Source organism: Harpia harpyja, chromosome 3 (genome assembly GCF_026419915.1).
Source record: "Harpia harpyja isolate bHarHar1 chromosome 3, bHarHar1 primary haplotype, whole genome shotgun sequence".
NCBI lineage: Eukaryota > Metazoa > Chordata > Aves > Accipitriformes > Accipitridae > Harpia > Harpia harpyja.
The window spans coordinates 25,529,597-25,673,775 of record NC_068942.1 but is presented as its reverse complement, the minus strand read 5'-3'; the positions used below and the strand labels follow the sequence as shown (position 1 = coordinate 25,673,775).

Here is a 144,179-nt window from a genome sequence, read left to right as displayed (position 1 = left end):
CTCCCTGTCAATTCTTTTCTTCTTTGACACAGACGTGAACCTTCCCTTGATCTGATTTGAAGACCCAGGTCCTTCATTTCTTGTGCAAGGAACTTTGCCTCCAATGTTTCACTTCCCACAGCTGTGCTAGGCCCTTTGCTTCTGCAAATTTTTCCCTATGATCAACTCTGATTACAGGAAAACAGTTTAAATTCCCTGTGAGCATCATGCAGATACGTGATAATACATTATTACTTGCTTAATCATCACAAGTCACTCACAGCTGAGAATGAACAGGACAACATAGTGTAAATAACATTAGCAGTTGTGCAACAAGAGCGATGTAGTGTATGAGTCTTGCTGTAGTTGAACTGAAAGCCTGTGCCTTCACTCATAACGGTGCTCTTGGCAGATTACATACAATCAAATAAACCTCCAGTGTCCTTGAGGTGCCTTTCTCAGAAGATGTCCTTCCTCTTTCTGTGTCTCAGCTCTGTGCACAGGAGCTGTGGGGCCATAGCACTACACGCTAACAAGTTCCCAAGAGTTGTTTTATAGTTCACTCCAAAGGCTGCCCTGGAGCACAGCTTATCACCAAAAGAAAACTGTATCTGGACTTGACTGATTATACAGTCTGTTCTGAATCCTTTCAGTCCCCAGGAGTGATGAGCATTCCTGCTATTAAAAATTGTACGACTAATGTGTCAATGGAAGTTAAGCACTCTTTGATTTACACTGTGATAGTCTCATTCGTCTTCAATGTCTCAGGGGCCATTAACCATTTGCACAGAGGCTCATGTTTCATCTTGGAGAGATTCAATCTTTGAAAGTTCTCTCTGACTGACTGATCAGAAAGATGTTGAGGTGTTGGAGCATGTCCAAAGAAGAGTGACGAAGCTGGTGAAGGGTCTAGAGCACAAGTCTTATGAGGAGCAGCTGAGGGAACTGGGGTTGTTTAGCCTGGAGAAAAGGAGGCTGAGGGGAGACCTTATTGCTCCCTACAACTACCTGAAAGGAGGGTGTAGCGAGGTGGGGGTCAGTCTCTTCTCCCAAGTAACAAGCGACAGGACAAGAGGAAATGGCCTCAAGTTGTGCCAGGGGAGGCTTAGACTGGATATTAGGAAAAATTTCTTCACTGAAAGGGTTGTCAAGCATTAGAACAGGCTGCCCAGGGAAGTGGTGGAGTCACCATCCCTGGAGGCATTTAAAAGGCACGTAGATGTGGTGCTTAGGGACATGGTTTAGTGGTGGATTTGGCAGCATTAGGTTAACAGTTGGACTCAGTGATCTTAAAGGTCCTTTCCAACCTAAATGATTCTATGATAAATTCTTACTACGGTTTTAAACCAATTATTAGGTCTTCTTATCTACTAACAATCTTATCTCTTTAATTTAAACATGCCCAGTCTGAGGCAAATGTATAACATTTGTTAAAAAACACTCCCCCTGATCTACAGCAATTGCTTTGGGCAGTTCACAAGGTTAAGTACCAAGATGCGTGCACTCTTGCACGAAGCATGTTGAAGCAGGTTTACATACACAGAGCTTTCTTAGCGAGACCCATAGCTGAAGGACCCTAACTGTCAACAGGCATTGGCTTTAATGGTGAAAGTTACTTCGGAGGGGAGAGAGAGAATAAGAAAAGGAAAAAGGAAAACTGGTGCTGTCCAGTGAAGCTGGTGTAACTGCAACCGAGAATTTTCACTGTGCTTTTTCAGGAGTACTGTACACTTCTCACCAGTACCCGCTCAGGTTCCCTGATGGTTGTTCCTGTTGGGATGCTCCTCTCACTGAATGGAATATGCTTGACACGGCACAAGTATTGCATGTGATCAATTGCAAAGCTTCCATCCGTATATAATATTGGGTAACACAAGGTACTTAAATTACCACTGTCTACTTTGTTATACACTAATTTTTAGTTTAAGATAAATGAAACTTACAAAATAAGGGGTAAGAACAGGGTAAGGAGGATAAAGAAGGTAAGGAAGACAGACAGATTTCCACACCAGTGGCAGGTCCTTCCCATGAGAACTGTCATACCAGTGTCAGGGTTCCCGGGTGCAAGGACTTGAAAGCAGCGGCACAAAAACAACTGCATGAGAACAAGGGAAATATAGTGCCCCAAAGACTTTCAAAAGACATTGCCACAAGAGCTTAGGTGAGATGTTACAGAGCTGCCAGGAAAATGCAGGCCAGAGCCTTGCAAATGGAAGGTGCAAAAGCTGAGGCACCGTGCAACAACGCTTATCTCACATACCAGCATGCCTGTGGTGCACTATTCCTTTCTGAAAAATTAAATCTGAATCTAACTCTGAAAGTCAATTTTGTAAAACTACTGTCTAGCCAAGTGAATGATAGTGCATAATAGCAGAGCAGCTTCCCTACAAGACCTTGAGCACGTCCCTCGCTTTACTGGCACAGGATTTGTCAACCTAGGACATAGTTCATGTAAAATGTCTCTATCTGTAATTAAAGGAATGGTTCAATGCCCAGTCTTTGGCAACTCCTAAGTCTAGAGATGTCTAAAGCATATCTGATGCCTCTCTGGTTGTCCTGAATGTCCTGTAAGCACCTGAAGAACATACTTGAGAAACGCTGGATTCAGCAGAAGTTCTTCAGGAAAGAGCTGGAAGTTTTGGGGGCTCCTAAACTGAAAGGTTCAACTATGTTCTGTTGTTGAAGAACATAAAACAAACAATCCCATTCAGATGGAGAAACAGGAACCTTATCTGCAAAGTACATGAAAAAAAAAAATCTTTTTCATATGCTTAGGATGACAAGAGCTTAGCTGGAGTATTTTGTCCACTTTAAGGTGCTGCAGTTTGAGAAACCTGTGGATCAGTTAGGGAGAGTCAAGATGAGACCAGTGAGGAAGACTAGAAAAGGATAACACTGGAAAATTTATGCAGTACAGAAGAGAGCAGAGAGAAATAAGGCCCTTCATTTGGGGCGATTTCTGTTCATCTTCTCTGTCCTACCTATGAAAATCATAAGGTTACCCAGTCCAAACTGCCTATTTTAAAGTTTTTCCATTGTGGACTGAGTTCCTAAATACCTTAGAACAGATGATAGGATGTAAAAATTTAGCATCCTTCCTTACTTTATGCTATCCCTAGTAATAGATCTAGTAATAGCTAGTAATCCCTAGTAACAGCTGAATTTAAAAAGAACAATATTCTTCAGCTTCTGCTCTGGATTAAAGTATGATGACCTCAAGAATTAATCTTCCACTGCTGTTCTGTTTCTTTGTAAATAGAATAATCTGCCAACTGCTACATTTGCACTCCTTGACAAGTGAAGAAGATGTCACTCTTCAAATATGTTGTTGCTTATTGCTTGGCTTTTGATGGCTTTATCACTAGCCAGTTAGTATGCGAGATTTTTTCCAGTTATGCTGTTCGCATCAAACCAGTAAGAAATAGCCATAGTGCCAGGATGCTGAGCTTATGGAGACAGCAGTAATTTAATTTTTATCACAAAGTCTTATTTAGGGAGGATTTTGGATACTTTTCCAAGGTCAGTAGGTCTGTGTCAATGCATGTCATTGATATCCAGAGGGATGAAAGAGGCATTTCTAAACATGTTGTTTTCCAAAAATGCTTTCAAGCTAGTAGGTGGTCCAAGATGTCCAGACTGTTACAAACATGGAAGCTTTTATTCTAGGCTTTAAATAAATTCTGTCACCCTGACCCCACATATAAAGATTTCAAATCAGGGGATTCATTTGGTCACAGGCATTTCTAGGTTAAATGAGAATCTTGCATGACTGAGACTCCATGTACACTGTTTTACATTGAACTCTTATTGGAGCAGGCACCCTGTAGAACGAGTCCCACCTCACTGAGTCTTTGAGAGGTTATTATCCTGATTAATGAAGAACATTAACTACCTCTCATACACTGACCTCTAACACTGTTCCCATGTATGCCATGCAGTCTTTCTTCCATTTCCTAAGTTTCAATTCTACCTGTGTAAGAGCATGAGCTACGGATATCATCTGTGTAAAGGGTTTTTATTAGGGCCTGAATAATTATAAAGAAAAATCCTTCCTCAAGATCAGTGGCTACTCAGAACTTATAGCAAATCTGAATATAAGCCTAAAGGTGTGTTGATTTCAATTATTTGACTGAAATGTCAATGACAATTTAGGGTGTTGGGAAAAGGAGGGAAAAGCTCAGTGCTACAAAACATCACAAGCTGACCACTATTAAAAAGAAAAAATCCACAACATATCTTCTTTCTAGGATATTTCACTTCTCTTGTGATCTAAGCCAATGACAAAGAAAGAAGTGTGTAATGACAATGTCTTTTAACAATTCAGTTCCTAGAAAAAGTACAGTAACTTACATGTTCATAAGCCAAAAATTCAGAGTACGGTTTACCCTAACCAAAGCATTAATGTAGCTCTGCCTTTGTAGACTTTTTGTTTATCTGTGGGAAGTAATACTGTAGTGGATAGTAGTAATTTTGGCAGTGTAAATGGCCATTAGGGAAATGATAAAAATTATCCCAAAAGCTAAACATTTAAAAAATGCTTTAGTTGCCATTCTGGTTTGATTACCCCCTTTTTTTTTTCCCCCCTGAAGACTGTATTCAGCTTCTACAGTCTCTGCCAATCGCCCCACCAGTCTTTCTTGTTTTACATTCAGCCAAACATACCCCAAAAAGTCTTACGCTAGGAGTGTCTCTATAAAAAAAGACTTTTGTTTCTTATATACCCTTGTGTTCAGGTACAGATGTACATGCAGTGGGCTGTGGCAGGGAAGATCAGATGAACAGGCTGCTAGTGTCAGGAGCATGATTCAGCTTTCCACACATAAGCACCTGATGCTCTTTGAGGTGCTCTAGAGTACTCTACCCAGCTTCCAGCAGCAGTTTTCAAAGGTCATGGTTTCCCCCCAGCTCTGTATCATCTCTTCTGGCCCACTGAGGATGTCTCTGATTCATCAACTTAAATATCTAGAATCATTTTAGACAGCCAAAGTTAACCGAAACGCTGTCAACAGCATGTTTACATTAGGTGAAGTTGTTCTCTGCGCTCAGAGCTATGACGAGAGGCTTAGTTAGGCACATCTGAGACATCCTGAAAAAGTCAGGAGGAAAATAAATAGCATAGGCAAGAAAGAAAAAAAACTAAACTGTGATATTGAGCAGCAGAGCAAAACCAAAGCCTGGAATTCCTTCTACTCCAGTGATGGATACATAAAAATTAGGACAGGGGAAACACTGGGCAGGCACTGAGTGGTCACCCTGATACAGCAACACATCAGAGGCCTCCTGGAAGGATGACAATCAGTGCAATGCACTGTTTGTAGGTTATTAACTTTAGAGGGGCAGGATGCATAGGTGAGGGAGTAGTGCTGAACATGAAATACAGCAGTTCAAGTATCACAAGAAAAAAGCAGCACTCTGAAATTTCTATGGGTAGAAATCCCATATTGTAAAAGCAAATGTGCAATACTAGAACTGTTCTCCTGAGCCCATTCTGGAATGATGATAATGATCAGGAAAAGTTCAACAAGACTAGAGAAACTGTGAATTTTGAAGATTTAGTAATAATGAGAGGTTTCAGCTGCCCAGTAAAGGAGCAATTCCTCAACCAACCAGTTGCAGGACCCACAAGAAATGATACTGTTCCAGATTTGGCCTTGAGTGTTCATAAGGCCTAGTTCAAAACATATTAATGGAAAAGCTGATCTGCAATAATATTCACAATGCAATTGGTTTCAAAACTGTTATACCAGACAGTAAGGTAAATCAATGCATCACAAGGAATTTCAAGAAAGAACACTCTAAAATCAGATAACTGGGGGGGGCCGGCGGCACCAAACACAAAACACCAAAACAAAAAAAACCCACACCAAATCCCCCCCAAAAATGCAATCCAAAAAGCAAAATGCCTACAAGCAGTCAGAAAGCTGTTCAAAAACACGAGGATACTCAAGTAACCTCAGTGCTGTAATTCAGAAAGAAAATAAAAACATCCAATTAAAAAAGAATGCAACACAAAGGATGTTCAAAAGATAGCAGAAAACACACAGGGCTGGTTGGTACTCACTGAAGCGCTCTGAAGTAACTCTAATGTGAAATTGCAGAGCTGCTCGCCAAGGTATGCAATCTGTCAGACAAACAGCCATGATGCCAAAGGACCGATGATACAAATCCCATCCACAGAAGGAGCTCTGCAGGAAAACCTGGGCACCATAGACTAATGAGACAGATATCCAGCCCTGGTGAGATGGTAGATTCTATAACGAACAACAAAACCACAAAACGTGTAGATAAATCAGGTCCATCACAAAAGAGTCAGTATGACTTCTGCAAAAGGAAAATCCTGCCTCACTAACGTGCTGCCCACAGACATAATGTATCTGGATTTTTAAAAAGCCTTTACAAGGCTCCAGACTAAAATTATTACTGCCAGAAAGCAGCAGGAGCAGGGCTGCTCCATGAAGGGGCAAGCCAGGAGCCAAGCGTGATCCAAGCACAAGCAGTGCCCTCACCCTTGGGTACTGTACCATGGCACCTGAGCAAGGCCAGCATGGTGAGTGTAATGGGTATCATCAACTGCCCAGTGATCACCAGGCAGGGTGAAATCAGTTGCTGAGTTAGGTCCAGGGTCGATCAGGAACAGGAGCTAGAGTGGGAGATTACCTACAGCATAGGTCCAACCAGGAGACAGGGCTAGAGATAAGGCTAAGCCAGCAATGCAATAAAATCTCAGCCAGCAAGTCAGGGCAGCAGGACAAAAGGCCAAGAACAAGATTACCTACAGCACGGCTCAGGCTCGAAATGGAGCCCCTGGCCCCACAGGCAGAGGTATGGATATGGCCCCCAGGTGAAGCTGGTCAGGGCAATTAAGGCTTATTGGTGCCCTCAGGCCCCGACAATTACAGAAATTAAGTCACCATAGGACTGCAGTAAAGGTCCTTTTGTGGAATTAAATTTGGTTAGAGGAGAGAAATCAAAGTTTCACTAGTGGAGTCCCTTGGTAGTTGCTGCTGGGACTGGTTTTAATTGACATCTTCATCAGTGACCTGATGAGAGGAACATCTAGTGAAATCTCCAAGTCTGGCAATGATACTCAGGCTTTTCAGGTAGTCAAATACTGAGTGAGTGGGCAAAAAGTACCAAGTGAGTCTCAATGTAGAAAAACAGAAGGTGACATATATAAGTAGAAATGATGTATATCATGTCTACAGATGCAGCTGTCAGGTCTGAGTTCAGCAACTCAAGTGTTTGGAGTCATCTCAGCTCTGAAATCATTGGTTCAGTGCGCAGCAGCAGCCTAAAGAGTCACCGCAGCACTCTGTGTCACCGGCAAGGGTATGGTGAACGACATGGTGGGCATCATTTCGCCACTATTGAAAACTTTGTTGGACCTGTATTTGGCATACTGTGTGTAGCACTGGTCTTCACATCTAAAGGACACCGGGAAGATAAATAAAGTGCAGAGAAAGGTGCTTAAAGTGATCAAGAGGATGAAGCAGCTGCCATGCAGTAAGAAACTAAAAACCCTGGGACGTTTAAATTTGGAGAGAAGCAGCTTGAATGGAATATTCATGAGGTTTACAAAGTCATAATAGTCATGGTTAAAAAGAACACAAAACTGGTTTTCACTGTAGTCCACAAGACTGTAACTGCAGGCACTCACTGAATTAGTAGGAGATTAGTATGAAACAGTTAAAATGAAGTATGTTTTTTACACAAAGGATAGTGAACTTCTGGAACTTGTTGCCACAGGAATTTGTGGAGGCAGACAGTATCAGCAGGCTTAAAAGCGGATTAAACAAATTCAAGGGCAGCAGATTCACAAACAGATGCTTTTGGACTACAAATTGTTCTCAGAGTAGGAAGTGATTCGTTCTTCACTGTTCTGTATGGTATTCTGAAGGTTTATCCTTGAGGCGTTACTGTCGGTCAGGCTTTTCTAACTGGGAGTCTTACAGTTATGTGCAGTGTATGTACATTTGCTCAAACTATTGTCATTGTTAATGCCAGTATGAGTTGGGAGCAAAAACCACAACCAGCTTTACAAAGCAATAGAGAGTGGAGAGTTTGGAAACCAAGTAGACAGTCTGGAAGAGCACAGAGAAGACTGTTGAGCAGACGTACTTTATCTAGGCCCCCACCTCCAACAACCCCTGAACCGCTGGATTCACAGTGTATGTACCTTGCTCTGTTGGCAGCCTTATTTCAGAACAGAGTCTTCAAATTACTATGGTTCAGTATGATATTTGTCTCGGGAAATTCCCTGAGCTGAAATAGTTGAAGGCCAGAAGAGTACTTGGGGGAAATAGCTCACATGGTTGCCCTCTAGGCTTCCCCTTGCTTCTGTTGTAAAAGGATATTGGGCTAGGCAGACCCTTGATCTGAGTCAGCATGACTGTTCCTACCTCGACCAGTGATCCTGCCATAATCTGTATATTGACTACAGCAACAGAACGTGCTAATATTAACTTTGTAATGAAATCTACTGATCTGTTGAAGCCAGCCAATGGCTGATTGTATTCTTTTGCACCAGTCAGCTCAATCAGTTAGGGGTGTTAAGAGTTTAACATTTTGAAGTAACTTGTAGATGAGGATGTTCATGTACAAACCTCACTGGCTGCCTAACAGCAAATAAAATTTGGTCATTTTTTGGAGGTGTTATGTGGTAGTTTTAAAAATGCAATGGTTATTCTGTTTATTGCTATTTTGGTACTCGAAAAGTCATGTTCCGTGACTTGATTATATATTGTTATTTTTAGTGTATTTTAAATGGGCCATTTTTCATCTGAATGTCATTGTGCTTATATAACATGCTGAATATAGCATTTTGTAGCTGATTAAAACACATTCAAATAACATTTTGCTTTAAATCACACAGTTAAATAACTTGCAGACCTCTCTATAATTGCATGAGTTCACTTCTGTCTTACATCAAGCCCCACTATTTCAGACACCAGGTCTTGACAAAGCTTAAGAAAGGAGAAGTGTTGACTCAAAATACAGATGGAGAGCCAAAGCCTGGAGATACTACGTGACTGTCTCGAAGTTACTCAGGGAGCAGCAGAGGAGCTAAATTAGTGCTAGTTCTCTTGGGTCCTGAACCACAACCACAACATTGCCTTCCCTCTTCTCACCACTTCTATTTAAGCCACAGCTTCCTATATTAATCTTCTACGGCTACATTCCTAGGGAAGCCCAAGGGAATCTATCTTTTTTGGGCCTTCCTTCTGTGTGTAGGTATGCTGGCAGACGGGTGGGCGGGTTGCAGATGCCGTACATCTGACTGGGTGAGACTGTGCGGTAGCCAGAGAGCAAGGCTGCCAAGCCGCTCCCTACAGACAAGGGTCAGAGCCTGCAAATATCCAGCAAATGTCCAAATGAGGATGTTAAGAGAGAAACTTGGGGGTGTTGGTTGACAAGAAGCTCAACATGACCTGGCAACATGCGTCTGCAGCCCAGAAAGCCAGCCGTAACCTGGGCTACATCAAAAGAAGCGTGACTGGCAGGTCGAGGGAGGTGATTCTCCCCCTCCACTCCACTCTCATGAGACCCCACCTGGAGTACTGCATGCAGCTCTGGGGCCCCCAACATAAGAAGGACATGGACCTGTTGGAGTGGGCATCACTCAGAGGGATGGAACACCTCTCCTGTGAAGACAGGCTGAGAGAGTTGGGCTTGTTCAGCCTGGAGAAGAGAAGACTCTGGGGAGACCTTATAGCAGTTCTCCAGTACCTAAAGGGGGCCTACAAGAAAGCCGGGGAGGGACTTTTTACAAGGGCATGTAGTGATAGGACAAGGGGTAACGGCTTTAAACTGAAAGAGGGTAGATTTAAGTTAGATATAAGGAAGAAATTCTTCACTGTGAGGGTGGTGAGGCACTGGAACAGGTTGCCCAGAGAAGCTGTGGCTGCCCCATCCCCGGCAGTGTTCAAGGCCAGGTTGGATGGGGCTTTGAGCAACCTGGTCTGGTGGAAGGTGTCCCTGCCCATGGCAGCAGGGTTGGATCTAGATGATCTTTAAGGTCCCTTCCAACCCAAACCATTCTATGGTTCTATGATTCTATGAAACTTCTGTAGCACGAGGCATGTGTTTTGGCTCCTCCTCTTCCTTACACCACCACAATGACTCATCATGGGAAACCAAACTTGGAACAAGACAGAAACACTGGACACATGCAAAAATGCAGTTTTATCCAAAAAAGTGTTTTCCAGATTTCCTCTGAGGTCAATGCAATGTTTGCTTGCTCTGAACAATATTGGTCCTAACAATACAGACATTGTCTGAACAATGCAGACACAGACTGAACAATTGCTCTTAACAATGCAAGCACTTAAACTTGTCAGCTGGAGAGGCTAGTAGAGTTAATGAAAGTGGAAAACTTGGCCATCTCAGACTATGTGCTTAGAAGTGAAATGAAGTGCCAAAAGAAGTATTCCCAAAAGCTATTTTTCATCCAGTAACGCCAGAATCCTTCTGTACAGGAGAGAAGGGGCTAAAAGCAGTAACCTGAAATGCAGCCAGTAGGTCGCTGGGGGAGAATGTCTCTGTCCTTTGCTTATGGATATGACCATTTGGGGAAAGCAGCTTCCCGTGCATAACACAGGCCTTTGGATGTAATCCCGGGGCTTTTGGCCTTTGTGAAGGAACTGCACAAACTTCAGAGGGACTCCTGGGATCCTGAGCCCATGGGGCAGCCCTCTGAATTCCCATGCAGAAAAGGGGTTAACCCACTATGCTTGCAGAAGATACAGGGAACCATCTCTCTCTCTGACACAGGGGCTTGAACTTTTTTCTTACTCACATGGTGCTCTCAAGTCCATTATCCTTTCACGTCAGGGCACATCATGTGGGATACATTAGATATTAACTAACTGTATGTCAGTTATTGTCTGTGCCTAATCCCTAGATCATATTGGTGATTGCAAGTCTAGATAATATGCCATTAGGTGCAGAAATAATATTCCTAGCAAATGTAATCGCTCCAATTTACCTTGTGGTTTGCCAAGAAACCTGGAAAATCTGAGCCAGGACAGAGAGACCCCTTTACCCCTTCTTCTCTCATGACTGCCTATCTATTCTCCTCATGATCTTCATCAGGTGATTCTCAGAACCAGATCATATATTTCTGAAAGGCACACAGCTTTTACTTAAAGATTTAAATTTTGATGGATGACACATCCTTAGTTATAGTATTTTAATAGTTACCTTCACAGTCAATAGTGTCACCTGGGTTTACTTGGTTTTAATTTCTAACTGCAGGACCTTTTGTTTTCTTTTTTAAGCTGCTTTATTTTTTAAGCAAATGAAATTGATCTGCCTGTGGAGAAGTCTGGGGAAGTAGTTCAATAAATGGTGGGACATGAACATATGTTAGTTACTGGGTAACTTCCTTTAGCTTGTAGGAGGTGATCTGAGCAATAGTACTGTGAGCTGCTTCAAGGTTTCAACCTACATAATTATGCAAAACAGTAGTGCTAGATAGTGATAACATGGCAGTTTATGTAGATTTGTGTTGCTTTTGAGGTGAACGTTAGCTCAGAAACTCAGGGAGACAAGATTACTTTTTAAAAGTAGAATGTAAAGTACCATGCAAACGGAGAACCATAACTCAGGACAGTCAAACCTTATCCCTCACTACCTTTTGAAAACCACATCCTGTGATAATTTTTGTGTTTGAACAATAATAGTGCTTTTACAAGCATTCCTTAGGTCAGCAGCTCAAAGTTTTTGTTAATTATCTGTTGTTAGTCATAACATATATATAAATAATATAAATAACAGGACATTTCAGTGTGTGTGTATATGCACATACAAATTTGTGTAAAAAATGTAGCATGCATGTGTTTGTATGTATATTTCTGTGTAGAGAGAGAGCGAACACAATAGCTTTTTTAAGACACAGGACTGGACATTTCATTTAAAAGATGTCTATCCAATTCTGCAAACTCCCCAAACATCTCAAGGGGCCTGTCTGATAACTGTTTCCATTAAACAGAAATACATCTCACCTGCTGGATTTACACATCACTTATCTCCCCTTTCCCAAAAACCCATGCCCTATCTGCCGCCGCCTGCTTAAATCCATGTTAAATCCATGTTAAATCCAGATGTTAGATTCATCTCCCTTTCCTGCAGACATGATCACTTTTCTTTTCTGTCCTGCATGGGGCCCAGGATGGGTCCCACACCTCCTCGCCTGGCACTGGAGAACTGTCGTAGGCTCACAGAATAGGCACAATTGTCACTATTGATCTTTACTGATTATTTGCTTTGCAGTGATGCTTCTCTGTGTCAGTCATGGTCCAGGACCCTTGTGCACTGCACGATCACAGAACAAAAAATTGAGCCAATTTGTGTAGAAGAAGAGACAACAGTTAGAGCTACATAGATGGACAGTACTGAGTCTGACAGGCAACTCTCTCAGCATATCACCAACTAGCGTTGAGTCTCTCAGGTACTATAGAAAAGGCACATGCTAAAATATGTGCAGTTATTGAATTTATTAATACATATGAGGAAGTTCCTCTTTCATGAGAAGAGCAACTTGGGAAAATGCATGAAGATGCTTCTCATAAATATGTGATAGGAGGACGGTGATGACTTGTACTGTATTGTTTAGAGCTGACATCTGGCATTAAATGGACAATACAACTACTTCTCAGTGCGGTTGGAGAGGACAAGGAAAATAACACTTGCAGAAGCATTCCAAATTAGGAGCCAGGATATTTGGCATGCCGTTTTTAGGTCAGGTGCTAAAATACTGTAGTATGCTAGTGTGAAGCCAAGCTGAAATCACAAAGGAGGAAATCTGACCCTTTTCTTTATCTCACCAGCTATCCTGAATAATGCCTCTATATGGTTTAAATTTCTGATAAGAAAAAGGCTTAGTCAATGGATCCCTTCTTCTAACTTAGATGACTTCCCAGCTACGCATTCCCCACCAAGAGCCAACAGACCATTGCTGGTGGGCAGCCTAGAGACGAAAGGTAGCAAGAACTGAGAAGGAGTGACTGCTGGGCCTTTCTGCTCCCAAGGACACCAGTGCATTGCTTAGTTGCACCTGGGGCAGCAATTCCTCAAAAATGTTTACCCTAGCTGGAAAGTTGAGGACTTCTGCAGCAGACTGGACTGCCAAAAAATACAGTGGAGAAAACAGAGGAGTGAGTGGAGCCCAGGCTGAGGGCTGAGCCCTGGCTCACCCCCCTGCAGCGAGGCAGCCTTGTTGCAAGCGAAGGAGGAAACTCTGATGAGGTCCTACAAACCAGGGCAACAAACTTCAAAGTAGCCCCACAGAAGTCATAGTCTGCAGCTGTCAGCAGAATTAACCAATATTTAAAAAGCACTAATGTACTAACCAAAGCAGAATTTTGAATACACAAAACTAAGCCTCAGGGTCCTTCCTTAGTGGCTCTGATTTGAGGCTTATATTAAAAAATGGGGAGTAAAAAACCCAGAACCCTGCTTTGTCTTGACTCTTACAAGCTAAAAGTAGCCATAAGGCTGTGTTTGATATAACGCAGATTTGCCAAGAATAGCAGCCCTATTTATTCGTTCTTTCTTAAGTAGCAAAAAAGGAGGTGCAGGAAACTATCAAATCGTAAGCACCTGCTCTGTGTGCATTAGCGTTCTGGCATATACAAAAAAACCCTGGTGCCAAAACAGAGACGTACTAACCTTAGAATTGCTGGGTTTGGTACATACATCCTTAGATTCTTTATGACTGTGTGGTCCTGACTATGCTTCCAGTTGCTGGCAGGAGAAAAGGGCAATGGAAATCCTTAAATTGCCTACACAACAGATTAAACAGTCTGGTCTCACAGTAGCATTAAGAAACTTGCTTGCAGACCTTGAGATCACAAGGCTGAGCAGGAAAGCAGGACTTTGCTTGCATCATATCATCATTAAATATGTACAGTGGTACTGACAAAAGCCAGACATCCAAAGATTGCCTACATTTCCTTCAGGCAATCCACTCCAGATGCCGTCAAGTGACTTCTAGCGGTGCCCTGCTTGGAAAGAGGGATTAGCTGGATGATCCCTGCAAGGGCCCCAACTCATTCCAACATAAAAAATGTCACAAGGACAATATATAATAATTATTTCCATTTCAAATGTATCTTAAACTACATGGTTTCAGAAATTAAGAAATATAGCCAGGAAAACCTCAGCAGTGATGATGTGATTTGATCAGAACACTAATATGTTGCACAGCAGGAAGGAATTACTGAAAATGCTGCCATGCATATAAAGCTTTGCTTCTACTGATTAATTGCCTCTTTATTGTAGGTATATCTTCAGACAGCTTCCAAAAATAAATTCAATGAGGTTTCAGAAATATACACTTTGGATTATACTTCTGTAACTAAAAGGTCATGGAAGTGATATGTCTAGAATAGGAAACTCAAAACCTGACTGTTAAACAGGACAGATTTTTACAATGAACTTATAGTCCAAATTGACTTAAATGTAGATTTAGCAGCCAAATACCCTTCATTTCAAAGTGTCATTGTGATTTTAGGCAGTTCCAACTGCAAAAAGATGGACAACTGCATGCCTGAGCACAGTAAGAGAAAAACCTCCCCAAGGTTTGGGGATGGTTGAAGCTAATGCTCCAGACCTCCTTGACTTCCTTCTGTTCTGGTTTTCCAGCAATTAGTATCTCAGGCGCATGAATGTATCAAAGATAGAATAATGCTGCGCATAATAAGGAAAAATATGGTTTTGCCCCAAATAGACATCTATTTGTCTGCTGCTTCTGCCCATGAAGAAGTTGAAGGGCAGGTCATATGGCAGGAGGAGGTGCTGGTACCTATAGAGAACCCAAAGAGAAGGAGTTAACTACTGGCAGGAATAAATCAGTGTATGCCTTTTCTCTCTCCCATAGCCAGTGTCTCATGCATCAGCTGCACCGTTCTCTTCTCTCTCCCCACATTCAACCCTGGCTACACCAAACACTTCTTTCGCAACAGCTAGACAACAGGAGTACAGGGATCGGATAAATTAGAAACGTTCTCCTGCCCCTAAAGCTGTGCAGAAATTCAGATTGGATCCACACAGAAAAGGGAAAGGGGAGGGGCAGGAGAGAGAGAGGAGAAATAGCCCCAAGAAAATCTGTGTTGGGCAATAGAATCAAGTCAGGAGGTGTACCAAGAGATGTCTCTACAGGTTTGATATCTGCCCTAGACAGTGCCAAAGGAGGCAGCACCACCTAGAAATCAGGACAGTGCTCAAGCCACGTTACACCTGGAAGCAAAGACCACACACTCACCGAGCTGCTCTACTACAGTCTGCTGCACGCTGAGAAGAAGGGCTTCCTGCCTGGTCGCCGCATCACAAGGTCTCAGTAGTTACTCAGAAAGGGACAAACATATAATGAACACATATTGAACTCTACTTTTTTAGTTGATTGTATAATTGATAGAGACGGGGAAGAACACCACTAACATCAACAACCTGGCCTACATAGCAAAAAAGTTTCATGATAGTTGTGTTCAAGAAGATAGGAAATTTTAATCTGATGATTCTGTACAGAGGGAGTCACCCTCCATCAATAAAGCAGGTCTTCTGAGTGAGATGGTACAAGGACCCTGCCAAGGGACTGTAACATGCATACGAGGGAAGACCATGTTGGGCTGCAGAATGAGAAATGCCACCTAGCTGACCTCTTCTGCATACTTGCTTTGGCCCATCTTGACTCCCAGGAAAAGCCCTAAGGTTGCACATACTGCTCCAGTTGGTCAGTGTCCAATGAAGCTCTTCTAACTCTTTGTATGACACATGAGAAGAAAATTCTGACCCCAGGGGACTGCCTTGACTGGAAGTCAAGGTCCAAGGCTGAGAACACAAGATTGTATTGGACTCCACACCATTGAAAACTATGCCTCTCAGGCAAGAAGACTTAAAGTACTCCCATTTTTCTGGGCATTAATCTGTACAGACTCCATCTAACTGGATTGTGCAATTGTGCCTATTGGGCTGGAGTATACGGGCATAACCTGATCACAGGCGACAGCCTTTCTGATTAGGGGAAGGCAGCATTTTCTCTGCTTCTGTTCTCGCAGGACTTATGGTGTCCTAAGCTGACCCTGAAAAGGGCACAAGCTCCTGTTTCCTGCTCTCTCTGCACACTAAAAAGAACTCCTAGGGCTCAGCCCAGTGTAACTGGGCTTGTTTTGAACTATGGCTTTAAGGCTCATTTGAGATTCATGTGGTTAGGTTTTATATGTGGGAAAAAAGCTGTTTCTCACCCCCACATTCATTCTATGCGCACATATATTCCAAATCATCCATAAAAGGTCTGCAACATAATCATTACACTGGTCAAATATGAAAGACAGTCTTGCAAAATTTTACTCACCCACACTGCCTGTGTGAGTCACCTTTTATTTTAACCAGTAAGTAAAGCATTGTTTGTCTGTTGTTGTCACCACTGACGGAAGAAGGGATGAATAGATTTTCTGTGACTGTAAGGCATATTCTCCTTCAGTGCTACTTTTCTCATGGCATTTTTGCAAGTCTGAAGTCAAAGCGTTTCATTCTGATCCTATTTTATTGGGTTTTCTCAAAATCTGGGTGGTTGCTAGACATGAAGAGCACCCAGTGCAAATATGAAAACTCATAATTTAATTTATCTGCAGTTTTACTTTTCAGGATTTAATCAAATAGTGATGATAGCCAGCCGCACTTCTGAAGAATTTTCCATTACTTCCCTGAACAATGAATAACTGTCAAACAGATGTTGACCTCTGTGGTACGTCCAAATGTTGATACACAATGTCTAGCACTTCCTTCAGCAGCAACAGACATACTGGTAACAACCGGAGCTTAAAACTCTTCTGTCATATTTGGAAAGGTACAGTAAAGCTAGAAATTGTTTCCATATTCCTGAAGCTGAGATTGATAAACTAGGTCAGATTATAGGACTCCCTTTGAAGAAAGTACTTGTTAATCATTTTGGGGGCACTTGTAAGCAAGGAGCAACAGATTTCCCATTTTCTCACTCCTGTTCACTATACACACTAGACCTCTTGGCAATATCTAAAGTATTGCCAGAAGAGATTTTTATTTTTTTAGCTAACATGTGTAAGAGATTACAGATGCTGAATGCAGTTTACATCCTACTTAACTGCGCCATTAACTATGCTCACCTGGAGTTGCAAGTGGATCCTCCTCATGAGTACTCATGGAGAACTAGTTTCAAGTACAGCAAACAGCTGTCCTCTAGACCACCATTTCTCAATAAAAGATCAACAAATTCTTAATTATTTATGTTACTTTTTACGCAATGTTTTCTGCAGGCCTTTTCCATTTGTGCATGTAAAGGTTCCCTGCAAATATTTTAACAATAGTCTAGTTTGCTCCAGTGAACAGAATTCTTCAGGTCTTTTTTTTTTTTTTTTTTTTAGGGGAAGATGGGAAATTCAAATTCAAAGCACTCATTATCTCTTAAATACTGTACATAAAATCAACATGAGGCGTAACTCTTAATTTGAGACCGATGCTAGTTCTTCAGCGCAGTATGACATTATGTTACACTTGAATAGATTATTTCAGTAGCTAATGCAGTGTACATAGAAATCTATCCTGTGTGGTTTTGCAACTCCCTCAGTACCTGCAAGCTTTGCAGTCTTCAGTGTATTTATCGTAGTATATATATTCATTGAGCCTAGTCCCTGCAGTGGCAGACACTATACCATGTAATCCCTTCCTAAGACACTCTCTGGCTACCGACTTTGCCAGGACCAGAATGCTCCCATAAGATACCCCTCTCTACCCTTACCAATCTTCATCTCAAAACTCAGTGCATTTGTGGGTTTACTCATATCAGTGATCTGGTTCGGAAAGTCACTGTATTCCTAATTTGCAGCCCAACTACATTTACGACCATTTTCAGAACGACTCCTCACCTTTGCTGAGATTTACCAGTTCCTGCCCAATATACCTTTAGCCAGAAAAGTTTTTGTTACTTTTTTAATAGCTGCGGAGTTGGATCACAGAGAAACTCAGCACTCTGGAGGACTGCAGCAGGTTGGATAATGCCATCTTTCTTTTTGTCTGTGTGACTTGGATTTGAAAAAGCTGAAGCTTTGAACTCTGGCCCATTCCCTGCATTTTCTGGTAACTACAACAGACATGGACCATTTGTGAACAGCTCAGACCTTTGGACGCCACTTACATACACAAGGCTTGATCCAAAATCCAGTACACTCAATGGAAAGACTTCTGGTTGACTTCCATTCTCTCTGGACCACGAATACTTCATGGGTCTAGAACATACATGCTGTCTTTTGCTGCTTTTTCTCCACGTAGTAGCACATACATATTGCCTCTGCAAATCTTTTCCAATTAATGGTCCAAAATAAAGACCCAAGTGCTTTAGCACAAAGTTTCCTTCTTCATAGCGAACTTCCAAAGAAGCAGAGACAGCAACTGTGAGTCACCACACCCAAAACAACAAACCAGTAAGTAGCAAATGTTCAGTAAATATTACAGCATCTATAATGTGCAGCAAAACAAACAGAAAAGCTTTGAAACAAGATTCCCGCTATCAAGATGTGAGATTGTACAAATGCTGATCCATTTATGAAACTTTGCAGCAATTGGAATTGCCAGGGAAATTAACATGAGAATTATGTGGGACTTTATCCCAGAAGCCACAGACACAATATTTTCATTTGTATATAAAAATTAAATTATTTACGCCAATCTGTAGTGGGACTCACTGATTGTTTTCACTGACAAAAATTCTTGTTAGATTGCCAAATTTGTAAAATAATCATGGGATGTTTCATTAAATGTAACAATTGAACTGAGCTCCTGTAAGAATGGGAAAACTTGGCAGACTGCAAACTTTTGGCTCTGCACAGCCTGGGAGCAAAAGGATATTTTCCTCTGTAAACTGTTAGGAAAGGATCTCAATGAGTTTGAGAGGAGAGCACAGGAACTTCTGTGCCTGGTGCAGCTGGACTAGTAAGAGTGGCAGTCCTGGAGCCTCTGGGCCACACATGGTCTAACTTGCGTTAGTACAGTCTTAGTGCTGTGAACAGCAGCGGTGGCCCTGCCATGTTTACACCCCATGTAACAATAGCAGTCTCACTGAGATGGCACGTGTCTCAGTATATACATCCACAGCCACGTCAGCAGCACAAGGAAAAATTAGGGTTTTAATAGTAATAGAACAGCTTGCCCAGATACAGTCTCCAAATAGCACCTCAGGGCACCGGGACCAGAGGAGATGAGCCCTCGTCCCTGCACGCCTAGCCATGTGGACATCTGGGAGCTGGGCACTGGACATGTGGCCACTTGTACCACCTCGCCCCGTTATTGCTTCGCCGTGACGAAGACCTGGCTTTCGCTGCAGGAGTGGGGCATGGAGGCTCAGGCCATGTCAGCAGTTACTCAGGGCGAGGATGAGTGACTCAGGTAGTCAGCCTAGATAAGACACAAATTGAGCAGATCCTACTGTGAAACAAATGTACGTGTGTGTGCGTACGTGCACATGTGTGCGAGTTCTTTAAGTTTGCGATGTGCTGTCCCCACCAGCCTGGCACTGCTTTGATTACGCCTGACCTGGCCAGGCTCTGGCTAACCTTGTGCTTTGCAAGCAGTTTTACAGCCTGGATTTATTTCCACGTTCCCCTCTCTAGTCTGGCCCTGAACAGTGTTACTGTGGACGTCCTTCAACAACACAGGTCACAACACAGACGTGACTTACTACGGTGTCTTTGTGCAAGCAAGGCCAAAGTATTCTTCAAGCAGGCTCAGAGACGTAAATCCATCTCACCTAACAAAATTAGGGAAAAGGTACAGTGAGGAATAACAGCTGAGCTGCAAACTGATATCCACACACACGTCAAAACCCTCCCTTGATAAGAATGGTCAAAGTTCTTCTCCAGCCCAAGGTGGTGCCATGAAAACAGCCTATTTATTGTGTCCTTCCTCTTATGAGGCTGCTGCTGGGTTTGAAGGTAGGGCCAAGTCTTTCAGTCCATGAATTTCCAAAATGTATGTTCTGAAGTAGCATCCAAAAATCACTTTTAAACCGTCCAAATATGTAATCAAAGTGTTCATCATAAATCTGAACACATCCAAAACAAAGTTTCTGAGCTCTTCAGGCATGCAAAAATAAGAACAGGATAGGAAAATATAAGAATCAACCTGGTTTTCCAGTTGCAGCTACAACACTGAGCAATTCAGACTATTGCCCAATCCAGAACAATACTGGATTAGTGCCAAGGAGGATTATAATATCACATCAGAAAGGTTAAGATGATACATAAAAGATCGAAAGAGAAGATGTCTACAGATATAAAAGATAATGTTTGTTTTTCTTTTCTTGGGAACCCAACACTCTGCAAGAACAGACTGTACTGGCATGGGCAAACAAAAAGCAATGGGAAAACCCATTAAATCTGCTTTCAACCACATAAACAAACTTGTCTCTAGGCATGACATCACAGCCCATAAAAGACTTCAGTGCTAGGGTTTCATTCTGCTTTAAGAGCATCATGAGCATTAATTTTAGACTTGGCATGTTGAATAACCCCAAGGGAAAAAATGAAAACAAGTAATCAAGACTTTCCTCTATTCATCAAAGATCTGAAGGCAGTGTTTCCCACCAGCTGACACAATTTATTTCAGCCTTTTTCCTGAAGAGCAGCATAGCTAGAAAGAGCTATGGGGCATGGATAGTCCTGGCAGTGATGTGAGCTGCTGGTTTATCTTCTGAAGGATCAGACGCTTTTGTTTGTTGACAGCACATTGCATGTAGCAGAACCAAGGGGGTCCATTTAGATAAAGACATATAATCCATCCCTCCCTGAAGCTTTGTGTTTGTGTTTGTGATAAATCCTGGCAATAAACCAAGCTCTGACTGAAAGGCCTGAATCTACTTCTCCAGACAGAACAATTCAGAGATAATGTCAAAATAGTATGTTACATCTGAACAATAATCTGCCACAGAGTGACAAACCACCGAAAGATAGCTGTCAGTGGTCTTCCCTGGATCATCACCATTAAGAGGATACTCCTCTGACAAACACCTCTTTTAATGGATTAGAAGGTTCCCGCTTGGGTCAGTCACTGGTGTTCCAGTTAGCACCAAGGTCCATGCCCCAAAGCTTTTACTGGGTGGCAGCTAATGATTAATTCAAAATCAGAGCATTTCAGCAAGGGAGAAGGTTGGTCATTGCTTTTAGTCCCTTATAATGAGAGAGGAGAACAAAACGGGACAGAAAGAGCTGAATTCATTATTGCCTCACTTTTGTAGTCTAAAAAAAGGTCTTGCAAAAGTCTTGCTTCCCATGCTGACTACAATTATTTATTTTGCAAGGTGCCGGGAAAAGGTTAAGAGCAGGAATTGGATGAGCACAGTCAGAAATCAGCTATTTTATGACCTCCCCAGTCCATTGTCCTTCATCAGTCTTAGGATGGCTCTTTTCCTAAAAGTTCTTCTATAGGATTAATTACCTTAATTTTCAGTTCTACATATGAACCAAATGATTGCTCTGGTCCAATTTCAGGTCTGTCTGAAAGCAGCTCAGACCTGCAGTTTTTCAAACCATGGTGGAAACTGGCCTCTGAGACAAAGCACATAGTTCTGCTGTATGTGGGATCAGAGCTACGAAGTGCCAGATGACCTGGGGTGGGAAATGATGCTGGCCCTGGAACACCACTGGGTCATGGAGGACCCAGCAGAGATGCCTAGAAGCCACCCCTGCACACATCAGGCATCCTCTTCCAAAACTGCAGTCACTATTTAGTGCTCTGTCATTTGTTTACATAAAAGTATTGTCCTCTCTAAGGGTTCACTTCTGAAAATAAGCCTCTGTTTTAAATGCTTTGAGAGTGACTGCATAAATATACATGACTCATGTCACAATACTTGGAAGCTTGCTATGCTAATGATGGATACTCAACATTTCTCTGAGATAAGTTTGCAGTGGGAGCTGCGGGGGAAGGCTAGACTGGCAAGACCTCAAAATCTGAGGAGATCATAAAACACTGCTAAGAGCATCTTCATGCTTTGTCTCAACAACTGTTTTTACAGCATGAGAAATTGTGCTAGAAATTCAAATTACATCCATGTTATTACACTTGCCCCAGGGTTTTGCATGCAGGTATTCTCCCCTTTGCGTTGCCGGCATTAAGGAAGAGCCAATGACTGAATAACAGAATCACAGAACTGTTGAGGCTGGAAGGCACCTCTGGAGCTCATCTTGTTCAATCTCCCTGCTCAGTCAGGGCCACCTAAAGCCAATTGCCCAGGACTATGTCCAGACAGTTTTTGAATGTATCTCCAAGGATGGAGACTCCACAGCCTGTCTGGACAACCTGTACCAGTGCTCAGTCACCCTCACAGTGAAAAAAGTTTTTTCCTGATGCTCAGACGGAGCCTCCTGTGTTTCAGTTTGTGCCCATTTCCTCTGGTCCTGTCACTGGACACCACTGAAAAGAGCCCAGCTCCATCTTCTTTACTCCCCCATCAGGTATTTATACACATTGATGAAATCCCCCTGAGCCTTCTCTTCTCCAGGCTGAACAGTCCCAGCTCTCGCAGCGTCTCCACACAGGAGAGATGCTCTGGTACCTTAATCATTTTAGTGACCCTCCACTGGACTTTCTCCAGTCTGTGCATATCTGTCTTACACTGGGGAGCCCAGAACTGGATACAGTACTGCAGGTGTGGCCTCACCATTACTGAGTAAAGGGGAAGGATCGCCTCCCTTGACCTGCTGGCAACACTCCTTCTAATGCAGCCAGGATACCATTAACCTTCTTTGCTGCAATGGCACATTGCTGGCTCGTGTTCAACTTGATGTCCACCAGGACACCCAGGTCTTTTTCTGCAAAGCTTCTTTCCAGTTGGATGGGCCCCAGCATGTACTGGTGCATGAGGAACGGGACTTTACACTTCTCCTTCTTGAACTTCAGATTCCCTGACCTGATCCTCTTCCACCAAGGGTGTGTCTTCCTTGCTCCAGACCCCTCTGCTTTCTGGCACCTGGGATTCCTGAAGGCTGGTGTTACTAGTAAAGACTGAAGCAAAGAAGCCTTTCAGGATCTCATCCTTTTCCATGTCCTGTGTCACCAGGGCCCCTGCACCATTCAGCAGCAGGACCACATTTTCCCTACACTTTTGCTTCTTATAGAAGTCCTTCTTGCTTGCTTTGACATCCCTGGCCAGGTTCAAGGCCAGGTGGGCTTTGGCTTTCCTCACTGCATCTTTGCATGCTCAGACAGTGGTTCTATATTCCTTCCAGGTTGCCTGTCCCTGCTTCTGCCGTCTGCATATTCCCTTGTTCATCCATGCAAGCCTCCAAGCATCTTTGCTTGACATCTTGCTTATTGGGATGGATTGTTCCTAAGCTTGGAGGAGGTGATCCTTGAATATCAACCAGCTTTCTTGAGCCCCTCTTCCCCCTAGCACCTTATCCCATGGGACTCTTTCAAGCAGATTTCTGAAGAGGTCAAAATCTGCTCTCCTGAAGTCCAGGGTTATGAGCTTGCTTTTTAGCATCCTCCCTCCTCTCAGGATCCTGAACTCCACCATCTCATGGTCACTGCAGCCAAGGCTGTCTTTGACCTTCACATCGCCAATGAGCCCTTCCATGTTTGTAAGTAGGAGATCCAGCAGAGCATGTCTCCTTGTTGGCTCCTCTATCTTTTGGGTCAGGAAATTATCAATACAATCCAGGAATTTCCTGGATTGCTTATGCCCTGCTGTGTTGTCCCTCCAGAAGTTATCTCAGTGGTTGAAGTCCACATGAGGACCAGGGCCTGCAAACATGAGGCTACTTCTAGCTGTCTGCAGAAGGCCTCATCCACTTGTTCTTCCCAGTCAGGCAGCCTATAGCAGACACCCACTATGATGTCATCTATACTGGTCTACTCCCGCAAAATGGGCAGGTGAGGAATGAGTGAAAAATGATCAATCTGTGACAAGCTGACTGACAGCATCACTAAGATTTGCTTCAATTTTCAATACCCATGAAGTCGTGATTGGAAGAAACCTATGAAAATTTAAATGTTGTTAAAGTGCAAGAGAAGACAGAGATAAATTGTTGGGGCTTTTTTCATTTGTCTTTGTCCAACTACCTACATTACATTTAAACATATATGATGACAGAGAGACTTATAGGAGTGACAAAACTAATTTCATTTTTATTCATCATTTGTTAAAATAATTAGGCTTTTATATAACTTAGCTCATGTGCTTCTGTTCAGTGGCAGATATTTTTAGCAGATGTGTCCTTTGTGTCTTACCTATTAGGAGAGATGGATAGATATTTTTAATATGGGAGAGACAATTCTTTTCTCTACTTTCTTTCTCCTTGGAGCATTTTCTAGTTCCTACCCTAAAAATAGCATTTATTTTTGTACAATGTAAGTAGCATACTTAGTGAAGACATCCAAATTCACGCACCCAAAGGTGATATTTTCCCAGTCTCGTGCTAGGCATGGGACCCTCGCCATGGAGCAGTCGCCGTGCAGACTTCTCCTAAATGGCCTGCTTGGCTAACTAGGGAGGAAAAGATTTTAGCAAAAGACTTCATACTTTACTCTTGACTGTCTGTCTTTCTGTAGGCATTTACTGCTTCCTCATGGAAAGCACTGGGTCACTTACTTAGAAGTACAGGCTCATGATCTAAAGTGAATGAGCTTACTGTAGCTATGAATGGCAAAGTAAACTGCCGAGCTTCAGTGGCTAATCCTGTCGGGATCCCATAGGGATTCCCAGGGTGGATTACAGCTGAGCAGTACCTGGGTGTGGCTCTGGTTTTCCTTCTGTTTCCTTCTTCCCCCCGTACTCCTGGCAATGCCACCCCACCACGTCCCTTGAGTTATCACCCTGAACCAATGCCACCTTCTCATCTGGCCTTTATGCACTTTGGGTGCTAAGGTCACTTGTTAACATTTTTTTCTCTGAGTTTTCTCTGACACTATCCTCTTTATTCACATTCGTTGAAGCCAGACAATGAGTTCTTACATGCTAGACATTCTTGAAAACATGACCATTTCATTTAGCTTAAGGCTACATAGTTGCTTCAAGACAGGCTCATGTAAACCCTATCCGCATTTGAAGATGGGTTGTTACAAGCCACCTCCAACTCAGAAGCTATGTAGATATGCTAGTTTGGCATTGAACCTCTGCAAAACGTGTATCCTTTTAGCAGATCTTGCTAGGTAGGGCTCAGCACCGTGACAGCATGGCTAACCAGCCTCCTTTAAAAAGCTGGTTCACATCTGAACCCAGAGTGTAACTAGACTCAGTGCCTAAACAGAAGCTGAACTTTCGGGGAAAAAAAAAAAAAAAGCTTAACTCAGGGTACTGAAACCTATTGAAAATCTGGCCATAATTCATGAAATTCCATACTGATCTATTTCCAAAGAGTTTATTAAAACCCAATTGGTTTGGAAGGAACTAGTTCTTCCTCCAGTGGAATTTCCACCACACTGAGATGTGGCTTTTCCCACAGTACAACTCACAATGCTACTAATGTTACAGGATAACCATAGTCCAATGTGATGTGCCAAAAGACTACATACTAAGAAAGTGAGAAACATTGGTTGTAAATTTTGACTGCCAAAGCTGAATTGATTCATGCAGCTTTAAAAATATGTATAATTTTGCAAGATTTTGTGTAGATGATGATCCTGGGGAAAGAAAAGCAAGAATAAAATCAGATGTAGCAGATAAAGCTGGGTGAACTTTAAACAGGAACAAAATGTCATACACTATTGGTATTACAGTAAGAACTTCCCAGCTGTTGTAGCTGGAGCCATTCTTAAAACTGCAAAAGCAAAATAGATTAAATATATGAAATATGTATCACACCAAGACATGGGAGTGAATATACATCTTATGAATCACAAAACACTTTTTATCATAATGTACCTCTTTCTATTCACTCTGTTTACACAGAATGCAATGTAAGAAAAAAAAAAAGTTATTCTACATGGGAAATATAAGGTATTTTGATCTTGTGAGGTTCTGAAAGCACAGTTGACTGGACTTTCTTAATTGACCGTGTAGTATAGTATCCCAGGAGCATTCTTCCATACTGAAAAACATTTTTTATGAAACTTTTGGTGTTGTAAGTTATCATAAAACAAGTGTGTTATGTTCTGACTTGAATACATTTGTGAGCATTACAATACATGCAGAAAGTCCGATAAAGACGGTTAACAGGTAATAAAAATAAGGGAAGTCTGTCTTTTCTGAACACTTCCGGGTAAGATCTATATCTTGATCTGAAATGAAACTGTTCTTGCATATGCCCATCCAGATATTTTTTCCTCGCTAGCATTTCTAAGTTCACATTGAACCCCACCACATTTTATGAGACCATCTTAGAAGTACTTCTAAGAAGGGAAGGATAATATGTTTTTCTTTGAGACATCATGAACCCTTCATTTACTGTAATATGCAAGATGGAACTATTAAAATGCACAATATTACTATGCAGAAAATAGGAAAAACTGTTCTTGTGATACATAGTCATATATGGTTGTAATATTACCCATTCAGCTTTGAATAAGAGACATAAAATGATTCAGAGATGTGAAAAGAGATTTTTTTTTTTCATTTAAGGCAGGAATTTTAAAAGTTCCAAGTCTGAGTAATGTAGTTAGACTGAAGTTGAGACATATGGCAAATAGACTGAGTCAGAGTCACACAACTGAATGAATTCTCTTATGTAGGATAGTTGAAGAAAATCTTTATTTCAGGAAATCTGTAATATTGCATCTGACACAACCAGTGCTTGGCTGAGAGATTATTGTCTATGTCTCCTTTTAATGTCTTTCCATCTAGAGCTAAATTCCAAAGAGAATTGCCTAAAATATCTATTTATAAATAACTGTCTGTAGCTCTTATTCATTCTACATTTCTAGTTACTATTTCTATATACTGGTGCATAAAGCAGGATATAGCAATCATTATTCACATTTCTGAACATATTGCCTTTTGAAAAAAAAATCAGTCACCTCCTGCTTCAAATGACTGCATCTTTAGAATATGCAGAAATTGTATCTGTGTATCTTCTGCCAGAAAGGGATGATAAGTACATTTATTTGAAAGTGTAGGCCTCTTTCTTACTTTCTTTTTTTATATTCCTGTAGATCATCAGCTACAATCTTCAGCATTTTTTCCCCAGTAGATCTCAACGAATCGCAGTAAATAGCATTGCCTTAAATACGAGCATGAAAAGTTGTGAGCAAAACTGTGGGTTTTCTTAAATTTTACATCTGTTCCAGTTTCTGTTGTCCAAGTATTACATGCGTAATATCTTGGTTCTTAATTTATTCCACCTCCCTGTTTTCAGCAGAGGCCTCATTGTCATCTTTATTTAGTGACAACTCTCGCGGTCTTCCATCCCTCCAGCAAGACCATGCTGCTCTGAGTTGTCTTTTAGAGTGTCAACAGCCGTTGTTGTCCCTCACGGCACACCTCCAGCCTCAGGAGGAACAGCCCATACAGTCCTCGTAAGGGACACATTCTGTACTATTTTACCATCCAGCCTGGTGAAGGAGTAGCCCCAGGTATGACCACTTAAGGATTTCCCAAACTAAATATTGTAAAATACCATATGAGCAGAAAATAGTATTTTCAGAGATTGAGGGCAGTGCTAAGCCTGACTGTGCCTGCCGAACACCCACTGGGGACTCCCCACCCTCCTGTGCCCCAAAATGCCATTTCAGCCTGTGTGGATTGTCCGGCTCGTAGTTCACAAACGAGTTCCACCATGTCTAGTGCACACAGGCGATTCACGGGGGGGTTAAAAAAGTGACCCAGCCTTGGGTTGCCTTGAGGCCCCGTCTCTCTGCAGAGAGGACTCACGGGGAGCTGTGTAGACAGCTCAGCCCTGGGTTGTCTGATAAACCCTAAAGTAAACAGGGCGGTGGCTGACCATTCAAAGAACCAAAACCTGAACTGAGCCTTGAAATCCCTTAACAAATAGTATGCCCTGAGTCTCAATCCAACCACTATTCAGTTGCTGAGGAAGCAAGGTTAAAAAAAAAAAAAAAAAAAAAACAAATCCCAAAACCAGAGGGTTTCGGCTTCGGTTTCAAATGACAACCTTGTGTATTCAAACAATCACAGACCAACAAAGGAAAGATAAGGGGAAACTCCACTCAGATATACATAATCCATTTAGGCATATATCATAATCCACTCAGACATAGTCATACACACCATTCCACAAGTCAGGGGATAAAAACTCTAAGATTCAGGTTGGAAAGGGGGGGAGTCACTTCTCCAACTATACAGTTGGCTTGCGAAGGAAACACACATACACACACACACCACACACACACACACCCCCCTTGATCGGGACACCGGTTGAGGTAACTTCCCTGGGATTGAGAGCCCTTACCTGGAGGGGTAAGTGAATATTGTTTATGCTTTAAGTTTGTAAATGCGTTTGTGGTTGTTTGTGAATTGCTTGTGGTTGTACCGTAATAATGTACTACTCTTGCCTTAAAAAATTGCAATAGTGCATTCCTCCATTGTATTTGTAAAACCTGCAATAGTGGTGTGTTAAGTCTGCAAGTGAAGTTCAAGTCGTTTGCTTGAACCTTGCAGTTAAGTCCTTTTCCGTCACACAGCCCAGCCTGGGGCCATCAGCCCCTGCCCCAGTGATGCCACGGCAGGGCCAGCCTCCAGCTGCTCAGACGGTTATTTATGCAGTGATGATGGACAACGCGGAGCTCTTGCCCTTTTCATCACGATGGGCAACATGAGACAAGTTTGGTTACTCTAATACGCTGACCTTCCAAACCTCGAGGTCACCCTTGCATATGCAGATCCCCAAGTTCAGGTTCCCATATTGCACCAACTGGATGCACTTCTAGAGGCTTCCTAAGGAATGCGCTCCTTTCCTTGATTCTACAGGAAACTCTGATACTTATTTTAGAGTGTGTGTATTGGTTTTGTGTGGCAAGGTTTTGGTAGCGGGTGGGGTTACAGGGGTGGCTTCTGTAAGAAGCTGCTGGAAGCTTCCCCTGTGTTTGACAGAGCCCATACCAGCCGGCTCTAAGACAGACCCGCCGCCGGCCAAGGCCGAGCCAATCAGCGATAGTGGTAACGCCTCTGTGATAACATTTTTAAGAAGGAAAAAAGTTGGGACGGCGGTATTCGGCAGCCGGAGAGAGGAGTGAGAACATGTAAGAGAAACAACCCTGCGGACACCAAGGTCAGTGCAGAAGGAGGGGGAGGAGATGCTCCAGGCGCCGGAGCGGAGATTCCCCTGCAGCCTGTGGGGAAGACCATGGTGAGGCAGGCTGTCCCCCTGCAGTCCATGGAGGTCCACGGTGGAGCAGATATCCACCTGCAGCCCGTGGAGGACCCCACGCCGGAGCAGGTGGGTTCCCGAAGGAGGCTGTGACCCGGTGGGAACCCCGCGCTGGAGCAGGTTCCTGGCAGGACCTGCGGATCTGTGGAGAGAGGAGCCCACGGAGCAGGTTTTCTGGCAGGACTTGTGACCCCGTGGGGGGCTCACGCTGGAGCAGTCTGTGCCTGAAGGACTGCACACCGTGGAAAGGACCCATGCTGGAGCAGTTCGTGAAGAACTGCAGCCCGTGGGAAGGACCCACGTTGGAGAAGTTCGTGGAGGACTGTCTCCCGTGGGTGGGACAGGAAGCAGGGGAAGAGTGTGATGAGTCCTCCCCCTGAGGGGGATGAAGCGGCAGAAAATAACGTGTGATGAACTGACCGTAAACCCCATCCCCGTCCCCCTGTGCCGCTGGGAGGGGGGTGGTAGAGAATCCGGGAGTGAAGTTGTGCCCGGGAAGAAGGGAGGGGTGGAGGGAAGGTGTTCTGAGATTTGGTTTTATTTCTCATTACCCTGCTCCGGTTGATTTGTAATAAATCAAGTTAATTTTTCCCCAAACTGAGTCTGTTTTGCCCGTGACGGTAATTGGTGAGTGATCTCTCCTATCCTTATCTCGACCCACAAGCTCTTTGTTATATTTTTCTCTCCCCTGTCCAGTTGAGAAGGAGGGGGGGTGATAGAACAGCTCTGGTGGGCACCTGGCATCCAGCCAGGGTTAACCCATCACAGTGTGTCACTAAAAACCTAGAATTTTAGTTCACAGGCTAAAAGACGAAGTGCTTAATAAAATGGGTTAGGTCCCCTTGAGGTTTTTTGTCTGTTAGCATATAAACTAACAGGATGAGCAACAGCGTAACTTGTGCTCTACATGGACGAGAGGAAATGGCCTCAAGTTGTGCCAGGAGAGGTTTAGATTGGATATTAGAAAACAATTCCTTACTGAAAGGGTTGTCAGGCATTGGAACAGGCTGCTCAGGGAAGTTCTGGAGTCACCATCCCTGGAGGTGTTCAAAAAACACATAGATGTGGTGCTTCAGGACATGGTTTAGTGGGCATGATGGTGTTGGGTTGACAGTTGGACTCGATGATCTTAAAGGTCCTTTCCAACCTAAATGATTCTGTGATTCTATGTGGGACAACAGAAGAAGCAGTCAGAAAACAGTCTCTCATAAAACACTCTTTTGGTCAAGAGCAACGATGGTCCTTATGAAAAGGAGCAAATTCCTGTCTTTTTAATCACCTCTAATATCTCAGATTCAGGAAGAAATGGGAGGAACCTATGACCCTGTGGTAGTACATAGTTCTTGTGCAAGATGGTCTCTCTACTTGGTTTTCTTGACCTATGGGTGGGAACTTACATTGGGCCAGCACTGTTCTGAATCATGGAAACACTTTAATTTCATGCCGCTGTCTAAAGTAAAGCTTTTAATCTTTACTATACATTTAAAACTTTTTCTCTTCAAATTTCTGAAAATTTCACCAGCAAATTTCTTGGCTCATTTTTGGGGAAGCAAGTGCTGTAGAGGGAAAACAGATCTTTCAGACACATCTTTGAGAAATGGGACAGATATATGAAATGTTTGGTGCTGGTTTGACTTCTGTTGCTACTGAAAACAGATCAGCTAGGGAGACTGAGAAATATAACCTCAGGATACTACCTTGGAGGATGCGCTGGCTGGGATTTTACAGTCTACAGGCATTTTCTGTCAGATATACTGTACACAAGGGCATTGCCAAATAACAACAGAGAGTATTCATGGTATTCTGAGGACCTGTCAAAGAAAACAAGTCTGCAGATTACCCTTTATTTGATGTTATGCTGACATTTCTCACATCAACAGAGTTTCTAGAACTGAAAACTTAAGGATAAACATCTAAGGATGGATACTGGGCCAGGATTCCTTTTTGGCTTTCTATTTCAAACCTTGGTTATGGTTTTATATCTTTGGTTACTTAGCCATAATGTAAAATTAAAGTTAAAATTAAAAGCCATTGTAGTTAAAAGAGTATTTTTTTCCACTGTCTTCCAGTGCACAAAAAAGTACTTGTTTCATTTCTTGTAATTACATAGAAGAAATAGTTTGGGGTTAAAAACATGTCTTGAACCATCTCACTTGGTAATTGACACCTGTAGCTACATATAAGAAGAAAATAATAAAATCTACCCAGAAGACTTCCTGCTTGTTAATCTATTACAACAGTAGTATAAAAGCAGGTAGAAGACTAACAGTTCAGGAAGATACAGGGACACTTGAAAAGGCCAATACTTATACAAGTGTCAACAATAAGGAACCCTAAAACTCTGTTCCTAAAACTCAACTCTACAATTTTGGATGCAAGACAGGCAATAGCAAAATGCAAGTCACATGGAGTGCATGATCCAGGAATCCTGGGAACTTTGTTAATCTTTCATTCATATACAGCCATCAAAATAAAAAGAAAACAAAGTTTTGGAATAGCAGGAAGGCAAAGTGAGTTGAAGACAGCAGAGAGATTCCTCCTTGTCAGTCTTTTCTTTGCCAGGCTAAACAAGCCCAACTCTCACAATCACCAGATGTTCCAGCCCCCAGACCACCTCGGTGTTCCTCAGCTGGACTTTCTCCAACTTGTCCTCGTCCTTCTTGTCCCCAGGGAGCCCAGAGCTGCACAGGCAGGAGGGCTGAATAGAGGGGAATAGCACATAAGCTTCAGGAAAGAAAGGGGGCACGGAAGAAGGGAAGGAAGGCTTTGCAGGGCATGACATGTTGGCATTACTGTTAAAGAGAAAACTATTACTGTACAGTATACAGTAATTTTAATTAATTTGTTCTGTTCATTGTCATGAACAGAGCCCAAAGCTGCAAACATTAACTAATGTATTGCAATTTTCCAGTGGTGGTTGCTATGAGAGATAAACAACGGGCCATTAAAACTGATAGGCATCTCACATTTGCTTCAGTTTGGCAGCTGTAAAAACAGTATTACTCAAGGCATTTATCAGTTTTATATACTTCTGCTTATCCCAGACAGGAACACTTTTTCCATGATCAATAATGGAGTTCTTGTAGCTTATAATGTCTTTATTTTGCTCAGAGACCAACAATTCTGGTGAAGTTTATGGCAGAAGTCTCTGAATAGGTGCCCTCTCTAATGGAAAAAGATACAGCTTTTGTTTTTCTCCTTTCTGGTATTTCCTGAGCATCTGAAGCATTTCTACTTTCATTGTAGCTGAAGGAAGAAAATCCATCTCCTTCAATATTTTTAACTTAAGAACGTTGCAGGGATAACATGCTATGAAAGTCAGAGACAGAAAGTATCTTATTTCTTCTCTGTCCTATTTTTATTGTTTTGTTCAATATTTAATATTATACAAAAAATCTTGGTAGTGACTGGGAAGATAACTGGAGGCTGGTTAAAGAGGTCAAGTCATTAGAGTCATATTGTGTTCTGAAACTAAGAGATCAATGGATGTCTCATAGTGAGCATCCAGAAATGTCATGTTCCCAAAACTTCAGCAACTCTCGAAAATCCTGTGAACAGCTTGCATCACTTCAGGGAGGAATAAATATGGGTTGCACAAAGAAAAGGTACAGCAGTCATGAACTAAACCTTCAAGACATCCTGGACTGCCTATACAGGAATGAAAGACACTGGAAGTCAAACAGGGCACTAAACTATTCTGTAAGAACAGTTCAGACACAAACAGTGGTTTTCAAGGATGAAGAAATTCAGAACAACAAAGCTGACCCCAAAATGAAACAGAGAGCAACATCTAGGCAACAGCTTCAAATGTTCTTGCTGCATTTCTTCATCAAAAAGCAAATATCTTATTGTTAAGGGCTTTCTACATCTCCAAGCTTACAGAACAGATTTGTTGAATGAAAGCAAGACTATAAATTCAACCTCGCTAAATTCAGTGGCAAAACATAGCTGATCTTACGAGAGGCAGGATTTCACTTTGTATTTCAGAATCACTCTCTGAGGTGCAATTTGTCACAATTAGCTCAATGATCTCATGCATGACACAAAAGAACAAACACAATGAGATGGAAACATATTAAACAAACTGCACAGGAAAATAACTCAATCAAAACGCAACTGAGTATTTCTTTTCAGAGGCCAATAGTGTATCAGCACTAAAATCACTGCTGGAGTCTATTCTTTTTAGCTGAATGTCATCTAAGAAATGTTCTGATGTGGAGAAGCCTTAAGAGAATTTCTTTTCTTTCCCATCTCTTTTTCCAGAGCATGAAAGTGATAGCTGTGCATCTTTTAACTAGCTGGTCAAGGCAAAAGTTTGAGGTCTTCTGCAGAATACTGAAGGGAGTAAAGCCTTTATTAGAAGCTGTGTTTTCTTGATGGCTATAAGCTGATCTGATCTTTTTGACTTTTTGAAGACCAGAAATACAACCACCTCCATAACAGTCTGTTCAACGGATCATCAAAAGCAAAATGATACAAAAGGTACTAATTCTTATATTAAAAAGCTGACATGAAGATAATCAGTGTTTTCACAGTGCAATATCTTCCCAAACTGTTTTCCCATTTGTAACTTTGGTCTGAGTCACAGTCAAAAAATATCAACATGTTATTTCACTTCATAAGGGCAGTGGACAACCTCAAGGGCTATGTGACTCCTTTAACGTGTTTTCCACAGAGGAATTTATGTTGGAAACTTGCTAATATGAATTATTGCCTTAAGGATCCTTATAGATTGATCAACTTATCACTAATATCCCACTATTTTATACCAAAAGGGGCCCTCATGGGAACAAAGATCAACTGTTTATGCTGTTGGTTGAAACTCTTCATGTCTGGGAAAATCAGTCACTGTCCCTTTATCTTCTTCTTTTATAAGCATCTCTGTGCAGTCAGTGCTAGGGTATTCAAAAGGCTACTGCAAAACCACAACAGAAATAAAAATGAAGGGAGGCACGCTTTCAAATAAGGCTCTTTACACGCTTTCCTTCGCTCCATTTTTGCCTTTTACTGCACAGAGATCTCAGCAGTGATGTACTGCCACAATATTTAGCCTCCATAAAACAGTAACACTGTTCTGGGTATTTGTGCAGTTTTCCTATGCTGTCAGGAATGGAAAGAGCTTAGTCTCTGAGCAAACGTTTGTGGGATGCACAAAGACTGTCTTCATTAAGTTCCTCTCTGCAATGCTCCATCCTAATTTCAAACAAGCAGCAGCCCTTTCCCACCTGCTTGTTCGCAAATAGTTTTTGCTAAAATGAGAGAAATACGTATACAATTAAAACTGAGCTTTTAAACAATTTCCTTCTTTAAAACTGCCAGACTATGTAAACTGCTCAGTTGTGCATGAGATATTCAGGAACTCAAACTTGTTTGTACTTCCTTTGCATTTGTATTTCTCCAGGATTTGCTTGGCTCAGCTTTGCAACAGCTTTCCCAGAAGTGTCATCAGTACCCCCCCACCCCCTGAGAGTCATTCCCCTGAGAATTCCTGGCAATTAGTTGTTCTTCCTTGTTGGCCTCTATCAGTAAACACTCATTTATATGCTTTCCAAACATTTCAAGTATTTTCTCCATATTTTGGATGAGCCAGTGAAAGTCCTTTTTACATCAAAACGCTCCATCAGAAGAAGTCTGACTCTGTTAAACATTGTGGCACAGGTGAAAGAAATGTTAACCAGGTTTGGGGATTATGGGGATCTTTTTGAGATACAAATGCTCATCAGCACATACCTCAAGTTCAGAGTTGGTCACGACTCATACTTTGTAATTCTGTGCCTGTAGGAAGTACACATCCTAGAGCTCGTATCCATCCTGCAGATCTGAGAGCACACTTTTGTCGTTGAAATGTACTGACTACCAATAAGCTTAAGTTTTATTGAATGTTTAAATGTTTCAGGCCACCAGATAATCAAATAGCGGCATCTCTATTAAGATTGATATTAATAAAGAACACAAAGAATACAAGGCATGGTTGGCAGGCATTGGGTGTATTTTGTGAAAAAATAGAGAAATAATTTAAAATAGATGCTTAAAATAAGGTAAAACTTTATGTTTGGAGGACAGAAGGGAATGTTTTTTATGAAGATATGGCATCTGGTTAAGCTTGTCCTAGGGACACACTTAATGCTAGAAAAAGACAGATTTTACCAGCATCTTTTCTTCTGCCAGAGACATGCATTTCTTTATTGCACATCAAGCTGCAGGACATGTTTTTGATATTTAACCCTCCGCAATTAGAAGAAAACATAATCAATGGCTTTGATTCTCCTTTAAATGTTCCTCTGTTCAGCCAGAATTATTCTCTTACAGTCTAAAAGACATATGGCTGTAATCAGGATCACTCTTTGAAATGCCATTTGTTTGGATTTCATTTCACTGATAACCAGTCAGGCAGACTGTGGAGTTGTATAATTTCCATTTGTGGACACTAAAATTTGCCCTATAGCTTCCAGTGCGGAGCAAAATTCAGTGATCAGGAAGCCAGCCTGCACATCGAGCTGTGTGACAGAAGTCTTGCATGACATTAAGAAACAGCATTCCAACTTTCCCAGTGAAGTAAAAGGCTTTGCTCCAGGTCCTATTGTAAAAGTCATTTCTACTTCTAAGACAGACCTTGGTCAAGATACAATGGATAGGAAGGATCACCACCAGTCCGCTCTCTCCTCCTCAGTTAGCAAGTAATTCTTCTGGTCCCCTGCAGTTCTGGTGCTCTTTTCCAAAACATCCTTGTCACCCTCTCTAGGTAAAGCTACATCAGAGCCATCACTGTGATCAAAGCTTGTGCAGATACAGATGACCTGCTGAGCAGATGGTAGCCAGCTCACGTACGGCCCCAGCAGGATGGAGCTCAGCAAACACCAGACACCCAGTTCCTCAAGCAAGCTGCTTGCTAATACTGACCTCGGAGCTGCCATGGCTACAATGCTCACAGCACGCAAGGAATTAAAAGTTTGTGTGGCTTTAGGTACTCACTGCAGTTCAAGTAGTTCCTCGGGTGGAAAGTCTCTCTCTCCCTGCAACAGCCATCCGTCAGAAACCGCAGAAAAGACAGCAGCGGAAGCTCAGACCCTCTTTTCCATTTTCTTCACCAAATGCCTTGCAGACTGAATTTCTCAAAACTCTTATTCGTACCTCAGACGGAGGAAGCCTCTCCTGCTTTCATCCACCCGCCTCTAGACACCACAGCCTTAATACCTATTTTAAGACTATTCCCATTCTAGCTGATTTTTGGTATCTGGCATTTCCAAATGGTTGAGTAAATACACTAATAGAATACACACACATCAGTCTCAATGTGCCTTTCAAAAAAATGAATAGACGCATATAAATTTTCAGTAGTTTTATTGAAAAATGCCTCTTTCATTTCAGAAATAAATAATATAAGGCAGTGAAATTCACAATTTGCAGTTAAAATATAAAAGCAGCAATTCTATATCCATAGTCTTGCAAACAATTTCCAACTGCTTTTGATAACTAAGAAACATTGTATTCTGAAAAAAAAATTCCATACTAAATATACAACATAAACATGCAATTCCATCTCTGCAGGATTGACTGCAATTTGGCATAAATGTTACTGTGTCTACAAACAGGGAGATTTCAGGCATTATTAAACTGTATCCAGTTGATACAATGATTTCAGCTACTTAATGTTTGTGGTGTTTAAAGGAGATGTGTAAGAGCAGTATACGCTCTGCAAAGTGTAACTAAGACTAGAAGAAAATGACAATGGTATTGGAAGGAGAGGGAATTTTTTGTTTCTTTCTTTTTTAACTAGATAATGCAGACCTGTGATCTGACTGAACTGCAAACATGCATTTGAAAAAGAAGAACAATGTAGAGCTAAAGCAGACAGTCCTTAGGAAATTTGCAGCAGCTCTGTGGTTATTTTTGTTTTGGCTTTTTGGTTTTCTTTTTTTTATTTATTTGTTTTTACATTATTTTAATGAAAAGGCAGCACTGGGTAACTGAATGCACATATTAACCTGTACGCAGCCACTATAAGCAAAAGTATTTTACAAGCATTTCCAGAGCAATATGAAGTCTCTAGGTACACACATTGCTATCCCCACATAAGCGAGATACGAAACAGGGGTGCGTCTGATATGAAAAGACCAGAAAGCTATATTGCAAAAGAAAGGATGCACTCTCCCTGTGTGTATCTGCAAATGCAAGTATAGCAAAAACAAAACCCACCAACCAAAAAAACCAAAACAAAAGACACAGATCTTTTATGCGTTTGGTTTTGCTTTTCTTGACAGTGATCTTTTCCAGCGCATGTGCTCAGGGTATTCTGGTGAATGCATTTCAACTCCATAGTCCTCATACTCGTCCTCTCTCCTTTCTGACTCCATAGGTACTATAAAGGGTTCACCTTCAGGTTGATAGGGTCCACTTTCAGGCACGTATGGTTCTGGTTGAAAATAGTTGTCCGATTGAACATAATAGTTATCGCATGTCTTTGAATCCACAAATACAATGAAGGTTAGTTTGTCTACATAATGTTAGTCCAATCTTATTTCCATATAATAAATATATAAGTTAATAGTTCACTGGGGGTATTTTTCAGTTTTGTTCATGAACACTTTTTTGGCAGTAAAATAATAAAAAGTTTAAAATTAATTTTGAAAGGCTTTGTATTTATAATACACAAAACATTGCAGAAAGAGTCTTAAATTATGCAAGGGACCAATTATTGTAAAACTAAAAAAAAAAAAACAAACAAAAAAACCCCAAAGCAAATCAAATAAAAATATTATTTTACAGCTACTTCAGTAAATCCAAGCACTGGACTTTATTTTAAACTGTGTAATTAGTAGAAGACATGGAGCAGGTAAGATGAATAGGTGGGTTTGGCATATACTAATTTTCTCTGAGAATGGGAAAGTAAATGTAGACATAGCTATCACCAGCGGCAATATACAGTACATGTCATTTTCTCGTGCTGTTCCTCGTAACAAACCGAGTTACAGCTGGTGCTTCAGGAACACCAAAAACTACAGCAAAACAGAAGAAAAATAATTATAAAACTTTGGTATTTATAACTGCAGTTACAGAATCCAACAAGATTACATATAAAAAAAGACACATGCCCCGATTCAGACATGTTGGTAACAAGCAACAGACAGGTAGGTTTCATAAGTTGTCAAAGATGTTATTCTGGCATATAGCAAGCAGCAGCAGGCTTTTATGCAAAAGCATCACGTAGAGTTGTTAACGGATTTTAGTGGATACGGTCCCATACAAATCATTTACAAGCCACAATTAGTTTACTATTTACATAAGTCATTTCTCATTTACCAGGTTAAATCTGTCTCTTCTAATGGCATTACCTTTGCTGGTTAGTAGTTTTATAAGCCTCCTGAGGCTTTTGATGATCTGGGTCTTTTTTTAAAAAAGAAAGACTCTCTATTTTATTATTGAAATGCAACAGGCTTAATGAATTGACATCACTGTCCTTTATCTATCTCATTCACGAGTTGTGTTAGTAAAAAGAATCTCCCCATTCTATGAGGCCAACATGGTTCAAAAACCATATCCGTGGTGAAATATCCATACGGACTCATTTTCTAATAAGCACGTGCGCAAACATCTCAGAAACAGGATTTTCATGTATTCAAACTGTAAGCAGCACTGGCGACTTAGAAAATGTGTTAGCCGAAACCTGAAACAGGTCAAAGATGATGTTAGTCTTTTAAAAAGTCCATCTGATGTGCAAAAACATACTTTCATCCAACTGAATACATAACAGTTAAGTCATAGACATATATTTATATATGTATACATAGCTGCTTACTAGAAAGGAGAACACTGCTGAATCACAGGTACAATTTTCTTTCTTTTTCACTTAAATAAGAATTTTGTGTGAGATCTGCACAACCACCTGGCTCTTTAACCAGCAGCACTGAGTCTGCAAGTGTGTACATATATATATATATCTCTTTTCTTTTTTTTTATTTCATGGGTACATGCACAATACACTAACAGCAAACCGTATCCAAGAGTAGTATCACATACACTAATTTTGAGATGTTGCAATGCATACATATTAATTTGTTAACAATACTGTGGTCCTGCAGGATCCCCATGTTAAAATATATTAGAATCTTTCCAGTCAGAAATTGGTGGCCACTGTGACCCTTTATTTTGATGCCAGAAGCAGCCTACTGTTTTGAGCTACATCACAGTGTAGGAAGGCTGATATGACCCAGGGCTAATCAGAGACTCCATGGTGTTTAACTCGGTAGAAATTGTAGGACAGTGGTGTTTTTCAGTTGTCTGCACTGTATCAACGAAAGGATTTCCTTTGTGGAAAATTTTTATTTCAGGTATCAATTTAGTATAAATAATCCTGACATTGCTCAAAAAGAGACACACGGAAATTGCCAACCACAGCATTCTTTTTATTTTCAAGAGAAACATGGAGAATTCAACCTTGTTCTGAAGACGATAGGAAGGGGTGGGGATGGAGGGGGAAAAAAGAAGAAGAAGAAAATGGTCACTTAAATCCTATAAGCAACATTATCAACTACTAACCGTCTACGTTTAAAAAAAAAAGACTAAAATATTTTGTTACTACTTCCTATTTAAAGCAAACCGCACATAACACCAAGTAAATCTGCATCAAAGTCCAAACGACTGCTCGTATACCTGCACATTACAATGAAGCAGGCCTGCTCATTGCAACCATTTCCTCCTGATTCAGTATGTTCAGGCTAGCAGGACTGTCTCATGTAAAGCAGCTCAATATGAACAGCCACATCTGTGAAGGCTATTTAAGGCAAGTTAAGTTGCTCATAACCTACCTGGGAATCCTTGGCCATTGTAAGGGATGCTGGCACATTGGGATGAATCACAATATCCTGGTGGCCCTGGGGGACCTCGAATACCCGCATTTCCAGGACGACCTGGCGGCCCCGGTGGTCCTCGTGATCCTGTGGAGCCTGGTGGACCAGTTCTAGATTCTCCTTGTGGACCTAAATTTAGAAATGAAAGGTTGGGAGGTTGTTTTCTTTAAGAACTAGCTTGATAAAACAGCTAGCATTACTGCTGTCTAGACTACACAGACTAGGCTATGTCTTTGGTGAGAAAACACTTGCACTTTGTTGCTATACGGGGGTCAACAAAGAAAAACAAAAGAAAACTAGAAATGTGACTCATCATTAGTTGCTTCCCTGTGTGTGGCTTATTTAAGGATTTATTCACAGAAACTGATTTAGTAAGGTTTGAGCCAAGTAAGAAACATCAATGAATTCTCTGGTTTATTTCCCCTCTGTGTAAGATACGAGATCTCCAGGGAAACCACTAGATTAGACAAGCACACTGGATTTCAATTAAAATACAGGAGTACATTAATTCTGCTACCCTGTAGCCCCAGGATAGATGAGGTAATGTTTTTTTTGGAAACGGTCTTATTATGGTTAGCAGAAAAATAAAGCTTCAAGTAACTGGGGCTACAATTTGCTGCAAGCGTCTTATGGGTCCTGTAATGAAAAACCATGTTTAGCCTAGTAAACTACAAGCAGAAACAAATGATGCAGCTGATTTCTGCCAAGGCATCAGTGAGCAAGACTGCATGATACAAAGACCAAAACCAAGGGTCAAATCATCTGACTCTATCATCTGGTAACTCTGCGTCTGGCAGTATTTTATAGTCCGGGGACAATTTGTAGTTCTGTAATCACAAGTAAAAAATGGAACTAGATACTGCAAAAGTATCATCGGATAATACTTATGAAAATATCCATCAAATATTTGGATAATGTATTTTCATGAAATACATTTTTACACAAGCAAGCATGCCAGATGAGTAAATTACAAGATAAAGATAAATACTTATTAGCCACATCCAAAAATCTTTCTAAATTGCCCTTTTATGAAGGGGTTTCCAGTAAACTCTAATATGTGTCAAAAACATGAAGTGGACAGAGTAAAGCATGTTCATTCACCATATGTAGTCTGGTTCCTTATGAAGAAATGTTGTCTTTTTCTCCTACTTTTCTGTAATCTGATAAAACAAGAAATATTTACCAGGTGGTCCCGGCAAACCTCGTGGTCCTTGAGATCCAGTCCCTCTTTCACCTTTCTCTCCAGGCATTCCTACAGAATAAATTAAAAAAAAAAAAAAAAGGCAATAAAAACCAAAAGAAGGAAACCACATCAACAAATATTTCTTCATGCTCACTCTTTGATATTAATATTTAGTTCCCATTATTTAATGTTACAAGGCTGGTTAAACCTTATTTTGTACAGATGTCCAAATGAGCATTTGGGAAAATAATTTGGATATAAATATACTAACCTAAAAATAAAGTAGGATGCAGAGGTAATTTAGTGTGAATAAGCTTTCTCAAAAATAGAAAAGTCTCCGAGATGCCTAAAATACCACAGAACCTTATTGTTTTAAACTACAAACAGGAGGGTATTTTCAAGCTTGCATACTTCTACTATAAAGGATGCTCTACATTTTCTTAGAAACAGTTATGATGAAATAAGTTTAAGAAAGAGCAGATTGCAGAAATTCATTCTTCCTTGATTTTTTTCTAGTCTTTTTTAAAGATTATACTAAAATATATGCTAGAAAACACAGCACTGAGTTTATGCTACAGTATAGCATAGTGGAATAGGAATAGGTATGGAATAGGCAAAGGCCGCAACATAGTACAGTACAGACACTCCATGTCATTGCAGTGATCCAAGGTAGCCACAAAATACGTTTACCCATATGCTCAAGCTCAGTTCAGAGTTGCTTCCCTCCCTCAGAGAACTGCAAAGAGCCAAGGATGTAGACCTAATTCTTTCAACTCCTACTTTTCATTCTTGATAATGACTCATTTTCTCTCTTAATCAGAGTTCTGTTCTGCAAAGCATTGTGTTACTCCAGCCAGCCTTTCAAGATGTAGTTGTTAGTGCCAGAAGAGTTCTGAGAACATTCACTTTCCTGGGATATCCTGTGGAAGCCTGAGACAGCAGCCAAAATGTTATACCAACTTGTGTTTCATGAAACATGAGCCATGGCGAGACAGAGGAAAGCACTGATGTAATTAACCTTGTCCTCCAGAACATCAGTGCCCCTCAGGCAACCCAGCTGGCCTAACAGGCTACTGCTAGGTGTGGACCTCCTAGTCTGACATGGTAAAGGGATCAGACTGCTCCTCTGGCAGCCTCTGCACTACATCTGCTGTGAAATACACAGCTGCCTTGGAATTTACTCACCTCTTTCACCGGGTGGTCCCTGGACCCCAGGAGGTCCTGGGAATCCTGGTCTTCCTCCAGGTCCAGGCTCTCCTCTTGTCCCAGCAGCTCCTGGGGGACCAGGTGGTCCTGGTGGCCCTGGCTGGTTACGGTTTGAATAATAATCATTCGGGATTTGATTCAGCATTTGGTTGAACCGGCTCATTTGACCTTCAAAAGGAAAGAAAAATGGTTCAATAAACCATGTGAAATGAGTGAAAGTCTTTTATCAAAGTGGGAAGGAAGAACAAATTATCTCTCTGCATCAAATCCTATCCTTGTTCCCGTTCAATAAATTAGTGGTGAACTAGTAGAAAGACTCAAGATGAATGTCTGATAAGAAGGCTGAACATGAATGGAAGAGGGAGAGAAAAAAGGTAAGGGGAGTTCTGGAAGCCAATAACATTAACAAAAACTAATTTTAAAGCAATTAAAGTCACAAAATAAGCATTTGTTTATAATACTCGCTCTCAGAGTTCTAATTAGAGGTTGTTTCCACTCTGAAGAACAGAATGGACTTGTAACACTTCTAAAAGTGGAGTATCGCATTTCTATGTACTTTCAGAGCTCTGAAGCTACCGCAAACATTATAAATTATTCATGTGTAGAGCTAGCAGCACACAGTCTATGAAGTTGCTTTCTTAAGCCTGTGGGATGCATAGACTTGTATCTACATACTTCCTGGATATAGGCAAATTTCATTTCCAAAGAAAGGTATCTGAACAAAAGCAACAGCATTTTGAAATGATGCAGAAGGGAGCCCTTAATGGGGGACCACATCTAGCCCTTCCTGGTTAGTGTAACATGCCAGTCCTGGCATAACCCTGAAGAGATGAGCTGAATATGAAAAAAATAAGGCAGGGATGTTCAAAAAAGAGATGCTAAAAGATCTCAGATAACACATCCTTATTCATAAGCCTAACACATTCATGAATGTACTTTCCTTCCTCTGTGATGGCTAACTAATAGAAATGTTTTAAATAGCAGCCATCACAGACATTTAAAGAACATACTGTCCTCCTCCCTGTACACAAGCACTCTTAATGATCCAAAAGGTATATCTGTTTACCTCAGTCAGCACTTACCGTTGTTATAGAAACAACATTAACAATTTATGGCCTCATTTGTCCTCCTCGGCAGGTCTACTGATAGCAAAAGCACTGCCTCAGGGACAGAGAGAAAGCCTCTGTAGAGACCGCTTTTATGGGCTGCAGAGCTGCGCTGTGTGGCAGTAGAGGACTGAAATTCAATTTGGAGTCCTTTTCCAAATAAATATCATTTTTCCTTGCATAGCACAGCTGATTCTGTGCACAGTATTTACCCAACACTCATCTGTCTCTTTCTGCTAGCAAAGTACCTGCAGTGAGGATCCTTTTTCTCATCGATTCCCTCCTCCTGAAGATAAGATGCGTTTAATGAGAAAATGTATACTGATTTTATGACAAAGATGAAGTAATGTTGGACCAGACTGACAAAAGGAAAGTCACCTTCCTTGTACAGAGCATTAGACTTGCATGTGTATTTCCAAAGGTCACAGATTAGTTCATGATCAAGCTAGCCATCCAGATCTGGCAAAAATTTAGTGTTACATTTTTTTCCACCAAATCATTGGCATTGGACAGCTATCAGATCACTCAAGCTCTTGGTATGCTTTGTGGCCAGTATCTCACCTTAAATTTATACCATTTTTTTCTCTTTTAACGAAGTAGTAAATTACTAGTATGAAAACAAAGCAAGCAAAACTGTTTACCATTTATCAGTTGTTCACAAACTTGTCTTGCAACTGCTCGCATCATGTTCTGAGAAGCAATGTCACCCTAAGTAATCAAAACCAAAAGAAGTGTTTTATTAGCAAGTGTCTGTGCTTTCAAAGACATAGTGTTTAATTAAGAAATCTGAGAAAAACTGACTTTAAAGCCGACTTACTCTGTCACCTTTTTCTCCCTTCATTCCAGGTGCACCCTAAAATAAATACAGTAAAAATAAAACAACTGAAGGATTATATTATTCCACCCCACCTATAGGTTTGAGACATGCAATTCTAGAAAACATTTTGACTCCTTTCAGAAGAGACACCTGGTCCCCCTTGAACTTTATATTTCAGAGAGGCTAAAGCAGGTGCCAGAAGACTGGACAAGCAATGATCTTTTGTGTATGATCAAACATACTGACAGATGCAGAAGAAAAAGATCTAGAGGGAAAATTCAAACCACGGCCAAAGAAACTGACACATTCTGACACTGGGACCACACTGGCAATTTGAAAGTTGAATTTCTAGCATCACATTTCTGTAAATGGTGAATGGTCTTGTATGAGTTATATATGACTGCTTAATTTTAAGTCTTAAGCCAACTCATTGTTAAAGAAGGTAAGCTAGGAAGAACAACACATGTCTAGGAAGGGTAGCTGTCTCATTGAACCTACAAGAAACAGACCCTATGTTAAGTGAAAAGGCGCTATGAAGAGATGGAGAGAGATGCCATTAAGTGCTTATTGTATTTATAATGACAGCTTCCCTGCTAATTTTCAACCACTTCTAGTCTTACAATAGTCTCACAGAAGTCTTAGCTTGACCTGCTTTATAATTATTGACATTTGCCAAGAGCTAACTTTTGTCTAACAGCGATTCCCATTTGCCTTTGAATACTGTAGTGGTTGCTGTGGGTTTTTTCATTTTCAAGAATACTATGTAAGAAGCTAACCAGAAGGACTGATTCTGATTTTTATGTATGTATGTGTCTATGGCTGGAAAAACATCAGGTATACTGTAAAGATGTTTTTAAATGCTGAACTGGATATATGCATGAACAAGCTACTCTGCAAACAAAATTTTGTGAGTGCACCTCTCACAACATTTTGAGATTGTAGCCTTATGTTTGCATTCCACTGCTAGCAAAGAAAAGCCCCAAGAGAGAGCAAACCATATTTTCCAAAGAAAATGTAATTACAATGCTTGGCATGATGGATTTTTAAATATTTTCAGAATAGACAGCAACGATCTCAGGAGGATGTTTGTGACTTGCTTTGGTCTATTTGACATGATTTTGGCCACAATAAAAATTGCAGATGCCCATTTAAAGTAAGTAGAAAATTAGATTCGCAGTCATTTGTTTTAGCCACTAGGTTGCCCTTTGAAAAATCTAAAAATCTGCAAAGTGTTTTAAAATAACTCTTTTAATTTTGACATCAAAATACAAAAGAAAAAAAGAAAACAAAACTGCATTTGCTGCAAGACCTGCTTAGGAAGCCATCACGAATAGCCCTTCCAATGCTCTTGAATACTCACTGAGGCAAATGACATGTGTGACAAATGACACTTGTGCCAAATTCCAGGGCAGTACAAACGAAACTTTGGATGAAATTAGGGCTCCTGAAGTGGCTGCTGTGAGTTTTACAGGTGACTTCCATGGATGCAGAGTTAGGCCACAGCTGAGTCCTAAAATCTATCATAAATTCACTTGCCAGAATGTGTCCAAAGAGCAAAGGAGCTTTGTTAGTTAAGCAAAAAGGGGCTAGCAAGAGTTCAAATAGATTTTCACTTGTAGCCTAAATTACTATTTGAACGTAAGGTGAAAGACTAGTTTGGTCATCTGCTGCTCTGCATGGCTCTCCACATATTTACACATACATCCCAAGTATTACTGCTTTTTACATCGTAGTATTTCTTTAAGGAGCCTGTTTATCACCATTAACAAAGCAAAGGCTGAGTGTGGGCTGCAGCTGTTTTTCATAACATTCCTACAGTACCCGCAATTAATTTCAATAACATGAGACAACAAATCATTCCTCTGAGGTCACAGCAGATACAGTTCAAATGCGGTGGCACTGTTTCATGGACTTCTATCAATGCTTTGGGCAAACAAATTCCCATGGGGTATGTCGGGGTGTGAGTCAGTATGCTATCTGAGCTTCTCTGCAGCGGTGTTGCATGCACCTACCCCATGACATGTCACAGAAAATATGAGGCAGCTCATCCATCATTGAGTTAAGTAGTTGGCATACAGTACGTTTGCATCATGCATAACAGATCGTTTATGCAAAATTAATTTTACAGACTCAAATGAAAGATTTAAAATGGTGACACCATAAATGTGCCACTGGAATAAATTATCCCACCACTGAGACAGTTACTAATGTGTACACAATATACCCATCAAACTGATGAATATTCTTTCCCTTCTGTCCTTCACTCTTTCATCTGTATCTTTTCTTACTTGGTAAAGTCCACAGGGAAAAGGTCTGTCTTTTAGTTTAGCTTAGCACAGCCACATACTGACACAGACCATGGACTTGTAAATGCCATAAGAACATAAATAAACTGTAACAATTAAAACCATCAGGAAAATATGACCTTTCTATCTGTCCTTCTCTAATAATGAACATTGTGGTAAATGCTGATGTACTGAAGCTCTAAAAGAGATGTGATTTGACTCTTAATTCAACAACACTAACATCTCAGTCATAAACTATCACATGTATCTGAAATAGCCATTGAATAGAACTGCAAATTTTTCACTTGCACTAGTCTATAACATGAAAATCTGGGGGGGGTGGGGGGGGGGGGGAATATTAACATATTATTTTGTGCTTCTCTTTCAGTTTGAAACTTGGCATTTGTTGCTATTTTCTGAAAGCACATTCATCTGAAATTATCTGCTGAGTACATATTTGTAATACCTGCTCATTGTATTCTCATTCTTTCTAATGCTTTTATACTACAACTTCACATTGTTTTGACGGGAAGCAAATCATGCAGTACGTCTTCTTGTTTATTCACTAGGTAAGTGCAAGCATTAAAAATCAGATTTCTGGTCTACTATCCCAGCAATATTCTAATAATTTCTTAAAATGCCATGTTCCATTTAATTCACTTGCTAGAGCATTCACACACCAGAACTATATACAGAAGAGAAAAAATGAAGCAAACTTAAAATGTTCAAATCCTATATAATGTTTCTGGAAATATTTTCTGCTGACTGGTTAAGAAAATTTCTTAAGGCTGTCTTCAGCCACAAGCCACGTTGGTAAAACAGGAAGGTGCTCTAGTAACAAAAGCACAACATTGCTCCAAAGTATTGCCAACAAAGGTCCCCCAGCTAAAAAAATGTTAAGGCCATTCCTTAATTCTAAGCGATACACAGTCAATTTTACAATTTATTGAAATCAAGTGAGCCTCATTCTTCAATTTGTGACCTTGCAAAGATACACTGATTCAACCTTATGATTGGAAATCTATAGGTTATTCCAAACTAATTTTAAAATTTGAAGATTAGAGACTGACTGGCTATGTTAATGACAAAGTTCATTTTCCACCTGGATATTTCAAAAATATGGTTTCCAAAAAATAATTACAACTGCAATTACTGAGTTGCTATTTGCATCTTCCTCCCACTTGATTATATTCTTAAATTTCAGTTTCTTTTCTTTTAATAGACAAAAAAGTGCAACTTAGCCAACTGCTTGCCAGCATTTTGAGAAGCAGCAGCTGCTGCTGACATTCTGTTTTGTTGATATCCTGCAATGAGAGAGTCACTTGGGGTCAGTATGAGGAAAAGCTAATTTATGCTGCGTGTGAGATTTTTCTGAGCTGTGGGATGAAGGCTGGGGCTGCAGCAAAGTGCTACGGCTGAAGGAGGACAAAACAAAGGAAGTTTTGCTATTTTTACTTTAAAAGATAATGTGTTCAATTGTTTTCCCCAAAACAATGTTTGCTCCCCACAAGAACCACCAGTTCGTTGCTCCCAAAGCAGTGTCTCTTTTGAGACTTCATCTAAGATGTCTGCATAGATGGATGCAAGATCAGTAAACACATGGCAACAGAGAATGGAAAATGCTCAAAAACTGCATTTAACTCACAACAAACATCTCCCTTATGTGCTCAGGATTACCCTCTAAAGGTTTTCACAGTCTGTTTGGTCCTGGAGGCATCAGTCTAATAGCACCCTATATATAAAACATGAGTGCCATGTACTATTTCCTGGGGACTTTCTGGATCAATAAACTCAGACCCTGTTTTAACAAGACAGCTCTACCTTAAGACCACTTAGTCTGCCTACCCATCCACTACCATTTTCACTCTTACACCTATAAACCAACAGCACTGGAACTTTCCTTCTCTGATAGTCCAAGATCTTCTATTTCCCACTACATTTATTCACAGAAAACATACCCATTTCTTCTTGAGCCAATATCCTCTTTTAGCTTAATGACTTTCTTACCCTTGCTGGTTGTTACCCTACAATATGTGTACAGACTACTACCAAATGCTTGCTCTCTGTTTGACCAGACAGACAAGAGATAGTTTAGTCTCCTCCAGGAAAGCCAGTGCTCAATTCTCAATAGATTACTGACTCATTTGTGTTCTTACTGTTCCTTTTTCGGTCATTTGGTTACTACACTGAAAAAAACCACCTAAGTTTCTCTTGGAAGTACTTATAAGCAGATTAAAAAGTCAAATTTCCTATTTCCATGAAAATTCAGTTAACTCTTCAAGTATCAACTTGTTCTAGTATAAGTACACATTGAGGTAAAGAAATGTTTACAGCCACGTTCGTGGTGTGGTCTGCCTCAGCTTAGCCCATCAGTGGTATTTAGCGCATCAGGAAAGAGCTCCAGTTGACTGCATTCACTGGGAATGTCTTTGCAACACCAAGGCTCCTCATATTTGCGTGTAACTGTTTATCTTTTGCCTGAGGTGTAATGTTCCTTGCTTTGTAGGGGTCTTTCACCTGACTTGCGCCGCATAGTACCAGCAATACAGATTGTTCAGGTAGAAGAGAAAATGGCAGGATCTGGTTGAAAATTATTTACTCCTTGTATTTATCAGAGGCAATGTGAAGCCTCATTATCTTTCTCAGGACAGGAAGTTACAAATTCAGGCAGGCCTGAACTATGATTCATGACACTGCAAGTTGCATTTGGCTGTCACGCTGCACCTTTGGCAATTCTAATAGTGGACACAAAGGAAAGCATTGAAATTCTGTCCACCAGGAGTCTGATAAAACATCTGTGCAAGGTGCAAGCCAGAATTCCTGCTGGGATCTGTTCTAGAAACATAAGAAATGGTAAATATGATGCACAGTGTCCCATTACAAGACAGTGCAATTAACTGGAAAAAAATTTATTTCTAACTGAAAGGAACTCTTAAGATTAGAGTGTAGGTGAACTTACACATGGTGCTTGGACAGGAGTTGACTGCCTTGCTTTGCAAAAGCACTGAAACTGGGCTTGTAGCCAAATTTCCTTCTATGCACGTTATTTACCTGCAGAAGATCTTTGGTACTGAACAGGGTCAGCCATCCAGTGTCCCAGGTGAAGGAAAACTCAGATACACCTGGTAGTTTGAAGCTCACTTGTGAACAAACCATAGCACCTCGTGCCCCAGCTATGTCTATCAAGCATCTGAGCTGGCAGGAATATCACATGAGCAATGTATGTCTAAAGGCAGGAAAGCTTCAGTGCTTTCCTAAGACACTCAATGTCCTCTACCGCAAAGAGAAATGGGATTTATAGGCTGGCAAATGCAGACTGAATTCAACATGTGTATGAGAAAATGACCCAGCTTCCAGGTGCTCCTGGGAACTTCCACTTCATAACCATCAAGCCACCCAGTCTACTATATATTCTTCCAAAGTATCCAGCTGTCGTATACACAATGACATTGAAGCAGGATGGAAAATTCTGGCTGATTGCCAGACATTAAGTACAAGTAACGAATGATTTCCCATTTCAGTTGCTGTCTCCACTCCTGACTCAGGCATAATTTCTCAGAAAACCTATAAATGAATCAATACAAATTTCTCCTAAAACTGTTGGTGGGAGGCAGCACCTCCTGCTCTTTGTTTCCATTCAGGATGCACTTTAAAGGTTTGAATAGAACACACAGAAACCACCCCCAAATAATTTTGAAATCACATTGTAAAAAGCACAAAACATTTGCAAAACAGAAGTGATTATGTAATATTACCAAAGATTGTCCACCTTCAGCAGTGTACCACTTTTTTACTACACACACACATACACAAACATAAAGATTTTCCAGTCATTTTGCTGACCTATTTCTTCATGCTTATGCAGTGTAGGATATATATGTCTTGGCACATAATAGCCTACGATCTTTTTAGTGGAAACCAGAGACCACAATTTCCAGCCCCAACTATTAAACTCAGCAAAATGGCATACTGTAAAAATAAAATTGTTTGAAAAAAAGGCTTGTGGTCTTAGGTTAGCTCCACTGTATTAACCACTGTCATAAGTGCAAGACAAGTATTTAAAGCAAGGACACGTCTCATATTCATCAACAGACTGTAATTTTAAATTTGATACTATAAGTGTATCATTATCTTACTGGTGTCCCACGATCTCCTGGCTTCCCTGGTTTTCCACTTGGGCCAGCAACTCCTGGAACTCCTGGAGCACCCTACAGTAGAAGACATGTAAAGTGAATTGTGGAAATCCACAACAGTCTAAGTGCCAATAAGAAATGTGTTATTGTATCGAGTGCAAAGCAATACTGAAAATGGCTCCTATCAGGGTTTTTTTTTCTGTTAGGTACATATCAGGCTTGAAAACTTTCCTCTGGAAGAAACAGTTTGTTTCTTCACAGAAATGTGTTCTTTTACATAACACCACAGTTTAACTGGCATTTCTGAATCAAAAGATGCAGGGAGTGTCTATATGTTTTTGGTATCACTCTTAATGACAGATTCCTAAAGCAAAACAAGACAGTTGGGCCTTCTAACATCATCTAGAAGGTCTGTGATCCATGTAAAAGTCTACAGCATCAAGTCCATAAAAGTAATTCTAGTGATACTAGATAAACATGAACAAAAAAAAAACCACCAATGTTAGGTTAAGTGATAAAAGCTCATCTGTACACCCACAAAGGAGCACAAGAAGGACAATCATGGGAGAGCAGGGCAGCCCAAATAATACCCTGCCCTAGCAACTCCTGCCTATATAAGTATATGTGGTGTAAATGTGTGCTCTGTGTGCGTATGCCTACTGGGAAGACATCTTCCACCTCACTACTGGTTGGACCTGGTGACATGGAGCTGTGGCAACTTGCCTATCTCGGGCTGCGTGATCCAGCATAATATGTTTTTCTCTAACAACCAGCACCTTTTCTAACATGGTCCCACAAAACACAATGAAGTAGCTTTTTAAGCAAAAACTAATCCTCAAATACTCTTGGCAAGAAAAACTTGTACTAACATGTTTTTTTTCACCAGACTACAAGTAATAAGCTGATTGGTTTCAGTAGACCTAGCTATGCATTTAAAGATCATGGCTAATGAACCAGGTAAACTGGTCCTTCCCTTATTTACACTGGCAGAAATCAGTTTCAAAACCACTCTTATGAAAGTTTGTGAATACATGCTTTACACAGCTGTCTGCCCACCTTTCACTGAGAGTTTCCCAGATCCATTTAGGATATTAAACAAAGGATCCATTTCATATTTGACAGAAATTGAAAATGTCAATGATGTGGCTCGCTCTTGGCTCAGTTCTCTTATTTCAGAGTATATCAAAGACAAAATTATATTTACCGCTGGTCCTGGTGGGCCTCTGGGACCTGTGGGACCATCTTTTCCTGTGAAACCCTATTCAAAAACAAAAGCATGATTAGAGATCAACTTAAGACTGTAGCCTGATTAAAATGGCCTTTAAGATTATGTAATTGCAATACTCCTGATTACTACTAGCATGTATTTTAAAACCTATCCACAATGTAGGTTATAAAAATAGCTATCGCGACTAATGCTGGAGAAGGCTATGGAACAATGAGCTTCAGCCAATTTAGATGATGTTCAGCTGCTGTTGATTAACTGAAGATGGAATGAGTCTCTCTCAACATTTTTAAGAAAAGTAATCATTGTTCTATCCCAGAGGAGCAAGATCTCTCTTTTTGCTGTTCTCTCACTCACAGATTAGCTGGAAAATCTGAGGTTTCTACTTAACTGAAGAACAACCTCCCTCTCAGATACTTCCCCCGCAAAAAGAGATGCTGAGAAATCCCGTTTCAATAATCTAGCATAGCATTCACATATTAACATTGATGGCCCACTAATGACCCACCAATCCAATGGTATGTTCTTTGGCAACTGGCTATCACATGGTGGTCTGTTTTCATTTCCCGCTATCAACTCCCACTAAAGGATAACTATAAATGCATATATCAGCTACTGATTTTGACTATAAAGGTAAGTCATTGCTTCAGCCATCGCAAAGGTGATATGCCACTGTGAAGACAAAAGAGATTTGCTTAGTTGACCCCAAATTAGAAGAAAGGGATTGCAACACCACTACAATGAAATACCTGTGTGCATGCCCTTCATTATGAAGACATTTCAGAATCCCCCATCCAAAGAAAAGTTCTTAGCTCCAGACAGTCAAAGGTTAAGGAGCGAACTTGACCTTCACAGTAAGAATGGCACAGACAGATTCTTTAGGGGTATGACATCTCCCAGACATGGAGACAATTAGAGTTTCAAAGGGATCCCCTGCAGCAGCAACAGTGGAAGACAGCAGGGCTGAGCACCTCAGCAGAGCCCTGCTCAGTGGACATACTGCTCTGTGGGTGCAGGCATCCGAGAACCTAGTCAGGAAAGAGAGCAGTGCAATTTTTACAGAACCTATCTGGCTACCCTATGGCTATGTGGGGAGGTTTTCACACCTAGGTTTTTCCAGTCCTTCCACTTTTATATCTCTAGGCTGGATACTGATAAAAGGACTCCTTTTGAGAAAGCATTTGAAAATAGAAAGATATGATAAAGAATGGGAAAAAAACCCCAAACCACATTACTTGGTCTTTTCATATGATAAACTGAGGAAACCTTACCCTTTCTCCTGGAGGTCCCATTGGGCCAGGTGGACCAGGTAAACCTGGGGTTCCCTAGAGTGAAAAGGGATGTTAAACTGTATCCATGACAGAACAAACATGACTGCTACACTAATCGTTCCAGTATATATGCACACATTTAAATATTTAACTGTCTTCAATGTTGCTTTTTGGCATTTACAAAAATAAAACAAACCTTTAGAAAAAAACATTTATTTCATATACATGATACAAGAATCTTCACCCTCACACTACTTTTTACTTCTGTTTCCCCACCAGCCCATAATTCAACTTCAAAAATCATTTTCAGTACTGTTGCCATAGAACAGATATATCTGGTTTATTGCCTTTACAAGCATGACTTACAGATACCGGCTAATCCTTTAACACCTGGTGCTAAAGCCTAGCTGCAGTCATCAAAGTGTATCTAAAGAAACAAAAATTAGACTCTTCCTTTATTATTCTTTTCCCCCTATTGTCCTATTCTTTAACATTCTGCTGCTTCATTGTGCACATTCTAAATTCTCTGTTTCTGTTCCTTCTGTAGCTTCTGGGTAGAGAATAAACCCTAAAATTAAACATGTTCTACATTAGACGACAGTCAGGAATTTCATTCAACGCTCTGTAACTGTTGTAGGTACTGGATATTGAACAGCCTTGTATCATGTTGTCATGTTCTTCCCCCTTTTTCGTGTAATCTCACTGTACACTAAAATGGAGCATTGCTTTCTACAGGATATTACTACTCCCTAAATGTATATTACTCAGGGTTATAAGGACTAATAAAACAGGTAACAAATACAAGGTCCTTGGTCCATAACTGACCTTATCTGTTATATGAAATTAAACCCACAACACTAAGCATCTTCCATATAGTCTTTATATCCCCAGTAAAATCAAGGACAATATAGTAACCAAAGAATATTAGTTATGTCACCACATGTACAGATCAATGACCTTGGATTATCCAAATCTGGCTGACTATAAAAAAAAACCCTTATTTTTTCTTCTCAAAACCTAATCCCAGTTTACAGTATAGAAACCTGCAAGTAAGTGAAATTTAATATTGCTTTCTTATTTCAGAAAGCACACAATTAATGTCCCAAGACCATTTGACTTCCAAAAGTAGAAAGCACTTAGACAACATTGCTGAAGAGGGGTTCAGCAAATGTTCTGCAACCTTTATTTTAGGAAGATGTTTAACTGCAGGTGGTCAGAAGTTGAGGGACCTTCTTGGGGAGTTATGAGTGTACTTTTCCTAATCCTGAGGGACCTTCTTGGGGAGTTATGAGTGTACTTTTCCTAATCCAAGGGTCTGCCCCTGTGCATTCACAACTGTCCAGATGGACATTTGGCTTGACTCAGTACAGCTGTTCTTTCACTCTTGCTGTTTTGAATGGTTTGCCATTTCCTACATTTCAAATTCCTAAGTGTATGATAATTATGTTTCCAAAACTATTGCTTAGGAAGGTATGAGAAGAGCCCATGACTCCTAGTGATGTCAGAGACAGCTGTCCAGCAGCCAACCTGCATCAGGAATAGTGAAAAATTACATTATCTTGTCTAAGCATCAACTTACCGATCGCCCTGGTAGTCCAGGCTGGCCAGCATCACCTTTCATTCCTTGACGACCCTACAGTTTTCATAAATGATTGTTAGAGATTCTGAATTATAAAATAGATCAGAAGAATAATTAATTTATGTAAATGGACACAAAATATTTCCTGCAAGAGACCTACATTAAGGAATCCATAAGCCAACTATGTATTATGGAATAAATCAAGATACATATACCTCTTAACTGAAGCAATACTGATCATCTCACAAACATTTGCAAATGCAGGATGACTGGTTGACATTATATTAAAAACATAGGCAAGCAGACATTTGAAGGGGGCACGTATTTTGATAAGGATGTGACATGGACTTTTCACTGAGAGACTGATACCAATGTCTTCACAAGCAGGAAAGCAGGGAAGGGTTACAAGTTTTTTCCCAGCCTCCCTTATCTTTCTCAGCTGGTGAATGGAACTGTTTACGCTCATGAAAGGTAAAAGCTTGGTCTTTTTAAAGTATCACTATTTTTCTCTAACCCGTGGTCTAAAAGGCATTACACGCTTCCAGGACACAAGGTATAGAAGCATATAAAGAAGCAACGTATTGCCTTTTACAACTAGCTTGCATTCCACGTACACTACAGCACTGTAGTATAAATGCACAGTCTAAACCCACGTGAGCTAAATTTGACAATATAATATTTATTTTTCACAGTGGCTTGCGTGATAATCCAGCATTAATAACTGTTGATGACACACAAATAATCAAACAATTTGTAAACATAGCCTGCCAATGTGAATTGCAATTGATATGAAAAATAAAATTACATGACTCAAAAGTGGTGCTCTAACTTATTAACTAATGAGAAGTTCCACCAATGTTGGTGTTTTCACTCTTCAGAGGTTTTCAAACTGAATGTGACAAATAAATGTATTAATTGTATTTCACATGTAAAAGGAATGTGTTTGGCCTTTCTTGCTGTTTGGCACCTCTAGGTCATCTTCATGAAGTTTTTCCTCCTGGTATATAACAAAAAACTGAAAAACATCTACAGTGGTTAACCAAATCTTTCTACTTTGTCCTTACAAAACAGAAGGTGTACCTACAACAGAAGGTGTACCTAATGTCTACCTTAAAGCACATTTTATTTTCCATTTCCCAAATTACGTTACAGACTGAGAAGTATGCAAATGCAAAATGAGACAGTGTGCAATCAGACACCAATTCTATTTTTTTCCATAAACTTTATATTTTAATCGAAGACTTCATACAAAAAGCTCCTGATTATATTAAAATTCAAGCTGATCCTAAACAGGAAGCATCAAAATTATATTCCTGCTTTTTGGGTGATTACTTATTAAAATATGGCAAAAGCAGTCTTAATGCATTCAGAATGTAGGCAAAGGGTTACCTATGCTATCTGCTATAAAAACAGAATCTGGTGGAACTTCATCAGTGTTAATAGAGTTACTCTGACTTTGAAGGCATGTACATGAAATCAGAACCAGCTTCTCCCTAAAATATGCGTGCTGTTGCCAAGAAAGACCCCTAGGAATGAAGGGCTGTTTTATATGCCTAGATCTAGGCACCCATTGCCTCTCTGAACTTTCAGCTACTGATTTAAGCTCAGAAAATAGAAGTTGTACATGTAAATCTGTGAGAAAGATCTGTGTCTTCAGAGTAATATTGCATGCTTAATTCTCCTGCACCACAATTTGATAGTTTTGAGTCCTAGAACTTGAAGGCCTAGCAACTCTACAGAAGAGCTGTAAGACTAAAAATGTAGTAGCACAAGTTACAATGCTTAGACTCTGTCCCTTCATAGGCATCCCATAAGCACATGTAACATTCAGGATAGAAAATGCTATTGTATTGAAAGAGACTTTTTTCAGAAAGAGACTTGTTTCATAATACTACTGCATTGCAGGGAAAAATTAATGTCAGGGCAAAGCTGCCACCCTCTTCCCAAGACCACCATCCCCACGGACAGCTCTGACTCCACACACATTGCCACTCGCACTCAGAACGGCCACTCACCGGTTCACCTGGGATTGACAGCCCGTTGGGGCCCTGCGGACCTGGGGGACCTTGAGGGCCAGGAGGACCTGTCTCACCACGAGGACCAGGTGGCCCCTTAAAGCAGAAAATTAAAACAACATTGTAAATGACAACCCCTTCTTAGATCTGTAACTGGAAAATCCTTTGTGTTAGACACTTAAGGCAAGTCAGAAGCCTGGAGACACATTTAATACTTCAGAACAACTGTGGAAACAGTTATCCAAGTGGTATATTCTTTCATAAGTTATTCTCTGGTTCATGTTGGCGGTCTCAGGCCAATACATGCCTTCTGGCAGTGTTAATTAGAAGTATAGCTGTCTCCTCTGTACAGAATAAAGGACAACAATGCTGCAGAGTGTGTATTAACACCCCGATGCAGGTACTCTAGTTTCCTGATGTGCAGTCAATGCCTTTGAGGCTACATATCTACATAGGCTGTGTATATATAGTCTCAAATAGGTAGGCTGCACATAAATAACATATAGGCAAGTTTCCAAGTAAATTTTTAATCTCCATTCTTAGCTCAGCATGGAACTAAGCATACAAATTTTCATACAGGTAAGCATGTAGCAACATTATCGATGCATTCCAGAAAGATACTTACAGATGATCCAGTCAAACCCCTTTCACCTCTGGGACCTTTAGCGCCTGGGCCACCCTAAATTGAATATTTGGAAGGAAAATGTATTTCATACAGGGAAAGCAAGGGTACATCATACTGGTGTGCATTATGAATCCTCTTTATCACACTCTTACACGAAAGCCCTAAGCTTTAAAGTGTATAGATCACACTGCTAAAAAGAGTACCAGAATAAAAGATGCATCAGAAACTCAGGTAAACCACATCAGCTTCAGTCTTGCCAATTCAGTCTTGCCATGAAAAATTATTGTCATTTTTGTCTCTGCAGATATAAACTTCTTCAATTTACATTCACCAAAATGTCTGGATACCTCTCTAGTAGACTGCCAGACAACTTAACTGGGCTTCAGATTCCTCATGCAGCACTTTTGATAGCTTCAAAGTAGAAGGACTACTGAGCTGAGTATAACTCCCGTATATTCAAAACAATTGGTAGGAGCGTATCCATTCCATAGATTACTATCTCTCCATGTAAAAAAAAGACAGTAGCTAATTTATTTCCCTGACAGAGTAAAGAATCTTTCCTTGGAGTGAAATCCTGACTCTGTATTTAGGAAAAATATTTGCACAGTGCGTTAAAAATATCTTGTACATGAAGCGCAAGACAGCTGAGAATGGGCCAGATTCTTTCAACCTATCAAACAATGAGGAGGTATTCACAGTGATCACACTGGAAATATGGGAAAAGGATTATTATATAAACAAGTAGAGGTGGTAAGGAGCTGCCCAACTGTGTTTTAAACTAAGATGAAATGGGAACAGATTACCATGATGCTATGGACGTGTTGATAGAAACTGTCTCTCTGACTGACCTTTGTTTCACAAAACCACAAGTCAACACAAAACAGCTTCCATAAACTTAAAAATCAGAAAATCTGCCTATTGCAAACAGTTCCTTACAGCTGGTCCAGGGGGTCCTGGAGGTCCCACGCTGTCTTGAGTACAGGTACAAGCATTTGGAAGAGCTGGGCATTTTGCTTCATCTCTCTGAAAATTCAATCATCACAACTATTACTGTCCTTTTAAAGAAAAGTATTTCGTGGCAGCATATTTTTCTAAAACAATAACAGCAAGATTCTCTATTTTCCTGTTTTAAAGTACAAGTAAAACTCACAGCTAAACAGTGGTTTCCAAATGTTTCTAGAGGACCTTTCATATTTTTAGCAAATTTTCTCTGCAGGCTATACAAGACACTAACAACAGAGGCATAGGCAAAATCATATTCATATGCAATTTCTGTTGTTTTGATATTTATATCCATTAGACAATCAGCTTGCGCTGACAAAGAATAAACTAGTTACTTTTTGAATGCTAATCTAAGAACAGATTAAATAAAAAAATAAAATAGCTATTCCATTCATAATACTTAGGATCTTAAATATCACTAAAATACAAAATATAACTGACATTTTTTCCACCATTCCTAAGAGACTCAGTTCTAGCACATTACAATCTTTCTCCCTCAGACACAAAATTTGGAAATGCAGTGTTGTTCACTGGCTATTCTGACAACTGCAATTTAGATGTGTTGTCAGTACGAGGTAGAATACCAGGCTAATACTGATATTATTAAATTTGCTATTAATAATGAATTTCTGAATAGCTTCTGGTTCATTTATACTTACCATAGAAGGAAGATCACAGCATCTGTCTCTGCTAGTCCAAACTGGACTGCATACGATGTCAAAATTCTGGATTTCTAACTGTAAAAGAAAGGAGGACTCTTGAAAGACTCTAGTGGCATTATCATTAAAAAAGACTCCTCAGACAATTTACTTCTAATGTAGTTAACATCATTCAGACTTTCACTTCTTTGACACTGACAGAAAAATGATTTAAAAATAATAAAAAATTTAAAACCAAGCCTACAAGAACTTCAAGCACTGATGCTTGCTCTTGTTCTGAGGCAAAAGGTAACCAAATAAAGTGACTCAAGAAATATTTTGCAACACTTAATGAACAATACCGATGAACTTCTACATCAGCTGTGTGCCTGTGCACTTCAATGTGAAATCTGGCTGAAAAGCTTTTGGACCAGCTCTAAGGACTGCAGTCTTTGGGTCATATATTAATTCAGATTTACGTATGGAACTTCCAGCAACATTAGTGGGGAAAAATTCTGCAGAAAGGCTGAAGTGGGGACCTTAGGTAGACTGTATGGTAAAAGCAGTTTCCTCTCTTATTTTCACCCCAAGAGCTATGCTCCTGTACTTTGATACATACAACCAAACTTTTGGTGGTGAGCACCAAGCACCATTTTCAGGTGTTAGGATTTGCACACATGGGTCAGATTGCAGACTTAAATCTTCTAGTATGAAGCTCAGGTAATAGCATAGATTACATAATAAGTATAGTTAATCCATCAAGATAATTGATGTGCCCTTCATAGCAGCAGCCACTTTTTCATTATAGGTTTATAGATCATAAGGCCAGTGGGGATTACTCTGATAACCCAGTACAAGACAGACCACAGAACTTGCCAGAATTAAAACCTGTTCATTAGACAATGTCTTTCAGGAAAACAAAACAATCTTCATTTACAGATTTCCAGTGGTAGAGAATCCACAGTAATGGTTCCAATGACTAACTGCTCTCCATATTAAAAGAAAAAGATTTCCACTCTTATTTGAATTTACCTGACTGCAACTTTCAATTATTAGACTTTTGTACTTGCAGTTCTGCTAGAATGAGAAGCTATCAAGACCAAACTTCTCAGTTAAGTATATTGGGTCTTGCAGTACAGACACTTGAAAGCTTTGGGTGCACTACTGATTTCTTAGCAATCCTTGATCTCTAATCTCTTTCCTCAGAAAATATCAAGGGTTTGCATTAATGAATGGATTAATGCTTATTGCTTACTGTTGCTGATCTCCGGTCACCTTTCAGAAGTTTCCCAAGTATTTCATAGCCATCAGTTGTGATGTTCCCAGCCTCCTTAATTGGTTTTTCCAGTATCTCACTGCAGTCAATGTAAATCTTAACATTTGATGAAGTTACAACAATATGGACCTGAAAAAAAGTTTAACGTAATATTTAGAAAAGGCACATAGGCATATTTACTTTAATACTTTAACAGTATTTCACTGTTTAGGTAATACTGTTTTAAATTTTCTTCCTAGTAATCCTGCTTTACTTTCAACTGGTGGAAAAATTCAAACTCAAGTAAAGTTTATGACATTAGTAACCTCTTTAAAATGTGTTGAAAATCAGTAAGATGAATACACAAGCACAGCTAAGAAGTACTATTTAATGTTAACAGTTGAACTACAATGATCTATTTAAAAAAGCTTGCCTGAAAATTACCTTAAGATGGCATAAAAGTAAAAAATAAAAAGAATTTTTGAGAGGAAGTGAATATAAGCTCTTCTTGTCTTCTTCTGATGGCTGGGACCACACAAGAGGTTTATGAGTCTGTGACTGCCCACTGGCTAATAGACTCTGTCTGTAGTTCAGAGAGTAGATTGTTTCAGATCCAAAAGATCCAGGGTTCAGTTTCCACAGATGACTCAACCAGAGGCATTAGTTGCATTGAGATACAGGAAGTGAGCAGAGAAGCCTGCCCAGAAAAAGACAAACTAATGGAAGATGCAAGAGAGAAATTTCCATGAGAGAAATTTGGCTACAAAAATATATGCTAAAATAAGGGGAAACAGGGAAGAAGAGGAAGAGATTAATTATTGGAAATAGGGGAAACTTCGGAGGGAGAAAAGAATGACTGTAACAAAGGGAGAGTATGTTTACCAGGAGAAGAGAATGAAGCGTTTGGGGAAAATACAGTAAATCTTAAACAGAAGAACAAACAAAATTGAAGCAAAGGTTACCATTCAAAAAATTTATAGTACGTATGGAGAATGTTACGCAAGTGAATTTCCTACATTTCTATGAAAAAAGAAGATATTCAGGAGTCTCCAAGAAAGAAACAAGGGTCTGACATTTTAGTAAATCTAATATGCAGTTGATGGAAGAACATCTTAAGGCAACAGAAAGGTTTCAGTGGCTTTATACACCTTACATACAGCATATATTTTATATACAACATTATAATATCTATGTAGTTGTTAAAATATCAACACAGTAAGATCAGCAGTAAGGAATCCTTGAAGTATGTATTTATGTTTTAAAGCTTCTGTTATCACAGCACATAATGCTTCAGAAACATATTGCTATTTGATGACTGCTTAAAAAAATGGCATAAAGTTGAAACTAAGATTCCCTTAAACGTCCTGAGTCAACAAGTGCCTGAACAGTCTCCTGAGAATTTGTTCTTTTTTTCCATATTAAATATTTTCCCATGTGGAGTTGTCTCCAAGGCATCAGCATAGCTTATCTAAAACTCTTTAAACATCATGTGCTTATGCTTTATATAATTGGAATTAAGACTTTTGAAACTGCCCTCATTTTTTGTCACCTGAAATTCAGTTGGCATCACAGTTTAATTCTCAGTGCTGTGTTTTTTTAATTAACATTCTGAGGATTGTTCATTGACCAAATAAAAAAATAATGGAAAGATAACTGAGCGTATCCAAAGTATAGTTTGGTATTACATACCAAACTTTCCACAAAATAAAGTAAGCACCATGCCAAAACTTTAAATTAATTATCATTTATACATCATATACTCAGTCATTTGCTTATGTGACTAAATTTCACAGGTTAACTAATCCATCAAACAGTTTAAACTCATCACAGATGTAATTTACTGATTCTGAAAGGTATCTAATATGCAAGTCCTTCCACTGGAATGTCAAGTATTTGTCACTATTTAAATAAAGTAAATGACATCTGCATAGCAAACGTGTATTACGGCATTTTCATTTGCACACAAAACTTAGGAGAGGTGAATCTACATCAGAATGCTGAGGGAGATCATCAATTTGAAAACGTTCAAACAGCAAGGACTGCTGAGCATCGCCTATACGTCCAAAGAAGAAGCAATCCCAGCAATCAAGAACAAGCAGAGCTCCCCCAAGTCATTGACTCAGTCAGCTAACTGCTGATTTAACACCAGCTCCAAATTCCAGCCTGGATCTCATGGCCCAGGCATAAATCTAATAAAAGTAGGTGTCTAGTGTTTACAGTAAATAGAACATGTCTGTATTCAATCCTGCTACGTTTTGTTTTCAACAAATGTTAACAATGTTAACAGAAACATTCTCTTCAATTTCTAACACACCAACATAAAGCATCACTTCTGACCATTTCCAGTGCCAGAAGGCACTAAGGTTTTAAGAAAGAAAACATACTTTATTCTTTCTTTCCGGACCCACTTCTAAGATAAAGCCTGATGGTGTTCTGATCTACTGCTAAATGAACCACATCAGTAAGCTAAGCAAACTATTATCTAATATGTACATCAGCAGAAAGACATACACTCATTATCAAATTTCCTGTGGCTAACTACTGCAAAACTGCAATCTAAAAGGAAGTCTAGCATGGTAAGAATAAGAAAGTAGAAGTCATCTCGCTCTCCAAAACATTCAGTTATAAATTTAATGACTGTCTCAGGCAGTCAGGATTTTTCCTATGGGACTTGCCAGATTCAACAGCTTTCACCATAGCTATGCTACGCAAAGTGTTCAAGTATGCCAAAGTAAATTTCCCTGCACAGTTAGGTGTAGTTAACTGTGCTTCACTGAGTGAGCCAGTAAGTCATTGAATGAAAACCACAAAAATGTTTGATATTTTGGAAAACATCTTCTTGCACTCTAAAAATTTGTCATTTCTTTGAAACTGGATGGTAGGAGAAATTACAAAAGTACCTTTTGAAATGTGTTAATCTTACTTTCCTTCCTTCATCCAGCTGAAACTACTGCTATCCTCTATTAGGAGCTTATCAACATGGCTGATACATAAGGCTTTCCCAGCACATGAGCTGGGGAATCCCATGATGCTATCATTAACAACCTGACTCATATAGCAATCTCAGTAATCATCCTGGAGAGAATCCAGAAGAGTCAGCTCAGTTACATGGTAAAAAATCCAAAATACAGCTCTTTAAATCAAGGCTATTCTAGTTACTTTAAATACTATCAAAATCTGAACTTTTGATTCCTTTCTGGGAAAAAAGAAGGGGAATGACACACTGAACTAAATAACTGGTACATTTTTGCTTAAGAAATAATCTCATAAGCGAGAATTCATAGTCCCAGAGCTTTAAGATAATTTGCAAATGGCTGTTACTCCTGTACATCATTTGGCACCTTAGGATTGTTTACTGTTAACATGTATGAGTGCATTTAACTATTGAAATCATACAAAATTCTGGATTTTTATTTCCCATGTAATTGTTTTTCACAACAATTGTTATACATAACTGCTAGTATTGCTGGGGTTGCAGGTTGTTCCCCATTTGCTCTGATAAATGAGCAGAGCTTCACTGTAAATGCTGTCAGATAATTCTGCTCAGCCCTATCGCATTTAGAGGAACTACAAGGAAAAATATGACTCCGAACATCAATGAAATTAGCAGCAGATGCTTAAAACAGACTGCTGGCAGTACAGCATGTAGAGAGCTTCACACCACTGAGCTGAAAAAGGGAACTCTCAACTCTCACACTGATATCTAAAATGAGGCATGCTACATGCTGTTCTGTGTTTTAACAGTACTTCTTGGTGATGACTCAACTTTTACACCAAAACAATATCTATCCTAGCCTTTACTGACAGTTTTTCTCACTCCAGTAGATTAATACATTCCCTTAAAGTTCAGTTGTCCTACTAAGCTATCAAAAAAAAAAAAAGGCAAAAAGCCAAATGCCAAGGATAAAATAGAGGTTGCCTACTGCAGGCGTGATCCAAGCCTACTCATAAGTATCAGTTACAAAGTCAATGACAAACTTTTCTTCATATATGCAAAAATAATTAGCCATTAAATAAATTATAAAACAAGAATAATTGTATATAACATAGAAGCAGTTTGGGAAATTATCCTGTGTCAAATTCGGAGGAAACCAATAGCTTTTATAGTGCTGTGTGATTTTTACAGTCCTCTGAGTTTTAACCAGATGAAGTCACAAAACACTATAATGCTGGCACCAGCTATCTTTCCCTGCTTTCAGCCTAGCAGAGCTAGGTTGACAATGTGGCCTCCAGTATCAGCAAGTTGACAGAGGCAACCTCTTATCAGTATCCTCAAAGGAATACTGGTAGTGACTAGTCATGCAGGAGAGGGTATCATAAAGAAAACAAATGTTATACTCCAGCCATATTTAGTCATCAGAAGGAAACTAAACTAAACAGAAGGGAGATAAATGAAAACATGAGAATGTGCATTTCAGCTCACAAAAATGTTGCAATTGCAACCCACTTTCTTGCCCTAAACGTATATACTTAACACAGCAAGAAAATATTTTTTAAATTGTGTTTTAGGTATATATGTAGCCTGAGTCAAACACTTCCTGATGACTAGAGGTAAGGAAACGTGGCAGGATCAAGTTGTCATAATTCAGTGCACAAAATTAGAAAAGCAAGCACAAAACTATCACAATTGAAGGCAGATGCAGTAACATGTAAGGATTTCACTAACCATTTTGACAGTTCAAAAAACATTGAGTTTCATTCTAACTCACAAATAGATTATACAATCTTTTATGGGCTCTCTATTATTATTTTTGCTTCCTCAGCTAACATTACTTTGGAATATTTTAGAATCAGTGAATTTAAGCCAAAAATATGCCAATACACATTCATACATACAAAATATATACATATACATGTATTATGTTTGTTAAATATATCAATCTTATTCAATATGCTATTCACCACCCAGAATTGGTTCTCTGCCTTTATCAATAGCTACTTGCTTTCTGTGGCTATACCTTCCTCTTCACTGAATGATTTCAAATCACTACATTCCCCCCCAGTCTTTTCTCACCACAACTTCTTTTCCTTTTTTTTTTCCATTTATCTTTTATCCTCCTCTTTCATGTTCCAGGAATCAAGCTATGATGTCTTGTTCAGATATATCCCTCCACTTACATAATCTTGACAAATTATTAACAAATTTCTTACATTGGTTCAAAGAAGAGCTATAACTTCGGAGATCTTGTTTTACATGATCTCTAAGTTTCTATGTCAACTTACAGTACCAATACAAAGACTGGATATAACTAACAGTGACTTCTGCTTGCTTGTCTTTTGTTTCAGAGAACAGCACTTCAGAAAGCAACATTCATAATTTCAATCCTTTACCTTATGGAAGCTTCCATAAAAGATTTTCTTTACTTCATCATTATCAAAAGTTACAGTCTGAACCTCTCCCCTTGTATCCTTGTTAAAGAATGACAGTACTTTGCTGGCAGCTGCAATAAATGAAAATAATACATTTCATTTCATATGTACTACTGAAACCACCATCCTAAGATACACTTATAGATAAAACGTAGTATACCACTCAATTGGGTAAACACAGGTTATAGATGGTCTTACTGACCCGTAACTACATAGATGTATTTTCCTTTGGGTTTAGAGGTAATACCAAAGTTGAAACGTAGCTTAGATGAATTATTCTTAGTTGAAAAAAATAATTAATGTACAAAGTAAAAAAAAAAAAACAACAAAAAAACCCTCTTAAAACTAAAAATATATAATCATTTACCATTTACCATGTAGGAATGCTTTGGGTTTGGAAATATTTGGGAAGAATGCATGCAAAGTAATGTAACATACAAACTCTTTAAGCAATAAGCATAATCATCCTTACGATCAAGCACAACTCCAACTTGTGGTTTGTAATCTCTGTCTGTAATCTGCCAGATTGCAAAAGGCTCATTGGGGGATTCAGGCAGAAGACGGAATAACAGAATGATAGTGTATGCCTGTGGCAATCCCTCTGGGTGAATCTCCCTGTTAAGACAATATGAAGACATTTTTTCACATGGAAACACATGAGGAAAATAAGATCTTCATCATTTGCTCTTTTTCAAAGAAAAGACACGAGAGTAACAGGGAAACCACAGCGTTTAATGGACTGAGCATTTTAACTACTCTCTCAAATAGAAAAGAACTTTGCGATAAAAACCACTATGTGAGTTGTTAAGATGAACTCACAGCCTGTCTTCAGTTGGTCCAGGCACCACGGTTATGGAGGAAGCCAGAATATGACCAAGAACTCTTGGAGATGTATTCTTGTGGCAAGATTCTGTATAAACTACACATATTTAAAATTCCTTGATGATAAGTACAGAAAAAAGGACCGCAGCTTCATTCTTTTTTCATCCGGCCTGTTTTAGACAGGCAGCAGAAAACAGCACTTAACTATTGCTGCCCTTCAGGCACAGATACTGTGAAGGAGATGTCTGATGTATTCTCTGGATTTGGTAATGTATTTGGGCTCCACCTCATTCATCAGTGGCTGATGTTTAGATTTCTGATGTTCAGACTGTTAGACATTAAAAAAGCAGAAAGCCAAAAGTAAACAAAAACATGCATTAAATGGCCTCCAGTATTTTCTGAAGGGGAAGGGAGGGAATGCAGGAAGCAAACTGTAAGAAAGGAGGTAGCTTCTGCTTCTCCTTAATTGTTATAATGGAACTGAGAAGGGGATTTGGCCTCATGAACATAAATATAGAAACATTAAAATGGAGAGAGGAGCTGCTCTGTGTTTTAGGTAAAGCTTATGTACCCATACAATTATGGACACTGCAATAATAGCCATATCATTAAGTCAACACCATACAGCACAGTGCAAGAATGAAAATATTAAAGTAGATATAGCAACACAATTTTAACTTGGATACTAAGTTATTTCAGATATGCAAACAACTATGCCACCAGGATCAGGATGCTTTTATTGCTTTGATGATTCAGTCTAAAGTGAGTTTTGTTTTCTGGCTTCTCGTGAAAGTAAGTGCCCAGAATACTCTGGCAAGTCTACTCCACTTCTTACAGCAGACAACAGACTATGTATCACAACATTTAAAAAAAAAAAAAAGAAAGAAATAATAGGAAGTCTGTCTTTTCATTCTCTTTTTATCAGCTTATCCTGCTAAATGCAAGGTTTATCTTAATGTAAGAGAGTTGCAAAACTGGGATTAGCTGTACTTCCTTAGATCGTAAAAATCCAGGCTGTCAGAGACCTATCCCCACTATAGCTATAATGGCATGTCAATGAACTCAAAAAGTCCTCAAGTCCTCCACTTTGAAAGTTGTGAGCTGAGAAAGCTGGCAAAAAGAAATTATTTCTTCATATACCTCAGCTCCTATGCCTGTGATCTGATCTTTACCCAATCCAGCAGGATTGCAGAAGATGTCAAAGGCTTGTATGAAAAGAAGATTAAATTTCCTTAAACTTAATAGGAATAATAGGTTATCTTTAGGCATCTCCTCTGACTCAGAACAACTTTTTTTGAAACTTACTTAAGTAGATGGGAGAGGAACAAATGTAAAGAGAAAAAGAGAGCGCTACTGTTTCCCTTTTAGTAAAACTAACCACTAACTAAGTCTTTTTGGGGGTTGTGAAAAAATGTTGGCAATAATGACCATATATTACCCCTTCATAACCAAGCTCTAAGACCACAGGCCCTTGAAAACTCCACTCCATTTGCCAAATACGGCAACTCAAGCAGAGGAGAAACTGCCCTAAGTCAATGGCGTCAATGTGCTGCCTACTGCAATATGAATGATGCCTCTGCAAAAAGTGGTACTTATCCCTCCATATTGAAACCATTTCTCTCCGGCAACATGGAGCTCATTGTACTAAGGAGGCTGCTGTTCAACTGCCTAAGGACAAACTGTGGATTATATGCAACTCAAATGGTCAAGAAGCATAATCTCAAAAAAGAACAATAAGCAACTGGATTAATAGTGAACAGATTGCAACAAAAGAAATAGATTAGCATTTAATGAGATGAGAACAATGATAGATGTTCTCTGGAGTATATTTCTTGCAGTTCAGTAAAAAGAAGATCAAATAAATGCATCTTCCACAAGATACTAATGCTACCATCTATAAACTCTATTAATCCTTCCTCACCTGCTTGCCATAAATTGGAGTCTTTCAGGTTTACTTACCGTATTGGCTGGCTGACAAAGGCATTTTTGTGGAGTCTATATGCTACATAGCTTGGGAAAGAGCCCGATTCCAGTGATACACCTTGTACAGAAGCAAAATGCTTCTCTGTTAGATTATATGATTCCAGCATCTTGAAACCTTTAAATCCAGAGAGAAAATAAAAAATAAAAACACTGTAGAGCTGTAAAAGACACAAATGAAGCTATGCCAAAATATTAGACAGTTACTTACCAGGTGAAGTGTATCCCTCCAAGTAAATAAGAGGACAAGCTAAAAGACATGAAACAACATATAATTCAAAACTATAAAACCTAACAGGATATGAACATATATATACTTCAGAAAGTTTTATTACCAAAACATCTGTGCTATTATTAATTGTCGGCCAACTTTTTTTACATTTGTAATACCGTGTTCTGTGGTAGATGTACTGTTAAAATCTTTACTTGTTACTTTTAGTAGGATATTTCTACTGTGACAAATTGTATGCAATAACAAATGAACCCCCCAAACATTTTAAAGAGTCTAATTCATATTAAGAAAGGAGCACAATGACACAGTCTTTCCATGAATATTTAAGGCATGAGTCAGGCTGCCTAATAGCTGTCAGATTCACAAGGAAAAACTGCAGATTTATATGGCTCCTCAGGAGCCAGCAGATGAGGCAGTTAGGGAGTACACAGTTGCACATGACAGGCCTGAGAATTTCTCATTTTTGCCATAGAAGGATTTCACTTGAGTAAACAACTCAGCTTTATTTAGATAATTTTGAAACAGCATCAGCTGCACCTCTTTAGCACCCCTAGACCAGTAGTAAATAAGAGACCTGTTGTGTCCTCCAGTTCACATTAGGCATCATTCTACTTCTTAAAGAGCAATAGTTCTCACTGACTGTTACCCTTTTTGTTATACCAGTACTTTTGAAATGTGAGACAAGATTACATAAAAAATAATACCTACCTCAAAATTTTAAAAAAGTAACTTGCTCCCTTAGACTATGTCCAGTTATTATGAAACCTAACTTTTATATACATACATTTCTTTTGATGTACCCTAAATGGGATGGCAACTTGTATTGGGTTTGCATGGCAAGGTTTTGGTAGCATGGGGGCTACAAGGTATGAGAAGCTGCTAGAAGCTTCCCCCATGTCCGACAGAGCCAATGCCAGCCGGCCCCAAGACGGACCTGCCACTGGCCAAGGACGAGCCCATCAGCGACGGGGGTAGTGCCTCTGGGATAACGTATTTAAGAAGGGGAAAAAAAAAGTTGCTGCAGCACAGAAACTGCAGCCAGAGAGAGGAGTGAGAAGATGTGAGAGCAACAGCCCTGCAGACCCCCAGGTCAGTGCAGAAGGAGGGGGAGGAGATGCTCCAGGCTCCGGAGCAGAGATTCCCCTGCAGCCTGTGGGGAAGACCATGGTGAGGCAGGCTGTCCCCCTGCAGCCCAGGGAGGTCCACGGTGGAGCAGATATCCATCCACCTGCAGCCCGGGGAGAGAAGGACCACATGCCAGAGCAGGTGGGTGCCCGAAGGAGGCTGTGACCCCATGGGAAGCCCACGCTGGAGCAGGCTCCTGGCAGGACCTGTGGCCCCGTGGAGAGAGGAGCCCACGCTGGAGCAGGTTTGCTGGCAGGACTTGTGACCCTGCAGGGGACCCACGCTGGAGCACTCTGTGCCTGAAGGACTGCAGCCCGGGGAAGGGACCCACGCTGGAGCAGTTCATGAAGAACTGCAGCCTGTGGGAAGGACTCACGATGGATGGAGGACTGTCTCCCGTGGGAGGGACCCCATGCTGGAGCAGGGAAGAGTGAGGAGTCCTCCCCCTGCAGAGGAAGGAGCAGCAGAGACAACGTGTGATGAACTAACCCCAACCCCCATTCCCTGTCCCCCTGCGCCGCTGGGGGGAAAGAGGTAGAGAAAATCAGGAGTGAAGTTCAGCCTGGGAAGAAGGGAAGGGTGGGGGAAAGGTGTTTTAAAATTTGGTTTTATTTCTCATTATCCTACTCTGATATGACTGGTAATAAATTAAATTAATTTTTTTCGCAAGTCAGGTCTGTTTTGCCCATGACAGTAATTGGTGAATGATCTCTCCCTGTCCTTATCTCGACTCACAAGCTTTTTGTTATATTTTTTCTCCCCTGTCCAGCTGAGGAGGGGAGTGACAGAACATCTTTGCTAGGCACCTGGCATCCAGCCAGTGTCAACCCACCACACAGCTGTAGCAATATACAAGCATATGTATTGATTTGGGAAAAGGAAAAACAAAATGTCTTCTACTCACTTGAGGTAGCTGTCTCACACACAAAGGTGACAAGGTTATCTTGAATCTTTTCAAAGGCATCAAAGTCATCAACAATAAATACATGACGCTCACTGGGCTTGCTGGCAATCTTGGCCAGCTCATTGTAATCTACATCAGCCACACCAACCACAAAGACACTGAAGCCTGCAAAAATAACACTTGTTACTTGAAATGTAGTAAACATACATTCCCATTTTTCAGGTCAGTATTTCACAAACCATCTCTACCATTGATTTCTCAGGCTCTACCTGGTCTTTTATCTGGCCTTCATTATGAGCATACATTCCGGATATCCTTTCAACCTATCCAAGCTCAGGAGGGACTAAACTGATTTTTGCATCTTTCAAAACTTTCTACTCCTCCCTTCATTGATTTTTGTTGGGCATTATCCAATCTCACACAGCCTTGGCTACATAGTCCCCTCACTCTTTCATACAAAATGTACAATCCTCTCAACTCTACAGTATCTTAAATCTGTTCTGTGTCCAAAATCTCTGTGCAGACTATTAGTTATCCAGTTCTTTACCTGTTGTCCTCTCCTGCATTCCATGTTTCTTAGTTTCTCTTTCACTTTCTTAACGTGGTATTCATCTCACTAATTTTTACTTTCCAAGTTAGCAACAAGTCTAAGCTAGTTGTCTAGTGTTCCTCTATAATCAACAGACAGTCATGGGCAGATTCAGAATGCAATTCATCTCACCTCCCTAAGACGCTAACAACTTCAAGATAAAAGAAGCCGTGGTCTGTAGATGCCTATCTGTTGCTTTCTTCATTAGCCATAAAAGGACCATACATGATGACCTTAGACTAGACATTTAGTTGTTAGATGGCTTAAGTCAAACAAGAAGAACCCAGACCCTTGAATTTCATCATATCACCATCTGTAATGGCATAATCTCCTTCTTTGTCAGGGTGATTTTCCTCTTCAAATCCTTAATTAGCATCTCCTTGTCTTCTATATCAAGTTTTTGTTTCTTGCTAGCTTCTAGCCTTTACAGAATTCTGTCTCTGACTCATTTCTTCCTTTCCCTTCTCCCACCTAAGCCTCCATGTGATAATTGGACCTCTCTTTGCCATACCAGAAAACAAGGAAGAAAAAAAAGTCACCGCAAAATTCAGCACTATATAGAAAAAAATCTCCCACAAAACTTCCTTGACGAGAAACTGCAGAGACATTGGAAATGCTGGAGGCTGAAAGCAGAATTCAAATTTATTGCAAATGATAAAGCTATTTTTATTTACATTTTTAATTTTTCAGAAAGAAGATAAATATTCCTCTGTAGCCAATTCTGGTGAAGCTTTGGCTGAAATACTCTGTCCAGCTTTGAGCACAACATTTAAGATACAAAGAAACCAAAGCAAGTAGAGAGGAGAGGAAAAACGGTAAGAGGTTTGGAAAACATGATCAACAGGAGGTTGAAGGAAATGGGTTTGCTTAGTCTAGAAAAGAGAAGACAGAAAGAGGAAATGACAACAAACTTCAAATACGAAGGCCCGTTACACTGGACAGTGATCAACAGCTTTCCTGGTTAACTAGGTAAATGAAAAGAAGACAATAGTTTAATTAGCCTGAAGAAACACTTAGGTGAAATGTGAGGCAAAGCTTTCCAACTATTAGGGTAGTTAAGCACTGAAGCAGATTATTCAGGGAGACTGTAGAGATTTTTATGAATAGGGTAGCCAAACATCTTTAGAAACCATCTAGACAGAGCTGATGCCTTCAGATCACAGAGGCAGAGATGACAACTTGTGGTTTACATGCCAATGATTTCCGTAAGGAAGTACAACATCTCCTTACTCTGGGAACAGGACTCCAGGTGGTTCATGCACTGAAATGCAAAACTGCTGGGTGCACGGACAGGAATAGATTCTTAGGCTCACATAAGCCACATTCAGCAAATCTGAAGAGGAAGTGCAACGCTTCTTCGCTCAAAAGGCAATGAAGGAGTCAGTTCAGACCCAGTTCCACCAAAAGCAACTCCTTTAACTGGAGATCCACTGGTTTATATCAGGTAAATCATAAAGCTCAAAAAGCCAGGCCCATTACACCAAAAGCACTAGACTGGAGTACACTTCACAATGGTCTCTGGGGTCTGCACATCAAGGAAGTAAAGAGGTAACCAAAAGTCATGTCTATGAAACGATATGCATGAGGAATTACTTGAAAGCCTTGGGAAGCCACAACCTTCCCCAGAGAGAAAGCTAGAGGAAAAAAAAGTAAGTCTGGCCCAGACAGTCTAAACTCTTTAAATAGTTTTGTTTTTCCCAAATATTCAGAATATGTTTCTGAGTCCATAAATGATGAAAGGATTCCCAGATAATTGAAGCATCACTTATAATTGCATTGCTTAACACATAAGGAAATGAAAGAGCCAGGTACTGCGAATTGCTTACCAGAGTGCTGTATGACCGTTGCTGCTTTCCTCACCTCATCCTGAGACCGACCATCTGTGACAACAACAAGTACCTTGGGAACACCTCGCCTCATGCCACTCTCCCAAGTCAAAACCTTTTCTTTGATAAATGTTAGGGCTTTGCCTGCAAAGTGCACAATGAACAAGGAGTCAGCCCTATTATCCACAAGAGAAGAAACCCCTTACTTTACTTTGAAAGGGCAACAGCCACACAGCTAAAGTAGAAGAACATAAAATTCTAATTCTTCAGCCACGCAATATTAGGATAATGAGGTAGTTTCTGAAAATATTTTATCCTAAAGAAATATAATTACTGCTCAGAATTACCTGTCCTTGTGTTTCCTCCTCTGTACTGAATATTTTGAAGAGCTCCCAGGGCCTGGGCCTTGTCATCAAATGTATTCAGTTTAAATTCAGATTTTGCCTCATCACTGTACTGCACAAACGAAACCTGAAATGTAATATATCACAGTGTTCAGTCTCACCTCCACGTTCAGACCAGTTCTCACCACTGAAATCTGTATTGTGGTATATTAGTAAGCATTAAATAGTTGAAAAATCTTTTTAATATATGTATGATTATGCACACACATACATATTTACAGACACAGATATCATCACAGCAATGTGCACGCAACACTTTTTTCTTTCTTTCTCTTTGTGTATGAAATGTCATGTGACCTTAAATAAGTATGATTAACTTATTGCTATTACTATGATGCAGTATATATAGTGCCTATTCTCTGCTTCTGAGCAGATGTACAGTATCTACAAAACCTCTTCCAGTTTTTTTCAGGAAATACAAAAATAATTTGGCAATACAATGTCAATAAAGTTGGAGATATACAAAATTGTGTACTCTTTTGCCTTAAATACTGGAATACAATCACTGAATGTTTATTCTGAAATCGTCTTTAAATATTATATCTATATGTTGTATTTTGCTCCTTTTAATGTTCTGAAAAAATTGCAATATTATAATATACTAATTTGATGCTGAATAGACATCTCTCTGTATGTATATATTCACATTTATTGAAGTAAATTCCCTTTTAAGTGATTAATATCCAATTCAAAACCTGAGATTGTTGCAACTATCTCAAGAGGTAATATTTTACTAAACATTAGCATTTACGTGTCTCTGTCACCTATATTAGGCCTTCTCTAGCTCTAGGTCGGGGACCCATATATGTTCACAGGAAAAAAAATACTATAAAAAAACCAAACAAGCAAATGGAAAGGAAAACTACCCAGTATAGATTAGAGCTAAGAAGGATAAAGGATGTCTGAGACAAAGCAAAATATGAGGGGTATCTTTTCCTTAAAAATATCTAGAGAGTTAAAGATAGGGAATCAAAGACCTAAAAATATGCCTAGAAGATGAAAGGCAGCTCATGAGCAATGCAAATAGTTTTTATAGTTACTGGGGAAAAATCACTCCCACAATCTCCCACAAAAAACCCACACCTTCAGCCTTCTAACCAAGGAAAATGCATTGCACCTGCAGGTCATTGCAATGCTCCAGAAATATCTTGTAAGAAACTCTCTCACATCTCTTCATCTAGTGAAAAAGAAATGGTTACGGGAACCTAGGCAGTGACCTCATCCAGCTTCCCATAAGCAAATGAAAACCAGTAATGGTGCAAGGCTTACAGTAAGAAGCTGTCTTACTGGAAGGAAGGAAATGTCTTTGGCATAACTATGATCAGCCCAGAAATCCTGAAAGTCTATTCCTCATTAGCTATTACTGTTTACCCTTTAAAGATGCATTAATTCATAAAGAGGACTAACTTTTCACCTTTTCATACTTTCACTATGCCCACTGTGGAGTGGACACATCTCTTTTTAGGGTGGGATGAAGAGACTTCTGCAAGTGCCTCTCTCAAAGGGATTCTGCCTACTTACTGTAGTGGGATTCTAGGCAGCTCGACAAGACAAGGCTGATGGCAAGCCACCTGGACTCTACACGTACAAGACTCCTTTCTTACATTGAGAAATTAAAGAGTGAACTTAAGGTTCACTCAACAGTCAAGACTGTCCCCAAAACAGATTTCTGATATGACACAGACAAAACCTAGCATATAACAACTAGGCTGTGTGCCAGTTGTTGATACCCTATACAAAGAAACAAAACTATAAAATTAACCATACATTGACTGTACATCACCCCAGTTTCTCTGCCTGGAAGATTCCCACACACTACAACTTTTGTCTTTCAGAATAGCAACCTCTCAGGATAGACTGGATTCCCTTTGTATTTACAAAATGACCAACATATTTCATAAATAATTATACATGCACACACATACACATACACATGCGTTGTACAACAGTCTAATACAAAAAAATGACAGCGTTCTGAAAGAAAGGAAAAATCAGATGTAACTTTAGTAATTCAGCTTCATCTTCAGTTTCCCTCCAAAATGTACCCAATGGAAATAACAAATCTACCTGGATTCCAGCAGGATTAATCAAGTCAAAGGCTCCTACTGTGTTAAAAACAAATTTCACTACTTTGTTGAAGTTATCATCACCAATACTCCAGGAAGCATCAGTCAAGAATACTATGTCTGCTTTGGCACCTCTGCATACTGAAAGACCAAGAAAAGGAACACTTAAAACACATCAGTCATATCACTGTGAAATAAAGAGCATTGCTTCAAATTTTGAAAATTCAAGAATGACAAATATTCAGCACACTTCTGTTACCACACAGTCAACCTGGCAGACGGCTAATGCTCAACACAAAAACATTTATTAAAACTTTACAAAGAAAAGTTCAAGAAATGAGGAAAAGCTCAAGAATCGAATGTAGATGTTTTAAATTACTTCTTTTTTTCTGAGCAGCTGCCATAAAACATAAATTGTCTGCTGAGGGCAGACAGACTCACAGACTTGCTGCAGAGCTATAGAATATCATGAATTTTTTCCCCAAATGTATGCACCTTGCTGTTCTAAACCACGAAATGTTGAAGTCTAGTACAGCTCAAGAGCGAAAGGATGGCATTAGGAAACTGGTCTTAAATTTATTTCCCTAAAATGCTGTGCTAGTTTTAAATCTACTTAAGTTTATGAAAAATAGAATTAAAGTCTGAAGCAGTGCAGCAACTACATAAAAATACTGAATAATTCTACAAATAAACATACCATCCCGAGCTGGAGGGATCGTAGGAGGTGGAGGAGGTGTAGGTGGTGGAGTTGGTGCCTCTGTAGGTTTGAGGACTGAAATGAAATAATAATTTTTTGACTACATATAAATTATTTCAATCAAGGAAAAACTCTAGATTATGTATTATATTACCACACAGAAAGAGTCTAATCTTTTCTCACTAACCTGAACAATGTATAATTGGCAAGAAAAAAATTCTTTTGTTACAACAGTAATGAGATTATAGCTATTGTTAAAACAAAGGTACATGATTTCATTATAACAGGAACACTTTTACATGAGCTGAGTAACACTGCACTCTGATAATGCATCTGTTTTTCATCCAAGTGCTAGGAAATACTTGAAGAAGAGCATAAGAATTTCCCTCATAAACTCTAGTTGACATGACACTGAGAGAAAGAGGAAAGAACATCACTTAAAAGAGGTGTTGAAAGCCATTTAGGAGCAACACAAGTTCTACAGCTGAAATAAGACAAGTTCTATAGCCAAAACTTAAGGTTCACAGTATCTATTACCTACCTGTACGCTCCCTCATAGAGACTGGAGGTCCCTCAAGGTTAGGGGTCTGAACAAAGACGGTAGCATTATATTCTGTGTCTGGTGAGAGGCCAGTAAAACAATGGCTCGTTTCTGATCCACGTACTGTGATTTCCTGTCCTCTGGAACCTGTCAAAAAAAAGCCCAACGGAAAGAAAGTTAGAACCCGCTATTTCCCTTTTAATACGTGTACAAATAAGTGTAAAAATTAGGGACGTCTTGAGAGGAGGTTGGAGCAGATGGGACAGCAGTCTTACTCTTGTCCCATAAAAGCCTTTCTAGACCAAGATTATGTGGTGATTATGCACCCTGAAGCACACTGGAGAGTAACATTGCAGCGTACATGTGAAACCCAGGTAACTAGCAGGGTCCCGGTAATGAAAGTTAACTTGACAATAGGCAGCACTGCCTCTTTGCAGCTTTTTCACCACTGTAGAAAAACAGGTTATGTTCAGAGCTTTAAAGCTCAACCAGATGTAACGTGGCTTCTGGTGGGTGCTTGCCAGCAACCCAAATAAGTGGTGTTGTCACTGAAATAAGACAATTATGTTTCCAGAAAATGCAAAAAATAAAATGCACTTACCATCAGCTGGGTTTAGCTTCAGTCTGTAGGAAGTTGCTGACCGATGAGGTGACCATCTGATACAGAAAGTATCCCAACCCACTTTGTAACTTGTTAGGTCAGTGACATTCAAATATACTGTGAACAGAGAAAGAGATAAACTGTTCTCTGGAAAACAGTATGTAATGGGTGAAGCACATCAAAATGAAAATTATATTAGCAGTGCTGGTCCAGAACTTGTTTTTTTTAAAATACTCACAAAAGGAAAGAGCAGTTCCAGTCAAACATCTTCATTTTCTGTTACACCCTAGAGATCCTAGCCTAGCTATTTACAAAGGCCCAAAGTCTGACACCCTTCCCGTATTGGGTAACAGCCCATTTTATGAGTTTTCACATGAAATAAGTTGAGTTCTTTATAAAATAAGAAACTTCCAAAAATCAGAATCTGACTCATATATATGGCAGTATGGAAAGAATGTACTGAGTCAACAAAACTCATGGTGCTTGATTCATCTTAACTGAAGAAATTTGTAGAAGTTTCTTAGCTGAGGCCATCAACAAAATCATCTCCTTTTGAAAAGCTGAAGTTTCAGTCTCTGGACATCCCTGTGAGATAAAAGCAGAGTAGCAGAAACCTAGACCTGTTTAGCATGGTTAGATTCTGTAGTACCCTGGAGACAGTTAAAGATTGACTCCAACTATAGCTGAAGAAAATTTTAGGAAGCAGACTAGAAAATTTTATATCATCAAATCATTACTTAAAACTATATTTCCATTACTGTTGCCAAGCTTAGTGTTTTTAAGATCTACACCATGGACAGATGATTAGTATTGTCCATGAGAGGATATACAGACTTTCTAACAACCAGCCTAAAAATCCTTTCTTAATCAACGTTATCTCAGACCAGCATATGTATCTAGCATGACTACCACAAAATTATTTTGACTTACATGTAGTGCCTTGATCTGTCAAAGGTATGCTCATTCCAGAATCATACTGGGCATAAACATTCACATCATAAGTAGTACTGGGAGACAGATTATGCAAGGTGTAGGAAGTCACTTCTCCCACAAAAACCTCCATGGGCTCATTTGAACCTTGAATTGAAAGAAGTATTAAGTAAATACAGAGAAAGAGAGAGAGAAAGATTCATGATTAGGTGAGTTACAAAACTATCCGCTGTCTTTTACGTGTCATTAAGTGTTAATCTCATTTTTTCTAAAACAAAACATACTGATTTCTTAAATTTTAGCATATTAGACTGTTGCAAACAGAACATACACATAGCTTTACAAGCTACTGTGCAATGGTTGTGTTTAACTTATAGAATGGTATGTATAGTGTTTCACTGTCACATAAAACAAAGGTTCTGAAGGACATTAGTGCCTAAATCCCTGTCCAATACTCATCTCACATACACCAGTTCATATCCTCAGAAGGACAAGAGGTATTAAAGAGAGGAAAATCAAGTCTCGTCCAGGACTTTATCTAGTCACTGTATTAAATTTTAACTATACAATTCATTCTCTGTAATTGAATGTATGAAACACTGTGTTTGATAGTTTGTGCTTCTTATAAAATACTGATAACAAGACTTAAGCTTCCATCAAAATCAGTAAACAAAGGAAATACATAAATCCTTTAACACAAACATTTCATGATATTTAAGATTTCTATTCTGATCTCCCATTAGCCATCCACTATTCTGAAAGTGGTATACTCAGAATGAACAGGCTTTCTTACCCACAGGTTTGTATACAATTTTATAGCCAAGAACAGGGGATGGTGAAGGATCCCAGGAAACTCTGAATCGTGTATACCATTCATCAGTTATATACATATTCTGAGGAGGAAGCAGGCCAACTGAAAAGAAAGAAAAACACTCTAATTAGACTAGTGACTTTTTTTCAACCTCTAGAAACTTACACTGTAACTCTGTCAGGTAATAATCACATCAAAGGCATAATTAACATAATGAAAACTTAACAATGTTAGAGTGCTCAAGAAAGAGGTGTCTTAAATTTAAAAAAGAATATACAATATTAAAACTAATTACCTGTTCTGCCATTTCCAGTCAGTTGTCCACCATCTCCATCTTCATACACAGCCACAACAGTAATTTTATATGGTGTATCCGATTGCAGTGGTTGTAATATCACATTATTTCTTATCCCAGGAACTGTTGTCTAGAACACAAAAGAAACAGGTAAACAAACTCACAGTCCTGTAACTGATCAATAATAACAGTAACTAGAATTAAAAATTTGTCTTGACACTTGATGTACTTTTTTTATGTCCACTGTAGATAAAGTTATTCGGGATATCTTAAGGGTTATAGCCTATAAACAATTATTAGTCTTTGTTATTTTAAATTATAAAACACTGTGGTCAGCACAAAACGATAAATCAAATTGACTTTTCAGTCCCTACCCTCAGATCAGACTGAGATGCTGCAGTTCCTCACCAAGATTTCAGTACTGTTCCCTCATAGAATAGAAAAAGTCATGGTGATGTGTTTGGAGACAGAAAAAGAGAGGAAAAACCTCCTAAAATGGGGACAGAAGTCATTCATGCTACTCATCAGCTTCATTTCTACCTTTTCATTATCCTCACCTTAGGATATAATTTTCTTGAGAGAAATAACAGTTAGTCTGAGAAGGATAGAACCACAGAATGGTTTGGGATGGAAGGGACCTTAAAGAGCATCTAGTTCTAACCCCACTGCCATGGGCAGGGACACCTTCCACTAGACCAGGTTGCTCAAAGCCCCATCCAACCTGGCCTTGAACACTGCCAGGGATGGGGCATCCACAGCCTCCCTGGGCAACCTGTTCCAGTGCCTCACCACCCTCACAGTGAAGAATTTCTTCCTTACATCTAATCTGAATCTACCCTCTTTCAGTTTAAAGCCATTACCCCTTGTCCTATCACTATATGCCCTTGTAAAAAATCCCTCCCCGGCTTTCTTGTAGGCCTCCTTTAGGTACTGGAAGGCTGCTATAAGGTCTCGCCAGAGCCTTCTCTTCTCCAAGCTAAACAACCTCAAGGAAGCTCTAAATATTTTGATATGTAAAAATGTGCCTGTTTATCCATCCCTCAATCTCCTCAACTTCCTGGTGCAGCCATACACTATTGCTCCCTTCTAATGAAAAGGTAGGTATAATCCAAAAGTAACACTGCTCCATAAAATGGCCATAAAGCACTGAAACTACAGAAAGGAAGTATCTATCTAGAGGTATCTATCTCAAAAGCACGTCCCAGTCAACATTTTCCACTATTACTTGATAAAAATTTTCAGCTGTTTGAGACTTGCTATTTTTATGAAATGTCCAATATTTTCTGCAAAGAAGATATGTGTGTTGAAAAATATGTGTGTCCTGATTAACAGGTCCAGTAGGGAATTTTCAACAATTGAATTTTCAACATGCCCTATACGATAATATATAAGCAGTAATAGCATTTAAATAGCACTCTATACGTTACATTTTGGCTGGTGGCAGTCAGCAGGAATTCTGCCATTGACCTCTATAGGCTTTGAGTTTGGCTTTGCTATAAGGACTCAGAGAATTTTATAAGCTTCAGATTAACTTGTGCTATCATTAAGTTGCAGGAAATTAAACGCAAACACTTACAATTCATACTGAACCTTACAAAAGCAAGTTAGATGCTGAACCAAAGTTACCATTGCTTTCTCATTAAACTCTGCCAAATCTCTTCAATTTATGAAATGCAGGTTTATGTTTATTCTGTATATTACCACACTGACTTCATAACGAATAGAGTATGAAGTAATATATGGCTATTCACTGTAGCACAATGTTTGAACTAAATGTCAGGAAGCAGGTTCTGCTCAGAATCTTCTGATTAATGTGTGACATTTAACATTTTACACACAAGTTGATTCATTAAACCATATATGTTCTGCAACTTTGTGAGAAAAAAAAACCTGTTCCATATAAACCGTGGCTTCTCAGCATTGACAACAATGACCAAAGAACCCATACAGCATGCAGAGTGTATTACATGTAGAACAGGTGTCTGTTTTTCTGTAGCCTAGAGAATTGACTGAGAACATCTCAGTGCTTACTAAGGAATTACGGAACTTACATATTCATCGATAGGGTCTCCCACAGTGGGTGAATAAATGATTCTGTACTGCTGGACTGGCCCATCAGCATGGTCCCATTGTACAGAAAGGCTGTTTGTGGTCTCGTCGAACACTCTCACATTCCTTGGACCACTGCGAGGCACTAAAGAAAGAAAATACAGAAGGTTGTATGGCACGTGATTCTTCCAGTACAGTGTCACTCTCACTGGTTCAAATGCTGCCCTGAAGCCAAAGCTAAGGGCCCTCTCTGAAACTCTGAATAAACTTTTTCTGGGTTTTGGCTGGGATAGAGTTAACTGTCTTCCTAGTAGCTGGTATAGTGCTATGTTTTGGGTTCAGTATGAGAAGAATGTTGATAACACACTGATGATTTCAGTTGTTGCTAAGTAGTGTTTACACTAAGTCAAGGATTTTTCAGCTTCTCATGCCCAGCCAGCAAGAAGGCTGGAGGGGCACGAGAAGTTGGGAGGGGACACAGCCAGGGCAGCTGACCCAAACTGGCCAAAGGGGTATTCCATACCATGTGATGTCATGCCCAGTATATAAACTGGGGGCAGTCAGGCTCAGGAGGGGCTTGGGAACTAACTGGGCACCAGTCAGTGGGTGGTGAGCAATGGACTTGTGCAACACTTGTTTTGCATATTCCAGTTCTTTTATTATTATTGTCATTTTATTATTGTTGTTATTATCATTATTAGTTTCTTCCTTTCTGTTCTATTACTGTTCTTATCTCAAGCCATGAGTTTTACCTTTTTTTTTCCCCAATTCTCTCCATCCCACTGAGTTGGGGGGGGGAGTGAGTGAGCAGCTGTGTGGTGCTTAGTTACTGATTGGGGTTAAACCAGGACAAACATGTACAGGTTGATTTAGTCAACGATAATATAGCAGTGCCTGAAGGTCTTAAATAGAAACAGGGCCTTAACTGGAGGAACGGGAGCAGCATGGAAGGGAGAGAACATCAGAGGGATGTGCACAGTGAGCATCTATATACGTTCTGCTTCTCAGACTCTTGCAGACAAGTATAAATATAGCCTGTCACATCTGCAAGTTTTAGATGAATATGGGGATTTAACAGAGAAAGCAGAGAAGCAGCAAAAAAGAGGTGACCTATTATTGCCATAGACAGTTTCTTTACATGTTATTTCTAGAAGAAATTTTAAAGAAGCCAAGCGTAAGCCAACCAAGATCCCACAAGCTAAGTTGTAACAAGGAGGTTTTGGTGTTTAGGCATCTCCAGGAAAAAACAAACATGTGGGGAGGTTGACATATACAATTATCAGGTAAGACACAAAACACGAAGCAAATTTTTTTCTGTTGACAGCAAATTGTATCCATCTTAATGTGCTATTTTTTTCCAAAAGACAAATTGCTATTTATCTGTAACGACATTTTAAAGAACAGCTTTTAAACTCTTAAACATTCAAATTAGGCTTATTTCACAAGTGAAAATTACATTGGTGATTATGCATGTACCACAACTGCCAGACAACATAGCAAAAGCTCCCCTGCATAGAGGCCTATAACTGCTTCAGCCATAACTTAGATGCATTGATCTCAGAGTTGCACTGAATGGCTTACCCTATTTGTGACTGTAACCAATTTTATAAATTCTTCACACATCAATTTTGACACATATTTCAAAAAGCAAGTACTGACTGCCTCTTACATGTTCTTCCTTGTGCTGGGCTTGGATTTCCTTCTCCATCTGCGTACAGAGCTATAACATTTATTGAGTAAGCAGTGTCAGGAGTCAAGCGCTCCAGCATCACATCACGAGTGTTGCCTGGTACCACAATCTAAAACAGAAACAAAAAGCACCTATATAAAAAAACGTTCAGTTTATACCATGTCTTGTTAGAATGAACAATTTGAATGCAATATAGAAAAATTTGAAACATGACCACGCTGCACATTTTCCAAGAAAAATAATACAAGTTTAAAATAACGAAATAATATTGATAAAAGTTCAAGAGCAGGTGGGAAAAAAATGACAAATACATAAGAAGCTCTCATTTTGCAAATGGAATTGCTTTTTTTTTACATTTTACATTAAAATAGTTGAGAAAAAAAGAAGAAACATTCAGGAACAGAAACCAAAAAAGTAAATTCTGTCATGGTTTACTGCCATACAAAGGACATTTTCTAACAGGTACTAACAGGCAGGTTCCCACTCATGTGTGAAGTAATATGCAGTTTCACTTTATAGATGCAAATGATTCATTAAAAATTCTTACACTTCCTTACATAAAAACATATTCATCTGTATGTGTACAATGTGGGTGTACATTTTGTGTGAGTGCATTCACAGGTTTAGCTCTAATACTGCACCTATTTATACACAAATCCAAGAACTCTTACTTCACATCTGGAAGGCAAATTTTTACCCGTATCCAGACTTCACTGCTCACCAAGACCTACTTAAACACTAACGATTTGGGGTGAACAGATGGTTTAGTGGAAAAATCACATAAACTTGGCATCTGGTTTCATAATTAAACATTTCCTAATAAATATTTGTTGTTTCCTTCTCTCTTAAAAAAAAAAAAGAAAGGTTTTATTTTAACTCATCCTCACCTGCAATATAATAAAGGATACTCAATCCTCAATACTCAGTTTTAAATGGGAGAGTCTTATTTCTTATTTCTTTTATTTCACCAAATTAAGCATTTATTTATAATGGACTAAATTCCTGTAGACACAGTGTTTTCAGCAGGGACACTCCCAGCCAGACAGTTGGCCTGAGTTTATTATTATTGTTCTACACTCATTGAAGGAAGCAATATCCTCCACACACTTGTAAGGAACAGTACAAAAACTAAATTACTTACAGATTCTGATGGCCTTGGGCCAGACAGTGGAGAGTAATTAATTCTATATTGCTGTACTGGACCTGGAGCAGGTTCCCATCGGACATTCATGCTGTTTGGTGTGGGATTGTAAACTTGAATGTTTCTTGGTGTTCCTCTCTCCACTAGATCAAGGATAATTTAAATTAAGTTTTACAAAGTTGTTTATGTAAGTACTAGTTCTACTTGAATTTACAACAGTGCTCAAAGGGATCTGAAAAGTGCTTCAGAACCAAGATAAACACATTAATTTTGTTATCCCAAAATCTACAAATCTAAAAATCTCAGTGATTAGTCTTTACAAACATCCCTGCCAGGCAGCAAAGTACATATGTTTATACTGCAAATTGAAGGTATAATCATAATACTTTGTTACTTCCTGGGAAATTTTAAGCACATGGTATAGACATTAGCATGGATTAACACCAATATTTGCCATTTGTTCACCACTATTGCTACTGGCACTACAATTAAAATTTTACTTTGGTGTGGAAGTAAACAGTAAGTTCACTGCACAATGTAAGAGCTGAGCTTGCCTGAGATAAGTGGACTTGAAAGCCAAATAAGCAAAGAAAAACAGAATAAGTCACAGAGCTCCAAAAACAACCAAGCAGTTAAACAGAGTTTCTTACACTTATGTTTTAGCTTTGGGGAAAATAAACTTCCACATTTGATGTAAAATCAATTTCTAATGATCTCAGCCACTCACACAAAAAATCCTAACATTTTCTTGAAAAGGACTATTTTACTTACAAGTTCTTCCAGTGTCAGAGACACGTCCACCATCCCCCTCTGGGAAAACTGGAACTACAGTTACAGTGTAAGGTGTGTTGGGTTCAAGAGACCTCAGGATGACATAGTTTGTGTTTCCTGGTACTGTGGTCTACAAATTTAATCAGAAAGGTAAGGGCATGACATTTACATAAATATGCAAAAAGTTTAAGCTTTTTTGTATCTCCCTTACTCCTTCACCACATCCCATTTCTAGGATGTGATAAAAACTTTGCAAAAGGTGAAGTTTGAAGTAACAGGGTTCATGGCATCTTCTGGAATTGTCTTTCAAGAAGGTTCTGTCTTGGACTTAACAAAAATTGTTGTTAAGTCCTATGCTTTCCTATACAACCCCTTACAGCTATCTTCACTTTTGGGTTCAGATCCTGTTCTACTAATAACAGTAGCAGAATCTGCAGTGATCTCTTTAATGACTACCACTTAGCAGCTCAGAGGCATTAAAAGGTCACTTTCTAAATCAAAAAAATAAACATTACATACATGCTAATGACAAGAAGTAATAAGTAGCTCATGTTAGAAGGTAAAATTCCACAGCATTTAAGAATATTTATCATCAGGATCTCTCTAGATGCTATTGAAACAGTGGCAATTCATGTACTCCTCATTTCACAGGCACATCAAATTGCACAGATGTGGAAAAAGAAACACAAGTGGGAAAGAATAATATTTTCCCAGTCTGCAGCATGGCTTCCCATTTTCAAGATTGTTTTAGCTCTTTAGCAATGAAATAATTTTAGGAGATTAAAATAAGACACGTATGTGGATTTTTCTGCTTTCACAAATATCATCCCAGCTGACTGCCTACAGTCACATGACTTCTTAGCAGTAAAAATGGGTAGAAATTAGGTCTGCTGACTTTATAGCCTTTTCTACACCCTGAAGTCAGCTTTACATTCACACGCACTGCCCTAAGAATAAACAAACAAAAAATTGTATGTGGTATTAAATCCCTGTGCTAAGAACTAGTCACTGAATGTCTACTATATAATATCAAACATCTGTAATACATATGGGAGTAACCAACTTTCATGTAGGTGCTCTGCATTTTCTCCAGGGTAGCTATGAACAGAAAAAAAGCCAGTGCATAGACAAGCAAGACCCACTTCACTCAGCAGTATTTCTCTCAGTAGCACCATGAGCTGCAATTTGTCTGAGATGGTTAGTGAGATCCACACAAAGTATTTACCATTTCTTCTGCACCTCCAGCTGTAGGTCTATAAAAGACTTTATACTGGCGAGGACTTCCTTCTGCATGATCCCATCGAATGTTCAGAGTACTGGTGGTTGGGTCATAAACTAGCAAGTTCTTCACAGTAGTGAGAGGTTCTGAAACAGATCAATGAGCTGTCAGAAATGTGGAACTACATTCTCACCTGTGCTGTCAGATCATGCCTATGTAATGTATCATTAGGAAATTTAAAAACAACAGGTTTAATAGTTCATGTTAAATGTCATTTGTCTTCATTAATCAGAACACATCAGCCCCATCCAACAGCAGAAGGAATGCTAAATATAGTAAGAAAAATTTCTTTCTGGTCACTATTTTAGAATTATACGATAAGCTCATTAGGATTGTTTTCTTCATTCCTCACCAAAGACATTGTTATGCCTGACTTTCCATTGCAGGCCCAAAAGTAAACTAAGTACAAATCAATTAATAAATTTATTAATAAATTTTTAGTTAAATAACTAATTAATTTAAAATAGTGAATTGGGTTTTATGCCTGAAGTGCCTTTGGTAGCAAATCACTCAGTGCTTTCTATAGCAGGATCAAAACAATGCTATCAACATAAAATGCTACAGTCTCAAAATGCACACTGTAAAGGTCAGCCTCTGAACTGAAGGTGCTGACAGGAAAATAGTAAACTTAACAGCACACATAGGAGAGTCACATGCCTTCAGATGCTTTAAGGTGTTTTAAGTAAATTGTGGCATAAGACAATTAAACAGATTAAAATGAGGAAGAAGTTCCATAGTAGCATTAGGGTTTCTCTAGCCTTAAAAGCTGGGCGTCCAGTCTAAGGGGGTGGTGCAGGGTTTCTCTACAGCCTGTAGACTGACAGGCCTTCTTACTTTAGATACTTGAAACCCATCAAAGGACAAATGACAAATACAAACGGGATGAATTTCACCACAAGAAATTTTTCTCAGCTAATTTGAAAAGCAATATATCAATATTGTTTCGCACCTAATACGATCTCAACAAGTTACTTACTGGTTCTGCCTCGTCCTGTCATTCGTCCCCCTTCACCATCTGCATACATTGATGACACAGTAATAGCATATGGTGTGTCAGGCTGCAGCTTCTGTATCACCACACTGTTCTGCCGCCCTCCAACCATAGTCTGCAGTAAAATGAAAGAAAAAGATTAAAATCTGTTTTATGCTGCCCTTTTCTGCTTACTGTTACAGTGAAGAATGTATGCATTTGATGCAGAGTGGAAAACTCTATGATATCATATGCTGCAATGCTCTTGTGACTGACAGTAGACATTTAACAATAATAATATTTAGTACATATTCATCTCAGCAAGTTTAGACAGAGTCCAGTGACACAAAGCCAGTATTCTTTAAGACCTCCAAACTTGCATATAACCACAATTATATAATCAACTGCCAGTTCTGTGCCAGCACAGAGCTGTTTCTCTGCATTGCCTCTGACTATATCATATTGAAATCAATGATAGTCTTTAATTCATTTTGACAGACTTCGAACTGGGATCTTTAAGCTCCACTCTCAGGTAGAATGCAAGCATGGAATAAATTTCAACACTCTGTAGATCTCTAATGTACATTTGATACAATATCAACATTGTCTCTCCTTGATTTCAAAAATTTTACAGCATGATACTTCAGCTTCTAAAACATTTGTTAAGAGTTTAAAATCATTATACATCTTTCAATTTTTTCTTTTACATATAATCCTGTGATCATAATCTCCACCAAGTAAAAGATTTACAGTGTACTGAGAATAATACTTAGGTCTTCAGCATTTGTGAATCATGAGCTTTTTGGTTTTTAATTGCACAAAATTATACTTGCTCAAGGGCATCCTTTGTACTTTTAAGACTATCTGCACATTTTCAAAGCCTATTCAGCTAATATGTTTGTCATAACACTTAAAAGCTTCTGATGATGAAGAACTGATAATGAGCAAGCATTTATACGTCTTCACATTTCATAGAAGTAGATTATTTTAATTTAAAGGAATTTTTTTATTTGTACCCAAGTGTACAAAGCTCAGTTCAAAGCATAAATTCTTTTAGCATCTCATCACGGCTGCCTCCACATTTTAGTATTTATTTGCCTTTCAAAACCTGACCCTAAGTGATCATGATGGTCTCTGGAGTTTCAAGTGCAGTTTTTGCAGCATTGTCTTCAAATCACCTGTGCTCTTTCTTGGTGCTGAGGCCATTACATGTCAGACAGAGCAATAAAAATCTTCTAGAAATTCTATTTTAAATATTTCAGTGGGCACACTGCTACTGCCTACCTAGCAACTGCAGTTTAATCAAATATCACAGTAACAAAAAAAGCAGACAAGGATTTACTATCATATGACTGACAATTATTTGCAGTCAGACATTAAAATGCCATGAACAGAGCACAAGTGTTCTTTGTGCTCTCCTCAGAAAGAGGTGTCTTCTCCAACTGCCACTGCTGGACTTTATCCAGTTGTGAATAATTAAGTCTATTAAGCCTATTGTTTGCACAAGTTTCAACAGAATGCTCATAATTCTTTTTTTGCTCCAGTACCAGCAATTAATTACAGATATTAATTAACCTTACTGCTGCTCCTTAATCCTCTAGTGATTTCTCACTAAACTTGCATTCAACTACTCAATTCATTCAACAGTTCAATTAACTCAAATGCATGTTGTTCAGAAGGGAGTAAAAATGGGTGCATAAGTATCCAACCAATTCTAAAGTAAACATTCCTAGATACGCTTCTGAACATGTGTGATCTCCGATTACAGGAACAAATCAAATGAGTGTGGTTCTCATCTGAGACTGTTCCTCTGAGTCATTTGGAAGTAACCACAACAGCCTCCCACTGCAGAATAGGGCATTTTTAAGTAGCACACATTTCTGACAAACAGGCTGACTGAATTACCATTCCCAGGCTGTGTTGCGTAGGCCGCCAGTAGTCAACACAGCTTTTGCTGACAATGCAGGGAAAGCTGGCTGATCATATGGTACTGGCTCTCTCTATCATTACAACTGCTCAATCATATTAAAAGACACTAAAATACCTTAAACACTTCCCTAGCATATGTTTTGCATGGATTTGGTTTTGCAACTGCTGCTTCTGAGTGATTATTCTGTCCCTAGCATGGTAAGAGACAGTCTCAGCTGTGCACAATATGTTCCACGGCAAAGTCCCTCTGATAGCACATGAACCACACCATGAAAAGAATGGAAAACTCTGGACTATGGAAGTAGTCATGATAGTTCATATTATTGATTGTTGTGATAACTATATATCTGTGACTTGTAGTCTCATGTGCTGATTGACTTGTTCCTCAACAGATTTTAACTTTATTCTACTTATATCTATAGATTATGATTTTCAAGAAAACGAGCTGTATCCAAAGTTATTTTTGCTCCATAAAGAGCATTCTGTCTTGGATTTGAAAGGGGAGAAAGAAAAAGGTGGGAATATATACTTATTCACTATAAATACAAATTTTCACCTAAAAGGTGATTAATATATACACCGTTGTGCTTTGAAAATAAACTATGCTAAAGGATTACTTTGCAGAATTATCATTTAAGGTTGAATAACTATAGCACTTTAAAACTAGTTACCGACTGTTCAGGGCCATCCCCACTGATAGGCTGGTAAATGATCCTGTATCTCTGCACTCGGCCACTGGCAGGATCCCACTTCACAGTCAGACTGTGTGAAGTTGCATTGTACACCTGAAGGTTTCGTGGGCCACTCTTTGGGGCTGAGAAACATAATAAAGAAAAGAATAAATATGTAATTCAAGCAAAAAGCAGGGACAAACTCTTCATTCATACTTTTAGGGCTGCATGAATGCCTGACCAAGAGCAGAATGTATTAAGTACAAGACAACATCAATTGTAATGTTTGTAAAATAATAAACATGTGGTAATCTAGTGTTTAGGATTCTTCCAAATATACAATAATATTTATTAAATGATCTCAGCTTTTTAATGTCAACATTCCTCACAGTTTAGAAAAAGATATCTCTGAGTTTTCTTTAATAATACCATACCTGGAAATTCAGATTCTTACCTTGTGTGGTGATAGGTATCAAGGGTACTAGAAAAAAGTAGAAAGAGTTTTCAGAATTCTTATATGTGTATGCCTTCTGATTTAATAACTATGAATAACAACATGCAGAAACCCTTTAATTACTTACATGTTCGTTCACTGCCAATGAGGTCATCACTTTCTGATTCATCAGGATAGATGGCAGTAACTGAGACATCATATAATGTATCTGGATTCAAATTTTCAAAGACCAAACTATTCTCATCTCCATTTAAGATAGTCTTGTGGAAAAAGTAAAAAAAAAAAAAAAAGTAAAAAAAATAAATAAAAACAAACCAAACAAACCAAACCAGAAAGTGGGATATAACTGAGTAATTTTTTACACAGTAACATCACTACAAGCATAACAGGAGGGCTTGCAAGTTATAGGCCATTTATTAATCACATTTCTGATTATAAAAATATACCCTCTGAGAGACTGCCCACAGAATCTTATGGCGGCTATCTTTTCCTACCTCCTGTTTTTCCGGTCTTCCATAGGGTCCCCACGTTATTCTGTATAGAGAGACATCTGGAGCTCCATGATCCCAAGTTCCTCTAAAACTATTCGTGGTTACATCTGTGATTCTGAGATTGACTGGTGCTGGCACAGGCTCTATTATGAGAAAAGTAAAAATATTCCTCAAAACATAACTATAAAATAAATAGTTAAACCAAGGAATTACTTATAGAAAGAATTTAGAAGATTATGTAGAAGATTCATATCTCAGTTACCATGCTTCTAATGACTCCAATAAAAAGCTGTAGTATAACCCAGCCCACCTACACTAAGCAAATCATCCTTCAAAAGGTCACATCACCAGGTCATCACCTGATAAAACAGAAGTGGCTCTACTGACCTCAGCAGAGGTCACAACTCACATGTCTAGTCACAGCAACTGAAGTCCTAGCTGTTACATTTTGGAGTTAGAAGGAGTAATTATGAACTCCCACACACAGAGGTCAAGCTCCCGCCTGTGTTTCTCCCAGATCTTAAAATTCTTTATATAAGCCAAATAAGGCATGACTGAATTACACTACTTATTTAGAAAGAATTCACAGAGGTTAACTGTAGGTTAAGGAGGCAAAATATTATAGCCACTGGGAAGAAATGAGTAAATAGGTAAAACCAGAGAATTAAACTAATTTCTTTGGCAGAGCTTTCCTCTTTTTCCTTACACACACAGTCACACAAAACCACAGCTATAGAAGAAAGGCTAGCACAAAAGCAAGCAAAAATTATCCCACAAACATTTTTAAATACACCAGGCTACAAAATGAAAAATTCCAAAGAAAAAAAGAAGAGAGAGTGCACATGCATGTTTTTTTCTCTTTTTTTTCACATCAGAGTGAGGGGCAGTGATAAGGTAACATTGCTCATCTCTAGTCTAGCTTTTCTGGTCAGCTGTCTTAAACCTCGGTCAGGATGAGGGCTTCCCTGATATCAGCTTTCTCCTTTCAGGCTGTCACTGCTCTTGTATGGAGGTTGGTTCTTACTGTTTGTGCAACACCATTTCCTTGCCTCTATTTGTTGAGATTACTCAGATGCTGCCTTTATGATTCTCTAGAAGTACAGACTGGTTTAGTATTCCATGGTACAAAAACTCTCTTGGATCAGAAGCAAGATCATATGTCTCTCTAATCCTCTAGCATATGCCCCAGCTTCCTACTCACTTTCCTAGATTCCTGCATAGGCTTGATAAAGTTTTCCTCCGCCCTCATATTTTCTTACTAATTCTACCCCTACACTCCTCCTTCAGCCTCTAAACACTAATAATTTTGCTTCAGTTGCTGGTCTGTCACCTCTCTGCAGACTGCAGCCTCAGTGTTTACTGCAGTAAGACACTGAACTCATCTAAAATTCCCAGGGATTATTATACTGCAAATAATGCTACAAATGCAAGAAAAATATTTCCCAGATAAATTAAATTACGGTTCCACCTAAACTCAGTAATATATTGCAACACACACAAATTAAATAGAACATAAGGCAAAAATAACCACAAGTAGGGTTATTAGGAAAACTTACGAGTGACAGCTTCTGTATTTATCGGTAGGGATTCCCCTTCATCGTATACAGCAACAACTTTTATGTTATACAGTGATTGGGAGGAAAGGTCAGAGAGAGTAGTACTGGTTTTGAGTCTGTCAATTTCCACCTAAGAACAAAAATAGTGACTTAATAATTGTAAATTGCTCTATTTCTGGCTCTGCTTTTGATTAAATGACAGAAATTCCTGTACTAAAAACAGAAAAGTATGCTGCACTAAATTTTGCCATTTACCCCTAAATTTACACCTTAATATTGAGAGCTATCTACTAACTCCCAAAGCATATTGTCTCAGATATTAGTACTACTTGTTGATCTTTCACTGCTTCATTCTTTTGGAAACAAGGATACAAACTGCATCTCCAGAAAATTCTCATTCCCTTACAAACACATATAATCCTCCAAGAGCGATTCATGCCTAGCAGCGCAATTATGGAAAGCTTGCACATAACTCAAAGACATCTCTAACAATGGTCATACTTGTTCTGACAGTGGGCAAACGGGCTAACATACCTTTATTCCACAATCCTGTCCTCCTATTAGAGCTTGGCAAACTAACACTAATGCAGAGAGTAGGAATGGCTATTTATCAAAGCACAGGAAAATTCTCCACTCAGTTTGAGGATTTTTCCTCTCTGGAGAAGGAAGAGAGGAGTACACAAAGAAATCTCTCTCATGCTTATTCAGTTTCCAAGAAATCAGTACCCTTTCCTGACTGCGATCACCGTGAACTGATGTTCTTTATTCTCAGTGGTGGCTTATAATACACTTTTACTATTATTTTAGCAACCTAGCTCCTCAGAATAAAACTATCTTCTAGTACTTTCAAAAATGTTCCTGTCATTTACCTCCTTTACATCAGCTTCATCAGCTATTTTGTATCTTAGGATGTATTTTCGAACTTTCCCTGGAGCGGGATCCCAAAGGACATTCATGGTGCTGTGAGTAACATCCTGAATTGTTAAGCCTCTGGGTCCAGGCAAAGGTACTGTAAAAATAATGACAGTAGTAAGTGAAAATGCTATTCATGGCAGAGGTATAGGTCTCTCACAGAAGGAATTAAATTCTTTTCATGCATTTCATTGAAATGGAGGCAATAACTTCCTGGGAAATTCATTGCTCTGGCCATTAGATGAGGCAGCTTAAGAGCTTTTTGTCCCTGCCATGAGCAAAATAGCTATAAACTACAGTAGCTTCACCTTTGTAAATTATGAGCACAATGCTTTTAGAAGTATCAGTGCTTAAGATTGTAACTTTTGGTGAGAACAGTCACTTTTCGTGTACAGTTAAGGGTTTAACATTTTTTTAAGAACATAAGAATAACCATACTGTGTGCATCTAGCCCAGAAACATGCCTCTGCCAGTAGGAAATGTTTAAGAAAAGGTGTTTAGTGAAAGGTTTAAAAAAGAAAGTCATGTTTAGATCAATTTTTTTCTTGGTATGGCATGTTTCCTTGGCATTTTCTATACTTTAGAGAATGTCTGAATTTGGGAACAATGTTTCTAAGTTAATGCAAGCAAAATTGAGACTTTAAAAACACTATAACCTCAAGATTGTCTAGCCAACTCCCTTCATTATTCAAGGAAAAAACCTTTTTGTTCCTTTTTTAATAGTTGGTCCCTTTTCATTGAAATTGCCTTTAAGATCTTTTGGAAATGTATGACTGCTAGAAAATGCATAAAACATGGAAAAGTTGGTTTTCTAAACAAAAACTGTATATAAAAAAACTTTTGCATGAAATAAAAAGAAAGTTAAATGTTGCTGAAACAATAACAACAAAGCAAAAAATCAACATATCCATACATGTCACTTCCTGGGTGGTGAGTGGGTCACTGGTGATATCACCAAACAATACGTAAGCTGTTAAAGTGTACTCAGTATTGGGGATGAGATCTACCAGCTGAACTTCATTCACTGATGGTCCAACAGGCATCTGCATATGAAAAATAACATACCTTGTTTAAAAACTGAAGAAAGCAATGGCAGAAAAGCAAGCAATGATTTAACTTCAAGGGAATTTTGTTTGTGAGATTCACAGTGTATTTACAGCTTCCTGACTGATGTCATTGTATACAATATCCCAGTAAGTTCACTGCACTTCAAGAAGTACATGCCAGTCTCTTTTGACTATTATGATATATCAAGAAAATCTATCTGTTTTTCTTAATTTATTTTTGGTAGAGTGCAGGAAGTGAAGACAAATTCTCTTACCTCTTTCTCTGTGGTTGGGACTGTGGCATTCACAGGTTCATATGTTAACAAATAACCAGTAGCTCCATTGAGAGGTTCCCATCTCACTCGCATGGAAGTTGATCCAATGTCATAAACATTCAGGTTTCTGACTGAAGAGATTGGCACTGCCAAATAAAAGATATATATGAATTTATTTCCTTCACCTTCTTCACGTTTCATATTGCACATCACAGGTAGTACCACTGAGAATATTGCACATGGGTATTAGGGTACATTATGGATAGCAGAAAAGCGATCTGCAAGTAGTGGTATTTTAAATGGTGCTTAGTTTAAGAATGAGGTAATGGTTGTCACATATTGAATGTGCTATAGATTTGCTACACACAGCTAAAACGATCTTACAAGTCTGCACTGGAACACTTGAATATTCTAGAAAGCAACATGAACTCACATGAATGCTCTAATATGAAACAGAATATGACTGGTTTGGGATATGTACTTATAAAAGGATTTCTTGTACTTTCTTCTTTTTTTCTATATTTCTCAAATTATTAAACAAACATAAAAAATTACTACAGGCTTCATAAAAACTATGTACATACTTCAAGGGTTTATGACAAGCCTAATACAAAACAATCAAAGAATTGAAATGAACACCTAACATTCAATATACTTAAAGAGGCAGGAAAGTCACCTTATGTTGCATTCAGCATAAATATACCTAAAATCAATCATGCAGACAGCTAGTAATAGAAACATAATGGCTAAGTTATGTCTCATAGAAGTGATGTGATTCTGTTGAACTGGCTTTTTGTTAATCTTATAAAATTAGAATGATTTTCTATAGTATTCTGGCTGCTAGTAGCAGGAATTAATTATCTACCATAAAAATGAAGGAGTACACATTTGTATATGATCAAATTTCAGGAATTTATGAACACTGTCATGTAATTCATGTCTGTTGCTCTAGTCTTGTACAGCCGTGCTTTATGAGCCTGGCAAGAAGCTGGGACAAACACTTTTTACCTCAATGCAGTTTCACGTTGCTAAAGTTTTTCAGCTAAGATCTGAACAACCAGTGTAACAACACAATTTGGTCGTTCAAATTAAAAATTTTCTTTCCTTTAAGAAGAAAGCCCATAGTGCTGAAGGTTCTACTGGACAGTTCCCCATATGCCAAACTGGCTGTTAACATCTTATTCGAGTTCCATTTCTAACTTACAAGTTGTTTCCCTGCCGATTAGAGGTTCACTGCTTTCATCTTCTACCACAGAAAACACGTTAACAACATATTCTGTTTCAGGTTTCAGATCTTTCAGAACTGTCGTTGTTTCCATCCTACTTACATAAAACTACATAAAAGAGAAGCAATGTTAACCAGGGTACAACAAATGCATTTGTAATCTTATCTCTAACAAAAAAAATCATTCCTTGCAAAACTCTTCAGAAATCAATGGTATGGAACTGTAAGTATGGTCTTAATCTTCTATGTATTTTGTCTGACAGGATACCATTATTTTTGCAAAGCAAGCTGTAGGGAAACCTCAGACAGATGCTTGTTTTCAATAAAGCTGGACATATCTAGCAGCACTCACTGTGTATCCTGCTTTCACACATGGTTTACACTTTTATGTTACTCAGAAATATTAAAAAAGTGCCAGACATATATGTTACCACTTTGGAAAAAAGTTTTAAACATCCAGGATAATCTAGATGGTTACAGCACATGGTATTGGCAACATCTTGTGGAACAGAAATGCCAGCAAATAGTCAAGTTGTAAAGTCAGCGTGCACTGGAATGGCTGCCCCAACCCTAATCAAAGGCCAAATCCTTAGGTCATGAATTATTAAGATTAAATTCTTCATGAGTCAAATCTGAGTTAAGATTTTAAAGCCACATTCAGAGATGGGAAGTTTGGAGTTAGGTAGACAGAGGTGCCTAACTTCATTGTCCTAATACTATTCTGTCTGGTTGAAGAGAGTGATGAGCAGATCAGATTGCCTAGAATGAAGGGTTGCCAGTTACTGGCTCTCTCTCTAGAGAATAACCACAAGATTAGTTTGGCCCTGTGCATTAAACAGTTTGGAGGATATGCTTAGGCGCAGATTCAAAGTACCATCATACAATGTTAATCTAAGCACTACCTCACAACCTGTATCACCCACTGTCTTTTTTTCTATTAACAAGAAAATGTAATGAAAGACAGTGAGCCTACCCATGAGTGTGCTCAGCAAATTTCTACTACAGACTTATTTAAACCAATATATGACAACAGAATATGAACAGAAAGGAATTACTAGAAATACTAGTCACCTGTTTTTAAGAAATATATTTTACTCCTTGATTCATGATTTTAAAACAACCAAAGTCATCTTTATGCTCCTACTTTTTTGTAAATTTGTGTATCATTTACTGAGGCATGATATTCTTGACCTTGGGAGCCTTTTTTCATTTACTGTTATACCATACACAGCACAAACTTCAGAATGACATTACTGGGATGTAGAAGTCCAAGGTTATTATGGACAATGTCAGAGATGAACATACAGTACTAACCTGTTGAGGGCTACCTCCAGATGTAGGGTAATATTCAACTCTGTATCTATCAACACTCTCAGGAGGTGGACTCCATCTCAGTCTGAAAGAACGAGGTGTCACTTCTGAAATAACTAGGTTAGAGGGAGGTGGTAAATCACCTACAAGTGGAAGCAAATTAAAAAATTATTAATTTATCTTATATCATCAAGAATAAAAACATGAGACAAATAAAATTGCAGGAAAAAAAAAAACACAACACTTTTGGTACTTGCTTATTTTTCTGTTTCCTCAGGAACCCTTAAAACAACTGTGTGAAGAGATAGCTCACCATCACACCCCCAAGACCAAACAAGCTCCCTATCATTCCTACTCCACCTTCAACACCAGTGTTTCACTGGAGAATCATCAGCTAACACTACTGTATTATTTCCATGCTTGGCTTTGCTTTTGGGCTGTCAGACATTAATACTTAAAAAGAGCAGTGCTGCTGAAATTTTCCTTATTGGATGAGTATCATCAAAGAACCTGCCACAACGAGCAAAAAGGTGACACACTGAGCAACATACTTCCTGACTCAGTTTGAAACGAAGGCACGTCCAGCCATGTCATGCTGTGTTAGGTATAACACAGTCATTGTTGAAAGGAAAGGAAGAACCCCTGCAGGGTAGTCCAGGTGGTCTGCACAACTTCCTCACACCAGCAGCTGAAAAAACAGCCCAGGGCTACACAGTGTTCCCAATAAGTAATAAAAAGGAATTAGCAGTGCAAGCACATAAATGGAAAAAGGATGAATTAGACTGAAAATGTGATGTACCTGGACCTTTCACACTGTTACACAGATTCATGGTTACATCATCAACAATGTTAGCCAGGAAGGAGAAATCTGCAACGTTGTAAGCATGGATGTCATCTGGATCCGTTGCAATCTGCTTCAATTCATTTTCATCTGCATTTTTAATACCTTACAGAGAAGACATGAAAACAAAACTTGTTAGAAGTGATGGCCATGAAACATAATGCCATGAACTTAAGTCCCTAAACACATTCTTTGAATAGCATTTTAGGTACTTATGTATGTGGCCACTTCTCTGTTCATTTAGCAGATGGGCAGGAGGGGATTGGTGCATGCCAGATCTTCATATAATACTTACCAATTGCATAAAGTTCCACTCCCTCATCTCTGAGTCTTCTTGAAGGGGTGACTACATCATCTTGTGATTTGCCATCAGTGATGAGAACACCAATTTTGCGAGCTCTGGGCCTTAAGCCTGCATCTTGTTTGAAGTTGTTTTTTAAGATGAAATCCAAGGCCATTCCTAGCATGATACAAAGAAGGTAACCATCACTATAAACTATTTCCATATAGTAGTCATGGTAAAGGAGAGTATTTCATCTTAGTGATTTCACTGTGACAACATCATTCCGCAATTCACTTCCTTCTAGAAGCACTCAGAATCTAGTTGCAGCCCATCATCTGGACTTATCAGCAATGGATACTATTTCAGCCCTCTCAAAGTCTCTCATCTCTTACCTTTTATGCATCACCTTCCTATCTGACCTCCTCTCGCCTCCCTTCTGGGTCCTCACCTTGTCTTCATCCCAACCCTGACATGGAACTGCCTTTCCTTCTTCTCAACAGAAACCCAAGCTCTTCATCACTCAAGCTCTCCTCCCTCACATTTCTCCAGACTTCCACTAAGGTTATATGTCTACGCTAGGCCTGTTCTCTACCAAACATACTGAATTGAACTGTAAGGCCCTTGTGTCATGGACAAATTTGAGCTCACTGAACAGTACTGGGGTCAGCTACTAGAATCATTTTTACTGAGGCTTAAGGAAAATCCTGTCAGTGTGACATACCTGTTAGAGTATTGCCTCCTTTGTATGGTAAGTTGGCTACAGCCTCTAACAAAGCCTGTTTGGTTCGGTAAGCATTGAGATTCCATTCTGTCCTGGGATCTCCACTATACTGTGCAAGACCTGGAAAAAAAGGCATCATTACTCAGTTATTATGTGGCTGTGTAGCAGTTACGCCTCATTTTCCCTCATATAAGCATATAAGGACTTACCAATCTGTACTTTATCAGGACCAATATCAAAAACTTCAACAATACGAGCAATGAAGTTCCTGATAGTTTTAAAATTTGGCCGCCCGATACTCCATGAGCCATCCACCAGCAGCACGATATCAGCTTCTGCTCTGGTTCTACATTCTAAACCTGCCGTGTCAACCAGAAAAATATAACCTTAGCATGATAGCTTTCAACCAGAAAAATACAGCCTTAGCATGATAGCTTGCTTTCCCCGTCCTTTTATATGACATATGTCATGAGTTAGCTTCCAAAATAGCTCTAGTTTTATTCACTGGCACTCTGTCAAGTATGACCTATTTGTGAACGTTATTCACACTAGTCACTGGTTCCACGGCAAAAGCTGTATAAATTTCTTCATGTATGTTCCCTTTTATAAATAAGCCTTCACAAATGTCAAGGCCAGTGCTCTTCTCTATTGTCATGTCATTATCTGTTTTCATCTTTAAAGGTGGTTGATAATTTGATTTCAGAAGTTTTGTAAGACTACTAAACTAACTGCTGACGTGGCAGTGAGCATTATCAGATTATCCAAATTTACAGTATTTTAGTCTGTCATGGATAGCTAAACTACTGCTTAGCTTTTAACAATATAATAGTGGAATTAATAACATAAATTACAACCACTTCCAAATAAAAAGCATTTCTGAATTTTCAGGGGAAAAAGATATAGTAATACAGGTGGTAGAGAAGTTTGCATATACAGGAAAGAAAGAACACAATTTAGAGAAGATACACAAACATAAACACAGATCAAGAGATAGAAAGGGGACAAGAACAAACATTTATATAAAGCTGCAATGTTCTGAAAAGGTAGGAAGCTATTTCAGATATCTTCAATTTACAAATTACAGAATAAAACACGTATCATATTTTTTTCATCACAAGGAAAATCACAAAATATTTATACAAAACAGAAAGACACAATGATTTTATCCACAGCCATTTGCAAAAAAAAAAAAAAAAAAAAAATCCTTGCTCTCTCTCTTTTCCTGTAGATTGTGTTACCAGCTGCAAATTTTCTGGCTTCCTGCCATCAGAGCTTCTGGTCTTTATATGGAAGAAATCCCATTGAGAAAAATCAGCCACACTCATCACAGTTGAAAGATATTGTGATTTCATATATGTTCCACATAATTGATCCAACACTGTAGACTCATGAATATAACTATTCCATGTACCTGGGGGTTAAAAGCATGATCCTCTTCTGCATAGAAAATATAGATCTAGTCTTTAGTCAGGACAATAAAATCAGTTGGGAGTAGGGTTTAAATAAAACCATGTTAGTTCAAAAAATTGCATGCATAACTTTAATATGGAAGTTAGCTTCATGTACAATATAAAAGTTAAACTATTTTGACTTTTATTTTTCTTCCAACTACCATAGTTCCCCACATGGAAAATTCTAGCAAAGGCACCAGACCTAGGGTGATTTTTTTCCCCCTATTAATAAATAATGTACTATTACATTTACAGTCCCAGATATAAAATTTGTTTTTTCACATTAACCATGACTCAAATCCATGCATTAATAAAACTAATTAGCTTAAAGAATATAACACTGAAGACAGAAATGACAGCTGCCATAATAAAAAATAACAAACCAATCTTGGTGCCATTATTTTTCTGCCAGACTTATTACAGCTTTAGTCTAATGTCACTGATGGCATGTTATGTAGTTTTTCTCTTGTATTAGACAGAGTGGGACAGCAATTAACAAGTTTCTAAAAATGTTGTCAATAAAGTTACACGAGGTGAGTATTTTTTACACAGCCCAGTGTGGAAACAAGGCATCAAAGAGGTTAAGTGAAAAGAATATAGAGTCAACTGTCAGAAACTTTTTTTTCTTTATTTAACTCTGAAAGGCCTTTGCAGTTAGGTTCTTTCTCCTCACCAAATTCTCTCTGAGCAAACCTTGAAATGGCAGAGAGAAAAGTCTTTACTTCTACGTGTATCCTTGGCTATTATGAAGCGAAGACCTACTTCTTTGTGCTCTCTATGAAGTAGGACTGACCCCTGAAACTCTCTTCATCCATTAATTGAGAGTATGGTGAACACAACTATTAGCATGCAGAGGCAAATTAACCGCACCAAGGGAGCTGCTATCATAGCATTCATAGAAACTCTGACTGGAAGGTTTAACTGCACAGGGTGAAACTCCCAAACAGATACTGGAGAGCACTCAGCAATTGCATTTCTGAACTAAATCTCCTCCTTCTATGGTAAAAAAAAATGACTAAATAATGGTTATGTTGAATATAAGCTTAAATAATACACAATAACACTGGGACATTTCTAACTATCAGATCCTTGTTCATTATATCATCTTAGTCTTAAAAGGAAAAGTCACCATATAAGGACAAGCAAAGGGCTAAATATCTGCTTAAAATTCCTTGTTCTACTCCTGTGGACACCCTTGCAGATGATCTCTGATCTCTGTTCAAGAATTTGACCTTATGTGATTTAACACAGATGTGGATGGCTTGAAAATGCAATGCAGATGGCTTTGAGTAATCAGCAAAACATGGGTTGCCTGAGTTATCATCTTTGTAAGATCATCTAAAGGGTGCAGAGGACTAGAATCATGAAGTAGGGCATACTTAGTGGTCATTCCAGACCAGGGCTTATGTCATCAGGGTAGGGAGTATACTTAATTCTGTAAATAAATATTTATGTGCATTAGAAAAATGATAAGGAAACACTGGTAAACTTTTGGTCTTTTCTTATCCAAAAGCCAAGACTGCCTTTTCTTCAATTCAATCAGGTTTACCTCTAGATAAAAATGGCTCCGAAGTAGTATCTGAAAGGGTGGTCATCTCTTGTCCAACCAGGGGGCTGCTCTCTCCTCCTTCAAACATTCCAAAAACATTTACCTTATAGGTAGTTCCTGCCCTGCAATAGTTAAACAAATGTACTGTAACTAAAGTCATTTGGCTAGCTAAATGCTGACACTTCACTTACAAAATTCTCACAGGAAAAAAGCAGCTGGTAAAACATGAAGCCCAAAGACTAGCTCTTCCACAAGACAGTGAAGTTTCAACAATTTAAAAGCTGATTCTAGATTCTATACTTAAATTTATAGCCTTCTTCATTCAAGTAATTTAAGACTTAAAGCTCAGGAGCGATGCATCCCAACAAAGAGGAAGTCAGGCAAAAGCACCAGGAGGCCTGTGTGGATGAACAAGGAGCTCCTGGACAAACTCAAACACAGAAAGGAAGCCTACAGAGGGTGGAAACAAGGACAGGCAGCCTGGGAAGAATACAGAGAAATTGTCCATGCAGCCAGGGATCAAGTTAGGAAAGCTAAAGCCCTGATAGAATTAAACTTGTCCAGGGATGTCAAGGGCAACAAGAAAAGCTTCTATAGGTACACTGGTGATAAAAGAAAGACTAGGGAAAATGTGGGCCCTCTCCAGAAGGAAACAGGAGACCTGGTTACCTGGGACATGGAGAAGGCTGAGGTAATGAATTACTTTTTTGCCTCAGTCTTCACTGGCAAGTGCTCCAGCCACGCCACCCAAGTCACAGAAGGCAAAGGCAGAGAGTGGGAGAAGAAGATCAGGTTCAACACCATCTAAGGAACCTGAAGGTGCACAAGTCCACGGGATCCGAGGAGATGCACCTGTGGGTCCTGAGGGAACTGGTGGATGAAGTGGCTAAGCCACTATCCATCACATTTAAGAAGTCGTGGCAGTCCGGGGAAGTTCCCACTGACTAGAAAAGGGGAAACATAACCCCCATTTTTAAAAAGGAAAAAAAGGAAGACCCAGGGAACTGCAGGTCAGTGTGTCTCACCTCTGTGCCTGGCAAGATCATGGAGCAGATCCTCCTGGAAACAATGCTAGGGCACATGGAAAATAAGGAGGTGATTGGTGACAGCCAACATGGCTTCACTAAGGGCAAATCATGCCTGACAAATTTGGTGGCCTTCTACAATGGGGTTACAGCGTCAGTGGATTAGGGAAGAGCAACGGATGTCATCTACCTGGACTTGTGCAAAGCACTTGACACTGTTCTGCATGACATCCTTGTCTCTAAATTGGAGAGACATGGATTTGACAGTCAGACCACTCAGCGGTTAAGGAATTGGCTGGATGGCTGCACTCAAATAGTTGCGGTCAACGGCTGGATGTCCAAGTGGAGAGCAGTAATGAGTGGCATTCCTCAGGAGTCAGTATTGGGACCAGTGCTGTTTAACATCTTTGTCAGCAACATGGACAGTGAGATTGAGTGCACCCTCAGCAAGTTTGCCGACAACACCAAGCTGTGTGGTGTGGTCAACACGCTGGAGGGAAGGGATGCCATCTAAAGGGACCTTGACAGGCTTGAGAGGTGGGCCTGTGTAAACCTCATGAAGTTCAACAAGGCCAACCACAAGGTCCTGTACATGGGTTGGGGCAATCCCAAGCACAAATACAGGCTGGGTGATAAGTGAATTGAGAGCAGCCCTGTGGAGAAGGACTTGGGGGTGTTGGTTGACAAGAAGCTCAACATGACCCGGCAATGTGTGTTTGCAGCCCAGAAAGCCAGCCATAACCTGGGCTGCATCAAAAGAATCGTGATGGGCAGGTGGAGGGAGGTGATTCTTCCCTTCTACTCTGCTCTCATGAGACCCCACCTGGAGTACTGTTCAGCTCTGGGGCCCCCAACATAAGAAGGACATGGACCTGTTGGAGTGAGTCCAGAGGAGGGCCATGAAAATGATCAGAGGGCTGGAGCACCTCTCCTGTGAAGACAGGCTGAGAGAGTTGGGGTTGTTCAGCCTGGAGAAGAGAAGGCTCTGGGGAGACCTTATAGCAGTTCTCCAGTACCTAAAGGGGGCCTACAAGAAAGCCGGGGAGGGACTCTTTAACAGGGAGTGAGTGTAGTGATAGGACAAGGGGTAATGCTTTTAAACTGGAAGAGGATAGATTCAGATTAGATGTAAGGAAGAAATTCTTCACTGTGAGGGTGGTGAGGCACTGGAACAGGTTGCCCAGGGAGGCTGTGGATGCCCCATCCCTGGCAGTGTTCAAGGCCAGGTTGGATGGGGCTTTGAGCAACCTGGTCTAGTGAAAGGTGTCCCTGCCCATGGCAGTGGGGTTAGAACTAGATGCTCTTTAAGGTCCCTTCCAACCCAAACCATTCTATCATTCTATGACTTTTAATGTTCCTATTTTTAATGTATTTAGTATATTTGCATAACAGATTCTGACATGATCTGAACCTAACTTACAAATCCAGGCCTCTGAGAAAATTAATCAAGAACTAAGCTAAGCTTTTTTTAACTAACATGAGGTAAGGAAGTTTTAGGAGGAAACTTTAGAAATCCCAACTTTCTCCTGTATCCCATTAGTTTTCTCATAAGCCAAATGCAGAACACAGCCTCTGTCCACATCTTTGCCTCCTTCAGTTCTGTGAGAACACCACAAGTGATGTGACTGAATAATCTCAGAAAGACCCCTGTCAGGTGCCTTTCACAGACAGCGTAACAAGATCCTTATAGCTTATTGACAAATTACTTTCTTACTTACAGTAGATTTTGCCAGAAGTTTCAACCCCAGATAATGATTAAACAAAACCCTAAGCTAAAGCTACTGGGGGAAAAAAAAAAAAAAAAAAAGAGAGACATGAATTATTATCCATACCTAAGCTCCTCCAATACCACTGTGCTGTCGTACGGCCCCACTATTAATTCTCCAAGACTCCCGTCATCTTCGGTAGGGTGGAAAGTTACTTTGTACCCCTTTACTCGCCCTGGGGCTGGCTCCCAGGTTACTCGGAAACTTGACATAGTTGAATCAGAAGTTCTCAGATTTCGAGGCGGCTTAAAGGGAGAGGCTGCAAGGGTGGAATAAAAGGGTTTAAATCAGGTCTGCTTATCGAAAAAAATCAACAAGTATGCTTTTATGTAAAAATCCATATGCAAATCCAGTATTAGTGGCAGTCCTAAACTATTTGTGCCTTTCCTTTGACATAAAGACAAGTATCAAGAGCTGAAAGGTGAGATTCACTTCACTTAATTTTAGTTGTCTAACCAATAGGTACATGGGTCAGGTTTATTATCAAGGCTGCCTCTACAGTCAACAGACTGAGGGATAGATAGCAATTCATCTCATCTATCTTAAATATCCACCTGATCTTACAATAAAAGTTGGCAATAGGTGGACTAACCACAGTCAGTCATTCTCTCTATTAATTATGGGGAAAGACTAGATGACCAGCTTAGACTAGCCCTCTCTCTTTTAAATGGCAACAAGTAGGTGAGCCATATAGACCAAAAGAGAGAAATGGAAGCAGCTTCCTCTCAAACCAACACTGGAAAAATCAGAATTTACTGCAAGCAAAAGTCACACCCAGCCAGTACTCAGTCACCAATATCAATTCTCAAGCTGCTCCCTCCTTAGAGCTCTGTGTCCCAGAGGTCAGAGTATGGAGACAGTGGAAGCAAGGACCCTTTCATAGAAAAGGTCCTGCCAACACTCCTCTCCCTTTACAGGCTCAGGGCCTGGCAGTTCTAGCAACTTCACCAACCACAGGTATGGCAGTGTGTCAAAAAATACTTATTCAGAGGAGTGCCAGCCAAACAGCTTGAGGTTTTAGGTCAAGAGCAAGTTCCTCTGAAGACTAACGACTACTCAGTGCAGGTCAGTACTCACAGACAGAGTGGTTAACAAGCCTGCTGCTAGCTTCTACATCACTTTTGCTTTTGTGTATATCTGAAGTGCAGTCACAGAATATACTGCAGCAGTGTAAACTCAAAGTTGCAAAAATGGGAATTAGGGTAAACAGAAAGTCACCATAGGTTTGGAGTGAAAAGGTGGAGGGAAAAAGTAAGAGTTTGTCTTATCCCTGTGCCTTTGCAATTGTCTGACTATAGCTGAAAGATCATAAATGTCCTCAGATTGTGAATTCTGCTGAGAAACAGTAGATACATTTCCACTCACACAGAAAAATACAGCCTCTCTGTCTCATCTCCCATGACACTCCTCCCTGAATTATCATGACAGCTTCAACTAACAAGATCACTTGGGCTCCACTTGCTTCCAAAGAGTGATTACCACCACAACTATTTACACTGAAAGCACAGAAGCATTTCTGTATCAAGATGAACAGGTCAAAAAACAAAAGCAGCTGGATGATCTGAGATTTATCTCAGTATAGTTTTCAAGATTGAAAAACTAGGTGTTGGTCAAGAGCTGATCAAGTTTTCATGACTCCTCTACATCAACCACATTTTAATTTAAAAAGAAATCTTCCTGCAGTAACTGAAGTGCTGATATCTCCATTGTTAGGAGACTTGTTTCTTACTTCCTGTCATCATTCGATATGACATATGTTCAGAGAACAGAGAATGGCATGAAGTATTTACAGTGTACCTCAGTGAATGGCACTAGTCTCATGTGGGCAGAAACATCCTCAAAAAAACTCTCTTTTGGTAATGGCTCTTTGTCTATGGAAGCAAAAAACTGACTCTAAATCTGGTTGATTTGATCAAGATATCAAGAGAACATTTCCTCACAAAATGAAAGACCAGCATCAGATACATACTAAAGGCAGAGTACAAAATCAGTTTTGCTTTTACCACAAAAATCCCCTCACCAGGACTTAATAAACATTTTAGAGTTTCAGCTTCTGAGAGAGAAGACAGCTGGTCAAAAAGACCATGGTGTCTGAGGTCAGGCTTCCCCTGATAACTCTTCAAAATCATCTACTCCCCCTTTTTATTACCTCAGGTTTTCCACAGAAAATACGGTGACCAAAGAAGACAAATCTGAGTAACAGGATGCTGAGTAGCTATTTAATCAATACCCATGACCAAAAGGCAAATTATGAAACAACTGACAACATTTAAGCAGTCTGTTGATATACTGTCTTCCTCACAAAACACTTTGTTTTGACTTCTGATGACAGTGTTTCAAAACAAGTCCAGTATTTTCAACCAGATTTTACACCACATTTACACCCTCAATGCCAACAGCAAAAAGCTGTGCTCAGGCTATACCATAGTGAAGTTTCCAACAAATCAAACTCTCTTCTTCACCTCTAGCATTTTCTTCAATTTGCCTGTTAATTCATGATCTTAGCAGACTCCACCATACTTTTCTACATATCATGCTTATTAATTTTAAACATAAAGCTTTAATTATCAAATCCTATACAAGCTTGTCATACATACCTGTTGTTCCTTCTGCTTTTCTTGATTTTCCTTGTCCAAAATCATAAATTGGAACAACACTGAGGTCATATGTAGTTCGCGGCTTAAGTCGCTTTAACACTATGCTTGTAGTAGGAGCATTTACTCTTCCAAACATCTGTCTTCCTCCACTGCGTGGTCGGTAGTACACACGATAAGACAAGACTTTTCCAGGTGAAGGCTGCCATGTAACTCTCATTGTATTTTCTGTCTCGTTGTCTACTGTCACAGTCCTGGCATTTGGTGACACTTTTCAGTGTAAAAATACGGATAAATGTTTACTTTGTCACATAAAGATATATTCAAATGCATGCCTACAAAATTCATTCTGCTGTATTAAAAAAAATTGCCTTCTTTAAAATTACAGTATCTGATTGTGAGGAATACACAGGGGAATCTCACAAGACATTGTTAATTTATTTTTTAATTGTAATGGACTAAACAAACATAAGTGTGCTTTCCACTACAGAGAAGAAAAGAAAGAAGTATAAATTACATGATGACACAGCATAATTGGGAGTTTTATTTAGTCACACTTTTCAGTAATCTGCTAAATAATGGATTCAGCACTCTCAAATGAAAGTGATAAATCATAAAGCCATTGTTTTTTTATGAACACAACGTCCTATAGAGTTAAGATTTTCTAAGTTTTGAGTTTACAGATTTGATAAGACACTGCTAAATACCTAAACTGCTGGGTGTTGGGCTCCATACAAACTAACCTGCAAAGAGCGGTAAGTGACTTTCCAAATGCTTGCTATTTGCAGGATAGTATATGTGCTGAAATAAGCACACGGACTAATAAAGCATTTTCTCTACAAATTGGAGCATTCGGCTTCTAAGAGATATTTTCCAGACTGTACAAATGTTACAAATGATCTGAAGTGAACTGAAAGGCATGCAATGCTGGCTGTCAGCCGGAATAAGCCATCTAGGTTTTGGCAAAACAGAAGTTTCTTGGCATGCCAGAATCGGTCAGTATTTCATCACATGGTGAGGTAGACTTTGCAGGCTACAGCGTCCTCTCCCAGTGCTAGGAACTCACAATTTCTAATTGTGTTTGTAACAGAAAGATGCAATGTTAGTTGGTCTCAGGTCTGGGTCTATTGATGGGCCTGACAGCAAGTTCCCTCAGGCAGCACATTGAGAGAAGCAACAAATGACACATGGCTAAGCTGCCTCCTTAGCCTGGAAAAGGCAGGACAGCCAACGCTGCTGTTCTTGAAAAAAGGAAGATGTGGGACAGTGGTCTGCTTTGACTCTGCGGAGTCCGCTCTTACCAATGGCAGCAATCACTACTCTTGCGAGACCTTAAGAGCAACTATATTGGGTCAAGGCCAAAGGTTAACGTAGTTCAGCAGCCTGTCTCCAACAGTAGTCAAAACAGATGCTTAGGGAAGAGTACAAGAACATGTAAACACACATGATGCTTCCCCAGAGCACTCCCTCAGGCTTCGACTTCACATGGCCCCTTTAAGCAAACAACAGAAACATCAAGGCTGATCCAGGGCATCCCTTCATTCATTCTGGCTTGTCTGCTTGCCAGTTCTTGCTATAAAGCAACAAGCTATCCCTGGCCTCTCAGTGTCTTTTACTTTGCCTACACTGCAGGAGAGGCTTGAGCCTGCTTTGACTAATACTACATAACGTTTAGCAAATAAGAAAAAAAAAAGAGCCTTAGGAAAAGTAAATAACAAACATCAAAATCATCCAGTGAGCCTCAGTTTGAGGAATGTGAAGACTGGAAAGGGCAATAGCTTGGAAAGCAAATTCATTGATTCTCTGGGAATTTACCCCATGTTTCCTCCTTACTCTACCCATAACATTTCTTCCACCTGTTTTCTAGCAGTCACACCAAACCTATGAAAGGCCAGATTCAGGGTAATTTGCAGACAAAATACATCTTAAGTTGGAAGTAATTGTTGCTGAATCCAAACCTACATGACATAGAAGAGATTTTCCCTTTTTTTAATGGTCAAACAAAAAGCCAAAATTGACTGATCTGAGGTGGCATTTTGGTTTGGGAGCACATTTCAGGGAAAAAAACGTGAAGAAAAATAAGGTCCATTTTCTTTAAAATACGATAATTTCACCAAGCACAGAATGTTACAAATGGTGGTAACCTTGTACTACACTCACCGTCAGTAAAAGCCTCTCCTTCTACTGGGTCTCCTTCTCCACTGCTGTAGATTGCGGATACTGAAATCCTGTATTTAGTCTCTGGCTCCAAGCCTTCTAGCACAGCATCCACTCTGTTTCCAGGGACTCTTTTCTCTCCCATCGTATCATCATAAAGTGATTTCCATACTATCCTGTAATCATTAACTGCTCCTGGGGCTGGTGTCCATGATAACCGAACTGTACTGTCAGTTATGTCTGTGGTAATCAAATTACGTGGTGAACCACGTTCTGCAAGAAAGAAAACAGCAAATGTCTCTAAAATACAAATAGCAAAAGTTAGCAAAGTACAAATGGAAAAATGAAATTATCATAAGAGCAAAATCAATCTTTTCCCATCAATATTAGTTTCAATAACGTACATTTCTAGTTTCAAGAGAAAATTCATTGATTTTTCATCAAAATGCTTAAAGCTAACTTTAGACTATGAATGATCCTATCCCTTACCATGCAAGATACTTAGCAGTTATGCTTTAGAATATGCAAAATAAAAATGGCATTAATCAAAGACTTGGAATGAAGCCAGTGTTGAAATGTGCTGTAGCTCATTTAGGTAGGTTTTAACTCTCAAGTAAATAATTTTATTTCAATCATTCATCTTCATCCTCATGTGTGTAACTTTTTTCTTGGGGGGTAGATAAAGGAGACTTTTACGCAAGTCAAACAGTCCTTTCTCTAACAACGTTATCTTCTTATTTAATCATACTATTCTTATCTTCCAGACTACCACTTACCAGATTTAACAGTTATTTCTTTTTATGTTTACAATTAATTTGCAGTGTGTTTACTTTATGCCGCAGTTACAGTAGAAAACAGTCTCCACCTTTCCACTCATAAGACTTGTACCTCTTTCCTCCCTGTAGCTTGTTCCAGCCAGCTTGGAACAAAGGAAACAGCTCATTAGTCTGTGAAATCCAGTTGTCAGCTGAATGCGTGAGCCTCACCTAACGCACCAGAGTAATTCCACTGCTTAAAAATGGAGCTTATTGGTCTAAAGCAGTGCAGTGAACGGAGTGCCTCTGTTTAATGTTTAACATACATTTATAACATATGTTCAATTTTCCTATTGCAGTGGCTGCCTCTTGATGGCAGGAAAGGGGCGCTGACTGGTGGGTTTAATGCAATGACCTCACTGTAGCAAGATCTGCAAAAGGGATCTACGAAACCAGATCCACATACACACAGAAGCGCTCAGTTCTTTGGTGTGTATTCTCTGTGGCCTTTCTCACTGTACAAGACATTCCTAAGAGACTGCTTAGCAAGAGGACTTAAACGCTTGAGGTGGCCTCATGGCATCACAGTTAAGTTTTACTTGCACTGATAAAAATATATCCCTATATTATACCACAGCAGCCACAGGACCAGACTCAAAATTCTTTGAACACAGAGAAATTCAGTACCTATCCAATTTCCACTGCTTAGGGTCACTGCAAGAACAGACCTCACTGTTTTCAGAAGCCTGAAGCAGTTTCAGTCAAAGCCATATACTGTGTTTTCACTTTTCATATTCATTTGTCTTTCACTTCCACTGCAAATCTGCAACATTTCCAAACATAATCCCACTGGAGCAAACAGGACTACCTGCAGAAAGCTTTGTTTTGGAAATATCTCATTGCCAGCACAACTTCATTAAAACTGAGCCAGTGAATCCCACTTGGCTTAATGATGAATGGAAATTAATATCAGCCTATCTGAAAACAATGTTTACAGTATAATAAAGATTCATCAGCTACACAGACTACAGAATCAGAGGATACCACTCCAACCATGAAGCGGACTCTCAGATATAGCTAATAGATCATGTAATAGAATTCCTTTGTGTTGTGAGTTTTTTCTGATTTTAATTCACAGTCTTGGGACATCCCATAATGTTTCTCTGGAGACAATTCTTTTTCCATCCTAACTCTGCATCAGTTCTTACAATTTTACTCTTCAAACCAATTTTTAGCCTCACAATATAAATCATTACAATTGGTGGTGTCTTCTCTTCAAAAAAACATTGATACAGAGGTTTTGGTAAAGTTCACTTGTTTATCATTTCACAACAATAGCAGTTGCATATAGTGAAAAAGTTATAGTGAAAAGGCCTGATTCAGCTCATGCTTCATGAAGTCTCACTGAATTCAGTGACTGCATTAAATGCAAGCCAGGGCAGAATCTAAACTCCAAACACCAATTTTCCTGGAAGCCTGAAAAAAAGATTTGCCTTCAAAAGTAAATTACACCAATTTTTCTGTCTGCTCTTAAGCTTCTGCTCCCAAATCTTGGCTTTTTCATACAATAAAAAAAAATTAAAGCAATCCAAATGGAAAAAATATGGAAAACCTAACTTGATAGAATGCACAGATGGCTCACAATAAAAACCTTTCTTTCCATATTTTAATGTAATATAAATATACAAGTCACTTTATTTTGGCTACTTTAAAACATGGCTCTGCCACAACATGATTTCAGTATTAAAGTATCTGCTACCACAGCACAATTTTTTGCAAGTCTACTCTTGGACGCTACAGCTAATGATATACGTTGGAAACACTGCAAAAATAACTGCATATTTAAAACCGTTATTGATTAAGTCATTACTGAGGTCATTAAATAACAGAGGAAAATAATTTGTTTGGAATGGACTGTAATGAACACCAGTTACTGTAATATGTTGGTTCTGAAAGAAATATTCTTTGGAACTAAATGTCTTTTTTATAAGGCAAGGTAAGAGGGGGAAAAGTGACTGGGATTCCTACCAAACCACTAGAACTAAATGGAAAATTTTTACTTCAAATAGTTGGAAACTGCTGACAAGACAACTTACCTACTAAGGGAAATTAGACTTTTTATATGTTACACTGCAACGAGAACATTTCTTTAACATAACACACTAACTTGATTTGCACCTCATGTGCAAGGTGGAAGTTCACTGATAGCTTTTCTCTGCTTCACTGGATCTCCCACAAGTGTTTTTGTATTAGGGGACACAGCTGCAGTCCAACTGTAAGTCTTAAATTATTAGGATTCCACCCAATATTATCTAAGCTGCTACACTCAGAGTCAAGAAACATATTTATGCTGCACAAAAACACTGGTATAATGTAGTCACTAGCAAACACACAATTAGACCTATGAGATATTTTTCCCTTGGATTAAAACAAAATACCTAGTTACCTTGCTTACATTTCACAAAAAAAACAAAAAAATATCTACAACTGTAACACCTAAGCAGTCATTCTGTTCTTTGGTCCACATGTTCAGAAACATTTGTTGTACATCTGCTTCTTGCCTGCTTGTTTAAATTGGATGGATAAGGAGCAAGGAAAGACAATGTACACTGCAAGAAAGAAAAGTGCTCGCTGGCTGCTTCACAAGTGGTTGTCAAAAGACTCCTGCTTTTTCCTGACTTGAAATGGAAGCTAAAGTATGCTCATCACTTCGTACAGGCCCCAAGTCATGAGCAAGTGAGGAAGCAGTTGGTTTTTGAAAATTATCCCCTAACAGACATTGGGTCTTATGATGCTCTGGAGCACCAAACCGGCTGGTGTAAGCACAGCTGTAAGCCATGGTGAGTACGTACACAGTAAAACAAAGTGCTTGCACAGACAGGTCAAACCTCTGGGCGAGCAAGCCAGTCACCAGTTTCAGGCTATCAGATTCTCTTCAGCAGTCTTTAGCTCAGAGCTGGTCTGCCTACAGTCCCTTGTACATCTCTACCATCACTCAGTGCAGACACACAAAAAAATTAACTTGGTAACTTTCAGTCAGGTGCTTTTACACCCACTTCTGGACTTCTGCAATGTCCATTTTCCATATTAAGTTTTTCCACTATAGTATGCCAGAGACACAATATAATATTAAAGCAGTTTCCCTGTGTCCACTTGGCTCACTTCCCATAGCTCTCCAGCAATCACTGTTGTTATTGAACACAAGACTGTGAATCAGCTAAAATTAAAATGTTGACATTCATAAAAATCAAATGGCCTTATTCAGATGGCCTTTCCCTTCAGAAACATTTACACAACTCCAGTTGATTTCAGTGGGAGTTGTACATGCAGTTTAGGCCCAAAGTTTAAAGAATTTTCTGTATGTGTTCTTAAAACCAGCTTTCAAAATCAACCTGCAGTGGTAAATTTCATGCACAGCCATGTTTCATTTAAGTTAAACATAGGATTGATGTAAGCCAGTATCCTAAAAGGTCATAATCAACTAAATAAATGAACCTTCTCTTGCAGAGGCATATAACCAAAATTTTATGGCCTGAGTCCTGCCTTGTTTACAATGAGATACGTCAAGAGTACCCCATTAAGTCAGCAGGCATGGTCGCCGCAGCCAAGGGTCCGAGTGCATGCATCAGGCATGATGGTAGCAGAATCACTTTAAGGTTTTACTTTACTGGTCAAACTCTCATCAGCATTGGAGGAGGCAGTCACTTTGGTCAGCTGATACCCTTCCCTCCGAGCCACAAAGTAGTCGGTTATTCCTGGAGTACCAGCCCTCAGGCACGTAGTGAGGGGATGTGGACATGGTGCAGGGGAGAATCAAGGACTTGCCACGCAAAGGGAGTGCTCGCTTGACCCTGTTAGAGCAGGTTTCTTGCTCTTCTGCTACTGGGAATGCAGAAAAGTGAGAAGATGCAAACCAGGAGAGTTCTGACCCAAAAGAGAGACTTTGGCCAGAGCACTTCTAAGTCCCTGCTCTAGGATAAAGCCAACAGGAATTCATACGCAGTCCCTTTAATATTTTGTCTGTCTTTTCCAACAGTTAATCAGTTAACACTACTCTCAACTGTCTAGAAATATCTTTTTATTATTCATTCAACCTTCCCCTGTGGTTTTTTCTGATATATATTTCACTTCCTATATAAAACTAAAATAATTTTCCACAGATTATCAGAAGTTAATTTCAAATGTCAGACTCAAAAATCTTGGAATGTATAATTTTAAAAATGCATGAAACAGCATTAAATCTTCTGAGGACACTGAGTCCTTGTTTCTCTCAGGACGGAAGCAGCACTATGCAGTCTGAACATTACGTAAAGTCCCTGTGATATGCTAAAACCCTCATTGTAAGAAAATGTCACTTGAATTTGTGCTATTCTGCCTGTAGGAGGTCATTCATTTCTAAAGCAATCTTACGTTACTATAGAAACAGCAAAAAGGAATCATTTATTTACCAAAGAACTACTATCCCTTTTCTGACCAAAAAAAGACACCCCCCCAAAATCCCCAAACCTAAGCTCTAAGAAATGTATACAACAGAAAACAACTTAAAACTGAAAAATGACTCAGTCATGACAACCTTTTTTAATATATTGCTTCAGTACAGCCCAATTCTCACAGCACAAATAGCTCCCTGTCAAACAGAATGGCAGGATTGGGCCCTATATTACTGAAACATAAAGATTCTCTTTCTAAAGGGGAAGAGACTATGACATAATTCTCTCTCAGATTTATCTTCTGCATATAATACACTATACCTCTTGTTGTTTATTCTATAATGTATAGAGGTAATAAATAAAATGGGTTGACATCTCTGCTACTGTAGACTAGCAGTCTCATTTATTTCAAAAGAACTATGTCCATTTACACCAATAGTGTTTCTAGCCTAAGAACTTTACTGATATAAGTGGAAATAGTTTGAAATGTCTCAGTACAAGATGAGAATCTGACCACTGAATCTTTTTCTGAAAAAAACAAAGCCTTTTTTCCTAAATTTCTGAGATCCATATCTTAAAGTGTAATGACTCCCCTGCTTGCAGTCAGTAACTGAAATATTCTTAAAGCTGTTCTGAAAAATATATAACTGCCAGCAAAAGGACACTCATAAAATAGATCTGCAGCCTTCAAACTTTTCAGACATTCATTAGGATTAAACATCTCTGTGTAAATTGCTTAATCTAGCAATGAATTTGTTTCTTTTTAAAACAACTGCAAATTATGAAAGTTAATCTATTTAGCAGCTAATGTACAGTATGTTCTTTTCATCTGACAGCATGCCTTTGGGCAGAAAACCAAATTCTTGCCAGACTTACAACCACCTCTCTTATTAAAAAACAGATTAGAAAAACAGTAGCTCTCGCAAACTGCTCACTGTCTGTTGCATTTATACTCACAGCCCTCACCATGTTTATCATTGTATTTTATTTCTGGTGTATGATGACTTGGGTAAGATCATATGATCCCCCAAAAAACTGAAAGCCAAATGGTTTGTTTGGGGTGTTCAGCGATAAGAGGGAGTCTTTTCCCTAAGGCGTTCCTGTGGGTGTTTCTTGCTTGTTCTTCAATCTGTATTATGTATCATCAAATACAACCATCAGTGCTAATTTGTTTAGTTCCCCCAGTTGTCACAAGCCTTATTCCACCACACGGCAAATGGGAGCCTGCACTGATTTAATTTACCTTAGCAGTTTCAATGACTTTGTGTGAGCTGAGGGGAATCACAGCCAACAAAATATGTCTGAGGAAAATTTTTCCATGGCACCTTTATAGAAGGGTTCCAACGAAAGCTGCCTAGTGATGGATCACCATGCACTTTTGAAAGTGAGAGGATAAAACTGGAGGGTTTTCTACAGCACATATTTTGCACGTGCAGTTATGTTTAATGCAGTATGAAATATAAAGCTCCAGAACTTTCACCTCTGGATGGTACTTCATAACGGTAGACAAAATCAACCAGTGACTGAAAGAGGCTGTATAAAAGATCACAGCACTATAAATTTCCTAAAATCTCGATTACTGAAGAAGGAAAGCACACTCCTTCAACAAAGGGGCAAAAACATTGTTTCCCTTTTCCCGCTCCACAAACACAAAAAAGAAATAAACCCATTCTCTCTGAATAACAATTACCTGTATGGTATGGAACAGCACCCTCAGAAATGAGTAATCTGGTTACTCATTTGCTAAACTCTCTATACGATGTTGTCTGTGAACAGTTCATAAAATTCTGATGCTCTGGCATGTGTTTATCTTTGGACTGGACCAGATAGCTATGCAGACAGTTTATAGAAGAGATTATCTACAGTTACTTGGGGGAATATTTGCCCTCTCTGTTTTATGCAGAGAAACAATAAGGGCAAGCACATACTTAGCAAAAAGAAAAGCAAAAGGAGAAGCAGAGATTACCCAGCTGGTAAATGATACCAAGTACACAGAATGATTGCTGGGTTTGTGTGGATTGATTTTCCCAAGTAACCTGAAACAAACAAGTCACTTCAAAACATGGAAAAATTGCCATGCAGAGCAAAGCAGGGGGAGAGGAGAAACTTCCAAGAGCAATTTGCGACTGCTCCAAGATACGTTGCAGATAACATACATAACTGAAGGACCTTCAATGAATACCTGAGCAGACATGTTCTTGCAAATCTTGCTAGAGCAGTCTAAAAAATTTTCAGTTTTTCCTCTCTCTGCTGAAGGCTACTCTTGCAACCGAGATACAGTAACTGCCCATGTGAGTTCTACTACATGCAGAGCAAAATAAATCATTACTGAAGGCAGTAAGAATGTTTGTCTACACCCTTAGTCACAGGGGACCATTTAGTGACTCAGTAAAATTCCATAAACATCTGAGAGCTTGGATTTTTCATTTCCTGCCACTTGACTATACAATAGCTGGAGAAGCTACTGTATCCGGCTCCTCTTTTCTCACTTTCCTATTAGTGCTGAAATGTTCACTATACCCAAACTGATTTCTCTTAGACTACAGATCAATACCATAAACTAACAACTGTCCCAGTTTGAAAGGCAATCTCAAGCCTAGCTCTTGATATGATGATGAAGTGGCCAGCAACTATGGCATCACTGACTGAATAGGTTTGGTGAGAATTCATATGGTGAAGACATCAAGTAAGCCCCACTGGGATTCCTGATACAGGAAAATACTTAAGTGCTCAGTACTTCAGTGCTGTTGGCAATGAAAAACACACACCACACTATTTTGTTTCTCAGACACTATGGCTCACGGAAAAACTAACTGAAATACTAAACACTTTTTTATGCTTCCTTTCACAGCTTTTTTGTCATTACTGTTGATAAGTTTATTTCTCCAGGAATTAAGATCTGTCCCATTCCCAGCCTCAGTCAGACAGGTTGTTTCAGCTAATAGTTAGTCAAGTATTCACTTTACTGACCTGTGTAACTTTTCAGCCAAGTCCAACCATATTTATTTTAGTTCACGGGCAGCATGACTTCTTTTTCAAGTAAACTTCTATACTAAGCTTTGAAGTTTGAATGTTACCTTTCAGTTCCAAAATTGCAACCTTTTTATTCTTAATTGTCTGTTTTTCCTCAAAGGTTTTGTCTTTTTATGGTTTAATGAGGTAAGACAACACCATAAAATGAAATATTGTCTTATATGTACTTCGACAGATATTCTGAGAACCTTTTATACCATTAGTCAGAGAGTCTTTAAAAATATCTATGAACGATGTCCAAAGAGTTTTGGCCTAATTCAAGTATTTTTATTACCCCATGAAACTGCAGATATGCTGGTTACTGAAATACACGGTGGATGTTCCATGAGGAAACATCACAATTTAGTCCTCTGCTGTCATGCAAACAGACATTTGTATTCTGTTCTTTACCTTTGATCACCCACTAATGACTGACATCTGTATATGCTCTTACTAACATTTTACCTAACCATGAAAAATTTAATAGACAGCCTTAATATGAACAGTAATGTTTTCTGGAGTACACCCTGATAGGATTTTCAAATCCAGTTGAATCTTCAAAGGATATGCATTTGAGTCACAAAGCTATACCTGTCAAAATGGTAAAAGTAATTTTTAGTTTGGTTTTCTCCCAGCTGAGGAACTGAATAAAAAGTAATTCAGTTAAGTTACAGGATGCTCACTTATTCGTATTTGTCCCAAGACAATATCTGTCACAGAATTTTTTACATAAGGTTTTAATTCAGTTGCTTAGAGTAAAACCTCTTACAGGAATGCTTCTGTGTCCTTTTAAGTGAAACATCCATTTTAAACTCCATCTGGTTGCATATACACCCATTCCTGAGCTATAGTCAACTATCCTTTTAAATTCTTTGACTCTTTAACTAATTTTCAGAATGTTTTTCTTATTGACAATTTATCACTGCAGAAAGTCCAAATCAGAATCAGAGCCCTCCTGGACAGTGGGAAGCACTGAAAGGACAAGACAGTCTCTCCCTGAGACTGAATTCTGGTTTTCTGATGACTCTGTCTTTTCGATTCTGCTGTATTTCATTCACCTTTCTCTATTTAGAATATGTTTTAACTGAAGCTCTAGGCAATGCCTTAAAAGACTTTTCTGTTGCTCAATTTTTATGATAGGGTAAAAAGCTAAGCTTATTTTATTAATTTGAAACACACTTGATCTCTCCAGAGCTCCATGTTAATAAAGGGTCTCTCATGGGTTTTCTACAAAGATACTCAATTAAAACCTTTCCACCAAATGTAAACAGTTAACTTGGTCAGTGCTTCACTAAAATATGAGGCATCTCCCTAGGGAAGTGGACAATTCAGTCTAACAGAGAGACAGAGGCCTCTCAAGATTTGCAAAGGAAGACCAAGGCATTCCTCTCTCCACTGACAGCACAGAGAAAAAAGCACAAATGGCAGGCTCCTCTGTCCACTTGGGACCCAGCCTGCTCTTGTTCGAGAGTGAAATTTGCATTCCTGGATGTGCAGTGGCTCAGGTTCAACAGAAAGAGTAAAGGAGACTCTTGCCCAGCATACACTACAGCCTTATGAATCTGCTGGGATGTGGGGATGTAAATTCAAGCTCTCCCAGGCTGAGTAAGGCCTACATCTCCACGCTCCCTCTTCCCTCCAAAAAAGTGTTAGACCTAGCAGAATACCGTACAAAAGGAAGTAGCAGCACCATCACCAAGAGGGAAGTTCATTAAGTCCTGATCACCTCTGGCTTTTCTGGAGGATGTGGGCAGAATCCAGCTACCTGTTCTCCTTTACCTGGATCTCAGCACTGTTCTGGGAAGGAGACAGGTTCTTTTCTCCTACAAAAGGAGCATTTTGGATCTTGCATTGGTAGCGAAAGCAAGGGAGTTAGGGAACTTTCAGCATGAATTGCAACGTGCCTGATTCTCTGATGGCTGCACCCTGTCTTAGTGTAAGCAGGTGGATTGGATCGTTGTCCGAGACCTAGATAGTGTGGTAGGCAGGGAGTTGGTCCCTAGCTCTCAGTTGGTCCTTCTATAGTTAATGGACAAAGAAAGGCTCCTTTGAAGGAAAAATGAGATCTCACATGGACTACCTTCTGGAAGTATCTGCCTTCATCAATCATGGAAGGATCCTAGAGAGTCCATGCTGCAAACTGCACTGTTCAAATACATACCTAAATTTTAGTGGGATTAATTTAGTACATTGGTGAATCATTGGAACTGATTTTTTTTTCTTTTTTTTTCCTTACAGTTTCCTATTAAAATAGGTTTTCTGGTTTGTTTCCTAACCTATGTCATAAACAAAAAGTTAAACTGATGGAGAAACTGAGAGCCAAATATATCCCTACTATAACTCAATTAGCATCAATGGAGGAGTTTTAATTCCACATAATTCATCTGTAAGATGTTTTCAAGTGCCGTGCCTACACAGCTGCAGTGCCAGACTTTAGCAATACATACCTGGCCAGCACAGAGCACAGTCACACTTCCTTTCATGGCCTAGGAGGCAGCTTTCCCTCTCCTTTGACAATTAACAGATGACACAGAAAATGCTCAAGAGAAGTAGTCTGGGAAATTCTCCGCTTGAAGGCAAAGCAACAGCAGCCTCCCTTCCTTATAAGAAAGTCTTTGGCTCCAACTTAACGCTTTTGCCAGCATTCTGTTAATGCTCAGCCTCAGGTCCTTACTCCTATTAGTTAAAAGCAGGATATGATTCATTATTCCTATGCCTAGACTAGATGTTGCTTCTCTAATGCAAAAATTGTCCCTGAACATCTTTCAGTCTCAGTACAGTAGAAACCCTGTAAATTTTCAAATGGATGAGATACTTTAATGCCATTAATTAATACTGTTACATTAAGAGCAATCTGTCACTAAAACTGCTCGGAAGTTGCAAGTTGTAAGACAAAATACTTCACTGAGGTTGGTGTGGAAGTACAGTCAGTTTTGGTTGGTGCTTCTGGCAATACCCCTTTCAAGAAACCCAGAGTCCCCTCCACAACCAACGATTTGATACCACTGTTTTCTCTGATGGACAGAAGGTTTGGAAAAATCCCTGTAAAGTAGGAGAATGTCTTTATGCCTATTTTTCATTCACTTCTACAGAAAACTGAGGAAGACAGTACACTTTAAGACACCTTAAATATCAATCAAATTATATAAATGATGAATGACTGTACAGAAACAATAAATAATTACCTTCAAGTGTTTCTCCCTCTCCAGAAAGGGCCTCTCCTGCTCCAGAGGCATACAAGGCAGACACAGTCAATGCATACCTAGTGGCTTGGTCTAAGCCTTTCAGCACTTTAGAGGTAGTGTCACCTTTCACAGTCACTTCCTTAGTTTCACCTCCTGCAACTGGAGTGTATGTTATAAAGTACTGCTGCACTTTGCCAGGAGCAGCGCCCCAAGACAGCTTCATTGTTGATGTTGTAGCATCAGAAACTCTCAAATTTCTTGGATTTCCTCGGACTGCACATGTCAAAAGATGTTGAAAACAAGTTGAAGCAAGCTTCATTTCTTGGTTTATTTTTTAGGTTACCACAACATAGGACTTAATGCTGAAAAAATAATTCCTGAATAGCCTGCACTAACACTGCTACAGTATAACTTTACTGTAATCAGGATGTACAATTCCATCCCCACCCTCCTTAGGCAAAAATGCCCAATAAAGTCTTTTTGCTCCTATTTTTTTCTGTTAAAACAGGCTGAATCCTGGAACACTTATACACACTAGCACCTGAATATATGCTCAAATTCAACACACCAATATCCATGTTGAAGTCACTGTCTGCAGAATCAAGTCAAAGGTCACGAACAAAATGTGAAATTAACACATTATTGTTTCCTACAGAGTTCTTTTTTATGATAGTTTTTCTGGCTTCTAATATTTAAAATCTCAGTGAAGTTTCACCAGTGCTCAGGACATTCATACTGTCTCTGTACTCTTTGAATTTTGTTTAATAAGGCATGATACCTGTTAAAGGATCATACATTTTCATACAAGTTAAGGCTACAGTGATAACTTCAGTAAATTAGATGTTTCATTCACTCCTTGCTAGCCATTCAGAACAAAGTGCAAACAGGGTCTGAATTTGCTGAAAAGAAATATAATTTATATCATTGAAAATATGAAGAATCATGAGGACAATTAATTAAACATACAAGTAGATTCTTCACCCAAGTTACCTTGCCATATTAGGTGTTGCAGGTTCAATAGACTATATTTTAAAATGAAATATTACAATTTTGACAAACTATATTGTCTTAAATTACCTCTCAACAAGGTTTGAGTAATTTTATAATTCCTTGTTCATCTGGGATAATACGGATAATATGGCCAATACGGGTTATTCTGTTTTCAGTATGAATATGTCAGCATGCAGGGAATTCTTCTCAAGCTTACTACATTCACAGCACTGATCATGTACCTTCATCAGTTTTTGCATATCCGTTCAGCGAATTCCCAGGCCCAGACTGATACTCAGGAATAACAGACACTTCATATCTTGTATCTTGGATCAAGTTCTGCAGAGTAGTTGATCTTTCGTTTGCTGAGACAGTCACTTGTCTCCTTTCTCCTGCAGTAAGTGGTCTGTATACAATCCTGTACCGTAGGACATTTCCTGGAGCTGCACTCCAGCCAACTACAAAGCTATCTGTAGTTTCATCTGTTATCCTTAAGTTTCGAGGAGCACCTTTAACTAGAAAAAATACATACATATAATTTGTAAATATTTGCTTTTAATTAAGTAGTATTTGAAGTGAAACCATTCCAACCATTCTGTTAGCTCATCCAGTTTACCAAACCAACAGCTTATATTGCCCTCCCATTGTTTTAAGGTACACAAACCATTAGTCATTTCTGAAAATTTATGGCCAGAGTTACAACCAGCAGTATAACAAGTTGTCCCCCAAAGTACATTAATCCCAGTTTATACAACTGCTTCTGAAACTTAAGACAGTCTGACTGTGTTTAGCAGTAACAACAGAACTGAACTGTGTTAAGAGGCATTTGGGCATAGTGGGGAAATTTCTTAACACAACAAATCGTATTTGTTTCTTTGCTGTGGCCATTGGCTTCTGCACCACCTCCATTTACAGATAGTTGTCAGATACGCCTGACTACACACAGCCAGCTCTCCTATTTTAAAGAAACGACAAAGGTAGATGCAACAGGAAAAAAAACACCAAAACAATTCTATTCTTCAAGTTAGATTTTCACAACAAAAAATACATTCATTGCAATAGGAGTTGCATATAACATTTAAATAAGGCTTCTGAATTAAGTCTCAAACTCAAAGACAAGAAATAGCTTGTTATCCCAGAAATTAAGGGAAAACTGTGGTGAATCATTTAACCTAGCCTACTCCTTGACAAAAGACACAGCAGCTCAGGTTATTTCATATAAACTCAGTGGGCACATCAAAGAAAGACTTGAAACTTCTAACATACATTAAGATCTACTGTACTGCAAGTCACCTAGCAGTATGTAGCATTGTCATTTAGGCAAAAAAAGTTTTGGGTTTTGTTGTTTGCTATCTGAAGTATAATTCAGCTGGAATATTATATGCCAAAAGCCTTGTTCTTCAGCGTTAAATTACAAACCTGTTAAGGGTGGAGCAATTAATAATCCTAGTTTTAAAGAAACTAACTTGTTTTCTACTAATCAGAAACACAAGACTCAATTTCAAATTCTTTAAAAGCCTGCAACCAAAGTCAGTTGCCAAGAAAGCTGTCTGGCCCAAATTGTTAGCTAGATCTGCATGGAGAGCTGCTGACGTTTACATGATTGCAGAAGAACTTTGCAACTTTTCTCAGACATGTTGGGATTTCATCAGATCAAGAGGCTGACAATTATGTAAGGCAGTATCAGTTGCAACATGGGAACACTGATTATTTTTATGAAAGCTATTCCTTCTCCTGTCCCTTACGCTCACAAGCTACATATTATATCAGCCAAGAGTTTGTCTGTTTTCCTAAGGGAAAGTTATGTGTGGCCAAAACATTCTGACTGGTACAGTCATGGAAATATGCACACCAACAGCAAAACCTGTATCTTCCAAACTTAACATCCAAACTAAGCTATTTTATAAGTGTGCATTTCTATCAGTCCTAAGAGGAAAGAGCAATTAACAAATTTCCGTGCTGTTTCTTTTGCTCCCTTGGAACCATTTACATCACCAAAGGTCACAAATGACAGCATGGAATAATGAAAAAGAGTGGATCAATATTTTAAAAAGCATGATTTAGACAAGACTGACTATTTAACTACTGGAATAGAAAATCAAGTTTACCATCATCCTTATACTTTAAATCAGTGGAAATGCATTGTGGCAACTCTATCAAGAAAAAGTACAGTTACCATGCTTAAATTTACAGCCATTGATCACATAAACTCACACTGACATCAATGGAAGTTTTGAATCAGTATTGGATCAGACCCATGAAGTTCTGATAAGAAACAGCTGACCAAAAACTCAGCCCCCTTTAAGCCTATGTTATATAAAACAGAATTTCTATTAATATAAGTTAGATGTAGACACAGCAAATTACATGGGTACATGCTTGACTTTAAAATGTATTAAAGTCAATGTGCATTCCTGCATCAGTCATAATTATTAAATAGAATAGTTCAGTTGGAAGGGACCTACAACAATCATCTAGTCCAACTTAAGTGTATATTAAATTAATACATGCCAATGAATTTATTATGGACAACACACCACTTCATTCAATAATAGGCCACTGCAGAAAAACACAGGTTCCATCCAACTTTCAGGGAAAACAAAATCCAATCTTAACAATTTACCGTTGGCCTATTCTTGGAATTTTATATGTTTACTAAATGCATTGAGAGACAAAAATGTTTATTCTCATCCTGCATACCAGTACAGCTTCTCAGCCTTAGCTGGCTGTTCCACATACACCCATTCACTCAAAGAAAATTTTTATTTCAACATATGACATTTTGGTGTCTGAGAATAATGGGAAGCCTACCTTCTAAGGTGGTTTCCTCTCCATCCAAGGGAGGGCCATCACCATCTTCATATTCAGAAATCACACTGACTGCATAAGTAGTTTCAGGTAGCAAGTTAGTGAGAACTGAGCTAGTACTTGAAGCTGGTACTGAAACAATGAATTCATCTCCACCAACTGCTACTTTATATTTAATGAGATAGGACAAAACCTCAGATCCAGCTGGAGACCAGCTCACTTTGAAACTGTCAGATGTAACATCAGAAAAGACCATATTCTTTGCAGGTACGTAAGCTGTGTGGAAATAAAAATGCATAGATGAGGCATACTTGCTAGAATATTTTTAACACAAAATCTCTAAAATAAATTTAAAATGTCCCTCAATAATTTGATTTATTCTAATTGAACAGATATTTTGTTGCACATGCAACAGTATTTGTTTTCTATACTTGCTTATGGCTATCAAATATTCATGAAGATCATATCTGGGTTGTCTCAAATCATACAACAATGAGTAGAAGCACCAACTCAGTGATTTCTAGATCAAACAAGAACAGTCCATCTAAAAAAATGTACTTATGAAAACTTAAGTTAGAATCTGATGATCAAGCTGGGTTCCCTCTTTCCTACGCCCCATGAACAGCAATAACATTATGCCCTCAATGGGAACTAAGAATCCTTGGGTTTTTTTCAGATCTAGATTAGAAATAGGACAAAATAAATCCCAGTATTTTTTCAGGAATGGAGTCAAAGGGGAAAAAAGGAACTTGACATGAGGCACAAACACAAACCTGACATCCTGGGCTTGTTTTGGTTGGCCTAGTCAGCCTAACAGTGAGGATGTTAAGACTGCTTGAGCCCTCTAAAACAAAGGCTGCTTTGCTGGTTTGTTCCTCAAAGCTACCCTGAAACAAAAGGCTTATTTTTAAAGACAGTGGGGTTTTCAATACTGGGGACTATTCAATGTTAGTGTTCTACTAAACATAGGTAGGGACACTGAGGGTGCAACTAATCATAAGTAACTTTAGCTGACCAAAAGTTGGTCATTTAGAAATCTTTTAAATATTAGACATTATCCAAGCTCACCAAATTTGGATGCATGTGAAGACTTTCATGTGCTACTTCATTTCAGCCGTTACAGTTAGACTGAGATTAATATCACCTAGCGTCTGCTGTCTCAAATTGTCTTGTCTAAGCCCATTTCAGAGGACCATTCATTTACCCTAAAAATTAATCAAATCACACTCTGGAAGTACCAGCATTGCTCCATTGCCTTTGAAATTCTAAAAGACAAGCTTAGACTAGCTACCACATTTTGGACAGCTAAAGAAGAATGGCCCTAGTAACTGTTTTACTCAAGACACTGAGTGTAAAAGCAGAGTACATCCACTAAGGTCATTCCAGATAGACATACACTTTAATAGCTTTCTAGGTACCTAGGAGTGGAGGGAAAAAAATATTTCTCCAATAATGTTTTCATCTCCATTTCTCCATTAATTTCCCCCATTGCTTTTAATATGTTTGAAAATGAGAATCAATCCCCAGTTATTAAAATTATCATTTGTATATGGACAATTTCATCAATATCAATTCAACTACAAGCACAAAACGTTGGTTCAGATCTATTTTCATTGCACTTTCTACATTTCTCTAAGTAATAGTAATTACTTACATTTTTTCCGTATAGCAGCCAGTTCCTGCTCAATCCGTAGGCAGACAGACTGTGTTAGTTCAAATGAAATTCTTTGAAAAGCATCAAAATCTTCCACTGTGTAAACGTGGGTTTCAGCAGGAGGTGACGCAATTGCTTCTAACTCTGTACGCACTGCATCCTTCACACCCACTGCAAATATTTCTACATCTGCATCCCTCAGCTTTATTGCAGGTTCTTTAAAAGCATCTGACGATTTTCCATCAGTAATAAGAATCATGACTCTTGGCACATTAGGTCTTGATCCTTTGCTGGTAACAAATACTTTCTCCCTCACATATGTCATCGCTTTGCCTGTGTTGGTAGATCCACCTCTGTAGGGGAAGGTGTTAATAGCCTGAATTATGTCTTCCACTCTGTTGAATCTGTTCAAAGAAAACTCCATATGGGGATCTCTGCTGTACTGGACAAGACTTATCTGTACTTTTCGAGGCGATATCTCAAAGCTTTTAACTAACACTTCCAAAAATGCTCTTACTTTAACAAAATTGGCGATACCAATGCTGTAGGAACCATCCACTAAAAACACAACATCAGCTTTTACATCCACACCACGTGAGCATTCTGTAAAGAAAAAGAATCACCACTATAAACAGATAGTCAATAGCCACAGAATTACAATTGCATCTGCAGTTCATATATCATACCCAGTTGCTTATAAAGAAAAGAAACCACACTAAGTAAAGTTGTTTCTCACAGATAATAAAGGTATGATATTAAAACAAGCATCAGAGGTTTAAACAACAAAAGGCTACCATGTGAAAATAACATAGTAGCTCCTAACTCACCCACTTGAACTTTTACTTGTTGTGTTTTTTCCATTATTGTTATTGGCTCACTGGGGGTCAGTCCTTTCATTGCATAAACATTAATTTGATACTCTGTGTCTGGAGAGAGATCTTTAACATTCAGAGCAGTAGTCTGAGGACCCACACTCAGTACATGTTGTTTTCCACCAGCTATCATTGGAATGAACTGCAGCCGATAGCCAGTTATTTGACTTGTGGATGGATCCCAAGTGATCCTAACAGATTTTGAGGAGATCTGAGTGGCCACCAGATTTGAAGGAGGCTCCACCACTGAAAGAAATGAAAAGCAAACCCAAAATATTAATTACAATTAAAAACATATTTTCTTCCATGTTTTTATTTCTGGAATAAATTTAGTCATGTTTGCTTAATATTTACTAAGAATCACTTTTGTTTTTTTTTTTTTTTAGCATAAGTGAATTACAGGACAGTCCAAATGAGGCACCAGTGAGAGGACAGAAATATGAATAATGCATTTGTGGTCCCCTCAGCGTAGCAGAAGTTCCAGGAGAAATGCTGCCTTGCTTTAATATTGTTTCAACCACAAGTGAAAGCTATCCCCCCCAGAAACATAGTAGAGAGTGTGAACAAATGCAGACCTGAGCAGAGCACTATGACAGTGGAGTCATCTCTGCTGCCATTTTGGTCAAAGAATAGAATCTTACAGGGCCAGAAATCTACAACGATACAGCTTGACGTCTGTTTTCTCAGCATTCTCCAGTTTTCATTCCTCGGTTCTTAATGTATTACCTATTCTGCCCCTTCACCAAGCAGGTTTTTTTCCCTCTAGTACATTTTTCCATAGAAGTGATGCCTGCATCCAAACTAACTGTATGAGACTCTGATAAATGCACATCATTGTGTTGTCTTTGAAACTGCGGAATAATGGAGCTATTCCAAATCTACTACATCACATGTTCTGTTCTCCTGCATTTAAATGCACAAAGCTGAGACCTGTTTTCCACACTTGCTGAATGAGGCAACAGATCAAACTCCAGAAATAAAGCAAAGGAAGTAGGGATAGCCCCTTAAATACACACCAGAATAAACTGAAGTCAATAAATACATTCATATAAAGTATCTCACCTTCTTCTCCACTAACCAGTTCACCTAGTTGTTCATCAACACCAGAGCACACTTGCAAGATAATTTCATTCTGTATATCCACAATTCCATCAAAATTAGCCACATTGAACACATGCTTCAGTGAAGGCTGAGATGCAATTAGCTTGAGTTCCTTTGCATCTGCTGCTTTGATTCCTAGAAGTTGCAATAGACAGGACTGTGTTAAGTGGCTGTAAAATACAGACACCTGTGAATGTATTCATAAAGTATCAGAACATCCTGGGGTAAAGCTGAATTTAATTCAGTTCTGTCTTCTGCCATTATCAATAATCAAACTACAAAATAATGATTAATGCAATGAAGTGACATACTCCATTTTCAACCTGAGAAAATAATGTGGTATCTTCAGTAAGGCCAAGGTTGAAACTATGTTTGTCCGTCATCTTAATCTCCATGAAGGAGCTACAGAATTACTATCAAATTAACACAATTGGTATGTTCCACTCTGGAGGACGCAAACAACCCATTTCAAGGCATCCACATGGAAAGAGTGGCACAGCGAAATTCTTGAAACAGGGAATCTGTAGAACATATAACTTACTTCTTTAGGAATGCCAATCTCTCAATCATTAGAAAAACTCAACATACCCAAAGAAAAAACTTCAACCCCTATGTTGCGAAGCTCTCTTGCAGGAATTTCGACTTCATCTTGAGCTTTTCCATCCGTAATGACAATTGCTACTTTGGGAAAACCTTTTCTTGCTCCAGCAGACTCAGTGAAGGTGTTTTGAACCAGGTAATCAATAGCCTCACCTAAAAACAACACCACAAGTTGTGTTTTATTAGGCTTGAATAAACTAGGATTTAAAGCAAATATGAATTATAAAATGAAATGCTGAATAAACATGTATGTGGAAAACCTGTACCTGTCATTGTGTTGCCACCTTTGTAAGGTATCCTTTTAATTGCATCAATAAGATCACTTCTTCTGAAATACTGATTTAAATTTAACTCTGTTCTTGTATCTGAACTGTACTGAACAACTCCAACTCTCGTCTTTTCTTCCCCAATGTCAAAAGCTGATACAAGGGCAACCATGAAGTCCAGAATATATCCGAAGTTATTTCTCCCTACACTCCATGAACCATCTACCAGGAAAACTAAATCTGTCATTGCACTTATGGAGCATCCTGGATCACAAAAAAAAAACCCAAACTCTGTTAGCAAGCAAGCAATTGCATTCTTACAAAGCAGTGAGAAATGTCTGACAGAAACTTAATAGGTAAAAGCCAAAGCAAACAGATATTTAAATGTTTAATAGATTGATATTCTTATCTGGAATAACTTACTTGGGGAAGCATTATTCACATAAGAGAACACCCATACAAGCCTTCTAGCTGCCATTACCAAAAGGGAACTGTGACCTGAATACTCAGTTTTGAGACACCTGTCACACTATTCCACAAGATCTGTTATACCACAGCAGATGAAAACTCACATACAAAACTTTCTACAACAGTTTGATGTTATAGGAACATTCCATTTTTGTTACCACTTTCGCTTTGCATCTTTATCTCATCTCCCCATAATAGCTGCACAGGTTCTTCTGCAATGCCTTTTATCCACAGTCTTTTGTTAATAGGACTAAGACACTCATGGACTTGCTCGGGTTAGTTGAGTGAAATTCCTAGTTTCAGTACCAGCTTTGCACCTTATTCTTTCAAGGCAGCTATAAATTCCTTCCACCCCAGTCCCTTCCCAAGTTTTCTTAACTCTGGACAATTTTACAAGTTAACTTCATTGCTAGGTAACACAGGAACACAGTTTAACTTTATGGGGCCCTAGAGCTAGTCCTCACTTATCTCTAAAATGTCAGGTAAGTTGAAAGACAGAACACCTTACTTTGTAATTGAGCCTCAACCTTCTTTTGCTCTGGTATCCCTGGACCACCTGTCTGAACTGCACAAAGCACAACATAGAGAGAATTAATGGAGAAAATCAGGTTACATTTGTAAACATCAAAGAAAAGCATGTAGAGAATTAGAGGCACAAATCTGACAAGCCTCAGAACATGAAAACATAAATGCAAGTAATGAATACAACACCTGTACTTCCAGATTTGACAACATAGCATTCATGGCAACACAAAATACAGAAAATGCAAATAATTAAGAATCCTCTGTATTTGTACATCTTATACAGTAATTTCCTGAAAATTAACTGCAACATCCCTGGATGAAATACCAATATTACCCTTCTCTAACACATAGGAGAACTCATCATAATGAATTTTCCCATGGTTGGTTGGGAAGCCTGAGACATGAGACAAACTGTCATAGAAGATAGTCTGCTGTGCTTAACATTTTTATTTAATTAAATTTACTTTATGCTTTATTTAATTATTAAATATAAATTATAAAAATTTAAATTCCATATTTTATTATGCATATAGAAATATTGTGTCACATTTTATTGTTTGATGAAGGTAGTTAGCTTTTTTTTCCCACACACACACAGGAAGCCGGTCGGATTCATTTGTTACTGAGGTCAATGAGAGTCTTCCCCTTGACTTCAGCAGATGCAGTTTATAGGAATTAGGTTTAGCTCAAAAGAACTAGTGGCTTCCTGCAAAGAATTCTATATGTCTATTGTCAGACATGATATAACCATGTCAGTCTCCTCTTATCTCTTGTAAATTATCTCTGCTTCTACTAGGAATTATGCTTAATGGAAAAAGGTTGTTCAGCCAACTACATCTGATCAGAGTTTAGGTATGTGGCAATTTTGTTGAGGAGCTGAAACAAAGCCAGGTTTTGAGAATGACCATTCACCTATCTTTTACTTGGTTTTCTAATTGTATTACACGTACTTACTTGTCAGTTGGCCAAAAACAGGTAGACTCTCCTCTCTTTCATCATATGAGGCTATTGATACAACATACTCTATATCAGGTATAAGATCCGATAAGACAGTTTGGGTAGTGCTAGGTGAAAGAGTAAATTCTTTAGTAGGCCCATCTGCAATAAATACATAAAACAGTTAGTGCAGCCCTTAAATCCAGCAATATCAATGACAAGTTGATCATAAGAAAAAAAAAGGCAATAAGAGAATAATCTATCTAAAATCCAAAGATAATTTTAGAATGATACACTTTCTTTTTTCCTGAAGTATGAATTTTGAAACATGAAACTTCAAACTAACCTCTTTTCAATGTGAACAAAATTACCAAAGTGTTTAGTAAGTTCCAGGAAATTTCAAACTTAAAATGCACATACAAAATATACTATCGTCTAACAAATCATGGTCCAGTTCTGATTCAATATCACTTTTACACTGATTATTTCTCAAAGTGAAATAGAATAATGGGTGTCTTACACGGCCATTATCAGGAAGTTATATGACATCGCTGCATCATTACCTGACACGCACAATATTTCCCCTGGGAGAAGAACTTGGATGAAGTACAATACAATTCTCTAACGTTAAGGTAAAAGCATAGAAGAGGAGCAGAGTGATGATTCTACCTTCTTTTTGCTCCTTGCAAAGGAAAGGCATCCAAAACTTATTAGTTGCAGTCCCCAAAGGGGAAACGTTATGGTAAGAAAAACTCTAACTTGGAACAATCACTGCTCCTTCCTGTATGCCCTTTGCTTCCACCCAGTCTAGATCACAAACTTCAGAAAGATGTTAATAGCTAGTCTCATAGCTAAGTTAGAGATAAGTGAAAATAAACCCAAGTTTTCAAAAAGTTCAATGACATAACAAAATTTTACAGAACTCACCATTTGTTGGAACCACAGTTATCCTGTAACCCACTATTGCATCTGGTGGCCTTTTCCATGACATTTGAACATTATGTTCATCTATAATTGTAAAATTCAAGTCTGACGGTGGATTAACTGCAAAAGATTTATACCAGGTGGATGTTTAAAAGTTTGAACAAGCTTTGGCAAATGAATAAATAAAATAATGTTGAGCAAAGCTTACTAAAATTGTCTTTGCATAAATTTGTTTCCAACAAATATAAAGATATGTTGTTGGAAAAAGAGTAAAATAAAAGCTGACAAAATATGACAAAACATCAAAGAGTATACGCATTACAGAGGACAGCACAGAACGTATGTTTCTTGAGTTGCCAAGACATTCAAGAATGGCCAGCAAAATCAAGCACAATAGAAAACACATTTGAATACATGTACAATGAGTTCACAGATAATCACCACATATGCAAACATTTCACATAACAATTAAAGGAAATTTTTTTACATGCTGGGTGCAATCCGTACAAGCATGCCAAATCACAACCTGCTTACAATATCATGAGATCATTTAGGACATTGAGAACACAGTACTCTTCTTAATTAGACATCAAAGAATTGATCAGCTTTTTAATATAGTCTCTGCATAGTCATATATCTTATCAATTCACTGAATCTAGAAACTTGGCAGAGAAAAAAATATTTTAAAGAATACAGGAAAAGATTGGGCATTTAATGTTCAGTAAAACAATTTTTGTTAGGGTCTAGATACGAATATACATATAAAATGTATATCAGTAATAATGATATACCGATGTATCATTTTATTTCAAAATATGGAGAGCTCGACCCCTTTGTTCCTAGAAGCCACTAAAGTGATGTACTTTGCATATGGCTGCAAAGGATTCAGGAACTAAGGGGATAAAAAAATGGGGTTAGTAATGGTTGCAATTTGCTGAAATATTTGAGCTGATGCAAAAGTTCACAAAAATAAGATTCTACCTGTTTACACCAGATTGCTGTACAAATTCAAAGGTGTAAACATTGCTTTCATGTTCCCTTTGCAGCAGGTGTACCCATACTAGTAGTGGCATTTTAACATAAAATGCCAGTATGGTTCCAAACAACACAATGGTTAATTATGAAAAGACAACATCAAAGTATATTTATGGACATTTATTTTACAGAATTTATAGAAAACAGCAAAGAGGGCACCAGTGATCTGAACAAATGACTGCAAATAAAACTTGTAGGAGCTGATGACAGAAGTAACTGAACAGTATAGAAAGAAATAGTTTACATACGCTATTTTGCAGCATCATGCATATGTAAATGAAATGTTGATTATTATTTTTTTAGCTTCCCACGATGGACAAAAGCCTCCATGTACAAGGTTCATTACACAAAGACGTTTCATAAATATTTTATAATGATATTCTCTTTCTAAAATTGTCATGCTTATTCATGCAGTATTTTACTGACTCACTGTCAGTGCATGGTAGGTGTATTATATATTATTGTTTAAATAGGTCTACTAAGTAAGATTAGATTCAGCCATACTTTCCTTAACTACTTGTGAGATTGGTTTGCAGGCATTTTTAATAGACAGATCTTCTCTGTTTCATGGAAGATCTCCATCATATGTCAAAGTTTGTTTCAGTTTTGAACATAATTTAAAGAGCAGATACAGAAATGAATGCTACAATGTATACTTATGAAAACACACTGTCCAATTGCAATAAGTAATGTTGAGCTCAAAAAAACCTTGCAACCAATTGTGTAGGCCTTTTTTTCTCCTTTTAATTTACTGTCATTTCCAACCATAGGATAATATGGCTTTGTAATACTGATACAATAGATACGCTAGTACTGAAGTAAATGTTATTTTTCCTATTGTCCATACACAGGCAGTGAGATTAGACCATTAACCTGCATGCATAGTTTATTCATCATTCAGTTTATGAGTATCACAATGCTAGAGACAGCAGGGTAGTTACTTAGTATCAAAATCATGCAACGCGTGTTAATAGTAAAATACATTTAGGTGATAAGAATATCATTATAAAATATTGTTTCAGTAGCAATGGCTCAGGACAAATTTAATGCAAAGGCAGAGACAACTGACCTGAGCATGCTTTTAAAAAAAATTCAGTACATGGAAAAAATAGCACCACCAACCTTGCAAGTAAATTGGCATGTTGCAGCAGAGACTTTAGGCTTTAACTGCTGAAGGACAGCAGCAGCCCAACTTGTTGATATCCAAATGACCGGATTCCAGATAAACTGAAAAAACTGACTGTGAGGAAAAGTCTTTAACATTTTAAAGGACTTTAATCCGTTTTATGCAAATTCAGGTGTGGATCTTGGCAGGTAACAAGAATAGTAGTACATCAACACATAAGTGATGTATCCATTCATCCAGGTGTTCGCAGCCTTTGAGAACAATGGCGTTGCAGGGGACTTCAGAAAGTCCCCTCGTACATCCCATGGCCAGGACATGATCAGCCACCCCATGCCATTCCTGACATGTTTCCTCAGATCATTCTTAAAGAGCTCCACTGTTGACAAGACTGCCAGCTTCCCACAGAAATTACTCCAATGCCTCACTCCCTTTATCATTGTAAAGTTACTCCCAACACGTAACCCCAGTCTTCGTTGCTGCACTTCAAATCCATTCACTCTCAACTTGTGGCTGGCTTATCAAACTCAAGCACTGAATACTTCTCCCACTGAAATCCAAAAAGGAACCTTGCCTGAGTGAAAAAAAGCCAGTTTGGATCCAATGTTGTCAAAATGTCTTCCAGGTGGCCTGTGAGCTTTTGATACTCAAACAGAACCTCCAAAACATCCACGGACCTTCACATGGGTCAGATTTCACCCATGTGAAACCGGCTGCGGGGTGAAGACCAAACCATGGGCATATGACTGAGAGCAGTAAGTTGATCTGAAGTACAGAAAAATGTTTAGATGACAAAAACCTTATTGTGATAATCAAACAGGGCAACTGTTACTCCACCTTATTAAAATTCTTCTTCCAGAAGGGAACTCACCAGTGGAAAAATAATACATATCCAATATGGAATCAGACCAGACTTCTAGGAACAAAATGCCCCTGGTTGTGGTGGGAGTTTGTCCTGTTACAGGGACAAACCTTAAAACTCCACTCTACAAAGGCTTACGTGTGAGCGCAGCTTTACTCAAGCAAGCAGTCTTGATGGCGGCCTACTTGCGTAAGTGAAGCTGCACCTATGCTTACAGTGTAGTGACTGTGCTGATCAGTCTGCTCCTGTGCCCATCAAAACCCATGCCAAACCTCTCACTGACTAGTCAAGGTACAGGATTGTGATCGTAACATGTGATGGTATTATAGTACGGCCTTAATACAGTGATTCCATTGTTGATGCACAGAAATGTATGGCTCCCCTAGAGGTTTCCAGCGTAGCAAAAAAATATCTTGCTGTATGGCAGTAATTTACACAATGTTAGTTTTCACCACTCTTAGAGCTATGATATGATAACTTCCATGATTGGATACCCCATCTTATGCACCAAAAAAAAAAAAAAAAAAAAATCAGACATAATATACTTAATTCATTGCCACTCCTTGTATTATATACATGTATAATAACAATATATTTTCTGAAACAAAAAATATAAAGCAAGGCAAGGCATCTTTCTCATGCTATGTATGTCTTCTACTAGCTTGTATTACTTGACAGGTAATACAAACCTAATATACCATAAAAGTCTACATTGTGTTTAGAGATAACACAATGTGACTGCTAGAGGATCCCCGTGAGTAACTTCACAAGACAGAAGTAAAATATAATCAGAAGATCAAGCAATTTAAATCTAGCACCAAACTTAAAAGTGATATAACTTGGAAGTAGCTGCCATCCACAATCCCTATGTGAAACAAAATCTGTAATTCCATCACTAGAAAAGAGTCACCATAATTAGCATATGAAATAACATGTTAGCCCATGTTAAAATAACATACAGGCCACGGAAGATGAAGAATAAGACCAGCCTTGCTTTCACTGAGATAAGCCTTGCTGAGGCTGGAAGAGGCCAAAACTCCTCATTTACTATTTTCCTCATAAATGGCATGGATTTGACACAACTAACTAGATCACAATGCCATTCAAGCTCCTCTGAAGTCAGTGTTGCCAATGTGAATGGGAGAAAGAACGAGCTATAGCCTAGAGATCTCGTAAAGAGCACCTTCTCAGCCTGGTTAGATATTCATTGCCAATCACAACACAGAAACATTGGCACCTGTATGTTGGCATTTTTTTTATTTTATACACGTATATGAAGTTTCTTCAAAATATGAGATCTATAGCTCATAAGTGTATTTTGAAAAAAATTCATTTAAATATATACACCTATACATGTAAAGATGTATGTAACTAAAGATAATTGCATATATATATACACACTGCATGCATGAATATTTACCAAATTTTACATGTGTTTGTGCATATATATATGTATGTGCGTGTGTGTGTATACATACACACACACATGTACATTTTGTTTCCAATTAGCAGTGGGAAAAACAGGGAGTTATAGTCATGTTCATGTATATACAAATTTCAATTTCACACATCAGCCTACATGGTTCTTTCTTTAGGAACCTGGAAATCAACAGCTGGTTTCTCAAAAGATAGAAATCAGACATCAAAAGGTAATAAAATAATGGTCCCACCAACCAGTTCCAAAGCTGAGTGGTTGGTTAACTTCAAAAGTTTCAGCTATCCCAGAACGTCTCTAAACCATTCAAGTCAATGAAAATTAATGTACTCAACACAAGCTTTATTACATGAGAAACTTTCTAATCCTCTGTAACTGCTGTGCTGCAATTATTTGTCACTTACTGCATTGCATGTCCTGGAGACAGATTTTTCACCTGACAAACCTTTTTCTGCACTACCCAAAGGTCCCATGCTTGGCTCAGTGATGCCCTCTTTCCCTACCTCTAGCCCAGAAAACAGACTTTTCTGGGTCTGAACCAGTTCCTGAAACATTGAGAAGTTAGCACCTTCACATGCTCAATGAGGTCACACAGAACCAATGATTTCCTCATTCCTTTCCTGTGCCTTTGAAAATCCCTCTGTATTGGGAAACACAACACACTACACAAGCCTTGACATCATCACAGCATTACCTTGAGATTATAACTAACAGGTTATTCACATACTAATCTACTTGGCTTAACTGTGACTAGAGTAATGCAAAAAAATCTTATCTAGCGAAAGGACATAGATTTCACCCTGGCTCTTTGTGATCACAGATGGAAAAAATACTGTGACAGAAAGAAATCTTGACATGAGGACACAGAGGGAATGCACTGGAGTATTGCAGTGCTGGACTAAAAAGGCAAGAAACAACTTAAACAGAGCATAGAATATAGCATCATGCACAAGAAGTTTAAGCTGAGAGAGAGACGTCAGCAGGATTGCAAAATAAAACAAGAAGAATTTCCCTGTAAAAGAAAAGAGCAAAAATGCTGAGCATGAAAACAATTTGCTTCCTTGTCCAGGGTAAACAAATAACTTCCCCAGTGAAATGCCATGAATGTGTTCAGACTATATGTTGCTTTTACCTCCTCTACTGCTACAGTGATTGTCCAACTAGAAACCCCTGCGTTGCTGTATCTCTGTAGAAAAGCTCTAACACCATTACTGCAGCTCACTGCCTTGCCAACAGCAACAAAGCACGGCTTTCACAAAGGACTCGCAGAGCAGCTGGGGTGCTGCTGAAGAACCAGTTTCATCCTGGAAGATTTAGGAATCTATGAAGAGCAGTATCAGATAAACACCAGATCTACTCCCAGGGAAGACTGAAAAATGAAAGCTGAAGTAAGGCAGCGAAACAGAACCAAGCTTTTCCTTTCCTCTGCTTTCACTCCATCCTCCCACCCCATATCAACAATCTTTACCACATCAGATGGCCCTCTCCCTTATCCTCCTCTCACTTTTTCATCCCACCAAGTGTCTACCCACACCTCAGGGAAAGAAAATTCAAACTGCATCTCTTGTGAACACCACAGGGAGAGCCAAAGGAAAAAAAAAAAGACGACTGAGTGATGAGGGGAGAGCTTTGCCACAATGTGATCTGAAAGTTGGAAAAATAGACTAAAGGACAAATCTCCACAGGAGAAAGTCAGTTCAGCAGACAGGATTTAAGTTGTAATGATACCAGAACTAAATGAGATCCAACATGCAATTTACAAGATGAAGCAAAATTGAAGCACAAAATTTAAACAGTGCAGAAGGATAACCAGTATAGTGCAAACAAAAAACACACTGCAAAAAGCTCTGCGAAAGCAGTTCCCATCAGAGCAAGTCCAAAGGTACTCCTAGCTTTGAACTTCCATTTTCAGCACCACTATTTCTCACTGCACTTCCTACTTAAGACACTTTCCTGCTCTTACTTTAAAACTCTAGAGCTAGGAGAAGTTTCTTGTAGAAACCTGATCGCTGTAAACTAGGTATTTTATTTAATACACATTTCTGAATGCACAGTAATGTAAGGCCTGTCCAGGAGCCCTCTACAACTCACAAGGTCAGGCTTTGTCCGCTCTTTTGCTTAGCAATCGCACATCCTTCAACATGAGTTCTAAACAAGCTTGGCCAGCTTGTCTGGCAATGTATCTAGTTTCGCTGTTATCAAATAACCGTGTGCTTCTCCAAATACATTTTTGTAGCTTTCATTAACAGTACTTAAGCTATGACTGGTTTAGTCCACACTATAGCTAAATAAAACATCCTCGCATTTTGAAAAAACCTACTCCATACATGTAATCAGTGGTGCAGGACAACAGCAAAATCGCTCCAGCTGTGAGCAAGCTCCTAAGATGGGGAAGAATGTGCAAACACATCCACTCCCTTCCTCCATTAAAACTGTACACTTTCTCTGCTTTCTCTGGCATGGCGGTCCTGCATTTCAAATGCAACTCTGAAATGACTTCAAATGACCTTTTTGGGTTCCTCAGCCAACAACAACGCAGCGCGAGAGGGAGGCAGCAGGCCGATTCTCTCCTAGGGTGACCAGATGTTGCACTACTGGCAGAAATGTCATCTTTTTCCAGAAAGCCAGTGTGCTTCACATCTGCGTGCCCAAAGCAAGCACCGCTGCCGGGGGCGGGGGGGGCAAATGCCCCAGAGGCATCTCTGATACACCGTGCTTTTAGTAGCCATCAGCCAAGGTGGCCAGGTCCAAGCACGGGAGCTTGCGGCAGGCCACGATCAGAGAATTGGTTTCAGTTCAATAGAGAAAGAGAAGGAAAGGAAAAAAACTGAATTATCAGATGCTGGCTTCTGGTTTTGTCCAGTAAATCCGGGGGAGTTCACACCCAGGGGTTCGGTTCGGCCTAGGATGGCGTCGGGTCCCAGAGGTCAGATCAAGTCATTTCAGCGCAGGACGTTCAGCATCTCTACTTCCCCTGGCAGCCACTGCTGGCAGAAATACTGTCCCTACGAGCAAAGCCGTGCAGCTCACACAGAGGTTGCCCCCATGCTTGCTGTTAATCCGCCAGGGAGGCAAATGCGCCAGGGCCAGGCTATTTTGAGCCACGCCGTGGCGAGTGCGGTGGCCACGATGGGTCTCCCACGGGTCTTCACCCCTGCAGCTGGAGGCAGGACGCTGCCACGGGCTGACAGGGACCTCAACCTCCAGAGAGACGGGGCCAGAGCCCTGCAAGGAGGAGGAGGAGGAGGAGGAGGAGGAGGAGGAGGAGGAGGAGGAGGAGGAGGAGGAGGAAGGCCTCTTTGGTGGTGTGCCAGAGCCCTAGGCCCCCAGCTGCCACGGCAAGGCCCGGCCCAGGCCCAGCCACCCCTCAGCGGTGGGCGTATGTCATGGCAGCGGCAGCGTCTTCCCGGGGGTGCCCCCAGGTCAGCCCCGCCATGGAGGCCGAAGCGTCCCCGAGGAAGGGTCCAGCCAACCCAGGGCTCGGCCGGGGGTCGCCCCGCCGAGCAGGGGAGGCCGGTGCGCTGGCGGGGCGTAGGCGAGGGGTCCGACTCGAACAAAACACACAGGCGCAGAGAGCCAGACTCTGTTGGAGCATTTTATTTCAAAGCTGCGGGTTGTTGGGTGGTGGGTTTTTTCGTTTCCTCTCTCAACATAACTAAACGGGCACTCTACAGCATAGAGCCCGGCCGTTCTCGGTCCGTCAGTGGGGCAGTGCCGCAGGCCCCGGCCGTGCCGGGCTGCCCGCCGGCGGCGGCAGTGGCAGCGGGCTCCTCAGGGCGCTGCGCCTGGGCGGCCATGCCGTGCCGGCCGGCCTGCGTCCTGTCTGTGGGGATGTGTGGACAGCACACCAGAGAGACAGAGAGAGAGGGAGCTACGGTCCGGCTGACTAGCCGGGAGAAACAGAGCACAGAAGGAGCTGGGCAAGGAAGGAGAGGCGTTTCTCTGAAGGAGAGAAAGAGAGAAGGCGAAGGAGTTACACTCAAAAACGGAGAGGGAGAGAGCCGGTAGCTCAAGGCTGGTTGGGAGGTTTGCTGGTCAGCAGGGCACTGGGGGCAAGGGGGCAGGGAGGGGAAGGTTACCTTCAGCCTCGATGGAGGAGAGGAGGGCGGCTGCACACAGAGCAGCGACTGCCGAGCACAGCGCTGTCTTCATTTCTGCCCTTTCAGATCACAACAACATGAATGAATCTGCAGTGATGGGGTGGGGGGTGGGGGGGAGAAAGGAGAAGGAAATGATACGAGTGGATTAGAGGATTGCGTGGGTGTATTCATGAAACATAAAAAAAGACGAACCGTGGATTTCACTTTGTTCCCTTATCCCCAGCCCCCACCCACGGGACCAGGTTGAAACCTCCAGACTTGAAAGCCATCCAAGACGATGACAGATCTGCATGACTAACTGGAGTTTCATCTCACAATAATGTGCCTTTTGTTGCTGAACCCTTTCCAATCACGGTAAGCACACGCGGCTTTAACCTAGTTGGGGTTAATTTGATCAGGGAAGTGCGGTGAAGGTCCGTGCCTCCATACAGGCAGGAGCCAGGAGGGAGCTCCATGACTTCATCGCCGCGTGTGATGATAGCTAATTCAGAGGTCATTCCTGCCTTGGATCAACTAAATGTCTCTTTCAGCTGGGGATTTTATTCGGCTCCTTTTTCATAACTGTTGAAGCACTTAGTTAGCTGTGTTTTAGTCGTCTCAAGGCAGTTTGGAAACTGTAATAAAACTTTTTTTGAGGGGTTCTGCCTACGAATGTGCTGTTCTTCATTTCTTGAAGGTCTGAAATAGACTATACAGAAGTGTGTGTAACACACAACTGAAACCTGACACATCTGTCTAGCCATGATGTTTCGACATCTGATAATTCATTTACACGTCCTGAGAGAAAAGAGTTCAAAATACACTACAAAAAGCAGGCAGGCGAGAGAGTCTCGCAGTCACTGCAGGTTGTCTGACAAAATAGGTGGGATTAGGCCAAGTTAGTGGTTCCTAATTACAAGTAGCTATACCTTCATAACTATATGCTCTAGTCACATCAAATTCCTCCCAATTACCCCAGCAAAACTTCCAAGTTATTTCTTTGTCTAAGTAAAGGCTAATATGAACAGTCCTCATTGCATATACATATAAGTATTTCTAAAGTTTGGGTTTTTCTATCTCAGGAAGTAGGGGAGGGGTCATTTCTCTGAATAAAGTCATAAATGCATCATATATCATAATTAGGCTGGAGGAAAGAGAATTCCAAAAGCAATTAGGCAACAGATTTTATCAGGAAGGTGCCAAGAGCAAAACAAAAGAAAAATACGTAAATCATTATTCTGCAGAAACAGCTGAAGGGGAAAATAATATTCTTCTACCATCTACAGAACTAACCAGCAAGGCACATTTAGCGGGTAGGCACTATGGAGATCCAGGAATTTCCCAGTTACTGACACTGAACTTAACAGGCTTCTGCCGGGCAGCTGCATATACTTGCCTTAGCCAAATGCCTTTACTGCACATAAAAATACCAAGAGCTCAAAGAAAAACTAAGTGATGGTTTCAGTCCAATGGTACCTCCAGCAGGTAAACAGAGGAGTAATATTGACCGTAACGACTCCCTGACACTAACACGAGAAAGACCAAGGTTAGCATTAAATTGTCCTGAAAGCTCCAACATCGTGTCACTGCTCTGCGTGGGAAACGGCTGTCCCTGAGCACATCTACCGCATTCTGCAGCAAGTTAAAGGATCGCCTAAAGTCAGCGTAAATGGACTTTTGTCCCAGACAGCTTGTGTGGGCTTGGAGTGCCATCTTTTGATCCTTTTGAAGAGCAACAGAAATTAATCATCTCACAAAGGCATCTAGGAGTTCACTACTGCTGCAGGTCTACCGTTCCTGAGACATATTTTTCTTTCATGAAATAAAACGTCTCAGCCGAAGCATTCATTTGCCCACCTAGAAACACTTTGTTTCCTTCTTGCAAACTTAGGTGTGTGAAAGAAAGCCTGGAGGTGATGGAGGAAAGGTCCTCTCGCTGGCTCAGCAGGGACACAAGCAGACTTTGTCTCAGGACTAAAGGTTTCCTCATTGATCCTTAGAGACCACTTTTAAAAAAAAGAGGGGGGCTTCCACCAGTGCCAGTCCCATCTCACACTAATTCAACCTGCAAAACCTTAGCCGAAGCATTTCCAAACTGCGCAGTGTGCGACAGTTGCCCCTTCCAAAAAGAAAAAATTACCTAAATGAAGAAAAAAAAAACCCGACACCACAGGAAAAACCCACTACCTATCAAAGGCACCGAAAACGGGAAAGGGGAGAAAGCATCACCGGGAGCTGCACCCGCGGGGAACGGAGGGACGGCGGCGCTCCGGCCGAAGCCGCAGCGGCTCCAGCTGCCTGCGGGCGCGCTGGGCGCTGACACCGGGCTCCGCCTGGAACCTCGGGCCGGGGCCGGCCACCGCGGCCGGGACACCCACCGCCGCCACCCCCGGGCTCCCCCGTGCCTTCCCCGGGGCCTGAGAGCCAGCAGCCCCTCGGGGCTCTCCGCTCGGCGCCTCTCCTCCACCCTTTCGGCCTCACGCCTGCAAGCCGGCTCCGACATGCCCGACACGCACACGCGGAGACCCACGGACACGCTCTTTCCCCCCGCTCCCCGCTTCCTCTGTCAGCCTTCAGCCCGGCGCTGCTAACCTCAGCCTACAGTGCATCAGAAGGGGCTGAGTGCGTGGTGCGTACGGACAGGCAACGGGGGTCGGCCGAGGGGAGGGCAGGGGGTCCCCGCTCCTGCGCGGGCACAGACCTTCAGGGACGGCTGCGGGGTGGCCGGGGTCGGTGACGGGGCTGCTCCTCCGGCGGTGACTCCGGCGGTGCCTGCAGCAGCCGCAGCCGCAGCCGCAGCCGTCGGACCTGGATAAAGGGAGGAGGAGAAAGGATGAAGCTCCGGGGGCACCTTGTGGAGGGAGCAGCAAGTAGCAGCGGCGGCGAAGGAGGGGCAGAAGCAGCGGCAATAGCTGAGCGCAGAGGAGGCGCCTCGATTACTGTAGCTCCCGATGCGAGGGGTCCGTCTGGGAAGACTTGCCTTCTCCAAGTGGGAAGAGCCTCTTCTCAATCTGCTACTTAATGGAGGGCTGTTCCCAACTCTCAATTTACCCTCGTAAGCGGTTACGAAACTGCAGGGAAGGTGGACTGCTGCCACCGGGTGATATATGCGGTGCTCTGCTCCAGCAAAGAAGGGGATCCACTTCTGGAAACTGGCGCATACCTCCGCGCATTCCTGCGGCATGAGGCGGGCGGCCGCCCCGGCAGCGCGCCCGGGGGCAGGGACCCGGCCCGCCGCCCCTCCCGCCCCTCGGCTTCCCAAACGGGGCGGGGGGGGGGGGACGGGGACATGGGAGGGCAGTGGAAAAACTG

General features: G+C 39.6%; 1 protein-coding gene across 6 annotated transcripts; it reads right to left on the bottom strand.

Annotated features, from left to right (window-relative positions):
* Positions 1 to 36,594: 36,594 nt before the first annotated feature.
* Positions 36,595 to 143,863, bottom strand: COL12A1 (collagen type XII alpha 1 chain). 6 transcript variants are annotated; one of them, XM_052781695.1, is made up of 66 exons: positions 143,569 to 143,863; positions 140,868 to 140,975; positions 132,337 to 132,453; positions 131,428 to 131,571; positions 130,457 to 130,513; positions 129,481 to 129,744; positions 129,203 to 129,367; positions 128,576 to 128,749; positions 127,469 to 127,759; positions 126,642 to 127,244; positions 124,991 to 125,263; positions 122,422 to 122,694; positions 121,190 to 121,462; positions 109,811 to 110,080; positions 107,654 to 107,920; positions 105,123 to 105,315; positions 102,266 to 102,387; positions 99,475 to 99,624; positions 99,266 to 99,385; positions 98,557 to 98,721; positions 98,220 to 98,366; positions 97,424 to 97,563; positions 96,089 to 96,218; positions 94,885 to 95,030; positions 94,477 to 94,606; positions 93,521 to 93,660; positions 92,652 to 92,781; positions 91,099 to 91,238; positions 90,732 to 90,864; positions 90,605 to 90,631; positions 90,151 to 90,293; positions 87,557 to 87,686; positions 86,527 to 86,666; positions 85,302 to 85,431; positions 84,531 to 84,673; positions 83,369 to 83,498; positions 81,702 to 81,844; positions 79,651 to 79,780; positions 79,338 to 79,457; positions 78,545 to 78,691; positions 77,615 to 77,731; positions 77,014 to 77,160; positions 76,473 to 76,547; positions 75,777 to 75,916; positions 73,653 to 73,776; positions 73,306 to 73,449; positions 70,891 to 71,055; positions 68,841 to 68,879; positions 68,609 to 68,747; positions 66,300 to 66,442; positions 65,789 to 65,898; positions 60,458 to 60,607; positions 59,224 to 59,301; positions 58,499 to 58,585; positions 57,563 to 57,616; positions 56,938 to 57,033; positions 54,923 to 54,976; positions 53,344 to 53,397; positions 52,052 to 52,105; positions 50,851 to 50,922; positions 44,430 to 44,465; positions 44,254 to 44,320; positions 42,486 to 42,674; positions 41,301 to 41,369; positions 40,076 to 40,246; positions 36,595 to 37,683 (listed from the first exon to the last, which is right to left on the bottom strand). In XM_052781695.1, exons 2-66 carry the CDS (start codon positions 140,938 to 140,940, stop codon positions 37,502 to 37,504), a joined length of 9,369 nt encoding a protein of 3,122 aa, XP_052637655.1. In that variant the 5' UTR covers positions 140,941 to 140,975; positions 143,569 to 143,863; the 3' UTR covers positions 36,595 to 37,501. The 6 variants fall into 6 exon arrangements, with proteins under 6 accessions (XP_052637655.1, XP_052637656.1, XP_052637660.1 ...); XM_052781696.1 differs by lacking the exon at positions 143,569 to 143,863 and adding an exon at positions 143,460 to 143,566; XM_052781697.1 differs by lacking the exon at positions 36,595 to 37,683 and adding an exon at positions 38,667 to 39,710.
* Between the last annotated feature and the right edge of the window lie 316 nt (positions 143,864 to 144,179).

What these genes read in the sequence shown, in the direction of transcription:
- COL12A1 (XM_052781695.1), bottom strand. Translation starts at nt 140,940, where the DNA reads ATGAAGACAGCGCTGTGCTCGGCAGTCGCTGCTCTGTGTGCAGCCGCC. An exon ending in AGTGGAACTTTATGCAATTG is followed by an intron (nt 98,367 to 98,556) that starts GTAAGTATTATA and finishes CTTCTCTGTAAG; the next exon opens with GTATTAAAAATGCAGATGAA. An exon ending in CTGGAGGTAGCCCTCAACAG is followed by an intron (nt 96,219 to 97,423) that starts GTTAGTACTGTA and finishes TCTTTTATGTAG; the next exon opens with TTTTATGTAAGTAGGATGGA.